Below are 111,878 nucleotides of genomic sequence, written 5' to 3'. Positions count from 1 at the left end.
GTCTGATTGATTGATCGTGTATGTGCACAATTTGATTTCACCGCTGCATTTGGGGCGCCAGGGAAAAACATCTGGATTCGGCCCCTGCTTGTTAAACTAACATTCTTGCAAGCAAGGACGCTGTTTCTGCTGAGAAAGTCACTGTCTGGTTTCATAGCTGCAAAAAGCATTTCCCATTCAGACAGACAATTTCTAACAAACATAGAGAAAACTGAAGATAGAAATGAAAGCTCATGGTCACAAATACATTACTGACAGTATTAACATGATTAAAATAGTAAAGTAAGAAGAAATTATGGTAAATCATTGAAAGTGGAAACATTAACCCTGTTAAAAAAAGCTTGTGTGTATTCTTTTAACCATTGTGTCATTGTTCTAATATGTGGTTTTAATAAATAGTCTACCATGAATCTGCAGCCCAGTGTTATTTTGCAATATTACCACTGTTTTACAAACAGCCCTCTCTCAGTTATAGACTCTATCTGTTGAGTGTGAATGAGTCAACTGGAGAGAAGTGAATGGAAAAGCAATTACTACACTAGTTACAGGCTTTTAAAAGTTGACAGAGAAATACATTTTTACCATTTATTAGAAGCATATATTAGAGCAATAACACAATGGTTAGTAGAACTGATCAGAATAAACACACCTGTTACGGTGGCCTGTAGTTAACAGAGGGATCATTTAGTGAATAATCTACATTAATGATTCCACTTGCCTTCATTTGCCATAATTTGTTCTTATTTGACTATTTTATTGGTGTTAATACTGTCAGTAATGTATTTGTGACCATGAGCTTTTAGCTTGTGAGTACCATGAGCGCCCTCTGCTGGGGCCCCTGCAGACATGCGTGATGAGCCCCGTGCCCTGTTGCCAGGTTACACTCTCCGTGGTGAGTTGACTTATTAAGAGCTCCGCTAAAAAACGATGAAATAAGTCAGTTTTTCTGAGTAAAAGTAAGTTTTATTAATGTGCCATGTTTCAGAGATCCTCTTAAAATAATTATCAAAGACTTTTGTGGTGATATTGATTTGTTTTAGTTGAGTTATTTCAACTCTCCATGTTTTTATGCTTTTCTAGCTGAGTTTCAGCTTCATCATTTGTTGTCGTGGTTTAGCTGACTTCACCAACAGTTAGCTTGATTTTCTGCTCTCTGTTTAAGTAAATACTGAAGCTTACTACCAAAGAAGTGGCTGTGACAGAGACCTACATTTTATATACACGTTAAATGTTTGTCCTGTCTGCATTATCCTGTCCCTGTGTGAATGTTAGAGCTGTTAACCACCAAAGTGTCTGTGTGAGCGTGCTCATCTTTCTTCTGTTATTATCAGAATAAACGGCTGCTGGTGCCAAAAGTGAGTTTTTATACCTGGTTCATCATAACACAATGGTGAGTACACAACCAGTACACTTTGTATTTAAAAAAGAAAAGAAAAGAAAAGAAACTAAATGCTTTTGGTAGAAATACACTTTTGTTGAAATGACGTACATCAGGGAGTAAGAACAACACAAACGAGCATCAAGAGGAGGAAACAATGTCAGTAAGAGATAATGAACGGCTTTAAGTCCGATCGGACACACAGGTGCTGACAGGAAGTGCACAGAGGCAAAGCACATTTTATTAAATCCATATATGTCGTCACGATCATCAAAAGCATCAACGTCTCCTGACACATCTCCTTTATGGTTTGTCTCACACGCAGCTCCAGGAATTCTTTCACTGATCCTGAAGAAAATACAAGAGTTTCTTTTCCATTCACCGTATTCTAAGATATTTCTCTAAACATTAACGACACCATCTGTGCTGTGCTTTGGTCAAAATAAAACATGAATCAAGCCCCAGAGCAGGTTTGTGACCCTGTATAAACCAGCTCTCTCAGAACGCTCTGTGTGGGTGGAGATATGAGGGGAGGGTATTGTTTTACCTGAATCCAACTTGTGATGTCACAAGGAGAGCAAATTTGAAACGGGGAATTTTTGTCTGTGTTTTAAGACTTATGCAGACCACAATCAAAGGACTGGATGGGTTTATTTCACGTTTTGTGGGTCGGTAGACACTCAGGTTACCCAAGTGGATTTTTCATAATATGTCCCCTTCAAGAGGAAGAAACCTCGAGCAGATCCAGACTCATGATGAACAGCCGTCTGATGACACTGTGTCCAAGCTGGAAAGTGTGATAGAGGGAGATTCAGGAAGAAGGAGAGAGACAAACAGAGCAACAACAACAACAATGAATAAAATAGATTTAAAGCTACAGTGTCAGTAATAATGGTAAAAGTATGTGTAGTATTAGCAGTAACAGCTCAGTGTGATAATAGACTGATCAGTCAAATATCAACAACTGTAATGATGAAACGAGGAGGACTGATTATATTCATTATAGAGGATCATTTATTAACCCCTTACTGTCCCCATTATCATATCTACTTCTGACATTAAAGAGTCTAAAATATGTTATGGTATGAATTTCAACTTTATAAAGTAAATATATACGATTAAAAATCAAAACTGTTTTTTTATTTTGCTCTGTGAAACTTGTAATTTATTGCACATTTCAAGTTTACTTTTTCTTTAAATTTTATTTTATTTACCATTTTGTTTTGCACTATTTAGAATTTATTACTGTAAATATTGTTTATCTTACTTTACCTTATTTTATTTTATCTTATTTTACTTTATTTTGGTTGTATTGCACCGTGGGACGGAGACAAACACAATTTCAATTCCACTGTATGTCTGGCATATTTTGAAATTGACAATAAAGTTGACTTTGACTTCTTGACTTCAATGAATCCTCTTGATCAACCTGAATTCTAGTCTCATGTCTCTCTTTGTTCACAAATAAAACTACAGACTCTGTTACAACATTTTATTAAAATGAAGAAGCAAAAAATCACATTAAAGCACATTTGGATGATGCAGTTTGCTTTACAAGTATTCAGAGAAAATTGAAGGACTTTTCTAACATAGAAGCCAACCTGAAACATCTGACACTGAAAACAAATCCTCTCAGCTGTGATTCAATCTTTCTTGAAAAGACGACTTTGATTTCATGAAAGTACATTTGATTGTAAAAACATTGTTACAGACTTTAAAACTTTGATACTTAAGATCACAAGGAGATTAAAACCCATTTTGTATTATATATATATTTTTAATTCATGTGTCAAATTAAAACCATTTAATGTCAATCTGCAGAGACCCTTTGTACCTTTAAGAAAAAGCTCTTCATGAACACCTTGATGATGATGATGATGATGATGTTTTGGATGGTTTTGATTCTGATTCAAACTCTCATGAGCAGCTGTTGATGTTGTTGATGACGACATATTTACTTTATTTTCTTAAAAGGTGCACTGCCTCTGGTCACTTCCTGTCATCACCTGTGTGTCTGATTTGACTTAAAGCTGTTTGTTTGCACTTGCCTGTCAGATAGGAAGCTGTGTGTGCTGCACTCCCATGGAGTAGGGCGCAGAGCAGAAGGGGAGCGCACACGAGCAAAAAGCAACGGTGCACATTGCTAGGTTACAGAAACATTAGTCGGGAAAATAGTTACTTTTTGGTGCACAGTGTGTTTGTATCTGTTCACTATTCAGTAGAAAACTCTGATCTTTAACTGAGGAGGAGGAGGAGCTGTTACGGTTTGTATTTAGACCCAAAAGCAGACACGGCAGCAAAATTGAAGGGTTTGAGGTTTTATTGCAGGGCTAGGTATCAGTGAATGGCTGACTGGCTGGCTGGTAGTGACGGCGTGGAGGAGTCTTATGGAGTTAGCTGGTTCCGTAGGCAGACAGGTAATTGGTTGAGTTGTCTGAGAGGAGAGCAGACTGGAGGAGATGACACCGGTGAAAATCTGGACAACAAGAGAGAAAATCTGTTAGGACTCACTGGAAAAACACTTGGAATAAACTCTAACAAATGTTAAGAGCAGCCGATCATAGCTACCACTTCAGTAGACTCAATAATCTGGCAATGAGTCGAGTTGAACCCTGGGTCTTAGTCTGAGGCAGATAAGCAGATGAGTTGCAGGTGTGAGTGGTCACCAGGTGTTTGATTGAAGCCACGCCCTCCAGAGACACACACACACACACACACACACACACACACACACACACACACACAGACAGACAGACAGAGGGGGAGGGGACACAAGGGATACACAGAGAAACAGGATCACAGCCAGAGCCGTGACAGGAGCTAGCAGCACAGGAGGAGAGGGTGTGTGTTCATGAGATCCTCAGGGCACAACAGGATTTGGGAGAGTTTAGTCTCGTCCAGGAAATGCAGCTCTATGACGACCGCTTCACAAGCACGTTAACATTTCAGCTAATGCTGCTGTTTTAAACACAGCTGGTACGCCAAAACTGTCGGACAGGTCTTTACATAAGAGAGCTCTCTCTGGGACCCCGTTTGTTGTGATCTGATCTTCCCTCCTATTGAGAGGGGTCTGTCTGCAGGCTGCAAGAGAGGGGGGGAACGTGTACCTATCCAAATCTCAGCAGAGGACCACGTGAGATGTCTAAAACGATGATTTTGGCCGCCAAAGAAACACAGAAGTTGTGGGCAAAAATTTTTTCAAAGAGTATTTTCCTTAGACAACTTATATTTAGTTAAATATACGTTAGTAATACCAGGGTTATTTCACAACCAGAGTTGATAAGCTTTCTTTTAAAGCAAACGATGTGGATTTTATTTAAACAATGTTTATTTTATTTATCTACCAACTGTTAAAAAAGGGTCATTTAAGAGCACGGAGATGATAGTTTAAATAAGTATCATATGTGACATGCAACTTTAAATATTCATAGAGAATTATGTCTCCTTACTGAAATTACTTGGGTTTATTATTGTTACATGTCTGGACATGCATAAAGGTGTGAATAACTTTACCTATAACAGAAGCTCACCACCCATTAGTTAACTTGGTCATTCCAGAATTGGAGGACAATTTAGCCATCAAAACTTTTGAAAAAATTAACATTTGTTTTCCAAATTTCTGTTAAATATTTGAAAAACACAAGTAATAAACCATCAAATAATGTGATTCGTCCAGCTCAGGCATCAAAGACACATTTTTTATTCGGTGTTTTCTTTGTTTTGTGCTGCGTTTGGTGCAACCCTGTTACAGATACTCAGGAACCTGTAAAATGTGTATTTTTAAATATTGCCTAAAAAACCCTTCACATTAAATAAACAGAGGCACATTTACATTGAATACTGATTTAAGAAAATCATTTAAGATTATTTTGATAAAAAATGACATGGTAACAGGGTCAAAGAGTAACAGGGGTGAATGGATACATTACTTTAGACTATAAGTCATGACATAAATGTAATAAATAAACACAGGATAACAGGAACATTGGTGATATTATTTTAAAGGTTTCACAATAGGTGTAAAAGAACTCTGTAAAAAGCCTGTTGCTCTTATTTTAGTAACAGGGTTGTAAATCTGTGCTAATGCTCAAACTTTTTCTTACTGGTAGATGCTACCTGTACTAGCAGTTATGCTAGCTGGCAAAGGACAATCTAAGATATATAAAGAATAAAAAGAAAATTGTCTTATTCTGATCAAATCAGTAACAGGGTTGAGTTGGTTTCAGTGACACACTCAATTTAGACTGAGAATGTGAAAAATAGAAGCGAGCACTTAAATTTGGTCTAGCCATGGTGTTAGCATGTAGCTTAAAGATGTCATTTCTGCTGAATCATGTTGTTTCCTGTTCTTAGTCTTCTTCTGCATTGCTTAAATTGTTTTGGTAACAGGGTTGCACGCATGTTGTGGGACACAACCTTGAGGCATAATTACTATTATTAAAAATATGTTCATGGTTAAACAAACAGTATCAGCAATTACAAGAGAAATATATTAATAAAATCATGTAAAAAAAATAAAGTCAATTTAAAAACATATTTTAACTGTTACATTTGATATTAAAGCTGGCCATTGAGAGGGTGGGACAAGAGAATACAGCCACTTTTAGGGGTGCTTGGGAGATATTTGGTTTTTAAAACCACTTTCACCACAACTCTCTTTACATGTTGTCTCAGGACACATACAATTTACACAATAACTGGTGTGTTTTGGGATTTTTTGCACAAATTATTTTAATTTTCATGGGTGGGGCAGAAAACTTTCCTAGAACTATGTGAGGGCTCGCTCCCTACCAGCTGCTAGTCTACTCTTTCCTAGTACTGGAGCTATGTAAAATTACTCCGCTAACACCCTGTCGAGAAGAGAAGACTTATATAACCGCATAGCTCTAGGATTATCTGCCTCACATTCATTTCTAGAATCATTAGATTCAAGTATAATCCTTGATTCAGGACCCTAGATTAGCCCCCGGAGGCTCTCACCCCCGGAGAGGGATTAACTGCAACCCTCCTCACTCGGAGAGTAGAAGTGTGCCGTGGTGTGACTGCTCATGCTTACCTCCCGAGGTTCACGCGGCGTCCTTAAGAGAGGCTCAGGTCTTAGTGGTGTGAATGATTTCAGTCAGAAAATGATTTCAAAAAGCTTCAGAAAATTTATTGAAATAACTTCAAAAGATATTCCAAATGCAAATACAAAACAGTAAAAGTAAAAATATAAAAATGTAAAAAGTAAAATACAAATTTAAAAGCTTAAACTCCAGAGAGTAGACACTTGAGGTTTTAAAAGATCTCGGTCTCAGAGACTAAGTCCCAAAACGGGGATTTAAAAGTCAGAGTGATGTGGAGCCCTTTAGAAGAACTAAAGCTTTTCCACAGCACTTTTATAGCCAAACTGTCTCTTTTCTCCAAGATTCTGTAAAACCTCAACAATGCAGATTAGCAGACGCGTGATACATCCGCAGGTGATACCAAGTTCATATGTGGTTTTAGCTTGAAGACCGTGAACCAGGCAGATTCACAGAAGCGTTATACACCCACGAGTTTGTATGTGGTTTTGCTCAAAGTGTGGCACACTTGTTCTGACCTCACAGGTGCGTAGGCGCCGTGGCATGATTGACAGGATATGTAAAAGCAAAGAAAGTAGTTCTGACTATATGACATATGAGTTAAATGATAAATGGATTAAATGATAATAAAAGAAAAGAACACATCGGGTAAAAACAAATTCATCAATTGCATAACTCTGATCTTTCAACATTACATACTTTCACAGCTTTTATATTTTTGATGACATTTTGTGGATGAAAATAAAAATCGTCCTTTTTTTAATTTCCTCTCCGCTCCATCCAACCATCTGCATAGACGGGCTGCAGGGCTTCTTCTCTATACCTTTGAGGATACTACAGCTTTGGTTGGAGGCACTTATGTGAGTCATGTGTTTCTAAAATGTTCTTAGTTTATTTGTTTGAAATTATAAAAATAGAAGGTGAACCAAAGTAAAGCGAGCCACACGGCCTCAGCAGGGTCAAACACCATTTAGAAGATTGTAGTGGGCAGAAGATACCGATGACACAGATCTCAAACTTTCAGAACTAAGAGAGCCATTTCAAGCTTCGTGCCCACATCCATCAGGCTCATGAATGGCTGATCCATTTGTTCATTTATTTTTAACACCACTCTTTTAACCTTTCATAACAATTGTCATGCTTTTAATACAGCCACTTGTATGTGTGTGTGTTCTTTTGTTTGTTTGTTTTGTTGTGCTGAGCTGTATGCACACTGATGCTTTTTTTCCACAACTGAAGTTCCTAACAGATAAATAAAGATATTTGAAATTGGGTCTTGCAGACTGCAGACAGATACTATTGGTCCAACTGGCAAACGAGACCTTGTGCTGAGCTCAGCTCGGCCGAGTGCAGATACGCTCTTGTGCAGAGCTACACATAGACAATGAATGGTCTTGACAGCAGCGCGTAGCCCCCACCGCGTCCTGTCTGAAAGTCCCTTTAGTCTTTTAGTTTTGTGTTCAAAATATGTCTAAAAGAAAAGGTGAGAGTAATTTGAGAATCAACAGATCAGTTTCAAACACTGACATTATAATGTACATCAGGTCGGATACAATGAGCTGTAGTTATTTTTTAATTAACAACACAGCCCCCGCAACCAACCCACCCAACCCAGCCCCCACAGCTGTCACAGCCCCAGCAGCCGCAGCAGCCCCCACCACCGCAAGTCCACGACCAATCTTTGCGAACACTGAAGGGCTGTTCTCTGCCTCTCTTCTAGCCTTCTCTTCCTGTTCTTCCTTCAGTGCTTTCATTTTCTCTTTTAGTTCTTTTTCCTTCGCTTCTTTTAATTCTTTCTCATGTTTTTCTTTTATTTTCCTCTCCACTTCCTCCTTCTCTTTCCTCATTTCCTCTTCTTTCTCTTTCAGGATTCTCTGTTGCTCCTCTTCAATCGCCCTCTCTGCCTCCTGAAACATCTCAGTGGTGTAATGGTTTCCTGTGTTCTTTTCTGTTATTTTTCTGATCTTGTTGAGCAGCTCTCTGGTCTGAGAACTATCAGAGAGGTTGTTATCAAAGACGTGGTACTGGTTGTTACATTTGGCCACAAGCTCCTGCAGGTCTTTGCTTTCACTCAAGAACTCCTCGATAGGTTTCCCACTGAGCTGGTCACCATGGGTAAAGAGAACCATGCTGTATTTGTCTGCTGACTTTCCAAAGATTTTCTGAATCTTCTCCACCGTCTTCTTTTCTTCTTCTGTGAGTCGGCCCAGTTTGATGATAATCAGAAAGATATGTGGTCCAGGAGAAGCATAAGCCATACACTGGGAGATATTTCTACGTGTCGTCTCTTCATCAGTATTGGTGTCAAACAGACCTGGAGTGTCGATGACAGAAACCTTCTGTCCATCCACCTCACCATACGACTTAGCACAGTCTACGGTCACAGATTCAGGGGAGAAAACAGATTCAAAGCAGTTGTTTCCCAGGATGGCGTTTCCTGCTGCACTCTTCCCAGCTCCGGTCTTCCCCACCATCACAATCCGGATCTCTTCATTGTTGTACATGGTTGTTTCTGATTGGATGGAAAAAAAATAAAGAACAACTTTGATTATCCAAACCTGATCTTATACAATTATCCCGTTATTTTTGTTTTGTTTTTTTGAACAACCAGATTTTAGATTCAAGAAAAACTCATCTGATAACTTTAATCCTGTTGGATTAACTTTGACCAAACGGGCCCAGAGGATATTGTCTAGCTAGCTCTAAATGATCTATTATTTTACTGCGTTTGATACAATAAATTATGCCGTATGATAGTGATTTTCAAAGTCTGGAACGGACCCTTAGTGGGAGGGTCCATAAATTTATGACAGAAAAAGCTTGGTAACCAAACTGTATGAGGCTGTATGATATCCTAGAAAACAAAATTATATGTTACGACACATGAAGATAGGAGCAGCAACATCCAGGATCTTCTAAATGTTTCAGGGCCTAAAGAGATGTATGTCCAGAGGCACAATTTAAACTCATAAAAAAGGAAATGTTCCAAATTAAAATGCAAAGAAAGCCACTCGGGGTTTGTAGCATCGGTAACACTTTAGATTAAGGTCACAATAATCACCATTAGCCAGTTGCTTATTAGCATGTTCATTAGTAGCATACTGGCTGTCGTCATTGAGAGCTTTATAGTCGAGCCCGACCAATAAATCTGTCAGCCGATCGGTACTAATTTTATCTCTGATATGCTGACATAACTAGGTTTATTCAATTTAAGTTTATTATTTATTTTTATATCATTTTTTAATAATTGTTAGAAAGATATGTGGTCCAGGAGAAGCATAAGCCATACACTGGGAGATATTTCTACGTGTCGTCTCTTTGTCTGTCTTGGTGTCAAACAGACCTGGAGTGTCGATGACAGAAACCTTCTGTCTATCCAGCTCACCATACGACTTAGCACAGTCTGCGGTCACAGATTCAGGGGAGAAAACAGATTCAAAGCACTCGTGTCCCAGGATGGTGTTTCCTGCTGCACTCTTCCCAGCTCCGGTCTTCCCCACCATCACGATCCGGATCTCTTCATTGTTGTACATGGTTGGTTCTGATTGGATGGGGAAAAAAATAAAGAACAACTTTGATTATCCAAACCTGATCTTATACAATTATCCCGTTATTTTTGTTTTGTTTTTTTGAACAACCAGATTTTAGATTCAAGAAAAACTCATCTGATAACTTTAATCCTGTTGGATTAACTTTGACCAAACGGGCCCAGAGGATATTGTCTAGCTAGCTCTAAATCAGGGGTGTCAAACTCATTTTAGCTCAGGGGCCACATGGAGGATAATCTATTCCCAAGTGGGCCAGACCGGTAAAAATATGGCATAATTAAAAATAACGACAATTTCAGATTGTTTTCTTTGTTTTAATTTGGTCCAAAATAGTACAAGCACATTCAGAAAATGTATACATCACAAATAATCCTATTGCAAAAACACTTCAAATAAGTCGAAAATTGTGCAAAGTGTGCAATTTCAAGAACAATACCTCAGCGATTGGAACTTAAACTTCGTCTCAGTGTATCTACAAAGGCACACAACTTTGAGTCTCAGCCTATCTGAGATTGAACAAAATACAAACATCTCTTCTAGGTATCAAATACTTAATTTTGTCATTTCCACATATTAATCCTGGGCTAACCAAACCATACAAACTGAGGTAGAAACTATTCAATAAGGTTGAGTTACTCCTTGCCTTGTAGGCTACACTATTTATTGATAGAAAAATAAAAGCTGTGCATCAACCAAATTTATGAACTGAAGTGACTGACATTATTATAGTAAATCCCACACGATTCACTTTCATTAAATCTCCACAGAAGACGTTCATGTTCACATCTATATCAGGGTGCAGTGTCTCATGCAGCATTTTTAAGTGGGGTTACCCACTGTTTATTTTACTCCTGAAACCTGGCATCTTTTAGCTTTCACAAGTGCATCAATATCAGGCGTCACATCCTGAGTGGCAGCCAATTTCAGAATTTCAATCAAGTGCTTGTGCGTGAGCTTTGAGCGCAGCTTTGTTTTATTGATGCTCATTACAGAGAACACTTGCTCACAAAGATATGTGGTTCCAAACATGCACAACACCTTTGCAGCAAGGGCTGTCAAGTTGGGGTAACCTGGCAAGAGATTCTGATAAAATGTGTCCAAGCCAGCTGCGGCAAATTTGCCCTTCAAATCTGAATCACACTGCAAGTCTATTATTTCAAGTTGAATGTTGACGGGCAGATCTGCGGCATTCGCGGTGAATGGTGAGCAAAAAACTTTGAAGTCTTTTTCCAGTTCACCAAAAATCTGAAAGCGTTGTTCAAACTCCCGCAATAGTCCTGTTATTTTGTCTTTGAACCGCTTCATGTGTGCAGCATGTTGGGTCGCGCATACATCTTTCAGACAAGGAAAGTGAGAAGCATCACCACCCGCGAGTTGTATCTCCCACAATGACAGCTTCAACTTGAACGCACATAGACTGTCATAATACTGTGTGACAACTCTGTTGCGCCCTTGCATCATTTTGTTTAAGTTATTCGCGTGCTGTGTGATATCCACCATAAAGGCAAGGTCCTGCATCCATTCTGTGGACTGAAATTCTACCACTGGTTTTCCCTTTTTTTCCATGAACTCTTCAATTTCCCCTCGTAAATCAAAGAAACGCCTCAGCACAGCACCTCGGCTTAACCATCTTACCTCGGTGTGGTATGGCAGGCCATGGTTGTGGTCGTTCTCTCTGAGAAGGCTGTCAAACTGACGGTGATTCAGGCCTCTCGATCGGATGAAATTAACAGTTTGGACGACCACCTTCATGACGTTATCCATCTTTAATGACTTGCAACACAATGCCTCCTGATGCAAAATACAGTGAAAAGTCCAAAAATCACGTCCTCCATTTGCAGTCTGCACTTTCTCTTTGAATGTTGTCACAACACCCGCTTTTTTCCCAATCATTGACGGCGCACCATCTGTAGCCAGGCTGACAGCGCGGGACCAGTCCACTCCGACCCTGTCCAATGCTCCGATGAGGGCGGTGAAAATATCAGCCGCTGTTGTGGTATCCATCATTGGCACCAACTCCACAAACTCCTCTGTGATGGTCAAAGTGTCATCAACTCCGCGAATGAATATGGCCAGTTGCGCAACATCTGTAATGTCCGTGCTTTCATCAATTGCAACTGAAAACGCAATAAATGATTTTACTTTGTGCTTCAATTGGCTGTCCAAATCTGCCGAAAGATCAGAAATCCTGTCTGCAATTGTGTTTCTTGTCAGGCTGATATTTGCAAAAGCCTGACGCTTTTCAGGGCACACGAGCTCTGCAGCCTTCAGCATGCATGTCTTCACAAATTCACCATCACAAAATGGTTTTGAAGTCGTTGCAATTTCATAAGCAATAAGGTAGCTGGCTTTCACTGCAGCATCATTGATTTCTCTGCTGTGACTAAACACAGACTGCTGTTTCTTCAGACAGGCCAACAGTTCATTAACTTTATTTATTCTCTGTTGTCCTTGCAAGTGGTGGTATTTGTCAGCATGAAGGGTCTCATAGTGGCGCCGAAGGTTGTATTCTTTCAGCACTGAAACATGCTGTGAGCACACCAAACACACAGGTTTCCCATTTACTTCCGTGAATAAAAAGGACGATGACCATTTTTCTTGGAAAACTCTGCACTCTGTGTCCACTTTTCGTCTTTTTGACATTTTGGGGCAATGAGAGTGCCAAAGCGCATAATGTTGAAAGTATAAGGCAGAACGACAAGGTAGCTCCGGGCAAGCCGTACTACCTGTTTATACTTGCTCCCTGCTCAGCCCCGGTATAAAGTTTGCTTGCTTAACATAATTGCTATTGCGACATCTAGTGGACACATTTAGAACAGCAGTTTCTTTCATTGAAAAATAGCAGCTCATTTTACGTTACATTCCAAAACGACTTCCAGTTACACACAATTGTCCAGTAGTTCAATGTACGACAAATTAATCAGTGCCAGCCAATGCAATCCATGTAATGCTAGGAAGGATTTTTATTTAAAAAATACTTTTTTTTTTTTTTTTTTACAATACTGTACTTCACAAAATCATCTCGCGGGCCGGATTAAACCCGTTCACGGGCCCGATCCGGCCCGCGGGCCGTACGTTTGACACCCCTGCTCTAGGCCCTAGAGTGATTAGTAAGGCTTGTCATAACTATTCATGGACATAATATCATATGATATTTTACTATCTGTTTATTAAACTTTGGTGTCTATCTTCACATAAGATCATGTTGTCATGTCCAATAAGGGGAGGGCTAAGGCAGTTTGGTTTCACCTCCTCTTTGTTCATTTCGGGGAAACGTAGTCACTTCTTGTAAATGCTGCTGGGAGAGGTGAACAGGGTGAGGCTCCGTGCAGTTATAAGGAAGTGTTTCCACTGACAGACTAAAACCTTTTCTTCTTCAGCTTAGAAACACACCAGCTACTCTCTCCAACACCCAAATATGGCTGTCAGTAAAGGTAAGTCAGTACATCTAATTTATAAGGTAACATACACCTTGTATCTGTTGGCGTTTTGAAGACCTCATACGTGGGCACAAACTATGTTTGGGTTTTAATGTAGTCAACTTCGCTATTAAATTAATATGAATAATTTGTATTAATATTACTTACCAAAACTATTAATCTGAATTAATAACAACGGGACACCACCCTGGATGGGTTCCCTCAGTCAACAATAACCAAATAGCACAGAGTCAGTGTCAAATTTAATTGTTAAATACCAATATTATTCATATTTAATAAATATCTGTATTTAAATAAAAGGAATCCGTGAATCCGTACACTAGCCCTCACTCCACCCAGCTGTTATCACAATGATCATAACACCAGTAATCACAGAAAGCTGCTTTATTAGTAAGTAGCTTAAACCTTGTATCTGTTGGGGTTTTCAAGACCTCATACACTGGCACAAATTATGTTTGGCTTTTAAATTATAACAGAATTTAGTGTGTAGGTGTAACTTAAGTGGTTTTCCAAATACCGTAAAATCCGGAATATAAGTCTCACCGGTGTATAAGACGCACCCTGTTTTTAAGGTCTCTTTGAGAGAAAAAAAAACAGTTGTGTCATTCTTTAGTTCTGTCTCTTTTCACTTTCGGGAGTTTGCGCTCCTACTAGCTACAGTACGGTAGTTGTGCTGTCAGCCTGCAGGGAAAGTTGTGAGACACAGACCTGCCAGCTTGCAAGTCGCGCTGCCCGACTCCGCTGCTCACTCTTTAACTTTAATATAGGACTCTTTCAATCAAAAGAGCGCTGCACAAGGTTTATTTATGGAACATTATACCACTGTTTCTGTAAATGCATGATTATGACCTCGTGAGGGGGAAAAGATGTGGAAAAAGTTGCGCAGCCAGCCTGGTCTGTGTCGCTGTCTTTTCCAGCACAGCGTGCACTCAGCTTTCAATACACACTGAATGGGGATGTGTTTTTAAACACGTCAGGTTACAGTGATAGTGGCTGCTGCACCCGCTGTAATGACGGTGCATGTTTCAGTATTTTGTACTGGTATATTGGTCCCACCGGTGTATAAGACGCAGCCAACTTTTAAGACGAAAAAATAGGTATTAAAAGTGTGTCTTATACTCTGGATTTTACGGTAACTATTTTTCAGTAGAAATAGTAAAATAATCATTTAGAGCTAGCTAGACAATATCCTCTGGGCCCGTTTGTTCAAAATTAATCCAACAGGATTAAAGTTATCAGATGAGTTTTTCATGAATCTAAAATCTGGTTGTTCAAAAAAACAAAACAAAAATAACGGGATAATTGAAAAAGATCAGGTTTGGATAATCAAAGTTGTTCTTTCTTTTTTTCCCATCCAATCAGAAACAACCATGTACAACAATGAAGAGATGCAGACTGTGATGGTGGGGAAGACCGGAGCTGGGAAGAGTGCAGCAGGAAACACCATCCTGGGACAGAAAACATTTATATCAAGGTTCTCCCCTGAATCTGTGACCGAAGGCTGCGCTAAGGCGTATGGTGAGGTGGATAGACAGAAGGTTTCTGTCATCGACACTCCAGGTCTGTTTGACACCAATACAGACAAAGAGACAACACGTAAAAATATCTCCCAGTGTATGGCTTATGCTTCTCCTGGACCACATATCTTTCTGATTATCATCAAACTGGGCCGACTCACAGAAGAAGAAAAGAAGACGGTGGAGAAGATTCAGAAAATCTTTGGAAAGTCAGCAAACAAATACAGCATGGTTCTCTTTACCCATGGTGACCAGCTCAGTGGGACTATCGAGGAGTTCTTGAAGAAAAGCGAAGACCTGCAGAAGCTTGTGGCCAAATGTAACAACCAGTACCACGTCTTTGATAACAACCTCTCTGATAGTTCTCAGACCAGAGAGCTGCTCAACAAGATCAGAAATATAACAGAAAAGAACACAGGAAACCATTACACCACTGAGATGTTTCAAGAGGCAGAGAGGGCGATTGAAGAGGAGAAACAGAGAATCCTGAAAGAGAAAGAAGAGGAAATGAGGAAAGAGAGGGAGGAACTAAAGAGGAAAATAGAGAAGAAATATGAGAAAGAATTAAAAGAAGCGAAGGAAAAAGAACCAAAAGAGAAAATGAAAGCACTGAAGGAAGAACAGGAAGAGAAGGCTAGAAGAGAGGCAGAGAAGAGCCCTTCAGTGCTCGCAAAGATTGGTCGTGGACTTGCGGCTGTTGGGGCTGCGGTGGCTGTTGGGGTTGTTGGGGTTGTTGGGGCTGTTGGGGTTGTTGGGGCTGAACTACAGCTCATTGTATCCGACCTGATGTACATTATAATGTCAGTGTTTAAATCTGATCTGTTGATTCTCAAATTACTCTCGCCTTTTCTTTTAGACATATTTTGAACACAAAACTAAAAGACTAAAGGGACTTTCAGACAGGACGCGGTGGGGGCTACGCGCTGCTGTCAAGACCATTCATTGTCTATGTGTAGCTCTGCACAAGAGCATATCTGCACTCGGCCGAGCTGAGCTCAGCACAAGGTCTCGTTTGCCAGTTGGACCAATAGTATCTGTCTGCAGTCTGCAAGACCCAATTTCAAATATCTTTATTTATCTGTTAGAAACTTCAGTTGTGTAAAAAAAGCATCAGTGTGCATACAGCTCAGCACAACAAAACAAACAAACAAAAGAACACACACACATACAAGTGGCTGTATTAAAAGCATGACAATTGTTATGAAAGGTTAAAAGAGTGGTGTTAAAAATAAATGAACAAATGGATCAGCCATTCATGAGCCTGATGGATGTGGGCACGAAGCTTGAAATGGCTCTCTTAGTTCTGAAAGTTTGAGATCTGTGTCATCGGTATCTTCTGCCCACTACAATCTTCTAAATGGTGTTTGACCCTGCTGAGGCCGTGTGGCTCGCTTTACTTTGGTTCACCATCTATTTTTATCAATACAAACAAATAAACTAAGAACATTTTTGAAACACATGACTCACATAAGTGCCTCCAACCAAAGCTGTAGTATCCTCAAAGGTATAGAGAAGAAGCCCTGCAGCCCGTCTATGCAGATGGTTGGATGGAGCGGAGAGGAAATTAAAAAAAGGACGATTTTTATTTTCATCCACAAAATGTCATCAAAAATATAAAAATTGTGAAAGTATGTAATGTTGAAAGATCAGAGTTATGCAATTGATGAATTTGTTTTTACCCGATGTGTTCTTTTCTTTTATTATCATTTAATCCATTTATCATTTAACTCATATGTCATATAGTCATAACTACTTTCTTTGCTTTTACATATCCTGTCAATCATGCCACGGCGCCTACGCACCTGTGAGGTCAGAACAAGTGTGCCATGCTTTGAGCAAAACCACATACAAACTCGTGGGTGTATAACGCTTCTGCGAATCTGCCTGGTTCACGGTCTTCAAGCTAAAACCACATATGAACTTGGTGTCACCTGCGGATGTATCACGCTTCTGCTAATCTGCATTGTTGAGGTTTTACAGAATCTTGGAGAAAAGAGACAGTTTGGCTGTAAAAGTGCTGTGGAAAAGCTTTAGTTCTTCTAAAGGGCTCCACATCACTCTGACTTTTAAATCCCCGTTTTGGGACTTAGTCTCTGAGACCGAGATCTTTTAAAACCTCAAGTGTCTACTCTCTCGAGTTTAAGCTTTTAAATTTGTATTTTACTTTTTACATTTTTATATTTTTACTTTTACTGTTTTGTATTTGCATTTTGAATATCTTTTGAAGTTATTTCAATAAATTTTCTGAAGCTTTTTGAAATCATTTTCTGACTGAAATCATTCACACCACTAAGACCTGAGCCTCTCTTAAGGACGCCGCGTGAACCTCGGGAGGTAAGCATGAGCAGTCACACCACGGCACACTTCTACTCTCCGAGTGAGGAGGGTTGCAGTTAATCCCTCTCCGGGGGTGAGAGCCTCCGGGGGCTAATCTAGGGTCCTGAATCAAGGATTATACTTGAATCTAATGATTCTAGAAATGAATGTGAGGCAGATAATCCTAGAGCTATGCGGTTATATAAGTCTTCTCTTCTCGACAGGGTGTTAGCGGAGTAATTTTACATAGCTCCAGTACTAGGAAAGAGTAGACTAGCAGCTGGTAGGGAGCGAGCCCTCACATAGTTCTAGGAAAGTTTTCTGTCCCACCCATGAAAATTAAAATAATTTGTGCAAAAAATCCCAAAACACACCAGTTATTGTGTAAATTGTATGTGTCCTGAGACAACATGTAAAGAGAGTTGTGGTGAAAGTGGTTTTAAAAACCAAATATCTCCCAAGCACCCCTAAAAGTGGCTGTATTCTCTTGTCCCACCCTCTCAATGGCCAGCTTTAATATCAAATGTAACAGTTAAAATATGTTTTTAAATTGACTTTATTTTTTTTACATGATTTTATTAATATATTTCTCTTGTAATTGCTGATACTGTTTGTTTAACCATGAACATATTTTTAATAATAGTAATTATGCCTCAAGGTTGTGTCCCACAACATGCGTGCAACCCTGTTACCAAAACAATTTAAGCAATGCAGAAGAAGACTAAGAACAGGAAACAACATGATTCAGCAGAAATGACATCTTTAAGCTACATGCTAACACCATGGCTAGACCAAATTTAAGTGCTCGCTTCTATTTTTCACATTCTCAGTCTAAATTGAGTGTGTCACTGAAACCAACTCAACCCTGTTACTGATTTGATCAGAATAAGACAATTTTCTTTTTTTTCTTTATATATCTTAGATTGTCCTTTGCCAGCTAGCATAACTGCTAGTACAGGTAGCATCTACCAGTAAGAAAAAGTTTGAGCATTAGCACAGATTTACAACCCTGTTACTAAAATAAGAGCAACAGGCTTTTTACAGAGTTCTTTTACACCTATTGTGAAACCTTTAAAATAATATCACCAATGTTCCTGTTATCCTGTGTTTATTTATTACATTTATGTCATGACTTATAGTCTAAAGTAATGTATCCATTCACCCCTGTTACTCTTTGACCCTGTTACCATGTCATTTTTTATCAAAATAATCTTAAATGATTTTCTTAAATCAGTATTCAATGTAAATGTGCCTCTGTTTATTTAATGTGAAGGGTTTTTTAGGCAATATTTAAAAATACACGTTTTACAGGTTCCTGAGTATCTGTAACAGAGTTGCACCAAACGCAGCACAAAACAAAGAAAACACCGAATAAAAAATGTGTCTTTGATGCCTGAGCTGGACGAATCACATTATTTGATGGTTCCTCCTCCTCCTCAGTTAAAGATCAGAGTTTTCTACTGAATAGTGAACAGATACAAACACACTGTGCACCAAAAAGTAACTATTTTCCCGACTAATGTTTCTGTAACCTAGCAATGTGCACCGTTGCTTTTTGCTTGTGCGCTCCCCTTCTGCTCTGCGCCCTACTCCATGGGAGTGCAGCACACACAGCTTCCTATCTGACAGGCAAGTGCAAACAAACAGCTTTAAGTCAAATCGGACACACAGGTGATGACAGGAAGTGAGAGGCAGTACACCTTTTAAAAAAGTAAAGTAAATATGTCGTCACTAACAACATCAACAGCTGCTCATGAGAGTTTTAATCAGAATCAAAACCATCCTAAACATCATCATCATCATCATCATCATCATCATCATCATCATCAAGGTGTTCATGAAGAGCTTTTTCTTAAAGGTACAAAGGGTCTCTGCAGATCGACATTAAATGGTTTTAATTTGACACATGAATTAAAAATATATATATAATACAAAATGGGTTTTAATCTCCTTGTGATCTTAAGTATCAAAGTTTTAAAGTCTGTAACAATGTTTTTACAATCAAATGTACTTTCATGAAATCAAACTCGTCTTTTCAAGAAAGATTGAATCACAGCTGAGAGGATTTGTTTTCAGTGTCAGATGTTTCAGGTTGGCTTCTATGTTAGAAAAGTCCTTCAATTTTCTCTGAATACTTGTAAAGCAAACTGCATCATCCAAATGTGCTTTAATGTGATTTTTTGCTTCTTCATTTTAATAAAATGTTGTAACAGAGTCTGTAGTTTTATTTGTGAACAAAGAGAGACATGAGACTAGAATTCAGGTTGATCAAGAGGATTCAATAAATTACAGGTTTCACAGAGCAAAATAAAAAAACAGTTTTGATTTTTAATCGTATATATTTAGTTCATAAAGTAGAAAATCATACCATAACATATTTTAGACTCTTTAATGTCAGAAGTAGATATGATAATGGGGACAGTAAGGGGTTAATAAATGATCCTCTATGATGAACATAATCAGTCCTCCCAAGTCTTGTGATATCACGCATTGATTATTGCAATTCTCTACTGGCAGGTCTTCCTACATGCACGATCAAACCTCTGCAGATGATACAAAATGCAGCAGCACGACTGGTCTTCAACCTTCCTAAAAGAGCACATGTCACTCCGCTGTTCATCTCCCTCCTCTGGCTCCCAGTTACTGCTCGCATCAAATTTAAAACTCTGCTGCTCGCTTACAAAACAGACACAGAAACGTCTCCTCCTTACTTTAACTCTCTGATCCAGGTCTACACTCCCTCCCCCCCACTACACTCTGCCAATGAAAGGCGTCTGAGCCAACCTTCATAACAGGGTCCTAAGTCTCTGACTAGACTCTTCTCCTATGTCGCCCCCTGGTGGTGGAATGAACTTCCAAACTCCATGTGATCTGCAGAGTCCCTCTGCACCTTTAAGAAAAAGCTAAAGACCCAGCTCTTTTATGAATACCTACTAACTTAATGATGATGGTCTCCATATTATTGATGATGATGATGGTAATGACGATGGTTTTTGTTTGATAACGACGACTTATAAGATGGTTTCTATACTGATTAGAGCTCTCAAGAACTGCCCTCAATGTTGTGCTTTGCCTCTGGTCACTTCCTGTCAGCACCTGTGTGTCCAATCAGACTCAAAGCTGATCGTTTGATCTTACTAACATGGCTTGTGTTGTACTTACTCTATGATGTACGTCGTTTTGGATAAAAGCGTCTGCGAAGTGAATTGTAGAATTGTAGTCCTCCTCGTTTCATCATTACAGTTGTTGATATTTGACTGATCAGTCTATTATCACACTGAGCTGTTACTGCTAATACTACACATACTTTTACCATTATTACTGACACTGTAGCTTTAAATCTATTTTATTCATTGTTGTTGTTGTTGCTCTGTTTGTCTCTCTCCTTCTTCCTGAATCTCCCTCTATCACACTTTCCAGCTTGGACACAGTGTCATCAGACGGCTGTTCATCATGAGTCTGGATCTGCTCGAGGTTTCTTCCTCTTGAAGGGGACATATTATGAAAAATCCACTTGGGTAACCTGAGTGTCTACCGACCCACAAAATGTGAAATAAACCCATCCAGTCCTTTGATTGTGGTCTGCATAAGTCTTAAAACACAGACAAAAATTCCCCGTTTCAAATTTGCTCTCCTTGTGACATCACAAGTTGGATTCAGGTAAAACAATACCCTCCCCTCATATCTCCACCCACACAGAGCATTCTGAGAGAGCTGGTTTATACAGGGTCACAAACCTGCTCTGGGGCTTGATTCATGTTTTATTTTGACCAAAGCACAGCACAGATGGTGTCGTTAATGTTTAGAGAAATATCTTAGAATACGGTGAATGGAAAAGAAACTCTTGTATTTTCTTCAGGATCAGTGAAAGAATTCCTGGAGCTGCGTGTGAGACAAACCATAAAGGAGATGTGTCAGGAGACGTTGATGCTTTTGATGATCGTGACGACATATATGGATTTAATAAAATGTGCTTTGCCTCTGTGCACTTCCTGTCAGCACCTGTGTGTCCGATCGGACTTAAAGCCGTTCATTATCTCTTACTGACATTGTTTCCTCCTCTTGATGCTCGTTTGTGTTGTTCTTACTCCCTGATGTACGTCATTTCAACAAAAGTGTATTTCTACCAAAAGCATTTAGTTTCTTTTCTTTTCTTTTCTTTTTTAAATACAAAGTGTACTGGTTGTGTACTCACCATTGTGTTATGATGAACCAGGTATAAAAACTCACATTTGGCACCAGCAGCCGTTTATTCTGATAATAACAGAAGAAAGATGAGCACGCTCACACAGACACTTTGGTGGTTAACAGCTCTAACATTCACACAGGGACAGGATAATGCAGACAGGACAAACATTTAACGTGTATATAAAATGTAGGTCTCTGTCACAGCCACTTCTTTGGTAGTAAGCTTCAGTATTTACTTAAACAGAGAGCAGAAAATCAAGCTAACTGTTGGTGAAGTCAGCTACACCACGACAACAAATGATGAAGCTGAAACTCAGCTAGAAAAGCATAAAAACATGGAGAGTTGAAATAACTCAACTAAAACAAATCAATATCACCACAAAAGTCTTTGATAATTATTTTAAGAGGATCTCTGAAACATGGCACATTAATAAAACTTACTTTTACTCAGAAAAACTGACTTATTTCATCGTTTTTTAGCGGAGCTCTTAATAAGTCAACTCACCACGGAGAGTGTAACCTGGCAACAGGGCACGGGGCTCATCACGCATGTCTGCAGGGGCCCCAGCAGAGGGCGCTCATGGTACTCACAAGCTAAAAGCTCATGGTCACAAATACATTACTGACAGTATTAACACCAATAAAATAGTCAAATAAGAACAAATTATGGCAAATGAAGGCAAGTGGAATCATTAATGTAGATTATTCACTAAATGATCCCTCTGTTAACTACAGGCCACCGTAACAGGTGTGTTTATTCTGATCAGTTCTACTAACCATTGTGTTATTGCTCTAATATATGCTTCTAATAAATGGTAAAAATGTATTTCTCTGTCTAGTACTAATCCTCCTCCATATTTTCCACATTATTGTCACTGCATTTGTGCTCTAAAAAAATATCCTTTCCAGTGTAAACACAAAGGGCTACTCTTGTATATTTTACAAAGACTTTTAAAAGCCTGTAACTAGTGTAGTAATTGCTTTTCCATTCACTTCTCTCCAGTTGACTCATTCACACTCAACAGATAGAGTCTATAACTGAGAGAGGGCTGTTTGTAAAATAGTGGTAATATTGCAAAATAACACTGGGCTGCAGATTCATGGTAGACTATTTATTAAAACCACATATTAGAACAATGACACAATGGTTAAAAGAATACACACAAGCTTTTTTTAACAGGGTTAATGTTTCCACTTTCAATGATTTACCATAATTTCTTCTTACTTTACTATTTTAATCATGTTAATACTGTCAGTAATGTATTTGTGACCATGAGCTTTCATTTCTATCTTCAGTTTTCTCTATGTTTGTTAGAAATTGTCTGTCTGAATGGGAAATGCTTTTTGCAGCTATGAAACCAGACAGTGACTTTCTCAGCAAAAACAGCGACCTTGCTTGCAAGAATGTTAGTTTAACAAGCAGGGGCCGAATCCAGATGTTTTTCCCTGGCGCCCCAAATGCAGCGGTGAAATCAAATTGTGCACATACACGATCAATCAATCGGACATTATTTGTATGGCGCTAATTCATAATAAATGTGATCTCAAGACACTTCACAGAAAGAGCAGATTAAGACCTTACTTTTTGTTATATATTGTTACAAAGACCCAACATTAATCCATTATGAGCACTAAGCAACATTTAGCAAAGTTACAGTGGAGAGGAAAAACTTATTTTAAGAGGAAGAAACCTCGAGCAGATCCAGACTCATGATGAACAGACGTCTGATGAAACTGTGTCCAAGCTGGAAAGTGGGATAGAGGGAGATTCAGGAAGAAGAGAGACAAACAGAAACAACAACAACAATGAATAAAATAGATTTAAAGCTACAGTGTCAGTAATAATGGTAAAAGTATGTGTAGTGTTAGCAGTAACAGCTCAGTGTGATAATAGACTGATCAGTCAAATATCAACAACTGTAATGATGAAACGAGGAGGACTGATTATATTCATCATAGAGGATCATTTATTAACCCCTTACTGTCCCCATTATCATATATACTTCTGACATTAAAGAGTCTAAAATATGTCATGGTATGAATTTCAACTTTATAAAGTAAATATATACGATTAAAAAACAAAACTGTTTTTTTATTTTGCTCTGTGAAACTTGTAATTTATTGAATCCTCTTGATCAACCTGAATTCTAGTCTCACGTCTCTCTTTGTTCACAAATAAAACTACAGACTCTGTTACAACATTTTATTAAAATGAAGAAGCAAAAAATCACATTAAAGCACATTTGGATGATGCAGTTTGCTTTACAAGTATTCAGAGAAAATTGAAGGACTTTTCTAACATAGAAGCCAACCTGAAACATCTGACACTGAAAACAAATCCTCTCAGCTGTGATTCAATCTTTCTTGAAAAGACGAGTTTGATTTCATGAAAGTACATTTGATTGTAAAAACATTGTTACAGACTTTAAAACTTTGATACTTAAGATCACAAGGAGATTAAAACCCATTTTGTATTATATATATATTTTTAATTCATGTGTCAAATAAAAACCATTTAATGTCGATCTGCAGAGACCCTTTGTACCTTTAAGACAAAGCTCTTCATAGACACCTTGATGATGATGATAATGATGATGATGATGATGATGATGTTTAGGATGGTTTTGATTCTGATTCAAACTCTCATGAGCAGCTGTTGATGTTGTTGATGACGACATATTTACTTTATTTTCTTAAAAGGTGCACTGCCTCTGGTCACTTCCTGTCATCACCTGTGTGTCTGATTTGACTTAAAGCTGTTTGTTTGCACTTGCCTGTCAGATAGGAAGCTGTGTGTGCTGCACTCCCATGGAGTAGGGCGCAGAGCAGAAGGGGAGCGCACACGAGCAAAAAGCAACGGTGCACATTGCTAGGTTACAGAAACATTAGTCGGGAAAATAGTTACTTTTTGGTGCACAGTGTGTTTGTATCTGTTCACTATTCAGTAGAAAACTCTGATCTTTAACTGAGGAGGAGGAGGAGCTGTTACGGTTTGTATTTAGACCCAAAAGCAGACACGGCAGCAAAATTGAAGGGTTTGAGGTTTTATTGCAGGGCTAGGTATCAGTGAATGGCTGACTGGCTGGCTGGTAGTGACGGCGTGGAGGAGTCTTATGGAGTTAGCTGGTTCCGTAGGCAGACAGGTAATTGGTTGAGTTGTCTGAGAGGAGAGCAGACTGGAGGAGATGACACCGGTGAAAATCTGGACAACAAGAGAGAAAATCTGTTAGGACTCACTGGAAAAACACTTGGAATAAACTCTAACAAATGTTAAGAGCAGCCGATCATAGCTACCACATCAGTAGACTCAATAATCTGGCAATGAGTCGAGTTGAACCCTGGGTCTTAGTCTGAGGCAGATAAGCAGATGAGTTGCAGGTGTGAGTAGTCACCAGGTGTTTGATTGAAGCCACGCCCTCCAGAGACACACACACACACACACACACACACACACACACACACACACACACAGACAGAGGGGGAGGGGACACAAGGGATACACAGAGAAACAGGATCACAGCCAGAGCCGTGACAGGAGCTAGCAGCACAGGAGGAGAGGGTGTGTGTTCATGAGATCCTCAGGGCACAACAGGATTTGGGAGAGTTTAGTCTCGTCCAGGAAATGCAGCTCTATGACGACCGCTTCACAAGCACGTTAACATTTCAGCTAATGCTGCTGTTTTAAACACAGCTGGTACGCCAAAACTGTCGGACAGGTCTTTACATAAGAGAGCTCTCTCTGGGACCCCGTTTGTTGTGATCTGATCTTCCCTCCTATTGAGAGGGGTCTGTCTGCAGGCTGCAAGAGAGGGGGGGAACGTGTACCTATCCAAATCTCAGCAGAGGACCACGTGAGATGTCTAAAACGATGATTTTGGCTGCCAAAGAAACACAGAAGTTGTGGGCAAAAAATTTTTCAAAGAGTATTTTCCTTAGACAACTTATATTTGGTTAAATATACGTTAGTAATACCAGGGTTATTTCACAACCAGAGTTGATAAGCTTTCTTTTAAAGCAAACGATGTGGATTTTATTTAAACAATGTTTATTTTATTTATCTACCAACTGTTAAAAAAGGGTAATTTAAGAGCACGGAGATGATAGTTTAAATAAGTATCATATGTGACATGCAACTTTAAATATTCATAGAGAATTATGTCTCCTTACTGAAATTACTTGGGTTTATTATTGTTACATGTCTGGACATGCATAAAGGTGTGAATAACTTTACCTATAACAGAAGCTCACCACCCATTAGTTAACTTGGTCATTCCAGAATTGGAGGACAATTTAGCCATCAAAACTTTTGAAAAAATTAACATTTGTTTTCCAAATTTCTGTTAAATATTTAAAAAACACAAGTAATAAACCATCAAATAATGTGATTCGTCCAGCTCAGGCATCAAAGACACATTTTTTATTCGGTGTTTTCTTTGTTTTGTGCTGCGTTTGGTGCAACCCTGTTACAGATACTCAGGAACCTGTAAAACGTGTATTTTTAAATATTGCTTAAAAAACCCTTCACATTAAATAAACAGAGGCACATTTACATTGAATACTGATTTAAGAAAATCATTTAAGATTATTTTGATAAAAAATGACATGGTAACAGGGTCAAAGAGTAACAGGGGTGAATGGATACATTACTTTAGACTATAAGTCATGACATAAATGTAATAAATAAACACAGGATAACAGGAACATTGGTGATATTATTTTAAAGGTTTCACAATAGGTGTAAAAGAACTCTGTAAAAAGCCTGTTGCTCTTATTTTAGTAACAGGGTTGTAAATCTGTGCTAATGCTCAAACCTTTTCTTACTGGTAGATGCTACCTGTACTAGCAGTTATGCTAGCTGGCAAAGGACAATCTAAGATATATAAAGAAAAAAAAGAAAATTGTCTTATTCTGATCAAATCAGTAACAGGGTTGAGTTGGTTTCAGTGACACACTCAATTTAGACTGAGAATGTGAAAAATAGAAGCGAGCACTTAAATTTGGTCTAGCCATGGTGTTAGCATGTAGCTTAAAGATGTCATTTCTGCTGAATCATGTTGTTTCCTGTTCTTAGTCTTCTTCTGCATTGCTTAAATTGTTTTGGTAACAGGGTTGCACGCATGTTGTGGGACACAACCTTGAGGCATAATTACTATTATTAAAAATATGTTCATGGTTAAACAAACAGTATCAGCAATTACAAGAGAAATATATTAATAAAATCATGTAAAAAAAAAGTCAATTTAAAAATGTGTTTAACTGTTACATTTGATATTAAAGCTGGCCATTGAGAGGGTGGGACAAGAGAATACAGCCACTTTTAGGGGTGCTTGGGAGATATTTGGTTTTTAAAACCACTTTCACCACAACTCTCTTTACATGTTGTCTCAGGACACATACAATTTACACAATAACTGGTGTGTTTTGGGATTTTTTGCACAAATTATTTTAATTTTCATGGGTGGGACAGAAAACTTTCCTAGAACTATGTGAGGGCTCGCTCCCTACCAGCTGCTAGTCTACTCTTTCCTAGTACTGGAGCTATGTAAAATTACTCCACTAACACCCTGTCGAGAAGAGAAGACTTATATAACCGCATAGCTCTAGGATTGTCTGCCTCACATTCATTTCTAGAATCATTAGATTCAAGTATAATCCTTGATTCAGGACCCTAGATTAGCCCCCGGAGGCTCTCACCCCCGGAGAGGGATTAACTGCAACCCTCCTCACTCGGAGAGTAGAAGTGTGCCGTGGTGTGACTGCTCATGCTTACCTCCCGAGGTTCACGCGGCGTCCTTAAGAGAGGCTCAGGTCTTAGTGGTGTGAATGATTTCAGTCAGAAAATGATTTCAAAAAGCTTCAGAAAATTTATTGAAATAACTTCAAAAGATATTCAAAATGCAAATACAGAACAGTAAAAGTAAAAATATAAAAATGTAAAAAGTAAAATACAAATTTAAAAGCTTAAACTCCAGAGAGTAGACACTTGAGGTTTTAAAAGATCTCGGTCTCAGAGACTAAGTCCCAAAACGGGGATTTAAAAGTCAGAGTGATGTGGAGCCCTTTAGAAGAACTAAAGCTTTTCCACAGCACTTTTACAGCCAAACTGTCTCTTTTCTCCAAGATTCTGTAAAACCTCAACAATGCAGATTAGCAGACGCGTGATACATCCGCAGGTGATACCAAGTTCATATGTGGTTTTAGCTTGAAGACCGTGAACCAGGCAGATTCGCAGAAGTGTTATACACCCACGAGTTTGTATGTGGTTTTGCTCAAAGTGTGGCACACTTGTTCTGACCTCACAGGTGCGTAGGCGCCGTGGCATGATTGACAGGATATGTAAAAGCAAAGAAAGTAGTTATGACTATATGACATATGAGTTAAATGATAAATGGATTAAATGATAATAAAAGAAAAGAACACATCGGGTAAAAACAAATTCATCAATTGCATAACTCTGATCTTTCAACATTACATACTTTCACAATTTTTATATTTTTGATGACATTTTGTGGATGAAAATAAAAATCGTCCTTTTTTAAATTTCCTCTCCGCTCCATCCAACCATCTGCATAGACGGGCTGCAGGGCTTCTTCTCTATACCTTTGAGGATACTACAGCTTTGGTTGGAGGCACTTATGTGAGTCATGTGTTTCAAAAATGTTCTTAGTTTATTTGTTTGTATTGATAAAAATAGAAGGTGAACCAAAGTAAAGCGAGCCACACGGCCTCAGCAGGGTCAAACACCATTTAGAAGATTGTAGTGGGCAGAAGATACCGATGACACAGATCTCAAACTTTCAGAACTAAGAGAGCCATTTCAAGCTTCGTGCCCACATCCATCAGGCTCATGAATGGCTGATCCATTTGTTCATTTATTTTTAACACCACTCTTTTAACCTTTCATAACAATTGTCATGCTTTTAATACAGCCACTTGTATGTGTGTGTGTTCTTTTGTTTGTTTGTTTTGTTGTGCTGAGCTGTATGCACACTGATGATTTTTTTACACAACTGAAGTTCCTAACAGATAAATAAAGATATTTGAAATTGGGTCTTGCAGACTGCAGACAGATACTATTGGTCCAACTGGCAAACGAGACCTTGTGCTGAGCTCAGCTCGGCCGAGTGCAGATACGCTCTTGTGCAGAGCTACACATAGACAATGAATGGGCTTGACAGCAGCGCGTAGCCCCCACCGCGTCCTGTCTGAAAGTCCCTTTAGTCTTTTAGTTTTGTGTTCAAAATATGTCTAAAAGAAAAGGCGAGAGTAATTTGAGAATCAACAGATCAGTTTTAAACACTGACATTATAATGTACATCAGGTCGGATACAATGAGCTGTAGTTATTTTTTAAATATCGCCACAGCCCCCAAAACCCCCACAGCCCCAACAGCCCCAACAGCCCCCACAGACCCCACAGCTACCACAGGCGCAATAGCTACCCCAGCCCCCACAGCCTCCAAAAGCCCAATCGCCACGCCAGCCTGCACACCCCCCACCACCACCGCAGTCCCCACAGCCACAGCACTCCCCATAAACAGAAGTGTATGACCAATCTTTTCGAGCATTGAAGGGCTCTTCTCTGCCTCTCTTCGAGCCTTCTTTTCCTGTTCTTCCTTCTGTTTTTTCTTTTTCTCTTCTAATTCTTTAACCCTCGCTTCCTCCGCTTTCTCATATTTTTCTTTCATTTTCCTCTCCAGTTCCTCTTTCTCTTTCTGGATTCGCTGTTTCTCCTTCTTGGCGTCTTCCTGAAGTTCCTTTAATTCTTTCTCATGTATTTCTTTCATTTTACTCTCCAGTTCCTCATTCTCTTTCTGGATTCGTTGTTTCTCCTTCTTGGCGTCTTCCTGAAGTTCCTTTAATTCTTTCTCATGTTTTTCTTTCATTTTCCTCTCCACTTCCTCCCTCTCTTTCAACATTTGCTCTTCTTTCTCTTTCTGGATTCTCTGATTCTCCTTCTTGGCAACTTCCTTCACTTTCTTTAACTTTTGCTCACATTTTTCCTCTATTTTCCTCTTTAGTTCCTTCCTCTCTTTCCTCATTTCCTCTTCTTTCTCTTTCAGGATTCTCTGTTTCTCCTTCTTAGTGTCTTCCTCTGCTTCCTTTAGTTCTTTCTCATGTTTTTCTTTTATTTTCCTCTTTAGTTCCTCCTCTTTGCACTTTTGCTTTTCATTCTCTTTCAGGATTCGCTGTTTCTCCTTCTCTGCGTCTTCCTTCGCTTCCTTTATCCTTTGCTCATATTTTTCTTTTATTTTCCTCTCCACTTCCTCCCTCTCTTTCCTCATTTCCTCTTCTTTCTCTTTCAGGATTCGCTGTTTCTCCTTCTCTGCGTCTTCCTTCGCTTCCTTTATCCTTTGCTCATGTTTTTCTTTTATTTTCCTCTCCACTTCCTCCCTCTCTTTCCTCATTTGCTCTTCTTTCTCTTTCTGGATTCTCTGATTCTCCTTCTTGGCAACTTCCTTCACTTTCTTTAACTTTTGCTCACATTTTTCCTCTATTTTCCTCATTAGTTCCTCCCTCTCTTTCCTCATTTGCTCTTCTTTCTCTTTCAAGATTCTCTGTTTCTCCTCTTCAATCGCCCTCTCTGCCTCCTGAAACATCTCAGTGGTGTAATGGTTTCCTGTGTTCTTTTCTGTTATCTTTCTGATCTTGTTGAGCAGCTCTCTGGTCTGAGAACTATCAGAGAGGTTGTTATCAAAGACGTGGTACTGGTTGTTACATTTGGCCACAAGCTTCTGCAGGTCTTTGCTTTTCTTCAAGATCTCTTCGATAGGTTTCCCTCTGAGCAGGTCACCATGGGTAAAGAGAACCATGCTGTATTTGTCTGCTTCCTCTCCAAAGATTTTCTTAATCTTCTCCACCGTCTTCTTTTCTTCTTCTGTGAATCGGCCCAGTTTGATGACAATCAGAAAGATATGTGGTCCAGGAGAAGCATAAGCCATACACTGGGAGATATTTCTACGTGTCGTCTCTTCATCAGTATTGGTGTCAAACAGACCTGGAGTGTCGATGACAGAAACCTTCTGTCTATCCACCTCACCATACGCCTTAGCGCAGCCTTCAGTCACAGATTTAAAGGAGAACCTTGATATAAATGTTTTCTTTCCCAGGATGGTGTTTCCTGCTGCACTCTTCCCAGCTCCGGTCTTCCCCACCATCACGATCCGGATCTCTTCATTGTTGTACATGGTTGTTTCTGATTGGATGGAAAAAAAAGAAAGAACAACTTTGATTATCCAAACCTGATGTTATACAATTATCCCGTTATTTTTGTTTTGTTTTTTTGAACAACCAGATTTTAGATTCAAGAAAAACTCATCTGATAACTTTAATCCTGTTGGATTAACTTTGACCAAACGGGCCCAGAGGATATTGTCTAGCTAGCTCTAAATGATTATTTTACTATTTCTACTGAAAAATAGTTACCGTAAAATCCAGAGTATAAGACACACTTTTAATACCTATTTTTTTGTCTTAAAAGTTGGCTGCGTCTGCGTGGGACCAATATACCAGTACAAAATACTGAAACATGCACCGTCATTACAGCGGGTGCAGCAGCCACTATCACTGTAACCTGACGTGATTAAAAACACATCCCCATTCAGTGTGTATTGAAAACTGAGTGCACGCTGTGCTGGAAAAGAAAGCGACACAGACCAGGCTGGCTGCGCAACTTTTTCCACATCTTTTCTCCCTCACGAGGTCATAATCATGCATTTACAGAAACAGTGGTATAATGTTCCATAAATAAACCTTGTGCAGCGCTCTTTTGATTGAAAGAGTCCTATATTAAAGTTAAAGAGTGAGCAGCGGAGTCGGGCAGCGCGACTTGCAAGCTGACAGGTCTGTGTCTCACAACTTTCCCTGCAGGCTGACAACACAACTACCGTACTGTAGCTAGTAGGAGCGCAAACTCCCGAAAGTGAAAACAGACAGAACTAAAGAATGACACAGCTGTTTTTTTTCTCTCAAAGAGACCTTAAAAACAGGGTGCGTCTTATACACCGGTGAGACTTATATTCCGGATTTTACGGTATTTGGAAAACCACTTAAGTTACACCTACACACTAAATTCTGTTATAATTTAAAAGCCAAACATAATTTGTGCCAGTGTATGAAGTCTTGAAAACCCCAACAGATACAAGGTTTAAGCTACTTACTAATAAAGCAGCTTTCTGTGATTACTGGTGTTATGATCATTGTGATAACAGCTGGGTGGAGTGAGGGCTAGTGTACGGATTCACGGATTCCTTTTATTTAAATACAGATATTTATTAAATATGAATAATATTGGTATTTAACAATTAAATTTGACACTGACTCTGTGCTATTTGGTTATTGTTGACTGAGGGAACCCATCCAGGGTGGTGTCCCGTTGTTATTAATTCAGATTAATAGTTTTGGTAAGTAATATTAATACAAATTATTCATATTAATTTAATAGTGAAGTTGACTACATTAAAACCCAAACATAGTTTGTGCCCACGTATGAGGTCTTCAAAACGCCAACAGATACAAGGTGTATGTTACCTTATAAATTACATATACTGACTTACCTTTACTGACAGCCATATTTGGGTGTTGGAGAGAGTAGCTGGTGTGTTTCTAAGCTGAAGAAGAAAAGGTTTTAGTCTGTCAGTGGAAACACTTCCTTATAACTGCACAGAGCCTCATCCTGTTCACCCCTCCCAGCAGCATTTACAAGAAGTGACTATGTTTCCCCGAAATGAACAAAGAGGAGGTGAAACCAAACTGCCTTAGCCCTCCCCTTATTGGACATGACAACATGATCTTATGTGAAGATAGACACAAACGCTTAATAAACAGATAGGAAAATATCATATGATATTACCGTAAAATCCAGAGTATAAGACACACTTTTAATACCTATTTTTTTGTCTTAAAAGTTGGCTGCGTCTTACACACCGGTGGGACCAATATACCAGTACAAAATACTGAAACATGCACCGTCATTACAGCGGGTGCAGCAGCCACTATCACTGTAACCTGACGTGATTAAAAACACATCCCCATTCAGTGTGTATTGAAAGCTGAGTGCACGCTGTGCTGGAAAAGACAGCGACACAGACCAGGCTGGCTGCGCAACTTTTTCCACATCTTTTCTCCCTCACGAGGTCATAATCATGCATTTACAGAAACAGTGGTATAATGTTCCATAAATAAACCTTGTGCAGCGCTCTTTTGATTGAAAGAGTCCTATATTAAAGTTAAAGAGTGAGCAGCGGAGTCGGGCAGCGCGACTTGCAAGCTGGCAGGTCTGTGTTAGTGATGTGTCGGTCATTAACGATTCGTTCAAAACGAACGAATCATCTGGGTGAACGAACTGAACTGAATCACTTACTGAAAAGAGTCGTTCATTTCTCAACTTCAGTTGCCCTCTCCTCTCTTCCATCTCGTGTCTCAAAGCTCCCGTTCACAGTACGTTCAGTGAACGAACTGAACGAGAGCTCCGACGTGAATCACTGAACGAACTGAACGAGAGTTCCGACGTGAATCACTGAACGAACTGAACGAGAGTTCCGACGTGAATCACTGAACGAACTGAACGAGAGTTCCGACGTGAATCACTGAACGAACTGAACGAGAGCTCCGACGTGAATCACTGAACGAACTGAGAGGGAGAGAGAGACTCAGAGCTCCCGTTCAGAATCAGTACACACAATCACTTTCACCACCCGTTTTTCATATTTTAGGTTTCACTACGCAAATAAAAGATGTACGCAAATAAATATTAGGTTATTAATTATTTTTAATTAGATAAAATGAAAACAATAAAAAATAAAAGTGAGAAACATAAATTACAGTGCATGGTCATGCATTTACATCTACAGTTAAGACATTAAACAAAGCTGCCTAATATATAATCATAGTTTGTTTAAATAAAGCAGCCCTTGCCGACAAAGTAGCCTAAATTAGCCTATATTATTATTTTAAAAATCTGCTTATATAATTTAAAATATAACTGTTCTGGTACAGGATATATTCGTTGCCATGCATATTTTCTGCATGTAGCCTATATTAAGTTAAATCAATTGTCATTCATGATAATTTTTGCAAACTGAAAGCTTCATAACAACAAGCACATACATTTTCGCGACACCCAGCTTAATTGTTATTAATTAATGATCGTACAAATCATTGACTGACTGGTGAAAGTGATTGTGTGTACTGATTCTGAACAGGAGCTCTGAGTCTCTCTCTCCCTCTCAGTTCGTTCAGTGATTCACGTCGGAGCTCTCGTTCAGTTCGTTCAGTGATTCACGTCGGAGCTCTCGTTCAGTTCGTTCAGTGAACGAACTGAACGAACTGAACGAGAGCTCCGCCTCCTCTCTCTTCCTCTCAGTCAGTCAGTCAGTGAGTGATTTGTGTTCTGAACGTACTAAAACAGGGGTGTCAAACTCATTTTAGCTCAGGGGCCACATGGAGGATAATCTATTCCCAAGTGGGCCAGACCGGTAAAAATATGGCATAATTAAAAATAACGACAATTTCAGATTGTTTTCTTTGTTTTAATTTGGTCCAAAATAGTACAAGCACATTCAGAAAATGTATACATCACAAATAATCCTATTGCAAAAACACTTCAAATAAGTCGAAAATTGTGCAAAGTGTGCAATTTCAAGAACAATACCTCAGCGATTGGAACTTAAACTTCGTCTCAGTGTATCTACAAAGGCACACAACTTTGAGTCTCAGCCTATCTGAGATTGAACAAAATACAAACATCTCTTCTAGGTATCAAATACTTAATTTTGTCATTTCCACATATTAATCCTGGGCTAACCAAACCATACAAACTGAGGTAGAAACTATTCAATAAGGTTGAGTTACTCCTTGCCTTGTAGGCTACACTATTTATTGATAGAAAAATAAAAGCTGTGCATCAACCAAATTTATGAACTGAAGTGACTGACATTATTATAGTAAATCCCACACGATTCACTTTCATTAAATCTCCACAGAAGACGTTCATGTTCACATCTATATCAGGGTGCAGTGTCTCATGCAGCATTTTTAAGTGGGGTTACCCACTGTTTATTTTACTCCTGAAACCTGGCATCTTTTAGCTTTCACAAGTGCATCAATATCAGGCGTCACATCCTGAGTGGCAGCCAATTTCAGAATTTCAATCAAGTGCTTGTGCGTGAGCTTTGAGCGCAGCTTTGTTTTATTGATGCTCATTACAGAGAACACTTGCTCACAAAGATATGTGGTTCCAAACATGCACAACACCTTTGCAGCAAGGGCTGTCAAGTTGGGGTAACCTGGCAAGAGATTCTGATAAAATGTGTCCAAGCCAGCTGCGGCAAATTTGCCCTTCAAATCTGAATCACACTGCAAGTCTATTATTTCAAGTTGAATGTTGACGGGCAGATCTGCGGCATTCGCGGTGAATGGTGAGCAAAAAACTTTGAAGTCTTTTTCCAGTTCACCAAAAATCTGAAAGCGTTGTTCAAACTCCCGCAATAGTCCTGTTATTTTGTCTTTGAACCGCTTCATGTGTGCAGCATGTTGGGTCGCGCATACATCTTTCAGACAAGGAAAGTGAGAAGCATCACCACCCGCGAGTTGTATCTCCCACAATGACAGCTTGAACGCACATAGACTGTCATAATACTGTGTGACAACTCTGTTGCGCCCTTGCATCATTTTGTTCAAGTTATTCGCGTGCTGTGTGATATCCACCATAAAGGCAAGGTCCTGCATCCATTCTGTGGACTGAAATTCTACCACTGGTTTTCCCTTTTTTTCCATGAACTCTTCAATTTCCCCTCGTAAATCAAAGAAACGCCTCAGCACAGCACCTCGGCTTAACCATCTTACCTCGGTGTGGTATGGCAGGCCATGGTTGTGGTCGTTCTCTCTGAGAAGGCTGTCAAACTGACGGTGATTCAGGCCTCTCGATCGGATGAAATTAACAGTTTGGACGACCACCTTCATGACGTTATCCATCTTTAATGACTTGCAACACAATGCCTCCTGATGCAAAATACAGTGAAAAGTCCAAAAATCACGTCCTCCATTTGCAGTCTGCACTTTCTCTTTGAATGTTGTCACAACACCCGCTTTTTTCCCAATCATTGACGGCGCACCATCTGTAGCCAGGCTGACAGCGCGGGACCAGTCCACTCCGACCCTGTCCAATGCTCCGATGAGGGCGGTGAAAATATCAGCCGCTGTTGTGGTATCCATCATTGGCACCAACTCCACAAACTCCTCTGTGATGGTCAAAGTGTCATCAACTCCGCGAATGAATATGGCCAGTTGCGCAACATCTGTAATGTCCGTGCTTTCATCAATTGCAACTGAAAACGCAATAAATGATTTTACTTTGTGCTTCAATTGGCTGTCCAAATCTGCCGAAAGATCAGAAATCCTGTCTGTTTTTTGTTTTTTTTACAATACTGTACTTCACAAAATCATCTCGCGGGCCGGATTAAACCCGTTCGCGGGCCTGATCCGGCCCGCGGGCCGTACGTTTGACACCCCTGGTGTATGAAATCATACCACGCCAGAAGGCCGTCTTTGTTCGGTGACCGCCATCCTACAAGTGAGGTGACCACACGTCCACACCATCATCTTGCCTTCTCTCTCTCTCACACACACACACACACACACACACACACACACACACACACACACACACACACACAACTACACACCTCATTCCATAGTGTTTGCTTTAGATTAGCTTGTAATAGCTGTTGTTGATTGAGTTTAATTGATTTTGATTGATGTGGCTTTGTTAATTAAACTGTTAGAATTGAAGAAAGCAGTTGTTGGTGATTACTTGTGTATATGCATTGTAATACAGCTGGGTGCGAGGGCTAATGTACAGATTCACGCCTTCTTCTTCAGTCATGACTCACAGAGTTATTTTCAGAGGAGATACTTGATTTATATTACATTTAAGGGTGAAAAATCACTAAAGCCTTTAAAGACTACACTTCATGTTGGTGTCACAAGATCACAGACTGTCATACCAACTTCATCATCGCTGAAAATGTCCTGGAAAAGTCCTGGAAAAGGATCTATGGAAAAGAGTGGGAACCCTGAAGTCAGTGTGACTGAGGTTATGTACGGTCACAAATAAACAGCATAAGTAAGCACAGTATTTTTCCACTACATGTCTGACTGACACCCCCCCCCCCTAGAGCAGGGGTGTCAAACGTATCAGATCATGCCCGCGAACGGGTTTAATCCGGCCCTCGAGATGATTTTGTGAAGTACAGTATTGTAAAAAATTAAAAAAAAAAAAAAAAAAGCTGCGCTCAAAGCTCACGCACAAGCACTTGATTGAAATTCTGAAATTGGCTGCCACTCAGGATGTGACGCCTGATATTGATGCACTTGTGAAAGCTAAAAGATGCCAGGTTTCAGGAGTAAAATAAACAGTGGGTAACCCCACTTAAAAATGCTGCATGAGACACTGCACTCTGATATAGATGTGAACATGAATGTCTTCTGTGGAGATTTAATGAAAGTGAATCGTGTGGGATTTACTATTATAATGTCAGTCACTTCAGTTCATAAGTTTGGTTGATGCACAGCTTTTATTTTTCTATCAATAAATAGTGTAGCCTACAAGGCAAGGAGTAACTCAACCTTATTGAATAGTTTCTACCTCAGTTTGTATGGTTTGGTTAGCCCAGGATTAATATGTGGAAATGACAAAATTAAGTATTTGATACCTAGAAGAGATGTTTGTATTTTGTTCAATCTCAGATAGGCTGAGACTCAAAGTTGTGTGCCTTTGTAGATACACTGAGACGAAGTTTAAGTTCCAATCGCTGAGGTATTGTTCTTGAAATTGCACACTTTGCACAATTTTCGACTTATTTGAAGTGTTTTTGCAATAGGATTATTTGTGATGTATACATTTTCTGAATGTGCTTGTACTATTTTGGACCAAATTAAAACAAAGAAAACAATCTGAAATTGTCGTTATTTTTAATCATGCCATATTTTTACCGGTCTGGCCCACTTGGGAATAGATTATCCTCCATGTGGCCCCTGAGCTAAAATGAGTTTGACACCCCTGTTTTAGTACGTTCAGAACACAAATCACTCACTGACTGACTGACTGAGAGGAAGAGAGAGGAGGCGGAGCTCTCGTTCAGTTCGTTCAGTTCGTTCACTGAACGAACTGAACGAGAGCTCCGACGTGAATCACTGAACGAACTGAGAGGGAGAGAGAGACTCAGAGCTCCCGTTCAGAATCAGTACACACAATCACTTTCACCAGTCAGTCAATGATTTGTACGATCATTAATTAATAACAATTAAGCTGGGTGTCGCGAAAATGTATGTGCTTGTTGTTATGAAGCTTTCAGTTTGCAAAAATTATCATGAATGACAATTAATTTAACTTAATATAGGCTACATGCAGAAAATATGCATGGCAACGAATATATCCTGTACCAGAACAGTTATATTTTAAATTATATAAGCAGATTTTTAAAATAATAATATAGGCTAATTTAGGCTACTTTGTCGGCAAGGGCTGCTTTATTTAAACAAACTATGATTATATATTAGGCAGCTTTGTTTAATGTCTTAACTGTAGATGTAAATGCATGGCCATGCACTGTAATTTATGTTTCTCACTTTTATTTTTTATTGTTTTCATTTTATCTAATTAAAAATAATTAATAACCTAATATTTATTTGCGTACATCTTTTATTTGCGTAGTGAAACCTAAAATATGAAAAACGGGTGGTGAAAGTGATTGTGTGTACTGATTCTGAACGGGAGCTCTGAGTCTCTCTCTCCCTCTCAGTTCGTTCAGTGATTCACGTCGGAGCTCTCGTTCAGTTCGTTCAGTGATTCACGTCGGAGCTCTCGTTCAGTTCGTTCAGTGATTCACGTCGGAGCTCTCGTTCAGTTCGTTCACTGAACGTACTGTGAACGGGAGCTTTGAGACACGAGACGGAAGAGAGGAGAGGGCAACTGAAGTTGAGAAATGAACGACTCTTTTCAGTAAGTGATTCAGTTCAGTTCGTTCTCCCAGATGATTCGTTCGTTTTGAACGAATCGTTAATGACCGACACATCACTAACACAGACCTGCCAGCTTGCAAGTCGCGCTGCCCGACTCCGCTGCTCACTCTTTAACTTTAATATAGGACTCTTTCAATCAAAAGAGCGCTGCACAAGGTTTATTTATGGAACATTATACCACTGTTTCTGTAAATGCATGATTATGACCTCGTGAGGGAGAAAAGATGTGGAAAAAGTTGCGCAGCCAGCCTGGTCTGTGTCGCTTTCTTTTCCAGCACAGCGTGCACTCAGCTTTCAATACACACTGAATGGGGATGTGTTTTTAATCACGTCAGGTTACAGTGATAGTGGCTGCTGCACCCGCTGTAATGACGGTGCATGTTTCAGTATTTTGTACTGGTATATTGGTCCCACCGGTGTGTAAGACGCAGCCAACTTTTAAGACAAAAAAATAGGTATTAAAAGTGTGTCTTATACTCTGGATTTTACGGTAACTATTTTTCAGTAGAAATAGTAAAATAATCATTTAGAGCAGGGGTGTCAAACGTACGGCCCGCGGGCCGGATCAGGCCCGTGAACGGGTTTAATCCGGCCCGCGACATGATTTTGTGAAGTACAGTATTGTAAAAAAAAAAAATATATATATTTTTTTTAATAAAAATCCTTCCTAGCATTACATGGATTGCATTGACTGGCACTGATTAATTTGTCGTACATTGAACTACTGGACAATTGTGTGTAACTGGAAGTCGTTTTGGAATGTAACGTAAAATGAGCTGCTATTTTTCAATGAAAGAAACTGCTGTTCTAAATGTGTCCACTAGATGTCGCAATAGCAATTATGTTAAGCAAGCAAACTTTATACCGGGGCTGAGCAGGGAGCAAGTATAAACAGGTAGTACGGCTTGCCCGGAGCTACCTTGTCGTTCTGCCTTATACTTTCAACATTATGCGCTTTGGCACTCTCATTGCCCCAAAATGTCAAAAAGACGAAAAGTGGACACAGAGTTTTCCAAGAAAAATGGTCATCGTCCTTTTTATTCACGGAAGTAAATGGGAAACCTGTGTGTTTGGTGTGCTCACAGCATGTTTCAGTGCTGAAAGAATACAACCTTCGGCGCCACTATGAGACCCTTCATGCTGACAAATACCACCACTTGCAAGGACAACAGAGAATAAATAAAGTTAATGAACTGTTGGCCTGTCTGAAGAAACAGCAGTCTGTGTTTAGTCACAGCAGAGAAATCAATGATGCTGCAGTGAAAGCCAGCTACCTTATTGCTTATGAAATTGCAACGACTTCAAAACCATTTTGTGATGGTGAATTTGTGAAGACATGCATGCTGAAGGCTGCAGAGCTCGTGTGCCCTGAAAAGCGTCAGGCTTTTGCAAATATCAGCCTGACAAGAAACACAATTGCAGACAGGATTTCTGATCTTTCGGCAGATTTGGACAGCCAATTGAAGCACAAAGTAAAATCATTTATTGCGTTTTCAGTTGCAATTGATGAAAGCACGGACATTACAGATGTTGCGCAACTGGCCATATTCATTCGCGGAGTTGATGACACTTTAGATTCTAAAAAGTATGTTGTAGAGAATGGAACACCACAGGGAAGTGTGATAAGTCCGATTTTATTTTCAATTATGATAAATGATATATTTGATAATATCCCAGCAGATATAGGAAGGTCATTGTTTGTGGATGATGGAGCATTGTGGAAAAAAGGAAAGAATATACAATTTATTGTAAATAAAATTTAGAAAGGGATCAGTTTAGTTGAGAAGTGGGGATTAAAGTGGGGAATGACATTTTCTGTGGAACAAACAAAGATCATGTTCTTTTCTCGAAAGAAAATTGGGGAGAATATTGGTTTGACATTGTTTGGAAATAAGATAGAACGAGTTGACTCATTTAGTTTTTTAGGGGTATTTTTTAATGTCCGGTTGACATGGAAGGAACACATCAGGAATATTGTTGATAAATGCAAAAAAGTAATAAATGTAATGAGATGTCTTGTAGGAATGGATTGGGGAGCTGATGTTGCTGCCTTAAAATATATATATGTGGCGTTAATTAGAACTAGGATTGAGTATGGGAGTGTGGTATATGGATCTGCAGCAAAGACAACACTTGCAAAGTTAGAAATGATTCAGGCACAGGCTCTTAGGATATGTGGTGGGGCAGTGAAATCATCTCCAATATGTGCACTTCAGGTAGAAGTAGGAGAGATGCCACTATGTTTAAGGAGGAAACAGCTATTAGCAAATTATTGGCTGAACTTGAGAGGACTTGGAGAAAGTCACCCAACAAAAGCAGTGTTAAAGGATTGCTGGGAAAAAGAGAGAACAATAAAGTCCAGTTTTGGATGGATCGGGGATAGAGTGGCGAGAGATATGGGAGTGTATGACAAGGATATCAGTCCAGCTGTTTTATGGCCACCAGTTCCAATGTGGCTGCTTGAGACAGCTGAAGTAGACTTGGAGTTACTAAAGATAAAGGAAAGAAAAAGAAATGTTGATTTAGTTAGTGAATTCTATGAACACATAGAACAGAGATATGGAGATCATGTACAAGTATTCACAGATGGATCTAAAGACCCGATGACAAATGCAACAGGATCAGCTGCGTTTATCCCAAAAGGTTCAAGGTTGAAGTAGTGAAGAGAACGTCAGATTTCCTGAACGTGTACACAGTAGAGTTGTACGCCATTTTAGTTGCATTAGAATGTGTTGAGCAAATGAAAGGAAGGAAAGTGCTGATATGCAGTGATTCAGTCAGCGCTTTATACAGTATTCAATCAGGATCATCTCACAGTCGTCAAGATGTATTATATGAAATCATATTTACACATTCCCAGGTGGTTAAACAGGGACAGATGTGATGTTCATGTGGGTTCCAGAACATTCAGGTATAGCAGGAAATGAAAAGGTGGACAGGTTGGCAAAGGAAGCTGTAAAGAAAGAGAGGATTGATATTAACATCAAATGATCTAAGTCAGAGGGGAAACAAGTCACATGGAGTAAAATCAAACAGGAATGGCAACAATATCGGAACAATCAGACAAAGGGAAGACATTTATATTCAATTCAGAGGGAAATAGATAAAGTAAAATACAGAGGGAGCAACAGAAGAGAGGAGGTCGTAATGTCCAGGTTAAGAATCAGTCACAGTCATTTAAATAGCTCTCTACATGTCACTGGAAAACATTCATCCAGTCTTTGTGAGGTATGCAATCTAGCAGAAACAGTTGAACATAGTTATTAAATGTAGAAAGTATTTAGCACATAGACAGAACATGATGTCAGAAATGGAGAGAGAGGGACTCGTAAGAAGAGATTTAAAAAGTATTTTGGAGTGTGGGGAGAGAGGGAGAGGACGAAGATGCTTGTTTAGGTTTATTGAGGAGGATTTAGAAAAGTGAGTAATAATTAAATCCAGCAGATGGCAGTAATGCAACTTTTTGGATGCCAGCTGCCAATAAAATCCAAAGAAGAAGAAGAAGAAGAAGAAGAAGAAGAAGAAATGCTTCTGGGAGAGGTGAACAGGGTGAGGCTCCGTGCAGTTTTAAGGAAGTGTTTCCACAGACAGACTAAAAACTTTTCTTCTTCAGCTTAGAAACACATCAGCTACTCTCTCCAACACTCAAATATGGCTGTCAGTAAAGGTAAGTCATTTAATTTATAAAGTAGCATACACCTTGTATCTAAGTTAATGTTTATAGAGGGACCATTACATGATTCATAATGCACAAATATTAAACCGTTCTAAAGGGGCTACAATGGAAAACATATTTCTTAAATCCTCAGAATTTCTAACAGGCTGGGGGATGAAATTCAAAACTCAGTTTGTGTTTGTCTTTAACGCAGTCAATCCTCTCTGATATGAATTTAAATGGGAACATTAATGGAAACATCTGCAGTATGATTCAACAGCATGGAGTGTCTAAAACTAACCTGTGACGCTCTCTCAAATAATTTTAACCAGAACTTATCATCTTAAAAAAAAGAGGGATTTATTGTATTAGACTGGATTCGTAGTGTGTAGGTGTAACTTGTAACTAGGCGGTTTCCTAAATACCTTCCTAATTACTGCTTATTGGGAGAAAGAGAGGAAGTTGTTGAATTGTCTTTGTTGCATCCAATGCTTGAGTGTGAATAAGAAGATAATATTAATTCCCACTGGTTCATTTATTAGCCGAGAGCAGGAGAGCACAGACGCTGAAAGTTAGGAAGTTGTGAACATGAATCATGATCTTGATATGCTTTGCTTAATATGCCCTGATAAGGTAGAAGTAAGAAAAGGTCATGCTTTGGTAGTAGGTTGAGATGTTTCTGAATCTTTCCCATGTTTCAGGGATGTTTTATTGTTGTGATTAAAAGACAGAATTTGAAAGAGTAGTGCCAGCATGAAGCAGCCTTACTCCTGGATGTGTAAGACACATGTTTATTGCAGTGTAGAGACACAGTTTCACAGTTTATCAGTCACAAAGTCAGAATTTTTTGAAAACGTTTCCACTTTTGGGCCGCTCCGGCATAAGTCGCTTTCTCAGTTGGGCCACCCCAGTCAAAGAAGTCTGGATCCGCCCCTGCACATCATGTTGCGTCGTATAATTTAGTTTGGTTGTATCGTACACTATCTTCATGTGTCGTACGCTATAATTGTGTTTTGTAGGATATCATAGCATTCCCAAACTTTTTTTTGCTGGGACCTCGTGTCTACTGCGATCAGATACGTTTTAATTTTGAATCTGAAATCCATTTGTTCAAAAAAACAAAACACAAATAACTGCATAATTGGATAAGATCAGGTATAGATAATCAAATGGACACATATAGTCCTTAATGTTGTTCCTTTATTTTCTCTCATCCAATCAGAACCAACCATGTACAATAATGAGGAGATCCGGATCGTGATGGTGGGGAAGACCGGAGCTGGGAAGAGCGCCACAGCGAACACCATCCTGGGAAAGGAAGAATTCAAATCAAGGTTCTCCTTTAAATCTGTGACTGAAGGCTGCGCTAAGGCGTATGGTGAGCTGGATGGACAGAAGGTTTCTGTCATCGACACTCCAGGTCTGTTTGACACCAATACTGACGCAGTGACGACACGTGCAAATATCGTCCGATGTATGGCTTATGCTTCTCCTGGACCACATATCTTTCTGATTGTCATCAAACTGGAACGATTCACAGAAGAAATACAGAAGACGGTGGAGAAGATTCAGAAAATCTTTGGAGAGGAAGCAAACAAATACAGCATGGTTCTCTTTACCCATGGTGACCAGCTCAGAGGGCAACCTATCGAAGAGATCTTGAAGGAAAGCGAAGACCTGCAGGAGCTTGTGGCCAAATGTAACAACCAGTACCACGTCTTTGATAACAACCTCTCTGATAGTTCTCAGGTCACTGAGCTGCTCAACAAGATCAGAAAAATAACAGAAAAGAACACAGGAAACCATTACACCACTGAGATGTTTCAGAAGGTAGAGAGGGCGATTGAAGAGGAGAAACAGAGAATCCTGAAAGAGAAAGAAGAGGAAATGAGGAAAGAGAGGGAGGAAGTGGAGAATTTATCTAAATTAATAACATCAATTGGCAAACAACTTGATAAGGACCTTTTACTGAATGAGATGATTGAAAAAATAGCTAGAAGAGATGCAGAGAACAGCCCTGCATTGTTCAGATATTTAATGGAAATCCTTCAGATAGGGTTGGAATTTTATCGTGTTTATAAAGGTGTGAGAGATTGAACACAAAATAACAGCTCAATATTGCTGAAATGATTCTTCAACATCATTACAATTTAAGTGTCTAAAACTGATCTGACTCTGCAAAAATGAATGTTATCTTTCACACGAGACACATGTTTGGTGAATCCTTGCTGCGAGGACAAACTTGGTGACAAAATAAACATCTTCCTGTGACTATTTTACATTCCCCCTGAGGTCAGAGGCATTTCCCCTACTATATTAAAAGGGTATTCTTTTACACAAATAATCGTTCTTTCATCATGATCTCAAATACAGTATAGCATTTAAGTTTTAAGTCAGTTAACATGTTAATAATGTCTTAATACCTTTACATTATAAAAAAAATACACATATTGTGTCATGTGGCTTCTTGCTGTTGTTGTTAATGTTGTAAACATTAAGAGAAAGATCCTTAAGCGTTGATTAAATATTGTAAGTAACCCGGTTAAGGTTAGTTAAGAAATTAAGAGGTTTTCTCAAGTAAATGTTGTTTGTTATTCTTTTACTGGAGGATGCTACAAATCTTGTTAATGTGTTCGAGCCAAAGTGAATAACCAAAATGTGCTTTCTTTATCATTTCAATAAAATGTTGTAACACAGTGTGTAGTTGTTGTTGTTTTTCCAAAGGGGATACGAGACTGAATCCAGTTTCATCAACAAAATAAAAGATTATTATTTCTGGACTCTTCTGTTTAACATCTACATTACTCCCACTAGCTCAAATTATAGAAAACAATTAAATAAGTTATCATAACTACGCAGACGACACACAGATCTATATTACAATGTCCTGGTTTGAATCCCCGTCTGACAGGAGCCTCTCTGTGTGGAGTCTGCATGTTCTCCCCGTGCATGTGTGGGTTCTCCCCGGGTACTACGGCTTCCTCCCACAGTCCAAAGACATGCTCGTTAGGTTAACTGGTAACTCTAAATTCCCCGTAGGTGTGAATGTGAGTGTGTCTGGTTGTCTGTCTCGATATGTCAGCTCTGTGATTGGCTGGGGAACAGTCCAGGGTGTAACCCCGCCTCTCACCCAATGACAGCTGGGATCGATTCCAGCCCCAGTGACCCCGAATGGGAAATGCAGTACTGATAATGGATGGATACCCATGTGAATTCCCACAATGACACATTTGAAAATGAATGTATTGATCATATTTTGTAATATTAATCTGAATCTAAATCTGAATCGGAGTAACTAGCAGACAAACTAAAGATTTTTGATAAATTCAGTGGAGTAAGAAGTATTTTTTTTTGCCTTTGAGATGAAGTTTAGTTAAAGTGACAGCAAATAGAGAAACACTAGGTTACTCCCTGAATAGAGAGAGAAGTCAGTAACTCAAAGAAAACATGAAAGAAGTGAAAAAATATATACATATACATTGGAGGAAATAATTATTTGATCCCCTGCTGATTTTGTAAGTTTGACCAATTACAAAGAAGTGAGCGGTCTATCATTTTTATGGTACCTTTATTTTAACAAACAGAGACAGAATATTTTAAAAAAGGCCAGAAAAAAACATTGTATAAAGTTATAAATGAATTTGAATTTGATTGAAGGAAATAAGTATTTGATCCCCTACAAACCAACTCCTAAAGTACTCCTAATCACTGCTCATTATGGGTAAAAAAGACACATGTCAACAGAATCAATCTTTTCCTTTCCAACCACTCCACCACCATGGGCAAGACCAAAGAACTTTCAAAGGACATCAGGGACAAGATTGTAGACCTGCACAAGGCTGGAATGGGTTACAAGACCATCAGCAAGAAGCTTGTTGAGAAGGAGACAACTGTTGGTGCAATTATAAGAAAATGGAAGAAATTTAAAATAACCATCAATCGCCCTCTGTCTGGAGCTCCATGCAAGATCTCGCCTCGTAGGGCAAGGATGATCATGAGAAGGGTGAGGAATCAGCCCAGAACTACACGGGAGGAGCTTTGTAATGATCTCAAGACAGCTAGGACCACAGTCACCAAGAAAACCATTGGGAACACACTGTGCCGTAATGGATTGAAATCCTGCAGTGCCCGCAAGGTCCCCATGCTCAGGAAGGCACATGTACTGGCCCGTCTGAAGTTTGCCAGTGAACACCTAAATGATTCAGAGAAGGCTTGGGAGAAGGTGGTGTGGTCAGATGAGACCAAATTCAACTCTTTGGCATAAACTGGAGTTGTTGTGTTTGGAGGGCGAGAAATGCTGAATACCAACCCAAGAACACCGTCAAGCATGGAGGAGGAAACATTATGCTTTGGGGCTGTCTCTCTGCTAAGGGTACAGGACAACTTCACGCATTGAGGGGCCGATGGATGGGGCCATGTACCGTCAGATCTTGGACAAGAACCTCCTTTCCTCAGCCAGAGCACTGAGGACGGGTCGTGGATGGGTCTTCCAGCATGACAACAACCCGAAACATACGGCCAAGGCAACAAAGCAGTGGCTCAAGAAGAAGCACATTAAGGTCATGGAGTGGCCTAGCCAGTCTCCAGACCTTTATCCTTTAAAAAATTTGTGGAGGGAGCTGAAAGTTCGAGTTCCAAAGTGACAGCCTCGAAACCTTCAGAATTTGGAAAAGATCTGCAAAAGGAGAGGACCAAAATCCCTCCTGAGATGTGTACAAACCTGGTGACCAACTACAACAATCGTCTGACTTCTGTGCTTGCCAACAAGGGTCACTCTACCAAGTACTAAGTCATGTTCTGCATGGGGATCAAATACTTATTTCCTTCGATCAAATGCAAATTAATTTATATCTTTATGTAATTTTTTTTTCTGGACTTTTTTTTATATATTCTGTCTCTGTTTGTTAAAATAAAGGTACCATAAAAATTATAGACCTCTCACTTCTTTGAAATCTGGCAAACTTACAAAATCAGCAGGGGATTAAATAATTATTTCCTTCACTGTATATATATATATTATTGAAAAGAGAGAAACATAACTCAGTCTGAACATTGGTTTATGACACAGTTAGGTCAGGGCTATAAAGGCAGTTTTATTTCACTTGGACTTTGTCCATTTCAGAAAAAGTAGCAATTTTGTTGCTGCTGGAAGAGGTGAACAGAGTGAGGCTCCGTGCAGTTTTAAGGAAGTGTTTCCACAGACAGACTAAAAACTTTTCTTCTTCAGCTTAGAAACACATCAGCTACTCTCTCCAACACTCAAATATGGCTGTCAGTAAAGGTAAGTCATTTAATTTACAAAGTAGCATACACCTTGTATCTAAGTTAATTTTTATAGAGGGACCATTACATGATTCATAATGCACAAATATTAAACCGTTCTAAAGGGGCTAAAATTGAAAACATATTTCTCAAATCCTCAGAATTTCTAACAGGCTGGGGGATGAAATCCAAAACTCAGTTTGTGTTTGTCTTTAACGCAGCCAATTCTCTCTGATATGAATTTAATGGGAACATTAATGGAAACATCTGCAGTATGATTCAACAGCATGGAGCGTCTAAAACTAACCTGTGACGCTCTCTCAAAGAATTTTAAGCAGAACTTATCATCTTAAAAAAAAATAGAGATTTATTGTATTAGACTGGATTCGTAGTATGGTGTAGTTTGTAAAGTTAAAAAAACCTTCACAGATTTATAAATATTAGAAATACTTTTATGATAGTAGTTAAAGGCAGGGTTGGTCATTTTCTCCAGATACACTTTTTAAGATTTTGGTTGAAATTGTCTTTAGGTCCTGACAGACATTAATAACTCAGGTTCTCTGAAAAAGGAACAGAGAGAAAATCTGTCATCTGTAGCAGTTGTTAGCCTGTAAAAACTTTCAATCAATCACTCAATCTTTATTTGTATAGCGCCAATTCATAACAAGTGTTATCTCAAGACGCTTTACAAAAAGCAGCTAAAAGACCTTACCTATGACTATAATACAAAGACCCAGCTTAATCCATCATGAGCACTTTAGCAAAGCAGCAAATTTTGACCAATGTCTGCCACGAGGTACCAATCTGATGAACCAATCACGCCTCCCTGTCTCCCTGCTCGTTCTCGACCCCATGACTGCACGAGCCCACACTCAAAGCATGAGCTGAGGTCCGCTTCTGGAGCAACGGTGCTTGTGCATGTAAGTGAGGGGGCGTGGCTTTAGAGGGAGCACAGAGGGGAGGGGTGCAGACGGCGCACTGAGGGAATGCTACTTTCAAAATTATGCTAGTTTTAGAAAATGACCAACCCTGCCTTTAAAGTAGACATTATTAGTGGAAATAGAAAAGGGGGAAAGGATATTCATTAGTGTGTGCCCATGCACTAGAGGTTGGGAAAAAAAATGATTTATGTAAAAATCCAATTTTTAGTTTCTGAGATTTTAAATAGATTCATAACTTCCAAAAATCAATTATTATTTTTTTCCAATCAGTCACTCCCTGCTAAGTGCTAATGCTAGCTCTTTAACTCTGTAGAATGCCAAATGGAGCAGCAAGAAATTCAGCCAGTCTCACAGATGACTGGAGTAGATCCTGAAGTATATGTACTAATTCAAAAATAGACTTTGAATCATGAATCCAGAATCATTTTGAATAGAAAATAGATTCTCAATCAAATCGTGACACACTCGAAGATCCCTCACATGGGCCACCCCGGTCAAAGAAGTCTGGACCCCCCACTGCACATGTTGCGTCATATCATTTAGTTTGGTTGTATCTTAATGTATTGTGCCATCAGTAATGTATTTGTGACCATGAGCTTTTAGCTTGTGAGTACCATGAGCGCCCTCTGCTGGGGCCCCTGCAGACATGCGTGATGAGCCCCGTGCCCTGTTGCCAGGTTACACTCTCCGTGGTGAGTTGACTTATTAAGAGCTCCGCTAAAAAACGATGAAATAAGTCCGTTTTTCTGAGTAAAAGTAAGTTTTATTAATGTGCCATGTTTCAGAGATCCTCTTAAAATAATTATCAAAGACTTTTGTGGTGATATTGATTTGTTTTAGTTGAGTTATTTCAACTCTCCATGTTTTTATGCTTTTCTAGCTGAGTTTCAGCTTCATCATTTGTTGTCGTGGTGTAGCTGACTTCACCAACAGTTAGCTTGATTTTCTGCTCTCTGTTTAAGTAAATACTGAAGCTTACTACCAAAGAAGTGGCTGTGACAGAGACCTACATTTTATATACACGTTAAATGTTTGTCCTGTCTGCATTATCCTGTCCCTGTGTGAATGTTAGAGCTGTTAACCACCAAAGTGTCTGTGTGAGCGTGCTCATCTTTCTTCTGTTATTATCAGAATAAACGGCTGCTGGTGCCAAAAGTGAGTTTTTATACCTGGTTCATCACAACACAATGGTGAGTACACAACCAGTACACTTTGTATTTAAAAAAGAAAAGAAAAGAAAAGAAACTAAATGCTTTTGGTAGAAATACACTTTTGTTGAAATGACGTACATCAGGGAGTAAGAACAACACAAACGAGCATCAAGAGGAGGAAACAATGTCAGTAAGAGATAATGAACGGCTTTAAGTCCGATCGGACACACAGGTGCTGACAGGAAGTGCACAGAGGCAAAGCACATTTTATTAAATCCATATATGTCGTCACGATCATCAAAAGCATCAACGTCTCCTGACACATCTCCTTTATGGTTTGTCTCACACGCAGCTCCAGGAATTCTTTCACTGATCCTGAAGAAAATACAAGAGTTTCTTTTCCATTCACCGTATTCTAAGATATTTCTCTAAACATTAACGACACCATCTGTGCTGTGCTTTGGTCAAAATAAAACATGAATCAAGCCCCAGAGCAGGTTTGTGACCCTGTATAAACCAGCTCTCTCAGAACGCTCTGTGTGGGTGGAGATATGAGGGGAGGGTATTGTTTTACCTGAATCCAACTTGTGATGTCACAAGGAGAGCAAATTTGAAACGGGGAATTTTTGTCTGTGTTGTAAGACTTATGCAGACCACAATCAAAGGACTGGATGGGTTTATTTCACGTTTTGTGGGTCGGTAGACACTCAGGTTACCCAAGTGGATTTTTCATAATATGTCCCCTTCAAGAGGAAGAAACCTCGAGCAGATCCAGACTCATGATGAACAGCCGTCTGATGACACTGTGTCCAAGCTGGAAAGTGTGATAGAGGGAGATTCAGGAAGAAGAAGAGAGACAAACAGAGCAACAACAACAACAATGAATAAAATAGATTTAAAGCTACAGTGTCAGTAATAATGGTAAAAGTATGTGTAGTATTAGCAGTAACAGCTCAGTGTGATAATAGACTGATCAGTCAAATATCAACAACTGTAATGATGAAACGAGGAGGACTGATTATATTCATTATAGAGGATCATTTATTAACCCCTTACTGTCCCCATTATCATATCTACTTCTGACATTAAAGAGTCTAAAATATGTTATGGTATGAATTTCAACTTTATAAAGTAAATATATACGATTAAAAAACAAAACACATTAAAAAAAAGTTTTTTGTTTCTTTGCGCTATGAAACTTGTCATTTATTGCACATTTCAAGTTTACTTTTTCTTTAAATTTTATTTTTTTTACCATTTTGTTTTGTACCTTTTGCACTATTTAGAATTTATTACTGTAAATATTGTTTATCTTATTTTACCTTATTTTATTTTATCTTATTTTACCTTATTTTGGTTGTATTGCACCGCGGGACGGAGACAAACACAATTTCAATTCCACTGTATGTCTGGTATATTTTGAAATTGACAATAAAGTTGACTTTGACTTCTTGACTTCAATGAATCCTCTTGATCAACCTGAATTCTAGTCTCACGTCTCTCTTTGTTCACAAATAAAACTACAGACTCTGTTACAACATTTTATTAAAATGAAGAAGCAAAAAATCACATTAAAGCACATTTGGATGATGCAGTTTGCTTTACAAGTATTCAGAGAAAATTGAAGTAGAGCAGACAGGGACGCTGTGGGGGAAGGAGCGGCTGAGGCAGAGTGCAAACAGGAAATTTGTGGTGGCAGCCGCAGCTTTTGCAGCTGCATCTGCACGAGCATTACCCAGAGAAACTTGGTCACGGGAGGAGGTGTGAGCAGCACATTTGCAAACAGCAATGCTGGAAGGTAACAAAATGGCTTCCAACAGGGCAGCTACCTTGTGGTGGTGTAGGATGGGTTTACCGTCAGATTTGAGGAACTTGAGATGTTTCCAGAGTGCGCCAAAGTCACGCACAACGCCAAAGGCGTAGCAAGCGAGAATGGTGACAGATTTGCCTTTAGCCAGTTTGCATGCCTCAGTCAGAGCCACCAGTTCTGCTGCCTGTGCAGAGTAATGAGAAGGCAGAGGAGAGGAACAAACAACAGAAACATCATCTACTACAGAGAAACAGGCGTGGGCAGTGGACGGTATCCCTATAACCAGAACCGTTAACATAGAAACTTAGGTTAGGGTTAGTGAGAGGAACGTTGTAGCATGTCCTGAACATGCAAAAAGGGGTGAATAACTTTACTATAGCTAATGGAAGCTCAACACACATTAGTTAACTAATTATTGAACTAAATGAGAGCTCACTCCCTACCAACCTGCTAGTCTACTCTTTCCTAGTGGAAGGAGCTATGTAAAATGACTCCTCTAACACCCTTTGGAGGACAGATGAACAAGTTAAAATCACAGCTCCAGGATTATCTGCCTAACATTCATTTCTAGAATAATTAGATTCAAGGATAACCCCTGGTATAGGACTCTAGATTACCCCCCAGAGAGGGAATAACTGTGAACTCCCCTCACTAGGATGTTAGGTGTGTATGAAGTGTGTAATATAAATCAGTAAGACAAGTGTGCCGTGGTGTGACTGCTCACTACTTACCTTCCGAGGTTCACAGGGTCTTTAAGGGGAACTTCCAGTCTTTGTGGTGTAAATGATTTCAGTCAGAAAATGATTTCAAAAAGTTTCCGAAAATGTATAAAAACATTTCAAATGATATTCCAAATGCAAATACAAAACAGTAAAAGAAAAATATAAAAAATGGAAAAGGAAAACAAAACTCAAAGACCAAAGTCTAAACCTGTGAGTGTAGACACTTGAAGTTTTAAAAGATCTTGGCTCAGAGACTAAGTCCCAAAATGGGATTTCAAAAGTCAGAGTGACGTGGATTCGTTTTGCAAGGCAAAAAAGAACCTCGATCAGATTTTCTACAGCGTTTTTATAGACAAAAAGTCTCTCTTTTTTCAAGATCCTGTAACACCTCAACAATGCACGTTCGCAGAAACATGATGCATACACAGGTCATGCCAAGTTCATGACATAGGTAATACCAAGTTCATATGTGGTTTCAGCTCGAAGACCGTGAACCGAGCAGATACTCAGAAACGCTACACGCCTACGAGCTCTGATGTGGTTTTGCTTCAATGTATGGCACACTTATCTTGACCTCACAGGAGTGTAGGCACTACGAGTGTGTGTAAGTTTAACAGGAAATGTTGAAAGCAGAAAAAGGTTATGACTTTATGACCTATGTATTAAATGATGAAAGAATTAAGTGATAATAAAAGAAAAAAACTAAAACAAATTCAACAATTGCATAACTCTTTCTGATCTTTCAACAACGTCTTTCAGGTCTGGTCTTGGGGTACGGGTGAGCTGGAGTCCTGCAAGGCCAGGTAGAGGCATAAGGGTGGCAGGGTTAAGTACAGTCTCATCAACAAATTGTGTAAATGGCTTTTCTGGATCTGGGATGCCCAAGGTGGACTGCAAGGACAGTTTAAGGTTTTCAAACGCAGTGTTTGCCTCCTCAGTCCACTGATCGGGGCTGGAATCTGTCAGGTCTCTTTTGTGTGTGATGTCTCTCAGTGGTTGCTCCGTCTCGGAGAAGTTAGGAATAAAATGTTGGCAGTAAGAACACATGCCTAGGAAAGAAAGAACTTGTTTTTTAGTCATAGGTTTAGGTGTATCAGCCACAGCCTTAACCCGGGAGGGAGAAAGAGATTGGCCCTTTGGTGTGAGGATATGACCTAAGGTCACTTCCTGTTTTACAAACTGTAGTTTAGACAGGGATGCTTTATGGCCCTCCTCCATGAGATGGTGCAGGAGGAGGATGGTGTCTGTCTCACACTGCTCCTTTGTTGGGGCTGTGATGAGGAGGTCATCGACGTACTGCAGGAAGACTGAACCTGGGGAGAGTGTGACAGAAGAAAGACTGCGAGACAGTGCTTGACAGAAGAGGGTGGGGCTGCAGGTCAGCCCTTGGCACAAACGTGTCCACAAAACGCTTTCCTCCGAACTGGAAAGCAAACCAAAACTGGGAGTCTTTCTGAACGGGGATAGAGAAGAAAGCATTAGACTACTAGGTCCACAATGGAAAACCATTTAGCAGGAGATCTGGCTGAGAATGGTGTATGGATTGGGAACATTAGGAGCGTGATCTAGAAACACAGTTAAGCAGTGAGTACAGTATGTTATTCTTATTTTCTCTAGTCCCTCAATTAAACAACTTTTATACACGAGGGGAGGAGTCAGCCGGCCGTCCCGGCGATGTAAACAAACTGAAGATAGGACTCTGAAAACTCTGAAAACATCACAGACAGTGGGACTCGGGTGTTACACCCATTGTAGACAGTCATGACTCACACAGTTATTTTCAGAGGAGATACTTGATTTCTATTATATTTATGTGTGAAAAATCACTAAAGCCTTTAAAGACTACACTTCATGTTGGTGTCACAAGATCACAGACTGTCATACCAACTTCATCATTGCTGAAAATGTCCTGGAAAAGTCCTGGAAAAGGATCTATGGAAAAGAGTGGGAACCCTGAAGTCAGTGTGACTGAGGTTATGTATGGTCACAAATAAACAGCATAAGTAAGCACAGTATTTTTCCACTACATGTCTGACTGACAACCCCCCCTCCTAGAGTGATTAGTAAGGCTTGTCATGACTATTCATGGACATATCATATGATATTTTACTATCTGTTTATTAAACGTTTGTGTCTATCTTCACATAAGATCATGTTGTCATGTCCAATAAGGGGAGGGCTAAGGCAGTTTGGTTTCACCTCCTCGAAACGTAGTCACTTCTTGTAAATGCTGCTGGGAGGGGTGAACAGGATGAGGCTCCGTGCAGGTATAAGGAAGTGTTTCCACTGACAGACTAAAAACTTTTCTTCTTCAGCTTAGAAACACACCAGCTACTCTCTCCAACACCCAAATATGGCTGTCAGTAAAGGTAAGTCAGTATATGTAATTTATAAGGTAACATACACCTTGTATCTGTTGGCGTTTTGAAGACCTCATACGTGGGCACAAACTATGTTTGGGTTTTAATGTAGTCAACTTCGCTATTAAATTAATATGAATAATTTGTATTAATATTACTTACCAAAACTATTAATCTGAATGAATAACAACGGGACACCACCCTGGATGGGTTCCCTCAGTCAACAATAACCAAATAGCACAGAGTCAGTGTCAAATTTAATTGTTAAATACCAATATTATTCACATTTAATAAATATCTGTATTTAAATAAAAGGAAGCCGTGAATCCGTACACTAGCCCTCACTCCACCCAGCTGTTATCACAATGATCATAACACCAGTAATCACAGAAAGCTGCTTTATTAGTAAGTAGCTTAAACCTTGTATCTGTTGGGGTTTTCAAGACCTCATACACTGGCACAAATTATGTTTGGCTTTTAAATTATAACAGAATTTAGTGTGTAGGTGTAACTTCAGCGGTTTTCCAAATACCCTCCTAATTACTGCTTATTGAGAGAAAGTTAAGAAGTTGTTGAACAGGAATTCTGATCTTGATATGCGTTGCTTAGTATGCCCTTATAAGGTAGAAGTGAGAAAAAGTATATTGAGGTCATATTTCACGTACAAGCTCAGGAAGTTCAACCTGCCCCAGGAGCTGCTGATCATGTTCTACACATCCATAATCCAGTCTGTTCTGTGCACCTCCATCACTGTCTGGTTTGGATCTACAACCAAACCGAACAGATACAGACTGCAACAGATAATCAGGACTGCAGAAAAAATCATTGGTGTCGACCTGCCCCCCATCCAGGACTTATCCGGTCCCGGGCTGGGAAACGGGCAGGTAGCAGACTCCTCACACCCCGGACACAAACTTTTCAAACTCCTCCCCTCCGGTAGGCGTTACAGATTCTTCCCCCAGGCTGTGACTCTGATGAATGCTAAACAGTCACAGAGTGTCAGACCTGTCACTGTGAATGTACATATACATATATATAATTTAATTTAAATTATCAATCTACGCACACTTATCATGTAAATACTGTAAAACTCTACCTCATGTAAATGAACCCATCTGTCACATAACTGCATTTTTTATTATCATGTCACTTCAGCATTTTTGCACTACTCACAACTGAACTGTTTCTTATTTAGCCTCGTACATATTAGTCTTTGTGCTGCCTTTATTTTGAAGTCAGTAATTTGAATTAAGTTAAAAATGTTAGTCAATAAAAGTGGTCATAAAAAGTTAGATTTAAAAGATTAAAAACATTTTGACATTAGTTCATGGTTTATACTGCCATCTATTGGTCATTGTGGGTAGTTAGTTCATTAAGTCACATGCTGCAGTAAGAAGGACAGAGAGAGACAGAGGATGCATGTTGCTGCTGAATGGTTTTCTGTTACGCTTCTGCCTTGGAGACCATTTGTCTGTAAGTTTTATGTTCAGTTCATTATAAAAATGTTGAGATATGAACACAAAATTCAAGTCAGAAACTTTTAGTTGTTTTTGTCTTTCATGTGCTCTTAGCTAATGCTAAATGTAGTGGCTAACTGTTTTCCTCATGGTTATGATAGCATGTAGCTTTGTGTTGAATTAGCATTTTTATGCATTTCTGTGCTTGCTTGAATTTAGATAGCAATGCTTATACTTTGTAAATGTATACTTGTTATCTGTACTGAAATATTGTTATTCTCTTTGTAATATTGCAGTTTTACAAAAACAAAACAAAATGGAAGGAACTCATGTAAAATCAAGAAAAGACAAGCTTTGTGTTTTTATTGGAGGACTTTTGTTTCAGTGTTATCTGGCTGTCAAATCCTGTACATTGGAACGTGCAGAAAGGGCAGAACAGTCTTTGCTTATTGTGTTTATTGTTGATATTTAATGTTATACTTGTACATAGAGAGCAAAGTTCACCAGTTAAATTCCTTGTGTGTGTAAACATACCTGGCCAATAAAGGTGAATGTGATTCTGATTCAACTTCTTAACGTTCTCTTAATCAGCAGTATTTAGGAGGGTACTGAGGGCAAACTCTTAGTTAATGGCCTTGTAGCTATGAGTTATGGTCATATAGAGTAAGGTACTAAAAAGTAGAGCCTGACTGATATGTATTTTTGGGGAAGATGCCGATATCGTTTTTAGGGAGAAAACATTTCCGATATATCATATCTTTCAGAAGTTTCACAAGTTCCACTCGTTGCCTGCCGCTCGTTGCCTGCCGCTTGTTGCCTGCCAGCGACCACCGCGGACAAATCGGCGTTCTTTTTGTCTTCTTTTGACACAAGTTATACTTTGAACATACTAGTGACAATCAAACGGTAGCCTACGGCCGCTAGCACCGGCTAATTGTTTTTAGCATCGGATCCAACTCGCTAGCAGGGCTGCTAACATCTCCCCTCCCGACAACATGGACATTGTTTGTTGTGAAGGCTGCCTGACACTCTCACGCACTAGAGGAGAGGTTACCAACCTTCAAGAGAATATCCGCAGGCTTTCAGAGGGGCTTCAGAAGAAGGACCTGATGCTTTCCAGCTACATCGACTTGGCAGCCTCTCAGTCTAAGAGGATCACGGCTATGCACTCCGATATCTCAGATACCTTGCTGTGGGATCCTTTACGGCCCCGACACTCCTCCTGCTCGACCCCAAACCCTCGGGAGTCCTGGGCCGAGGTTTTGGTGAGCAGTGGAAAATGCAGTGGGAGACTATCTGGGTCTCCCCCACCGCTTCTCCTCACAAATCATTACTCGGCACTGCAGGACGATGATCCGGGTGAGGTTAATGGGACCTCTTCGGTGTCTGTCCGAGCCCCCACCGATCCTGTCAGCTGCACACCTGAGTCTGCTAAGCCTGCCTCTGATGCAACCGTCACTGCCGCTGCCTCATTTTCTCCGAACATCACGGCTCCTTCCACATCCTCTGTAAAAGACGATGCTACCTCTGCCTCTTCTCCACCTGTTCTGGCACTCTCCTCTCCATCCTCTGCGGCGTCATCTTCACCTGTTGCCGCTCCTGCTGCTGTCTCCGTAGGACAACAAAGCCAACAATGGGGGAAGCTCTCCTCCCATAGCAGAAGGCTGCTGGTGGAAGCTGTAAACAGACGCTCTGGTGGACTCCCCCGCACTCAGCTGGAACGGTCCCCTTCACCGGAGCGTTCGCCTGCCCTGACCGCGCCTCCTCAGCCGGTGAGTCCACTCTGCCCTGACGTCACCAGACACGCACGGGTTTGCACTGTCGGCACTCAGGCTTCACCCCCTCGTCCACTTTTCTCACCTACCACTCTGATAATCGGCGACTCCATAATAAGGAATGTACGGTTTTTCAATGCCACCACTCTCTGCCTCCCTGGTGCTACTGTCCCCGTCATTTTAGAAAGGCTCCGGAAGACTTTGCCCTCTCTTCCCACCACCATCACTCGCCTTATCATAAATGTGGGCACAAACGACACCGCTCGACAACAGTCTGAACTGACCAAAGAGCACTTCAACCAACTTTTCAAGCTCTTAATACAAACTGGTAAATCCATTTTCATCTCCAGACCCACTGCGCCTCTGTCCAACGCCGCTCGTTTCAGCAGAACCCTCTACCTCCACCACTGGCTGCAGTCCACCTGCAGGGCTCACGATGTGGCCTTCATTGACAATTTCAATCTGCTCTGGAACCGCTACTCTCTTTTTAAAGCTGACGGACTTCACCCAAACAAAGCCGGCTCACACCTCCTCACTACAAACATCCAACACACAGTACAGTACACGCCATGCAACTGACTAAATGACGACATCAATACAGCCGATTCCCAATCTTTCTCTATGGTTCCAGCACACCCAACTGTTTCCCCCACCAGCCCACCCTACCGTCCAAAGGTCTGCTCCTCCATCCTCCCAGCTCTCTCTGTGATCAACAGCTCCCCCCACTGGCCTCATCCCTCGTTCCCACATTCACTGACATTATCTGCAATAGAAACTCTCATTACAAGAAGGCATCCAAACAAAAACAAAATCATTAAATCTGTCAATTTTTCAAATTTGTCAACCATCCCCTGTCAGCCACTCCCTCACCCTTCACTCCGTATAACACCACATCATAACCTGAAACTGGAATACTTGCTGAATACTCACTCCCTCAACAATAAAAGCCTCATTCTCCATGACTTCATAACCGACACCAACCTGGACTTCCTATGTCTCACCGAAACCTGGCAAAAACCCTTGGACTATTTCTCACTAAACCAAACCACACCCACAGGATACACATACATGGACAAACCCCGCCCCGATGGACGGGGTGGTGGTGTTGCAGCCGTTTACAGGAAGGACATTAAAACTACCACCATTCCCATCCCTGCATTTGACTCATTTGGACACATTGCTTTCAAACTCTTTGGTCCCACTCCCCTAGTCACTGCTGTAATCTATCGCCCCCCCCCAAACCAAACCCTTCTTTTTTCAGTGATTTTCATGACTTTCTGACCCAACTCTGCTCCATCTCAACTTCTGTTCTGCTCCTTGGGGATTTTAACTTCCATGTCAACAACACTCAATGTAAAACTGCCAAAGAATCCCTGGACCTTCTTCACTGCCTCAACTTCACACAGCATGTCAACTTCCCCACTCACAGCCGCAGCCACATTCTGGACTTGGGCTGCTCCACTGGTCTCACAATCCATCAACTGTCAAGTCTCAACTTCAACATCTCCGACCATCTGGCTATAAACATGGACATTCTCATCCCTCTTCCCACTCCAAAACAAAAACGAAAGATCTCCTTCAGAAACATAAAATCAGTCGACCCCTCAGCTCTCTCAGCCTCTATTTCCAGCAAAATCTCTTCCTCCCTTCCCCCCCAATTTAATAACCCCTCTGAACTCATCACCTACTATAACAACACACTCTCCTTCTGTCCCATCAAAACTAAAACTGTCTCATTCACACACTCTGCAACCTGGTACACTCCCGAACTCCATAAAATGAAAACCCGTAAACGCCAGCTTGAAAGACTCCACAAGAAAACCGGTTTAAAAGTTCACTTCCAATCATACTCTGACTACCTCAAACAATACATGGAAGCTCTCAGCGCAGCCCGGTCCACCTATTACTCACACCTCATCCACTCAGGCTCATCCAACCCCAAGGCTCTCTTCTCTACAATAAACAAACTCCTCAAACCCAGTGACAACACCTCTCCCTCCTTCACAGCTGATAAATGCAATGCTTTTCTTTAATTCTTTCAATCAAAAATTGACACCATTTACAGCAGCTTCAACACTCTCACTGTCCCCTCTTCACCCCTACCCGCATCCCCTCGCCTCATCACCCAACCTCTGTCTCAGTTCTCCCGTTTTCCCAAATGAACTATCCATCATCACCTCTAGCATGAAGTCCTCCACCAGTACTCTCGACCCCATCCCATCCAGTCTCGTCAAAAACTGTCTCCCAGCCATCGCGCCACTCATAACCTCAATCATCAACTCCTCCCTCTGCTCTGGTTCAGTACCCAAAACTCTCAAACTGGCAGCCGTCACCCCTATCCTCAAGAAACCTGGACTCAATACGGACAGCATTTGCAACTTCCGCCCCATCTCCAACCTCTCCTTCCTCTCAAAAATACTGGAACGTGTTGTCGCCTCCCAGATCAAATGCCACCTCTCCTCCAATAACCTATTTGACCCATTCCAGTCCGGCTTCCGTTCCCAGCACAGCACAGAAACAGCTTTCCTCAAAGTCACCAACGACCTCCTCCTCTCCTCAGACTCTGGCCTCCTCAACATCCTCATCCTCCTTGATCTCACTGCAGCCTTTGACACCATCAGCCACAGTATTCTTTTATCCCGCTTAGAGCACTCACTCAACATCATTGGCACTGCTCTTTCCTGGTTAAAATCCTACCTCACCGACAGACAGTTTATCAACATCAATAACTGCTCCTCCTCCATAGCTCCTTTGTCCCAAGGCGTCCCCCAGGGTTCTGTGCTTGGTCCCCTCCTGTTCATCATATACTTGCTCCCCCTTGGTAACATTATCTGCCAGCATGGTCTCCATTTCCACTGTTATGCTGATGACATCCAGCTCTACATCTCCACCAATTCAATCACCACTGAAACCTGCTCTACCCTAATGAACTGCCTCAATGAAATAAAAACATGGATGCACACCAATGTCCTCTCTCTTAACTACGCAAAATCGGACATAATAATTATCGGCCCTAAATCCCTCACCACTTCCATTCACAACTTCTCCTTCACAATAGACAACTCCACTCTCTCCCCCTCCCCTCATATCCGCAATCTTGGAGTCATCTTTGACAGCCAGCTCTCCTTTGATCACCACGTCACCCAGCTCACAAGAACCGCCTTCTTTCACCTCAAAAATATAGCCCGCCTCCGTCCATTACTCTCATTTTCTGCCGCTGAAACACTAATCCATGCATTCATCACATCCAGACTCGACTATTGCAACAGCATCCATTACGGCACATCATCCAAAGTCCTTAATAAACTTCAATACATCCAAAACTCTGCTGCACGCCTCCTTACCCACACCCGAATACGCGAACACATCACCCCTGTCCTGCAAAATCTCCACTGGCTCCCTGTCCCTTACCGTATCCAATTCAAAATCCTTCTCCTCACACATAAAGCCCTTAACCACCAGGCCCCCTCCTACCTCACGGCTCTCCTTCACCCTCACACTCCTGCACGCAGCCTCCGTTCTTCAAAAGCCAACCTCCTATCTCCCCCTCTTAGAACCAAGCACCGAACCTGGGGGGACAGAGCCTTCTCCATAGCTGCCCCCTCCCTCTGGAACTCACTCCCCACACACATTCAACACTGCACCGACCCTCCTACTTTTAAATCACTTATCAAAACTCACCTCTTTAAACAAGCTTTTAATGTATGATTGTGATGTATTTTCTGTTTTCTGTTGTTTACCTTTATGTTGTTATCTTTATTGTTGTTATCTTTATGATTTGTGTGTAATGCTGCAATGTCCGTTAGTCTGTCCTTCTGTGCTATTCTTTATGTTTTAACCAAGTGTCTTTGAGTTTTTAAAAGCGCTTATAAATAAAATGCATTATTATTATTATTATTATTATGTCGATATCTTTCTTATATGTATCTTCAATCTTTATGGATAGAAATAGATATGCACACATTATTGCATTGAGCGGTTATAAAACACTTGTCATAAAGATTTATAATGAAGACAAGTTTTCTTTTTTTTACAGTTGAACAAAAGCATTTATGGAAATAAACAATTATTAAAAAACAATATAAAAATAAATAATGAACTTAAATTGAATAAACCTAGTTATATCAGCATATCAGAGATAAAATTAGTACCGATCGGCTGACAGATTTATTGATCGGGCTCGACTATAAAGCTCTCAATGACGACAGCCAGTAGGGGAGAGTGGGGTAACTTGTGCCAAGGGGCAAGTAGTGCCACCCCTGTTATCTAGAAAACCATAGAAGAAGTTGGTCATGTGACCACATATTTTTGAAGAGGCATCCATTTCACTCATCCTGCAAAGAAGGGAGACACATGGCTTGAGAGGTAAGCACATATAAGTTCCCAAAAAATGTTTTTGCCCTCCAAAGTAAAATTTCTATGATCAAGGTTTTTTGATTGCTGTGTTTGAACAATTATATACAACTTTGAAAACAGTTCACACATGTTTAAGTGCTTTAGTAAGCTACACCATGAGTCTATACAGTTAGCATGATGCTAGCTCAAAGCAGCTGGGGGATACATTTTTTCAAAATAATGGTTGGGTTAATTTGTGCAAGTGGCACAACTTAACTTATGATTATTTACTATATATTACTTTATTGTATTTTATTGTTATTGTACATTGTATTCTTACTTTCATTGTATTCTGACATTCTTAATTTTAGACCAAAATCCATCATGCCAAGTATGTTAAAACTGCTTTAAACTTCTCTGATCATCAGCACTACCTTTTATCTCATTTCAGGTACAGCTTCCCTCCACACATGATGTACAACATGGATGAAACTGGTGTGATGACAGTGTAGACACCCAAGCAGGTTGTCAGAGAGAAAGGGAAGAAACAAGTGGGTTCAGTAACATCTGCTGAAAGAGGAGAGCTTGTCACTGTGGCCTGTGCAATAAACGCCACTGGAAATGCAGTCCCACCCATGTTCTTTTTCAAGGACAGCCTTATGAACGCATCACCAGCAGGTTCCATTGGTCATTGTACAAAGTCTGGATGGATGAAGATGCCTTCCTCATCTTCCTGGAGCACGTCATCCGCCACACCAACTGCTCCACCGATCACCCAGTCCTGCTCATTCTGGACAACCATGAGTCTCACATCTCACTCAAGTCAGTGACAATTGCTAAAGAGAATGGGGTCATTATGCTCACCCTGCCACCTCACACCTCACACCTCACACCGCTTGCAACCATTAGACAAAACTGTCTATGGACCACTCAAAACCTACTATAACCGAGCGATGGATGGGTAGATGTGATCACATCCTGGGCGAACCGTATCGATCTACGAGGTCCCGGAACTTGTGAAGCAAGCGTTCCTCTCTGCAATGTCACCAACAAACATAACCTCAGGTTTCAGAGCAACGGGCATATACCCTTTCAACAGGGACATCTTCCCGGAAGAAGACTATGCACCATCAATGGTGACAGACAGGGCAAATCCAGAAGATGAACCCAGTGCCACTGCTGACCTGCCTGGAGAAGAGCCCTCCACCAGTGCAGCTGCTCACCTGCCTGGACCATCGCATGAGCCAACACATGTCACAGGTATTTAAAAAAAAGTCTGGTAGGCCAATAGTGGCGGTGCGCATAGTGGCGTGGCTCAGGCTTACCCTCCATCTGACCACGCAATCTTGTTGTTCCCTGTGTTCAATGACAATAAAAGTTCCTTTCCTTTCCTTGAAGCAGGTCCAGACCCAGGAGAGCCACCTGCCACTCTGCCAAATCCCGAGCATTCATCAAGTGACAAATCTGGTTCTTCTGCTCACTTGGGTTATGTGTTTCCAGAAGTCATTGTTCCCTTGCCAAAAGCCACAGAAAGAAAGAACAGAATTGTAAGAAAGAAAGTGAAAACAAGAATCGTGACCGACACACCTGAGAAGATGGAGTTGGAGAAGGCTCACAAAGAAAAAGAAGATAAAAAGGCTGAACAGGAAAAGAAAAGAATGAAAGAGAGAAGAAAAGGGCTCTGAAAGCTGCAAATCAAACCAAAACCAAGAAGGAAACGGTTGTGTACAGTAGCTCGGAAGAAAGCTCCACCACCGATGATGAGGCAGAAGATGGCCTGGAGAAGACACACGGCAGAGAAAAGGATGGGGCTGAAAAGAAGAAAAGGAGTGGAAATAAGAAGGGGGCTCTGAAAGGGTGAAAACCAACCAAACCCAAGAAGAAAGTGCTCTCCAGTAGCTCAGAAGAGAGTGACTTTCCGATTCCATTTAGCGATGCCACTGATTTTGAGAGTTCAGATATCCAGAGTGATGATGATGATGGTGACAAGGATCTGTCTGCTGGTGACTTTGTCATTGTGAAGTTTGCAGGTAAGAAATCAAAATCCTATAACTATGTTGGATTGGTAGAGAATGTTGGAGGTGACGAGATCAGTGCAAAGTTTCTGAAGGAAAGTTGTAAGAGGTCTGTTGATGGAAAGCCCATCTTCACATTTAGAGAGAATGATGAAGTAGTCATCCCTAGGGGTGATATGCTCAAGAAACTATCCACACCACAGAAACTTGGTGGTACAGCCAGAAGGGAGCATAAGTTCACATTCCCCTGCAGCATTGTCAAGTGGGATGTTCAGTAGTAGGCTGAATCTGTGAAGAGATTCAGATGCAGATGATTTGCAGATGCTTAGGTGCTCATTTTGGAATTTGTATTTTGTTCTGAGTATGTGTTCATACTATGAGTATGTCTGATGTTGTTAAAACTTTAAATAAACGTTAAATAAGTAATTTTGTATTGAATTTGTCTTGCTTTTTTATAGCATTATCGTTTGTGAGATTAAAATGATCTGTTTTACTTAAATTATCAAAGGCACAATTTACCCCAGTGTATTCTCTCTAATGGCACAACTTACCCCGCACTGGGGGCAAGTTGTGCCACAAAACCAGCTATATTTCTCAAACAGTTTATTTAATATCCAAAGTGATTGTTCCCAGGGATGCACAGCATCTTAAACTATATGTACATATTTTAGTTGGAGGCATTACTGTAATCCCCTTGCTTTAAAGGCACTTTAAGTAAAAATTAGCACAATTTACCCCACTCTCCCCTATGCTACTAATGAACATGCTAATAAGCAACTGGCTAATGGTGATTATTGTGACCTTAATTTAAAGTGTTACCGATGCTACAAACCCCTAGTAGCTTTCTTTGCATTTTAATTTGGAACATTTCCTTTTTTTAGGTTTAAAGTGTGACCCTGAAACATTTAGAAGATCCTGTGTGTTGCTGCTCTGTTGAGTTAGTTTGTAAAGTTTGTAAAGTTAAACAAAAAGTGTTAACTAATTTTCAGTAGAAATAATAAAATAATCATTTAGAGCTAGCTAGACAATATCCTCTGGGCCCGTTTGTTCAAAGTTAATCCAACAGGATTAAAGTTATCAGATGAGTTTTTCATGAATCTAAAATCTGGTTGTTCAAAAAAACAAAACAAAAATAACGGGATAATTGTATAAGATCAGGTTTGGATAATCAAAGTTGTTCTTTCTTTTCTTTCCCATCAAATCAGAACCAACCATGTACAACAATGAAGAGATCCGGATCGTGATGGTGGGGAAGACCGGAGCTGGGAAGAGTGCAACAGGAAACACCATCCTGGGACACAACTGCTTTGAATCTGTTTTCTCCCCTGAATCTGTGACCACAGACTGCGCTAAGTCGTATGGTGAGCTGGATAGACAGAAGGTTTCTGTCATCGACACTCCAGGTCTGTTTGACACCAATACTGATGAAGAGACGACACGTAAAAATATCTCCCAGTGTATGGCTTATGCTTCTCCTGGACCACATATCTTTCTTATTATCATCAGACTGGGCCGAATCACAGAAGAAGAAAAGAAGACGGTGGAGAAGATTCAGAAAATCTTTGGAAAGTCAGCAGACAAATACAGCATGGTTCTCTTTACCCATGGTGACCAGCTCAGTGGGACTATCGAGGAGTTCTTGAAGGAAAGCAAAGACCTGCAGAAGCTTGTGGCCAAATGTAACGACCAGTACCACGTCTTTGATAACAAGCTGTCTGATAGTTCTCAGACCAGAGAGCTCCTCAACAAGATCAGAAAAATAACAGAAAAGAACACAGGAAACCATTACACCACTGAGATGTTTCAGGAGGCAGAGAGGGTGATTGAAGAGGAGAAACAGAGAATCCTGAAAGAGAAAGAAGAGGAAATGAGGAAAGAGAGGAAGGAACTAATGAGGAAAATAGTGGAAAAATTTGAGCAAAGGATAAAGGAAGCAAAGGAAGACGCGGAGAAGGAGAAACAGCGAATCCTGAAAGAGACTGAAAAGCAAAAGTGCAAAGAGGAGGAACTAAAGAGGAAAATAAAAGAAAAACATGAGAAAGAACTAAAGGAAGCAGAGGAAGACACTAAGAAGGAGAAACAGCGAATCCAGAAAGAGAAAGAAGAGCAAAAGTGCAAATTGAAGGAGGAACTGGAGAGGGAAATAAAAGAAAAACATGAGAAAGAATTAAAAGAAGCGAAGGAAGAGATGGAAAAAGAACTAAAAGAGAAAATGAAAGCACTGGAGGAAGAACAGGAAGAGAAGGCTAGAAGAGAGGCAGAGAAGAGCCTTTCAGTGCTCGCAAAGGTTGGTCGTGGACTTGCGGTCTTGGGGGCTGTTGGGGCTGGGGTGGCGGTGGGGGCTGCGGTGGCGGTGGGGGCTGGATTGGCTATTGCGCCTGTGGCAGTTGTGGGGGCTGTTGGGGCTGGGTTGGGTGGGTTGGTTGCGGGGGCTGTGGCGTTATTTAAAAAATAACTACAGCTCATTGTATCCGACCTGATGTACATTATAATGTCAGTGTTTGAAACTGATCTGTTGTTTCTCAAATTACTCTCGCCTTTTCTTTTAGACATATTTTGAACACAAAACTAAAAGACTAAAGGGACTTTCAGACAGGACGCGGTGGGGGCTACGCGCTGCTGTCAAGCCCATTCATTGTCTATGTGTAGCTCTGCACAAGAGCGTATCTGCACTCGGCCGAGCTGAGCTCAGCACAAGGTCTCGTTTGCCAGTTGGACCAATAGTATCTGTCTGCAGTCTGCAAGACCCAATTTCAAATATCTTTATTTATCTGTTAGGAACTTCAGTTGTGTAAAAAAAGCATCAGTGTGCATACAGCTCAGCACAACAAAACAAACAAACAAAAGAACACACACACATACAAGTGGCTGTATTAAAAGCATGACAATTGTTATGAAAGGTTAAAAGAGTGGTGTTAAAAATAAATGAACAAATGGATCAGCCATTCATGAGCCTGATGGATGTGGGCACGAAGCTTGAAATGGCTCTCTTAGTTCTGAAAGTTTGAGATCTGTGTCATCGGTATCTTCTGCCCACTACAATCTTCTAAATGGTGTTTGACCCTGCTGAGGCCGTGTGGCTCGCTTTACTTTGGTTCACCTTCTATTGTTATCATTTCAAACACATTAACTAAGAACATTTTTGAAACACATGACTCACATAAGTGCCTCCAACCAAAGCTGTAGTATCCTCAAAGGTATAGAGAAGAAGCCCTGCAGCCCGTCTATGCAGATGGTTGGATGGAGCGGAGAGGAAATTAAAAAAAGGACGATTTTTATTTTCATCCACAAAATGTCATCAAAAATATAAAAGTTGTGAAAGTATGTAATAAACCCAAGTAATTTCAGTAAGGAGACATAATTCTCTATGAATATTGAAAGTTGCATGTCACATATGATACTTATTTAAACTATCATCTCCGTGCTCTTAAATTACCCTTTTTTAACAGTTGGTAGATAAATAAAATAAACATCGTTTGCTTTAAAAGAAAGCTTATCAACTCTGGTAGTGAAATAACCCTGGTATTACTAACGTATATTTAACTAAATATAAGTTGTCTAAGGAAAATACTCTTGTGTCTGTACTCAAGCCGAACTTTTGCTTGTGCGCTCCCCTTCTGCTCTGCGCCCTACTCCATGGGAGTGCAGCACACACAGCTTCCTATCTGACAGGCAAGTGCAAACAAACAGCTTTAAGTCAAATCAGACACACAGGTGATGACAGGAAGTGACCAGAGGCAGTGCACCTTTTAAAAAAAGTAAAGTAAATATGTCGTCATCAACAACATCAACAGCTGCTCATGAGAGTTTGAATCAGAATCAAAACCATCCTAAACATCATCATCATCATCATCATCATCATTATCATCATCATCAAGGTGTCTATGAAGAGCTTTTTCTTAAAGGTACAAAGGGTCTCTGCAGATCGACATTAAATGTTTTTTATTTGACACATGAATTAAAAATATATATATAATACAAAATGGGTTTTAATCTCCTTGTGATCTTAAGTATCAAAGTTTTAAAGTCTGTAACAATGTTTTTACAATCAAATGTACTTTCATGTAATCAAACTCGTCTTTTCAAGAAAGATTGAATCACAGCTGAGAGGATTTGTTTTCAGTGTCAGATGTTTCAGGTTGGCTTCTATGTTAGAAAAGTCCTTCAATTTTCTCTGAATACTTGTAAAGCAAACTGCATCATCCAAATGTGCTTTAATGTGATTTTTTGCTTCTTCATTTTAATAAAATGTTGTAACAGAGTCTGTAGTTTTATTTGTGAACAAAGAGAGACATGAGACTAGAATTCAGGTTGATCAAGAGGATTCAATAAATTACAAGTTTCACAGAGCAAAGAAATAAAAACAGTTTTGATTTTTAATTGCATATATTTAGTTCATAAAGTAGAAAATCATACCATAACATATTTTAGACTCTTTAATGACAGAAGTAGATATGATAATGGGGACAGTAAGGGGTTAATAAATGATCCTCTATGATGAGTTGTTAATATTTGACTGATCAGTCTATTATCACACTGAGCTGTTACTGCTAACACTACACATACTTTTACCATTATTACTGACACTGTAGCTTTAAATCTATTTTATTCATTGTTGTTGTTGTTTCTGTTTGTCTCTCTTCTTCCTGAATCTCCCTCTATCACACTTTCCAACCCGGACACAGTTTCATCAGACGTCTGTTCATCATGAGTCTGGATCTGCTCGAGGTTTCTGCCTCTTAAAATAAGTTTTTCCTCTCCACTGTAACTTTGCTAAATGTTGCTTAGTGCTCATGATGGATTAATGTTGGGTCTTTGTAACTAAATATAACAAAGAGTAAGGTCTTAATCTGCTCTTTCTGTGAACTGTCTTGAGATCACATTTATTATGAATTAGCGCCATACAAATAATGTCCGATTGATTGATCGTGTATGTGCACAATTTGATTTCACCGCTGCATTTGGGGCGCCAGGGAAAAACATCTGGATGCGGCCCCTGCTTGTTAAACTAACATTCTTGCAAGCAAGGTCGCTGTTTCTGCTGAGAAAGTCACTGTCTGGTTTCATAGCTGCAAAAAGCATTTCCCATTCAGACAGACAATTTCTAACAAACATAGAGAAAACTGAAGATAGAAATGAAAGCTCATGGTCACAAATACATTACTGACAGTATTAACATGATTAAAATAGTAAAGTAAGAAGAAATTATGGTAAATCATTGAAAGTGGAAACATTAACCCTGTTAAAAAAAGCTTGTGTGTATTCTTTTAACCATTGTGTCATTGTTCTAATATGTGGTTTTAATAAATAGTCTACCATGAAGCTGCAGCCCAGTGTTATTTTGCAATATTACCACTATTTTACAAACAGCCCTCTCTCAGTTATAGACTCTATCTGCTGAGTGTGAATGAGTCAACTGGAGAGAAGTGAATGGAAAAGCAATTACTACACTAGTTACAGGCTTTTAAAAGTTGACAGAGAAATACATTTTTACCATTTATTAGAAGCATATATTAGAGCAATAACACAATGGTTAGTAGAACTGATCAGAATAAACACACCTGTTACGGTGGCCTGTAGTTAACAGAGGGATCATTTAGTGAATAATCTACATTAATGATTCCACTTGCCTTCATTTGCCATAATTTGTTCTTATTTGACTATTTTATTGGTGTTAATACTGTCAGTAATGTATTTGTGACCATGAGCTTTTAGCTTGTGAGTACCATGAGCGCCCTCTGCTGGGGCCCCTGCAGACATGCGTGATGAGCCCCGTGCCCTGTTGCCAGGTTACACTCTCCGTGGTGAGTTGACTTATTAAGAGCTCCGCTAAAAAACGATGAAATAAGTCAGTTTTTCTGAGTAAAAGTAAGTTTTATTAATGTGCCATGTTTCAGAGATCCTCTTAAAATAATTATCAAAGACTTTTGTGGTGATATTGATTTGTTTTAGTTGAGTTATTTCAACTCTCCATGTTTTTATGCTTTTCTAGCTGAGTTTCAGCTTCATCATTTGTTGTCGTGGTGTAGCTGACTTCACCAACAGTTAGCTTGATTTTCTGCTCTCTGTTTAAGTAAATACTGAAGCTTACTACCAAAGAAGTGGCTGTGACAGAGACCTACATTTTATATACACGTTAAATGTTTGTCCTGTCTGCATTATCCTGTCCCTGTGTGAATGTTAGAGCTGTTAACCACCAAAGTGTCTGTGTGAGCGTGCTCATCTTTCTTCTGTTATTATCAGAATAAACGGCTGCTGGTGCCAAAAGTGAGTTTTTATACCTGGTTCATCACAACACAATGGTGAGTACACAACCAGTACACTTTGTATTTAAAAAAGAAAAGAAAAGAAAAGAAACTAAATGCTTTTGGTAGAAATACACTTTTGTTGAAATGACGTACATCAGGGAGTAAGAACAACACAAACGAGCATCAAGAGGAGGAAACAATGTCAGTAAGAGATAATGAACGGCTTTAAGTCCGATCGGACACACAGGTGCTGACAGGAAGTGCACAGAGGCAAAGCACATTTTATTAAATCCATATATGTCGTCACGATCATCAAAAGCATCAACGTCTCCTGACACATCTCCTTTATGGTTTGTCTCACACGCAGCTCCAGGAATTCTTTCACTGATCCTGAAGAAAATACAAGAGTTTCTTTTCCATTCACCATATTCTAAGATATTTCTCTAAACATTAACGACACCATCTGTGCTGTGCTTTGGTCAAAATAAAACATGAATCAAGCCCCAGAGCAGGTTTGTGACCCTGTATAAACCAGCTCTCTCAGAACGCTCTGTGTGGGTGGAGATATGAGGGGAGGGTATTGTTTTACCTGAATCCAACTTGTGATGTCACAAGGAGAGAAAATTTGAAACGGGGAATTTTTGTCTGTGTTGTAAGACTTATGCAGACCACAATCAAAGGACTGGATGGGTTTATTTCACATTTTGTGGGTCGGTAGACACTCAGGTTACCCAAGTGGATTTTTCATAATATGTCCCCTTCAAGAGGAAGAAACCTCGAGCAGATCCAGACTCATGATGAACAGCCGTCTGATGACACTGTGTCCAAGCTGGAAAGTGTGATAGAGGGAGATTCAGGAAGAAGAGAGACAAACAGAGCAACAACAACAACAATGAATAAAATAGATTTAAAGCTACAGTGTGCGTAATAATGGTAAAAGTATGTGTAGTATTAGCAGTAACAGCTCAGTGTGATAATAGACTGATCAGTCAAATATCAACAACTGTAATGATGAAACGAGGAGGACTACAATTCTTGAATTCACTTCGCAGACGCTTTTATCCAAAACGACGTACATCGTAGAGTAAGTACAACACAAGCCATGTCAGTAAGATCAAACGATCAGCTTTGAGTCTGATTGGACACACAGGTGCTGACAGGAAGTGACCAGAGGCAAAGCACAACATTGAGGGCAGTTCTTGAGAGCTCTAATCAGTATAGAAACCATCTTATAAGTCATCGTTATTAAACAAAAACCATCATCATTACCATCATCATCATCAATAATATGGAGACCATCATCATTAAGTTAGTAGGTATTCATAAAAGAGCTGGGTCTTTAGCTTTTTCTTAAAGGTGCAGAGGGACTCTGCAGATCACATGGAGTTTGGAAGTTCATTCCACCACCGGGGGGCGACATAGGAGAAGAGTCTAGTCAGCGTCTTAGGACCCTGTTATGAAGGTTGGATCAGACGCCTTTCATTGGCAGAGTGTAGTGGGGGGGAGGGAGTGTAGACCTGGATCAGAGAGTTAAAGTAAGGAGGAGACGTTTCTGTGTCTGTTTTGTAAGCGAGCAGCAGAGTTTTAAATTTGATGCGAGCAGTAACTGGGAGCCAGAGTAAGGAGATGAACAGCAGAGTGACATGTGCTCTTTTAGGAAGGTTGAAGACCAGTCGTGCTGCTGCATTTTGTATCATCTGCAGAGGTTTGATACTGCATGTAGGAAGACCTGCCAGTAGAGAATTGCAATAATCGATGCGTGATATCACAAGACTTGGGAGGACTGATTATGTTCATCATAGAGGATCATTTATTAACCCCTTACTGTCCTCATTATCATATCTACTTCTGTCATTAAAGAGTCTAAAATATGTTATGGTATGATTTTCTACTTTATGAACTAAATATATACAATTAAAAAACAAAAACTGTTTTTATTTCTTTGCTCTGTGAAACTTGTAATTTATTGAATCCTCTTGATCAACCTGAATTCTAGTCTCATGTCTCTCTTTGTTCACAAATAAAACTACAGACTCTGTTACAACATTTTATTAAAATGAAGAAGCAAAAAATCACATTAAAGCACATTTGGATGATGCAGTTTGCTTTACAAGTATTCAGAGAAAATTGAAGGACTTTTCTAACATAGAAGCCAACCTGAAACATCTGACACTGAAAACAAATCCTCTCAGCTGTGATTCAATCTTTCTTGAAAAGACGAGTTTGATTACATGAAAGTACATTTGATTGTAAAAACATTGTTACAGACTTTAAAACTTTGATACTTAAGATCACAAGGAGATTAAAACCCATTTTGTATTATATATATATTTTTAATTCATGTGTCAAATAAAAACCATTTAATGTCGATCTGCAGAGACCCTTTGTACCTTTAAGACAAAGCTCTTCATGAACACCTTGATGATGATGATGATGATGATGATGATGATGATGATATGATGATGATGATGTTTAGGATGGTTTTGATTCTGATTCAAACTCTCATGAGCAGCTGTTGATGTTGTTGATGACGACATATTTACTTTACTTTTTTTAAAAGGTGCACTGCCTCTGGTCACTTCCTGTCATCACCTGTGTGTCTGATTTGACTTAAAGCTGTTTGTTTGCACTTGCCTGTCAGATAGGAAGCTGTGTGTGCTGCACTCCCATGGAGTAGGGCGCAGAGCAGAAGAGGAGCGCACACGAGCAAAAAGCAACGGTGCACATTGCTAGGTTACAGAAACATTAGTCGGGAAAATAGTTACTTTTTGGTGCACGGTATGTTTGTATCTGTTCACTATTCAGTAGAAAACTCTGATCTTTAACTGAGGAGGAGGAGGAGCTGTTACGGTTTGTATTTAGACCCAAAAGCAGACACGGCAGCAAAATTGAAGGGTTTGAGGTTTTATTGCAGGGCTAGGTATCAGTGAATGGCTGACTGGCTGGCTGGTAGTGACGGCGTGGAGGAGTCTTATGGAGTTAGCTGGTTCCGTAGGCAGACAGGTAATTGGTTGAGTTGTCTGAGAGCAGAGCAGACTGGAGGAGATGACACCGGTGAAAATGTGGACAACAAGAGAGAAAATCTGTTAGGACTCACTGGAACAACACTTGGAATAAACTCTAACAAATGTTAAGAGCAGCCGATCATAGCTACCACTTCAGTAGACTCAATAATCTGGCAATGAGTCGAGTTGAACCCTGGGTCTTAGTCTGAGGCAGATAAGCAGATGAGTTGCAGGTGTGAGTGGTCACCAGGTGTTTGATTGAAGCCACGCCCTCCAGAGACACACACACACACACACACACACACACACACACACACACACACACACACACACACACACACAGACAGAGGGGGAGGGGACACAAGGGATACACAGAGAAACAGGATCACAGCCAGAGCCGTGACAGGAGCTAGCAGCACAGGAGGAGAGGGTGTGTGTTCATGAGATCCTCAGGGCACAACAGGATTTGGGAGAGTTTAGTCTCGTCCAGGAAATGCAGCTCTATGACGACCGCTTCACAAGCACGTTAACATTTCAGCTAATGCTGCTGTTTTAAACACAGCTGGTACGCCAAAACTGTCGGACAGGTCTTTACATAAGAGAGCTCTCTCTGGGACCCCGTTTGTTGTGATCTGATCTTCCCTCCTATTGAGAGGGGTCTGTCTGCAGGCTGCAAGAGAGGGGGGGAACGTGTACCTATCCAAATCTCAGCAGAGAACCACGTGAGATGTCTAAAACGATGATTTTGGCCGCCAAAGAAACACAGAAGTTTTGGGCAAAATTTCGGCTTGAGTACAGACACAAGAGTATTTTCCTGACACAACTTATATTTAGTTAAATATACGTTAGTAATACCAGGGTTATTTCACAACCAGAGTTGATAAGCTTTCTTTTAAAGCAAACGATGTGGATTTTATTTAAACAATGTTTATTTTATTTATCTACCAACTGTTAAAAAAGGGTCATTTAAGAGCACGGAGATGATAGTTTAAATAAGTATCATATGTGACATGCAACTTTAAATATTCATAGAGAATTATGTCTCCTTACTGAAATTACTTGGGTTTATTATTGTTACATGTCTGGACATGCATAAAGGTGTGAATAACTTTACTTATAACAGAAGCTCACCACCCATTAGTTAACTTGGTCATTCCAGAATTGGAGGACAATTTAGCCATCAAAACTTTTGAAAAAATTAACATTTGTTTTCCAAATTTCTGTTAAATATTTAAAAAACACAAGTAATAAACCATCAAATAATGTGATTCGTCCAGCTCAGGCATCAAAGACACATTTTTTATTCGGTGTTTTCTTTGTTTTGTGCTGCGTTTGGTGCAACTCTGTTACAGATACTCAGGAACCTGTAAAACATGTATTTTTAAATGTTGCTTAAAAAACCCTTCACATTAAATAAACAGAGGCACATTTACATTGAATACTGATTTAAGAAAATCATTTAAGATTATTTTGATAAAAAATGACATGGTAACAGGGTCAAAGAGTAACAGGGGTGAATGGATACATTACTTTAGACTATAAGTCATGACATAAATGTAATAAATAAACACAGGATAACAGGAACATTGGTGATATTATTTTAAAGGTTTCACAATAGGTGTAAAAGAACTCTGTAAAAAGCCTGTTGCTCTTATTTTAGTAACAGGGTTGTAAATCTGTGCTAATGCTCAAACTTTTTCTTACTGGTAGATGCTACCTGTACTAGCAGTTATGCTAGCTGGCAAAGGACAATCTAAGATATATAAAGAATAAAAAGAAAATTGTCTTATTCTGATCAAATCAGTAACAGGGTTGAGTTGGTTTCAGTGACACACTCAATTTAGACTGAGAATGTGAAAAATAGAAGAGAGCACTTAAATTTGGTCTAGCCATGGTGTTAGCATGTAGCTTAAAGATGTCATTTCTGCTGAATCATGTTGTTTCCTGTTCTTAGTCTTCTTCTGCATTGCTTAAATTGTTTTGGTAACAGGGTTGCACGCATGTTGTGGGACACAACCTTGAGGCATAATTACTATTATTAAAAATATGTTCATGGTTAAACAAACAGTATCAGCAATTACAAGAGAAATATATTAATAAAATCATGTAAAAAAAAAAAGTAAACTTAAAAACATATTTTAACTGTTACATTTGATATTAAAGCTGGCCATTGAGAGGGTGGGACAAGAGAATACAGCCACTTTTAGGGGTGCTTGGGAGATATTTGGTTTTTAAAACCACTTTCACCACAACTCTCTTTACATGTTGTCTCAGGACACATACAATTTACACAATAACTGGTGTGTTTTGGGATTTTTTGCACAAATAATTTTAATTTTCATGGGTGGGGCAGAAAACTTTCCTAGAACTATGTGAGGGCTCGCTCCCTACCAGCTGCTAGTCTACTCTTTCCTAGTACTGGAGCTATGTAAAATTACTCCGCTAACACCCTGTCGAGAAGAGAAGACTTATATAACCGCATAGCTCTAGGATTATCTGCCTCACATTCATTTCTAGAATCATTAGATTCAAGTATAATCCTTGATTCAGGACCCTAGATTAGCCCCCGGAGGCTCTCACCCCCGGAGAGGGATTAACTGCAACCCTCCTCACTCGGAGAGTAGAAGTGTGCCGTGGTGTGACTGCTCATGCTTACCTCCCGAGGTTCACGCGGCGTCCTTAAGAGAGGCTCAGGTCTTAGTGGTGTGAATGATTTCAGTCAGAAAATGATTTCAAAAAGCTTCAGAAAATTTATTGAAATAACTTCAAAAGATATTCAAAATGCAAATACAGAACAGTAAAAGTAAAAATATAAAAATGTAAAAAGTAAAATACAAATTTAAAAGCTTAAACTCCAGAGAGTAGACACTTGAGGTTTTAAAAGATCTCAGTCTCAGAGACTAAGTCCCAAAACGGGGATTTAAAAGTCAGAGTGATGTGGAGCCCTTTAGAAGAACTAAAGCTTTTCCACAGCACTTTTATAGCCAAACTGTCTCTTTTCTCCAAGATTCTGTAAAACCTCAACAATGCAGATTAGCAGACGCGTGATACATCCGCAGGTGATACCAAGTTCATATGTGGTTTTAGCTTGAAGACCGTGAACCAGGCAGATTCGCAGAAGCGTTATACACCCACGAGTTTGTATGTGGTTTTGCTCAAAGTGTGGCACACTTGTTCTGACCTCACAGGTGCGTAGGCGCCGTGGCATGATTGACAGGATATGTAAAAGCAAAGAAAGTAGTTATGACTATATGACATATGAGTTAAATGATAAATGGATTAAATGATAATAAAAGAAAAGAACACATCGGGTAAAAACAAATTCATCAATTGCATAACTCTGATCTTTCAACATTACATACTTTCACAACTTTTGTATTTTTGATGACATTTTGTGGATGAAAATAAAAATCGTCCTTTTTTTCAAACACTGACATTATAATGTACATCAGGTCGGATACAATGAGCTGTAGTTATTTTTTAAATCTTACCACAGCCCCCACAACCAACCCACCCAACCCAGCCCCAACAGCCCCCACAGCCCCCACAGCCCCCACAACTGCCACAGGCACAATAGCCAACCCAGCCCCCACCGCCACCGCAGCCCCCACCGCCAACCCAACCCCAAATGCCCCCACCACCGCAAGTCCACGACCAATCTTTGCGAGCACTGAAGAGCTCTTCTCTGCCTCTCTTCTAGCCTTCTCTTCCTGTTCTTCCTCCAGTGCTTTCATTTTTTCTGCTAGTTCTTTTTCCATCTCTTCCTCCGCTTCCTTTAGTTCTTTCTCATGTTTTTCTTTTATTTCCCTCTCCAGTTCCTCCTTCAATTTGCACTTTTGCTCTTCATTCTCTTTCTGGATTCTCTGATTCTTCTTCTTGGCATCTTCCTCCACTTTCTTTAACTTTTGCTCATATTTCTTCTCTATTTTCCTCTTTAGTTCCTCCCTCTCTTTCCTCATTTCCTCTTCTTTCTCTTTCAGGATTCTCTGTTTCTTCTCTTCAATCGCCCTCTCTGCCTCCTGAAACATCTCAGTGGTGTAATGGTTTCCTGTGTTCTTTTCTGTTATTTTTCTGATCTTGTTGAGCAGCTCTCTGGTCTGAGAACTATCAGAGAGGTTGTTATCAAAGACGTGGTACTGGTCGTTACATTTGGCCACAAGCTCCTGCAGGTCTTTGCTTTTCTTCAAGAACTCCTCGATAGTCCCACTGAGCTGGTCACCATGGGTAAAGAGAACCATGCTGTATTTGTCTGCTGACTTTCCAAAGATTTGCTGAATCTTCTCCACCGTCTTCTTTTCTTCTTCTGTGAATCGGCCCAGTTTGATGACAATCAGAAAGATATGTGGTCCAGGAGAAGCATAAGCCATACACTGGGAGATATTTTTACGTGTCGTCTCTTCATCTGTATTGGTGTCAAACAGACCTGGAGTGTCGATGACAGAAACCTTCTGTCCATCCAGCTCACCATACGCCTTAGCACAGTCTGCGGTCACAGATTCAGGGGAGAAAACAGATTCAAAGCACTCGTGTCCCAGGATGGTGTTTCCTGCTGCACTCTTCCCAGCTCCGGTCTTCCCCACCATCACGATCCGGATCTCTTCATTGTTGTACATGGTTGGTTCTGATTGGATGGGAAAAAAAAGAAAGAACAACTTCGATTATCCAAACCTGATCTTATACAATTATCCCATTATTTTTGTTTTGTTTTTTTGAACAACCAGATTTTAGATTCAAGAAAAACTCATCTGATAACTTTAATCCTGTTGGATTAACTTTGACCAAACGGGCCCAGAGGATATTGTCTAGCTAGCTCTAAATGATTATTTTACTATTTCTACTGAAAATTAGTTAACACTTTTTGTTTACTATACAAATGATCTTCTAAATGTTTCAGGGTCACACTTTAAACCTAAAAAAAGGAAATGTTCCAAATTAAAATGCAAAGAAAGCCACTCGTGGTTTGTAGCATCGGTAACACTTTAGATTAAGGTCACAATAATCACCATTAGCCAGTTGCTTATTAGCATGTTCATTAGTAGCATACTGGCTGTCGTCATTGAGAGCTTTATAGTCGAGCCAGATCAATAAATCTGTCAGACAATAATATCGGCCGATTTTAGCATATCATGTGACTATCGGTACTGGCTAATTTTATCTATGATATGCTTATTTATTTAGGTTCATTCAATTTAAGTTAATTATTTATATATATATATATATTTTTTTATAATTGTTTTTCAAATACATGAGCCAGACAGGCACCCCTTTGCAGCCCCAAATTCCTCCATGTTGCTTTAAATTCTATAATTGAGCCTGAATTAGCTGTAAGTGTCTTCTCTACAGTCGCCTTCAGTTGCTCTGTTATCTCTTTTTCCCATTAACTCTGCATGATCATATGATTCAAGTCAAAACCTAAAAATGATTCATGCCCTTGGCCTCGATTGCCTCCTTTGTTTTCAAGAATCTTGCACACCTTGAATATCCAGTCCTCCTGCAACAAACTCTGCTCACACCTCCACTCAGCGTTTACAAGAAATACCACCAGTTATTTTAATTCATGAAATGAAAAATGCGCATTACTTTCTGAAGGGGAGTTTTGAAGCCAAACGATTGCAGCCCATATATTGGAGATGCTGTCTCAATCTAACTTTTGGTCACCGAGGCAACAGGCAAAGAGGTGGAATTGTTTGGGCCTTTAGCCTCCAAGAAAAAAATGAGTGCCCTCCTGCCAGTCAAACGAGCCACGTCCTCAATCTTGCGAATCTTCAAGGGCGTTTTCCCAAAAGGCACAATTTCTTCGCACCATGCCCGAGCACTATTGCTCCCCCCTCCCCTCTTCCCAGCTGGTCTGTGTTCACATCAGTAACATTGCTCCATGCTCGAGTACACTTGTGTATGAACACAGTCCGATACAGCAGTTTGCACTTGACATAGCTGGTTCGCAAATCTGCCAAAAAGCAGAAAGAAGAAGCAACAATGGCAACCACTCGCGGGCCGCTTGCTCATAATTCATAATTCATAGCTCAACAACTTCATAACTTTCTATCAATAAGCAATTATTAGGAGGGTAACGAGGAAACTGCTTAAGTTACACATACGCACTACAAAACCAGTCTAATACAATAAATCCCTCTTTTTTTTAAGATGATATGTTCTGGTTAAAATTCTTTGAGAGAGCGTCACAGGTTAGTTTTGGACACTTCATGCTGTTGAATCATACTGCAGATGTTTCCATTAATGTTCCCATTAAATTCATATCAGAGAAGATTGTCTACGTTAGAGATGCAGGCAAACTGAGTTTTGGATTTCATCCCCCAGCCTGTTAGAAATTCTGATGTTTTGAGAAATATATTTTTCCATTGTAGCCCCTTTAGAACGGTTTAATATTTGTGCATTATGAATCATGTAATGGTCTCTCTATAAACATAAACTTAGATACAAGGTGTATGCTACTTTATAAATTAAATCTACTGACTCACCTTTATTGACAGCCATATTTGGGTATTGGAGAGAGTAGCTGGTGTGTTTGTAAGCTGAAGAAGAAAAGTTTTAAGTCTGTATGTGACAACACTTCTTATAAATGCACAGAGCCTCACCATGTTCACCCCTCCCAGCAGCGATAAAGTGATTCACGCCCTTGATCAACTCTTTTTGTTTTCAAGAATCTTGTACACCTTGAAAATCCAGTCCTCCTGCAACAAACTCTGCTAACACCAACACTCAGCGTTTACAAGAAATACCACCAGTTATTTTAATTCATGAAATGAAAATGCGTCACCCATTACTTTCTGAAGTGGAGTTTTGAATCCAAACAGTTGCTGTCGATATATTGGAGATGCTGTCTCAAACTTTTGGTCATCATAGGAACCGGCTAAGAGGTGGAATTGTGGGGGCCTTTAGCCTCTTAGCAAAAAAACCTACAAGTGCCCTCCTGTCAGTAAAAAGTGCCACGCCCTTAATTATGCATAGTTCTGAGGGCGTTTTCATATAAGGCATGATTTTTTCGTACCATGCCCGAGCACTATTGCAGAATTGCCTTTAGCAATAAATGGAAGGCGTGAATCTGTACATTAGCCCTCGCACCCAGCTGTATTACAATGCATATACACAAGTAATCACCAACAACTGCTTTCTTCAATTCTAACAGTTTAATTAACAAAGCCACATCAATCAAAATCAATTAAACTCAATCAACAACAGCTATTACAAGCTAATCTAAAGCAAACCAAACATTCTAAAGCAAACACTATGGCTCTTTTCAAAACCGTGTACAATACTAGTACGTACTGATTTGGCCAAAATGCAGTATGCAGTATGCGAACAACTGCGAGATCCACAGTATGCCAAAAATACCAGGATGTCATACTGATTTGGGAAAAATGTACAGTATGCATCGGACCAGTCTACCTCGCGTACTGTCTCCCAGAATGCAAAGTGGCAGGTCAATATTTACAGTCAGAGAAACGGCGAAGCGCAGTATTTCGACAGCGGCGGAGACTGAATATAAATGTAAGTACCAATTATCAGTAATGAAGTTATGCCTGCTAACGTAATGCTAAATATCACAACGACGGCAACGCTAGCATGCCATCACCGTATATACACAGGCAACTTTACTATTACGACACAGTAACGTATATTTATTAAATTAATTAAGGGACAGAACAGGACACAATAGGCCCTTATCTGTTGGCGAACCGCCAACGAAATGCCTATTCAGTGGCCGCAGGAATGATCCCAAAAGGGATTTGAGTCAGTGGACGTTAAGTTATTATTGTTCTTAAGTGAGCTTAGCTGCTAGGTAAGTTCACTTATCTACAGAAAGTAGTGTAATAAAGTTACATCTTTGGAGGTACCAGTGTTCTCATACAAATAAGCTTTTACTGTTGTGTTGTGATAGAGAGTTTGTGAAAGAGCGTTCTCTGGTGGGGAAAGTGGACGCAGACGGGAAGATCAAGCACAAGTGGGAGAACCTCAAACAACAATACAAGGTAGGGATAAGTAAGCTGCTGCCTTCCAAAGGTGTGAGATCACCTGCAATGACTTTAATTTTGCCTTTACAAGTGTGTGTGTGCGTGTGCGTGTGTGTGTCCCCAAAACACGAGTGAACATGGAGGGAGGAGAGGCCACCGCTGCATCCTGGAAATGGTATGCCCTGATGGACGAGGCACTGGGTCGGAGGCCTTCAATAACACGTCCGGTCACCATTGACTCTTCAGGATGTAGTGGTGGTCTCTCCTCCCTCCCCTGTACAGAAACTACTAAAACATAGTCACAGACACTCCAAATAGGCAAAATGTGAAACAGGCACTTTTATTAACAGAAAATGTGAACATGCTCATGAAAAATTATATCTGTGAACAAACAAAACCAAAATCTCCATAAATAAAAATAGTGGAAATGATAATATATATATATGTTAGTAGTTATGGTCCTCCAGTGCTTGGATGACCCCAATAGGTGCAGAAACATCTGCTGCCAGCCTGTTCCTCATGTTGTCTCCTGGCATTTGATCATCAGGGTGGTTCCAGTGGTCATCACCCTGGTCATGAAAGGCCCCCTCCTCCACCTCTGGCTCCACCAAATCCCCATTGTTGATGGAGAGGTTGTGGAGGAAGACACAGGTCGACACCACTGCAGGAACAAAGGTTGGCTTGATCTACAGGAAAAAGTTTAATGTAGCTGTATAATGAAAGTAAACATGATTGAATAGCTTGCATTAAGCTGCTCTTTTGTTTTCATTATTGTCTCAGAATGTCCATACCTGTATTACTTTGCTGCTTATATTTAATAGCCACTGCTCAGCACTTATTCAACTAGTGTGTACTTAGATTTACACATTAATGCTGTCTCTCACCTCCAGGGCCTTGAGGAAGATGCTGCGCCACCGCGCTTTGGCATGATGCCGGTTGTATCGTGCATGAACAGGGTTTTGCACCGGCTCCCTGAATGGGGTCATCAGGCTGACTGGTGCAGCCAGGCAGGGATACCCCCCATCCCCAACAATACACCAGCCATGAGGGGGTACGTACAGAGAACTCCACCGCAGGACCCTGGCATCGTGGACAGAGCCTGGAAGTCCTGTGAACAAGGGTGATGTATTGTGAATATGTCATGGTACTTGACATGGTACAGGACACATTATGTTGAAAATGCCCATCCCAAACACTTCTGAAATGTGACATCACAAATCCAATTGTGATTATACAACATCTTTTAAAGTCATTAAAATGTTTACAATCATGACATAAGTAGAAATTCACACATGAATATAATGACGTTGCAGTTGTTGGGTGACAAATACAAATCACAGTAAGTGTGAGTCCTGGTCCACATTCACTTGAATTGTATGTGCAAAGACTGCAACACCATTTCTTGTGAAAGTCCAGCAGTGTTAGGTGGACTTAAAGTTAACCCAACCTTCCATAGGTATTAATGTCAGTAAATGATGACTGAATTATAAGTGCTTTTTGGTTACTGATATAATACTGTTGTCAGTTTGCTGTGAAATTCACCGTTTGAATTTAATTCAATGTTAAGAAATGAAGTGGTTACTAATAAACATGCTTGTCACACAATAGTATTTATTGACTTATCTGAGTGTATATACCTTCAATATTTGAGGTGAATTCAAATCAAGGTTCTCCTTTAAATCTGTGACCGAAGGCTGCGCTAAGGCGTATGGTGAGCTGGATGGACAGAAGGTTTCTGTCATCGACACTCCAGGTCTGTTTGACACCAAGACAGACGAAGAGAAGACACGTAGAAATATCTCCCAGTGTATGGCTTATGCTTCTCCTGGACCACATATCTTTCTGATTATCATCAAACTGGACCGATTCACAGAAGAAGAAAAGAAGACGGTGGAGAAGATTCAGAAAATCTTTGGAGAAGAAGCAAACAAATACAGCATGGTTCTCTTTACCCATGGTGACCAGCTCAGAGGGCAACCTATCAAAGAGTTCTTGAAGAAAAGCAAAGAACTACCAGAGCTTGTGGCCAAATGTAACAACCAGTACCACGTCTATGATAACACGCTCTCTGATAGTTCTCAGACCAGAGAGCTGCTCAACAAGATCAGAAATATAACAGAAAAGAACACAGGAAACCATTACACCGCTGAGATGTTTCAGGAGGCAGAGAGGGCGATTGAAGAGGAGAAACAGAGAATCCTGAAAGAGAAAGAAGAGCAAATGTGCAAAGAGAGGGAGGAACTAATGAGGAAAATAGAGCAAAAATATGAGCAAAAGTTAAAGGAAGCTAAGAAAGACACGAAGAAGGCGAAAGAGCTGAAAGAAGCTCTTAAAAAAGAATTAGAAGAGGAAACAAAAGCACTGAATGAAGAACAGTTAAAGACGGCTAGAAGAGCAGCAGAGGGCAGTGCTATAGTGCTCTCAGTGATTGCTGTTGGACTTGCGGCTGTGAAGGTTGTGGGGGTTGTTGTGACTGCGGCTGCGGTAGCTGTGAAGGCTGTGGTGACTGTGGGGCCTGTGGGGGCTGTGGTGACTGTGGGGCCTATGGGGGCTGTGGGGGTTTTGGGGGCTGTGGTGATATTAGAATAACTACAGCTCATTGTATCCGACCTGATGTACATTATAATGTCAGTGTTTAAAACTGATCTGTTGATTCTCAAATTACTCTCGCCTATTTTGAACACAAAACTAAAAGACTAAAGGGACTTTCAGACAGGACGCGGTGGGGGCTACGCACTGCTGTCAAGCCCATTCATTGTCTATGTGTAGCTCTGCACAAGAGCGTATCTGCACTCGGCCGAGCTGAGCTCAGCACAAGGTCTCGTTTGCCAGTTGGACCAATAGTATCTGTCTGCAGTCTGCAAGACCCAATTTCAAATATCTTTATTTATCTGTTAGGAACTTCAGTTGTGTAAAAAAAGCATCAGTGTGCATACAGCTCAGCACAACAAAACAAACAAACAAAAGAACACACACACATACAAGTGGCTGTATTAAAAGCATGACAATTGTTATGAAAGGTTAAAAGAGTGGTGTTAAAAACAAATGAACAAATGGATCAGCCATTCATGAGCCTGATGGATGTGGGCACGAAGCTTGAAATGGCTCTCTTAGTTCTGAAAGTTTGAGATCTGTGTCATCGGTATCTTCTGCCCACTACAATCTTCTAAATGGTGTTTGACCCTGCTGAGGCCGTGTGGCTCGCTTTACTTTGGTTCACCTTCTATTTTTATCATTTCAAACAAATAAACTAGGAACATTTTTGAAACACATGACTCACATAAGTGCCTCCAACCAAAGCTGTAGTATCCAAGCCAAAAATGTCCTCAAAAATATAAAAAGTTGTGAAAGTAGGTAATAAACCCAAGTAATTTCAGTAAGGAGACATAAATCTCGATGAATATTTAACGATATAAGTTGCATGTCTTATATGATACTTATTTAAACTAACACCGCCATGCTCTTAAATTACCCTTTTTTAACAGTTGGTAGATAAATAAAATAAACATTGTTTGCTTTAAAAGAAAGCTTATCAACTCTGGTTGTGAAATAACCCTGGTATTACTAACGTATATTTAACTAAATATAAGTTGTCTAAGGAAAATACTCTTGTGTCTGTACTCAAGCCGAACTTTTGCTTGTGCGCTCCCCTTCTGCTCTGCGCCCTACTCCATGGGAGTGCAGCACACACAGCTTCCTATCTGACAGGCAAGTGCAAACAAACAGCTTTAAGTCAAATCAGACACACAGGTGATGACAGGAAGTGACCAGAGGCAGTACACCTTTTAAAAAAATAAAGTAAATATGTCGTCATCAACAACATCAACAGCTGCTCATGAGAGTTTGAATCAGAATCAAAACCATCCTAAACATCATCATCATCATCATCATCATCATCATCATCATCATCATCATCATCAAGGTGTTCATGAAGAGCTTTTTCTTAAAGGTACAAAGGGTCTCTGCAGATCGACATTAAATGGTTTTTATTTGACACATGAATTAAAAATATATATATAATACAAAATGGGTTTTAATCTCCTTGTGATCTTAAGTATCAAAGTTTTAAAGTCTGTAACAATGTTTTTACAATCAAATGTACTTTCATGTAATCAAACTCGTCTTTTCAAGAAAGATTGAATCACAGCTGAGAGGATTTGTTTTCAGTGTCAGATGTTTCAGGTTGGCTTCTATGTTAGAAAAGTCCTTCAATTTTCTCTGAATACTTGTAAAGCAAACTGCATCATCCAAATGTGCTTTAATGTGATTTTTGCTTCTTCATTTTAATAAAATGTTGTAACAGAGTCTGTAGTTTTATTTGTGAACAAAGAGAGACATGAGACTAGAATTCAGGTTGATCAAGAGGATTCAATAAATTACAAGTTTCACAGAGCAAAGAAATAAAAACAGTTTTTGATTTTTAATCGTATATATTTAGTTCATAAAGTAGAAAATCATACCATAACATATTTTCGACTCTTTAATGTCAGAAGTAGATATGATAATGGGGACAGTAAGGGGTTAATAAATGATCCTCTATGATGAACATAATCAGTCCTCCCAAGTGAGATGAGATGAGATTCAACTTTATTGTCATTACACATATACAAGTATAGAGTAACGAAATGAGGTTTGGCATCTCACCAGAAGTGCAAATAAGCAGAAAGTGCAAGAGTCTGTGCTATGTACAGTAATTACAAAATTTACAGATGTAGACAAAAAAAAGTGAATTATTAGGTATATCTGGATGGCTGGATTAATGGGATGCTATAAATATAAATAAATGCTATAAATAAGTAATGCTACAAAATAAGTGTATTGTTAGGATTATAATATACAGATTAAGATGCAGTGAGCATGCTATACTAATAATATACAGATTAAGGTGCAGTGAGCATGCTATACTAGTTTACAGACAATATAAAGAATATGGACATAATATGAACATACTATAATACAATAATACAGATGGATGAGAGATGTGTGTGTGTGACCAGGAGGAGTGGTGGGGGGATGATGGGTGTGAGGTGATATGCAGGGGAAAGGGGGGGGGGGGTCAGCAGGGGGCGGAGAGAGAGAGGGAGAGAGAGAGAGACAGAGTTCAGAGTTCGGGGGGTAGAGTTCAGTAGAGAAACAGCTCTGGGGAAAAAGCTGTTCCTCAGTCTGCTGGTTCTGGTCCGGAGGCTTCTAAAGCGCCTGCCGGAGGGCAGGAGGGTAAACAGTCTGTGGGCAGGGTGGGAGGAGTCTTTAAGGATGCCATGAGCTCGCCGCAGACAGCGTGTTCTTTGGACATCCTCAATGGCAGGAAGTGGACACCTTGTGATGCGCTGGGCGGTTTTTACCACCCGCTGTAGCGCCTTACGGTCTGCGACAGAGCAGTTTCCGTACCAGACTGAGACACTGCTGGTCAGGATGCTCTCGATCACACAGCGGTAGAAGTTCATCAGTACAGCTGAAGACAGGTGGTGTCTCTTCAGTGTCCTCAGGAAAAAGAGGCGTTGATGAGCCTTCTTAACCAGACTGGAGGTGTTAGTGGACTAGGAGAGGTCCTCTGTGATGTGGGTCCCCAGGAACTTGAAGCTGGAGACACGTTCAACAGCCATCCCGTTGATGTGAATGGGGTTGTGCGTGCTTCCTCTTTCTCTCCTGAAGTCCACGATGATCTCCTTCGTCTTGCTGGTGTTGAGGAGCAGGTTGTTGTCAGCACACCAGGCGGCCAGATGCTGTACCTCCTCCCTGTAGGCCGTGTCGTCGTTGTTGCTGATGAGGCCAATCACTGCTGTATCGTCCGCAAACTTGATGATGGTGTTGGATCCATGTACAGGTCTGCAGTCGTGGGTGAAGAGGGAGTAGAGGAATGGGCTCAGCACACAGCCCTGTGGTACGCCTGTGTTGAGTGTGATGGTGGTGGAGCAGGTGTGTCCTGACCTAACATACTGGGGTCTGTTGGTCAGAAAGTCCATTATCCAGTGACGGAGGGAGGTGTTGAAGCCCAGGTCTCCGAGTTTAGTGTTTAACTTGGAGGGGATGACAGAGTTGAATGCTGAGCTAAAATCAACAAACAGCATTCGTGCGTATGTGTTGTTATTGTCCAGATGTGTGAGCACAGAGTGCAGTGGAGACTGCATCCTCTGTACTCCTATTGCTGCGGTAGGCAAACTGGAATGGGTCCAGTGTGGGTGGGAGGCAGTTTTTCAGGTGTGCTAGGACCAGTCGCTCAAAGCACTTCATTATGATGGGTGTGAGTGCTACAGGGCGGTAGTCGTTCAGGCCTGTCGGGCTGGAGTGTTTCGGCACTGGGACAATGGAGGTGGCTTTGAAGCATGCTGGCACAGCTGCTTGGGCGAGGGACAGGTTGAAGATGTCCGTAAAAACCCCAGTGAGCTGCTCCGCACATGCTCTAAGCACGCGCCCGGGGGTGCCGTCTGGACCAGCAGCCTTTCGAACGTTGATCCGGCTCAGTGCAGCGTGGACGTCTGTGGAGGTGAGTGAGAGGGGCTGGTTGTCTGCAGGAGGTCTGGTCGTGGTCTGCGTCTCTCTGTTGTCTCTATCGAAACGAGCATAAAAGTGATTTAGCTCGTTCAGGAAGGAGACATCTGTGGTTATCGGGGTGGAGTTTCTGGGTTTATAGTCACTGATGGCCTGGATGCCCTGCCACATGCGTCTGGGGTCGGAGTTGGAGAAGTGTTCCTCTACCTTCAGCTTGTAGCAGTGCTTGGCCTTGATGATGCCCCTCCTCAGGTTTGCCCTGGATACGCTGTAGGCCATTGCATCATCTGATCTGAAGGCGGTGTTGCGGGCCTTCAGCAGGAGACGCACCTCCTTGTTCATCCATGGCTTCTGATTTGGGTACGTGGTGATCTGCTTCCATGTTGTAACACTGTCGATGGTGGTATTGATATAATCCAGCACAGAAGAAGTGTAGGTGTCAATGTCTGTTTGAGAGCCCAAGGTAGCCTGAGAAGCAAACATACTCCAGTCTGTGTGATGGAACTTGTCCTGAAGTACAGAGTCTGTCCCCGCTGGCCACACTTTAATCGTTGTTACTGATGGCTTCACACGTTGGATGAGTGGGGAGTACTTGGGGATGAGGAACAAAGAAAGGTGGTCTGACTGTCCCAGGTGGGGGAGGGGGGTCGTGGTGTAGGCTCCTGCGATGTTTGTGTAAACATGGTCCAGAGTTTTGTTTCCTCTTGTATTGCAGGAAACATGCTGGTGAAATTTAGGGAGCACTGTCTTTAAGTTTGAGTGATTAAAATCACCTGCAACTATAAATGCAGCCTCCGGGTGAGCAGTCTGTTGTTTACTGATAGCGGTGTAAAGTTCCTTCATAGCAGCTTTTGCATCGGCATCAGGGGGGATGTAGGCTGCAGTTACAATAGTGGAGCTGAGCTCCCTTGGCTGATAGAAAGGTCTACATTTAACCATGAGAAACTCAATGTTAGCTGAGCAGTGTCTCCCAATAATGACAGAGTCTGTACACCAAGCTTTGTTAATATAAATGCACAGCCCTCCTCCTCTGGTCTTACCGGAGTCCTCTGCTGTTCTGTCTGCTCAGTGTGTGTGGCGACCGGCTAGCTTGATAGCATCGTCCGGTACTCCGTTGTTTAGCCATGTTTCCGTGAAGATCATGACATTACAGTCCATAATTCTCTTGCTGTGGATGATGCGAAGTCGTAACTCGTCCATTTTGTTCACCAAAGACCGCACATTAGCGAGGAAAATGCTGGGTAACGGGAGACGGTGCGGTGTTAGCTTTAGCTTAGCCCTTATACCTCCGCGCTTCCCCCGCCTTTGTTTACGGTCTCGACGCCGCCTGCGAGCACTTCCGCCCGGCCGGGTAGAGTGCGTAGCCTCGGGTGTTTTGGCGATCTCAGGGATGAGTTGAAGATTGTTGATTAGATCGTCAGGGAGGTGTATTCCAATATCCAAAAGTTCCTGTCGGGTGTAGGATGTTAAGGCGAGGCTGTTCCGTGCGAACAGACCCGAAATTAACAATAAAATTACTGCAAAATTGCAAATCTGAGAGAGACGCTGGGCCTCGCGATGCGCTCGCGCCGCCATCTTGGTCATAAGTCTTACTGGCAGGTCTTCCTACATGCAGTATCAAACCTCTGCAGATGATACAAAATGCAGCAGCACGACTGGTCTTCAACCTTCCTAAAAGAGCACATGTCACTCCGCTGTTCATCTCCTTACACTGGCTCCCAGTTACTGCTCGCATCAAATTTAAAACTCTGCTGCTCGCTTACAAAACAGCCACAAAAACGTCTCCTCCTTACTTTAACTCTCTGATCCAGGTCTACACTCCCTCCCCCCCACTACGCTCTGCCAATGAAAGACGTCTGATCCAACCTTCACAACAGGGTCCTAAGACGCTGACTAGACTCTTCTCCTATGTCGCCCCCTGGTGGTGGAATGAACTTCCAAACTCCATGTGATCTGCAGAGTCCCTCTGCACCTTTAAGAAAAAGCTAAAGACCCAGCTCTTTCATGAATACCTACTAACTTAATGATGATGGTCTCCATATTATTGATGATGATGATGGTAATGATGATGGTTTTTGTTTGATAACGATGACTTATAAGATGGTTTCTATACTGATTAGAGCTCTCAAGAACTGCCCTCAATGTTGTGCTTTGCCTCTGGTCACTTCCTGTCAGCACCTGTGTGTCCAATCAGACTCAAAGCTGATCGTTTGATCTTACTGACATGGCTTGTGTTGTACTTACTCTATGATGTACGTCGTTTTGGATAAAAGCGTCTGCGAAGTGAATTGTAGAATTGTAGTCCTCCTCGTTTCATCATTACAGTTGTTGATATTTGACTGATCAGTCTATTATCACACTGAGCTGTTACTGCTAATACTACACATACTTTTACCATTATTACTGACACTGTAGCTTTAAATCTATTTTATTCATTGTTGTTGTTGTTGCTCTGTTTGTCTCTCTTCTTCCTGAATCTCCCTCTATCACACTTTCCAGCTTGGACACAGTGTCATCAGACGGCTGTTCATCATGAGTCTGGATCTGCTCGAGGTTTCTTCCTCTTGAAGGGGACATATTATGAAAAATCCACTTGGGTAACCTGAGTGTCTACCGACCCACAAAACGTGAAATAAACCCATCCAGTCCTTTGATTGTGGTCTGCATAAGTCTTACAACACAGACAAAAATTCCCCGTTTCAAATTTTCTCTCCTTGTGACATCACAAGTTGGATTCAGGTAAAACAATACCCTCCCCTCATATCTCCACCCACACAGAGCGTTCTGAGAGAGCTGGTTTATACAGGGTCACAAACCTGCTCTGGGGCTTGATTCATGTTTTATTTTGACCAAAGCACAGCACAGATGGTGTCGTTAATGTTTAGAGAAATATCTTAGAATATGGTGAATGGAAAAGAAACTCTTGTATTTTCTTCAGGATCAGTGAAAGAATTCCTGGAGCTGCGTGTGAGACAAACCATAAAGGAGATGTGTCAGGAGACGTTGATGCTTTTGATGATCGTGACGACATATATGGATTTAATAAAATGTGCTTTGCCTCTGTGCACTTCCTGTCAGCACCTGTGTGTCCGATCGGACTTAAAGCCGTTCATTATCTCTTACTGACATTGTTTCCTCCTCTTGATGCTCGTTTGTGTTGTTCTTACTCCCTGATGTACGTCATTTCAACAAAAGTGTATTTCTACCAAAAGCATTTAGTTTCTTTTCTTTTCTTTTCTTTTTTAAATACAAAGTGTACTGGTTGTGTACTCACCATTGTGTTGTGATGAACCAGGTATAAAAACTCACTTTTGGCACCAGCAGCCGTTTATTCTGATAATAACAGAAGAAAGATGAGCACGCTCACACAGACACTTTGGTGGTTAACAGCTCTAACATTCACACAGGGACAGGATAATGCAGACAGGACAAACATTTAACGTGTATATAAAATGTAGGTCTCTGTCACAGCCACTTCTTTGGTAGTAAGCTTCAGTATTTACTTAAACAGAGAGCAGAAAATCAAGCTAACTGTTGGTGAAGTCAGCTACACCACGACAACAAATGATGAAGCTGAAACTCAGCTAGAAAAGCATAAAAACATGGAGAGTTGAAATAACTCAACTAAAACAAATCAATATCACCACAAAAGTCTTTGATAATTATTTTAAGAGGATCTCTGAAACATGGCACATTAATAAAACTTACTTTTACTCAGAAAAACGGACTTATTTCATCGTTTTTTAGCGGAGCTCTTAATAAGTCAACTCACCACGGAGAGTGTAACCTGGCAACAGGGCACGGGGCTCATCACGCATGTCTGCAGGGGCCCCAGCAGAGGGCGCTCATGGTACTCACAAGCTAAAAGCTCATGGTCACAAATACATTACTGACAGTATTAACACCAATAAAATAGTCAAATAAGAACAAATTATGGCAAATGAAGGCAAGTGGAATCATTAATGTAGATTATTCACTAAATGATCCCTCTGTTAACTACAGGCCACCGTAACAGGTGTGTTTATTCTGATCAGTTCTACTAACCATTGTGTTATTGCTCTAATATATGCTTCTAATAAATGGTAAAAATGTATTTCTCTGTCTAGTACTAATCCTCCTCCATATTTTCCACATTATTGTCACTGCATTTGTGCTCTAAAAAAATATCCTTTCCAGTGTAAACACAAAGGGCTACTCTTGTATATTTTACAAAGACTTTTAAAAGCCTGTAACTAGTGTAGTAATTGCTTTTCCATTCACTTCTCTCCAGTTGACTCATTCACACTCAACAGATAGAGTCTATAACTGAGAGAGGGCTGTTTGTAAAATAGTGGTAATATTGCAAAATAACACTGGGCTGCAGATTCATGGTAGACTATTTATTAAAACCACATATTAGAACAATGACACAATGGTTAAAAGAATACACACAAGCTTTTTTTAACAGGGTTAATGTTTCCACTTTCAATGATTTACCATAATTTGTTCTTACTTTACTATTTTAATCATGTTAATACTGTCAGTAATGTATTTGTGACCATGAGCTTTCATTTCTATCTTCAGTTTTCTCTAAGTTTGTTAGAAATTGTCTGTCTGAATGGGAAATGCTTTTTGCAGCTATGAAACCAGACAGTGACTTTCTCAGCAGAAACAGCGACCTTGCTTGCAAGAATGTTAGTTTAACAAGCAGGGGCCGAATCCAGATGTTTTTCCCTGGCGCCCCAAATGCAGCGGTGAAATCAAATTGTGCACATACACGATCAATCAATCGGACATTATTTGTATGGCGCTAATTCATAATAAATGTGATCTCAAGACACTTGACAGAAAGAGCAGATTAAGACCTTACTCTTTGTTATATATTGTTACAAAGACCCAACATTAATCCATTATGAGCACTAAGCAACATTTAGCAAAGTTACAGTGGAGAGGAAAAACTTATTTTAAGAGGCAGAAACCTCGAGCAGATCCAGACTCATGATGAACAGCCGTCTGATGAAACTGTGTCCGGGTTGGAAAGTGGGATAGAGGGAGATTCAGGAGGAAGAGAGACAAACAGCAACAACAACAATGAATAAAATAGATTTAAAGCTACAGTGTCAGTAATAATGGTAAAAGTATGTGTAGTATTAGCAGTAACAGCTCAGTGTGATAATAGACTGATCAGTCAAATATCAACAACTGTAATGATGAAACGAGGAGGACTGATTATATTCATCATAGAGGATCATTTATTAACCCCTTACTGTCCCCATTATCATATCTACTTCTGACATTAAAGAGTCTAAAATATGTTATGGTATGATTTTCTACTTTATGAACTAAATATATGCAATTAAAAATCAAAACTGTTTTTTTATTTTGCTCTGTGAAACTTGTAATTTATTGAATCCTCTTGATCAACCTGAATTCTAGTCTCATGTCTCTCTTTGTTCACAAATAAAACTACAGACTCTGTTACAACATTTTATTAAAATGAAGAAGCAAAAAATCACATTAAAGCACATTTGGATGATGCAGTTTGCTTTACAAGTATTCAGAGAAAATTGAAGGACTTTTCTAACATAGAAGCCAACCTGAAACATCTGACACTGAAAACAAATCCTCTCAGCTGTGATTCAATCTTTCTTGAAAAGACGAGTTTGATTACATGAAAGTACATTTGATTGTAAAAACATTGTTACAGACTTTAAAACTTTGATACTTAAGATCACAAGGAGATTAAAACCCATTTTGTATTATATATATATTTTTAATTCATGTGTCAAATAAAAAACATTTAATGTCGATCTGCAGAGACCCTTTGTACCTTTAAGAAAAAGCTCTTCATGAACACCTTGATGATGATGATGATGATGATGATGATGATGATGATGATGATGATGATGTTTAGGATGGTTTTGATTCTGATTCAAACTCTCATGAGCAGCTGTTGATGTTGTTGATGACGACATATTTACTTTATTTTCTTAAAAGGTGCACTGCCTCTGGTCACTTCCTGTCATCACCTGTGTGTCTGATTTGACTTAAAGCTGTTTGTTTGCACTTGCCTGTCAGATAGGAAGCTGTGTGTGCTGCACTCCCATGGAGTAGGGCGCAGAGCAGAAGGGGAGCGCACACGAGCAAAAAGCAACGGTGCACATTGCTAGGTTACAGAAACATTAGTCGGGAAAATAGTTACTTTTTGGTGCACAGTATGTTTGTATCTGTTCACTATTCAGTAGAAAACTCTGATCTTTAACTGAGGAGGAGGAGGAGCTGTTACGGTTTGTATTTAGACCCAAAAGCAGACACGGCAGCAAAATTGAAGGGTTTGAGGTTTTATTGCAGGGCTAGGTATCAGTGAATGGCTGACTGGCTGGCTGGTAGTGACGGCGTGGAGGAGTCTTATGGAGCTGGTTCCGTAGGCAGACAGGTAATTGGTTGAGTTGTCTGAGAGGAGAGCAGACTGGAGGAGATGACACCGGTGAAAATCTGGACAACAAGAGAGAAAATCTGTTAGGACTCACTGGAAAAACACTTGGAATAAACTCTAACAAATGTTAAGAGCAGCCGATCATAGCTACCACTTCAGTAGACTCAATAATCTGGCAATGAGTCGAGTTGAACCCTGGGTCTTAGTCTGAGGCAGATAAGCAGATGAGTTGCAGGTGTGAGTGGTCACCAGGTGTTTGATTGAAGCCACGCCCTCCAGAGACACACACACACACACACACACACACACACACACACACACACACACACACACACACACACACACACACACACACACACACACACACACACACACACACACACACACACACACACACACAGACAGACAGACAGACAGACAGACAGACAGACACACACACAGACAGAGGGGGAGGGGACACAAGGGATACACAGAGAAACAGGATCACAGCCAGAGCCGTGACAGGAGCTAGCAGCACAGGAGGAGAGGGTGTGTGTTCATGAGATCCTCAGGGCACAACAGGATTTGGGAGAGTTTAGTCTCGTCCAGGAAATGCAGCTCTATGACGACCGCTTCACAAGCACGTTAACATTTCAGCTAATGCTGCTGTTTTAAACACAGCTGGTACGCCAAAACTGTCGGACAGGTCTTTACATAAGAGAGCTCTCTCTGGGACCCCGTTTGTTGTGATCTGATCTTCCCTCCTATTGAGAGGGGTCTGTCTGCAGGCTGCAAGAGAGGGGCGGAACGTGTACCTATCCAAATCTCAGCAGAGAACCACGTGAGATGTCTAAAACGATGATTTTGGCCGCCAAAGAAACACAGAAGTTTTGGGCAAAATTTCGGCTTGAGTACAGACACAAGAGTATTTTCCTGACACAACTTATATTTAGTTAAATATACGTTAGTAATACCAGGGTTATTTCACAACCAGAGTTGATAAGCTTTCTTTTAAAGCAAACGATGTGGATTTTATTTAAACAATGTTTATTTTATTTATCTACCAACTGTTAAAAAAGGGTCATTTAAGAGCACGGAGATGATAGTTTAAATAAGTATCATATGTGACATGCAACTTTAAATATTCATAGAGAATTATGTCTCCTTACTGAAATTACTTGGGTTTATTATTGTTACATGTCTGGACATGCATAAAGGTGTGAATAACTTTACTTATAACAGAAGCTCACCACCCATTAGTTAACTTGGTCATTCCAGAATTGGAGGACAATTTAGCCATCAAAACTTTTGAAAAAATTAACATTTGTTTTCCAAATTTCTGTTAAATATTTAAAAAACACAAGTAATAAACCATCAAATAATGTGATTCGTCCAGCTCAGGCATCAAAGACACATTTTTTATTCGGTGTTTTCTTTGTTTTGTGCTGCGTTTGGTGCAACCCTGTTACAGATACTCAGGAACCTGTAAAACATGTATTTTTAAATGTTGCTTAAAAAACCCTTCACATTAAATAAACAGAGGCACATTTACATTGAATACTGATTTAAGAAAATCATTTAAGATTATTTTGATAAAAAATGACATGGTAACAGGGTCAAAGAGTAACAGGGGTGAATGGATACATTACTTTAGACTATAAGTCAAGACATAAATGTAATAAATAAACACAGGATAACAGGAACATTGGTGATATTATTTTAAAGGTTTCACAATAGGTGTAAAAGAACTCTGTAAAAAGCCTGTTGCTCTTATTTTAGTAACAGGGTTGTAAATCTGTGCTAATGCTCAAACTTTTTCTTACTGGTAGATGCTACCTGTACTAGCAGTTATGCTAGCTGGCAAAGGACAATCTAAGATATATAAAGAAAAAAAAGAAAATTGTCTTATTCTGATCAAATCAGTAACAGGGTTGAGTTGGTTTCAGTGACACACTCAATTTAGACTGAGAATGTGAAAAATAGAAGCGAGCACTTAAATTTGGTCTAGCCATGGTGTTAGCATGTAGCTTAAAGACGTCATTTCTGCTGAATCATGTTGTTTCCTGTTCTTAGTCTTCTTCTGCATTGCTTAAATTGTTTTGGTAACAGGGTTGCACGCATGTTGTGGGACACAACCTTGAGGCATAATTACTATTATTAAAAATATGTTCATGGTTAAACAAACAGTATCAGCAATTACAAGAGAAATATATTAATAAAATCATGTAAAAAAAAAGTAAACTTAAAAACATATTTTAACTGTTACATTTGATATTAAAGCTGGCCATTGAGAGGGTGGGACAAGAGAATACAGCCACTTTTAGGGGTGCTTGGGAGATATTTGGTTTTTAAAACCACTTTCACCACAACTCTCTTTACATGTTGTCTCAGGACACATACAATTTACACAATAACTGGTGTGTTTTGGGATTTTTTGCACAAATAATTTTAATTTTCATGGGTGGGACAGAAAACTTTCCTAGAACTATGTGAGGGCTCGCTCCCTACCAGCTGCTAGTCTACTCTTTCCTAGTACTGGAGCTATGTAAAATTACTCCGCTAACACCCTGTCGAGAAGAGAAGACTTATATAACCGCATAGCTCTAGGATTATCTGTCTCACATTCATTTCTAGAATCATTAGATTCAAGTATAATCCTTGATTCAGGACCCTAGATTAGCCCCCGGAGGCTCTCACCCCCGGAGAGGGATTAACTGCAACCCTCCTCACTCGGAGAGTAGAAGTGTGCCGTGGTGTGACTGCTCATGCTTACCTCCCGAGGTTCACGCGGCGTCCTTAAGAGAGGCTCAGGTCTTAGTGGTGTGAATGATTTCAGTCAGAAAATGATTTCAAAAAGCTTCAGAAAATTTATTGAAATAACTTCAAAAGATATTCCAAATGCAAATACAAAACAGTAAAAGTAAAAATATAAAAATGTAAAAAGTAAAATACAAATTTAAAAGCTTAAAGAATCCATATTCTGCCCTTTTTGGGGTTCATATATTTAATCTATGTTCCTACTTTTGTACGTTCACAATAGATAAAGTTCTAAAAAAGTGTCTGTCTTCATGAACTGCTCCTCCTTGCTCCCTCTACACTCTGAGTCCGTCAGCTACACTCTGTTGAGCCCACACTGTTAGACCCCACGTGGGCCAAGTCTGTTCTGATTGGTCTGCCGATCCGCTCTGTCGTTATTGGTCAGTTGCTCAGCACGCGTCTCGGACATTTCAACATGAGCTGCAGGGCTTGCCACCACGATTTGTATGTGGTTTTGCTCAAAGCATGGCACACTTGTTCTGACCTCACAGGTGCGTAGGCGCTGTGGCATGATTGACAGGATATGTAAAAGCAAAGAAAGTAGTTATGACTATATGACATATGAGTTAAATGATAAATGGATTAAATGATAATAAAAGAAAAGAACACATCGGGTAAAAACAAATTCATCAATTGCATAACTCTGATCTTTCAACATTACATACTTTCACAACTTTTATATTTTTGATGACATTTTGTGGATGAAAATAAAAATCGTCCTTTTTTTAATTTCCTCTCCGCTCCATCCAACCATCTGCATAGACGGGCTGCAGGGCTTCTTCTCTATACCTTTGAGGATACTACAGCTTTGGTTGGAGGCACTTATGTGAGTCATGTGTTTCAAAAATGTTCTTAGTTTATGTGTTTGAAATGATAACAATAGAAGGTGAACCAAAGTAAAGCGAGCCACACGGCCTCAGCAGGGTCAAACACCATTTAGAAGATTGTAGTGGGCAGAAGATACCGATGACACAGATCTCAAACTTTCAGAACTAAGAGAGCCATTTCAAGCTTCGTGCCCACATCCATCAGGCTCATGAATGGCTGATCCATTTGTTCATTTATTTTTAACACCACTCTTTTAACCTTTCATAACAATTGTCATGCTTTTAATACAGCCACTTGTATGTGTGTGTGTTCTTTTGTTTGTTTGTTTTGTTGTGCTGAGCTGTATGCACACTGATGCTTTTTTTACACAACTGAAGTTCCTAACAGATAAATAAAGATATTTGAAATTGGGTCTTGCAGACTGCAGACAGATACTATTGGTCCAACTGGCAAACGAGACCTTGTGCTGAGCTCAGCTCGGCCGAGTGCAGATACGCTCTTGTGCAGAGCTACACATAGACAATGAATGGTCTTGACAGCAGCGCGTAGCCCCCACCGCGTCCTGTCTGAAAGTCCCTTTAGTCTTTTAGTTTTGTGTTCAAAATATGTCTAAAAGAAAAGGCGAGAGTAATTTGAGAATCAACAGATCAGTTTCAAACACTGACATTATAATGTACATCAGGTCGGATACAATGAGCTGTAGTTATTCTAATATCACCACAGCCCCCAAAACCCCCACAGCCCCCATAGGCCCCACAGTCACCACAGCCCCCACAGGCCCCACAGTCACCACAGCCTTCACAGCTACCGCAGCCGCAGTCACAACAACCCCCACAACCTTCACAGCCGCAAGTCCAACAGCAATCACTGAGAGCACTATAGCACTGCCCTCTGCTGCTCTTCTAGCCGTCTTTAACTGTTCTTCATTCAGTGCTTTTGTTTCCTCTTCTAATTCTTTTTTAAGAGCTTCTTTCAGCTCTTTCGCCTTCTTCGTGTCTTTCTTAGCTTCCTTTAACTTTTGCTCATATTTTTGCTCTATTTTCCTCATTAGTTCCTCCCTCTCTTTGCACATTTGCTCTTCTTTCTCTTTCAGGATTCTCTGTTTCTCCTCTTCAATCGCCCTCTCTGCCTCCTGAAACATCTCAGAGGTGTAATGGTTTCCTGTGTTCTTTTCTGTTATATTTCTGATCTTGTTGAGCAGCTCTCTGGTCTGAGAACTATCAGAGAGCGTGTTATCATAGACGTGGTACTGGTTGTTACATTTGGCCACAAGCTCCTGCAGGTCTTCACTTTTCTTCAAGAACTCCTTGATAGGTTTCCCTCTGAGCTGGTCACCATGGGTAAAGAGAACCATGCTGTATTTGTTTGCTTCCTCTCCAAAGATTTGGACTGTGAGTCGGTCCAGTTTGATGACAATCAGAAAGATGTGTGGTCCAGGAGAAGCATAAGCCATACACTGGATTATATTTCTACGTGTTGTCTCTTCATCAGTATTGGTGTCAAACAGACCTGGAGTGTCGATGACAGAAACCTTCTGTCCATCCAGCTCACCATACGACTTAGCACAGTCTACGGTCACAGATTTAAAGGAGAACCTTGATTTGAATTCACCTCAAATATTGAAGGTATATACACTCAGATAAGTCAATAAATACTATTGTGTGACAAGCATGTTTATTAGTAACCACTTCATTTCTTAACATTGAATTAAATTCAAACGGTGAATTTCACAGCAAACTGACAACAGTATTATATCAGTAACCAAAAAGCACTTATAATTCAGTCATCATTTACTGACATTAATACCTATGGAAGGTTGGGTTAACTTTAAGTCCACCTAACACTGCTGGACTTTCACAAGAAATGGTGTTGCAGTCTTTGCACATACAATTCAAGTGAATGTGGACCAGGACTCACACTTACTGTGATTTGTATTTGTCACCCAACAACTGCAACGTCATTATGTTCATGTGTGAATTTCTACTTATGTCATGATTGTAAACATTTTAATGACTTTAAAAGATGTTGTATAATCACAATTGAATTTGTGATGTCACATTTCAGAAGTGTTTGAGACGGGCATTTTCAACATAATGTGTCCTGTACCATGTCAAGTACCATGACATATTCACAATACATCACCCTTGTTCACAGGACTTCCAGGCTCTGTCCACGATGCCAGGGTCCTGCGGTGGAGTTCTCTGTACGTACCCCCTCATGGCTGGTGTATTGTTGGGGATGGGGGGTATCCCTGCCTGGCTGCACCAGTCAGCCTGATGACCCCATTCAGGGAGCCGGTGCAAAACCCTGTTCATGCACGATACAACCGGCATCATGCCAAAGCGCGGTGGCGCAGCATCTTCCTCAAGGCCCTGGAGGTGAGAGACAGCATTAATGTGTAAATCTAAGTACACACTAGTTGAATAAGTGCTGAGCAGTGGCTATTAAATATAAGCAGCAAAGTAATACAGGTATGGACATTCTGAGACTATAATGAAAACAAAAGAGCAGCTTAATGCAAGCTATTCAATCATGTTTACTTTCATTATACAGCTACATTAAACTTTTTCCTGTAGATCAAGCCAACCTTTGGTCCTGCAGTGGTGTCGACCTGTGTCTTCCTCCACAACCTCTCCATCAACAATGGGGATTTGGTGGAGCCAGAGGTGGAGGAGGGGGCCTTCCATGACCAGGGTGATGACCACTGGAACCACCCTGATGATCAAATGCCAGGGGACAACATGAGGAACAGGCTGGCAGCAGATGTTTCTGCACCTATTGGGGTCATCCAAGCACTGGAGGACCATAACTACTAACATATATATATATTATCATTTCCACTATTTTTATTTATGGAGATTTTGGTTTTGTTTGTTCACAGATATAATTTTTCATGAGCATGTTCACATTTTCTGTTAATAAAAGTGCCTGTTTCACATTTTGCCTATTTGGAGTGTCTGTGACTATGTTTTAGTAGTTTCTGTACAGGGGAGGGAGGAGAGACCACCACTACATCCTGAAGAGTCAATGGTGACCGGACGTGTTATTGAAGGCCTCCGACCCAGTGCCTCGTCCATCAGGGCATACCATTTCCAGGATGCAGCGGTGGCCTCTCCTCCCTCCATGTTCACTCGTGTTTTGGACACACACACACACACACACGCACGCACGCACGCACGCACGCACGCACGCACGCACGCACTTCTGTAAAGGCAAAATTGAAGTCATTGCAGGTGATCTCACACCTTTGGAAGGCAGCAGCTTACTTATCCCTACCTTGTATTGTTGTTTGAGGTTCTCCCACTTGTGCTTGATCTTCCCGTCTGCGTCCACTTTCCCCACCAGAGAACGCTCTTTCACAAACTCTCTATCACAACACAACAGTAAAAGCTTATTTGTATGAGAACACTGGTACCTCCAAAGATGTAACTTTATTACACTACTTTCTGTAGATAAGTGAACTTACCTAGCAGCTAAGCTCACTTAAGAACAATAATAACTTAACGTCCACTGACTCAAATCCCTTTTGGGATCATTCCTGCGGCCACTGAATAGGCATTTCGTTGGCGGTTCGCCAACAGATAAGGGCCTATTGTGTCCTGTTCTGTCCCTTAATTAATTAAATAAATATACGTTACTGTGTCGTAATAGTAAAGTTGCCTGTGTATATACGGTGATGGCATGCTAGCGTTGCCGTCGTTGTGATATTTAGCATTACGTTAGCAGGCATAACTTCATTACTGATAATTGGTACTTACATTTATATTCAGTCTCCGCCGCTGTCGAAATACTGCGCTTTGCCATTTCTCTGACTGTAAATATTGACCTGCCAACTTTTTAATTGATTTTGATTGATGTGGCTTTGTTAATTAAACTGTTAGAATTGAAGAAAGCAGTTGTTGGTGATTACTTGTGTATATGCATTGTAATACAGCTGGGTGCGAGGGCTAATGTACAGATTCACGCCTTCCATTTATTGCTAAAGGCAATTCTGCAATAGTGCTCGGGCATGGTACGAAAAAATCATGCCTTATATGAAAACGCCCTCAGAACTATGCATAATTAAGGGCGTGGCACTTTTTACTGACAGGAGGGCACTTGTAGGTTTTTTTGCTAAGAGGCTAAAGGCCCCCACAATTCCACCTCTTAGCCGGTTCCTATGATGACCAAAAGTTTGAGACAGCATCTCCAATATATCGACAGCAACTGTTTGGATTCAAAACTCCATTTCAGAAAGTAATGGGTGATGCATTTTCATTTCATGAATTAAAAATAACTGGTGGTATTTCTTGTAAACGCTGAGTGTTGGTGTTAGCAGAGTTTGTTGCAGGAGGACTGGATTTTCAAGGTGTGCAAGATTCTTGAAAACAAAAAGAGTTGATCAAGGGCGTGAATCACTTTATCGCTGCTGGGAGGGGTGAACATGGTGAGGCTCTGTGCATTTATAAGAAGTGTTGTCACATACAGACTTAAAACTTTTCTTCTTCAGCTTACAAACACACCAGCTACTCTCTCCAGCACCCAACTTTGGCTGTCAATAAAGGTAAGTCAGTAGATTTAATTTATAAAGTAGCATACACCTTGTATCTAAGTTTATGTTTATAGAGAGACCATTAAATGATTCATAATGCACAAATATTAAACCGTTCTAAAGGGGCTAAAATGGAAAAATATATTTCTCAAAACATCAGAATTTCTAACAGGCTGGGGGATGAAATCCAAAACTCAGTTTGCCTGCATCTCTAACGTAGACAATCTTCTCTGATATGAATTTAATGGGAACATTAATGGAAACATCTGCAGTATGATTCAACAGCATGAAGTGTCTAAAACTAACCTGTGACGCTCTCTCAAAGAATTTTAACCAGAACTTATCATCTTAAAAAAAAGAGGGATTTATTGTATTAGACTGGATTTGTAGTGCGTATGTGTAACTTAAGCAGTTTCCTCGTTACCCTCCTAATAATTGCTTATTGATAGAAAGTTATGAAGTTGTTGAGCTATGAATTATGAATTATGAGCAAGCGGCCCGCGAGTGGTTGCCATTGTTGCTTCTTCTTTCTGCTTTTTGGCAGATTTGCGAACCAGCTATGTCAAGTGCAAACTGCTGTATCGGACTGTGTTCATACACAAGTGTACTCGAGCATGGAGCAATGTTACTGATGTGAACACAGACCAGCTGGGAAGAGGGGAGGGGGGAGCAATAGTGCTCGGGCATGGTACGAAGAAATTGTGCCTTTTGGGAAAACGCCCTTGAAGATTCGCAAGATTGAGGACGTGGCTCGTTTGACTGGCAGGAGGGCACTCATTTTTTTCTTGGAGGCTAAAGGCCCAAACAATTCCACCTCTTTGCCTGTTGCTATGGTGACCAAAAGTTAGATTGAGACAGCATCTCCAATATATGGGCTGCAATCGTTTGGCTTCAAAACTCCCCTTCAGAAAGTAATGCGCATTTTTCATTTCATGAATTAAAATAACTGGTGGTATTTCTTGTAAACGCTGAGTGGAGGTGTGAGCAGAGTTTGTTGCAGGAGGACTGGATATTCAAGGTGTGCAAGATTCTTGAAAACAAAGGAGGCAATCGAGGCCAAGGGCATGAATCACTTTTAGGTTTTGACTTGAATCATATGATCATGCAGAGTTAATGGGAAAAAGAGATAACAGAGCAACTGAAGGCGACTGTAGAGAAGACACTTACAGCTAATTCAGGCTCAATTATAGAATTTAAAGCAACATGGAGGAATTTGGGGCTGCAGAGGGGTGCCTGTCTGGCTCATGTATTTGAAAAACAATTATAAAAAAAAATATATATATATATAAATAATTAACTTAAATTGAATGAACCTAAATAAATAAGCATATCATAGATAAAATTAGCCAGTACCGATAGTCACATGATATGCTAAAATCGGCCGATATTATCGTCTGACAGATTTATTGATCGGATTTGACTATAAAGCTCTCAATGACGACAGCCAGTATGCTACTAATGAACATGCTAATAAGCAACTGGCTAATGGTGATTATTGTGACCTTAATTTAAAGTGTTACCGATGCTACAAACCACGAGTGGCTTTCTTTGCATTTTAATTTGGAACATTTCCTTTTTTTAGGTTTAAAGTGTGACCCTGAAACATTTAGAAGATCCTGTGTGTTGCTGCTCTGTTGAGTTAGTTTGTAAAGTTTGTAAAGTTAAACAAAAAGTGTTAGCTAATTTTCAGTAGAAATAATAAAATAATCATTTAGAGCTAGCTAGACAATATCCTCTGGGCCCGTTTGGTCAAAGTTAATCCAACAGGATTAAAGTTATCAGATGAGTTTTTCATGAATCTAAAATCTGGTTGTTCAAAAAAACAAAACAAAAATAACGGGATAATTGTATAAGATCAGGTTTGGATAATCGAAGTTGTTCTTTCTTTTTTTTCCCATCCAATCAGAACCAACCATGTACAACAATGAAGAGATCCGGATCGTGATGGTGGGGAAGACCGGAGCTGGGAAGAGTGCAGCAGGAAACACCATCCTGGGACACGAGTGCTTTGAATCTGTTTTCTCCCCTGAATCTGTGACTGTAGACTGTGCTAAGTCGTATGGTAAACTGGATAGACAGAAGGTTTCTGTCATCGACACTCCAGGTCTGTTTGACACCAATACAGATGAAGAGACGACACGTAGAAATATCTCCCAGTGTATGGCTTATGCTTCTCCTGGACCACATATCTTTCTGATTATCATCAAACTGGGCCGAATCACAGAAGAAGAAAAGAAGACGGTGGAGAAGATTCAGAAAATCTTTGGAAAGTCAGCAGACAAATACAGCATGGTTCTCTTTACCCATGGTGACCAGCTCAGAGGGAAACCTATCGAGGAGTTCTTGAAGAAAAGCAAAGACCTGCAGGAGCTTGTGACCAAATGTAACGACCAGTACTACGTCTTTGATAACACGATCTCTGATAGTTCTCAGGTCACTGAGCTGCTCAACAAGATCAGAAAAATAACAGAAAAGAACAGAGGAAACCATTACACCACTGAGATGTTTCAGAAGGTAGAGAGGGAGATTGAAGAGGAGAAACAGAGAATCCTGAAAGAGAAAGAAGAGGAAATGAGGAAAGAGAGGAAGGAACTAATGAAGAAAATAGTGGAAAAATTTGAGCAAAGGATAATGGAAGCGAAGGAAGACGCGGAGAAGGAAAAACAGCGAATCCTGAAAGAGAATGAAAAGCAAAAGTGCAAAGAGGAGGAACTAAAGAGGAAAATAAAAGAAAAACATGAGAAAGAACTAAAGGAAGCAGAGGAAGACACTAAGAAGGAGAAACAGCAAATCCTGAAAGAGAATGAAAAGCCAAAGTGCAAAGAGGAGGAACTAAAGAGGAAAATAAAAGAAAAACATGAGAAAGAACTAAAGGAAGCAGAGGAAGACACTAAGAAGGAGAAACAGAGAATCCTGAAAGAGAAAGAAGAGGAAATGAGGAAAGAGAGGGAGGAAGTGGAGAGGAAAATGAAAGAAAAACATGAGAAAGAAATAAAGGAAGCGGAGGAAGAGATGGAAAAAGAACTAAAAGAGAAAATGAAAGCACTGGAGGAAGAACAGGAAGAGAAGGCTAGAAGAGAGGCAGAGAAGAGCTCTTCAGTGCTCGCAAAGATTGGTCGTGGACTTGCAGCTGTGAGGGCTGCTGCGGCTAGGTTGGTTGCGGGGGCTGTGGCGATATTTAAAAAATAACTACAGCTCATTGTATCCAACCTAATGTACATTATAATGTCAGTGTTTAAAAAAAAGGACGATTTTTATTTTCATTCACAAAATGTCATCAAAAATATAAAAGTTGTGAAAGTATGTAATGTTGAAAGATCAGAGTTATGCAATTGATGAATTTGTTTTTACCCGATGTGTTCTTTTCTTTTCTTATCATTTAATCCATTTATCATTTAACTCATATGTCATATAGTCAGAACTACTTTCTTTGCTTTTACATATCCTGTCAATCATGCCACGGCGCCTACGCACCTGTGAGGTCAGAACAAGTGTGCCATACATTGAGCAAAACCACATACAAACTCGTGGGTGTATAACGCTTCTGTGAATCTGCCTGGTTCACGGTCTTCAAGCTAAAACCACATATGAACTTGGTATCACCTGCGGATGTATCACGCGTCTGCTAATCTGCATTGTTGAGGTTTTACAGAATCTTGGAGAAAAGAGACAGTTTGGCTATAAAAGTGCTGTGGAAAAGCTTTAGTTCTTCTAAAGGGCTCCACATCACTCTGACTTTTAAATCCCCGTTTTGGGACTTAGTCTCTGAGACCGAGATCTTTTAAAACCTCAAGTGTCTACTCTCTGGAGTTTAAGCTTTTAAATTTGTATTTTACTTTTTACATTTTTATATTTTTACTTTTACTGTTTTGTATTTGCATTTGGAATATCTTTTGAAGTTATTTCAATAAATTTTCTGAAGCTTTTTGAAATCATTTTCTGACTGAAATCATTCACACCACTAAGACCTGAGCCTCTCTTAAGGACGCCGCGTGAACCTCGGGAGGTAAGCATGAGCAGTCACACCACGGCACACTTCTACTCTCCGAGTGAGGAGGGTTGCAGTTAATCCCTCTCCGGGGGTGAGAGCCTCCGGGGGCTAATCTAGGGTCCTGAATCAAGGATTATACTTGAATCTAATGATTCTAGAAATGAATGTGAGACAGATAATCCTAGAGCTATGCGGTTATATAAGTCTTCTCTTCTCGACAGGGTGTTAGCGGAGTAATTTTACATAGCTCCAGTACTAGGAAAGAGTAGACTAGCAGCTGGTAGGGAGCGAGCCCTCACATAGTTCTAGGAAAGTTTTCTGTCCCACCCATGAAAATTAAAATTATTTGTGCAAAAAATCCCAAAACACACCAGTTATTGTGTAAATTGTATGTGTCCTGAGACAACATGTAAAGAGAGTTGTGGTGAAAGTGGTTTTAAAAACCAAATATCTCCCAAGCACCCCTAAAAGTGGCTGTATTCTCTTGTCCCACCCTCTCAATGGCCAGCTTTAATATCAAATGTAACAGTTAAAATATGTTTTTAAGTTTACTTTTTTTTTACATGATTTTATTAATATATTTCTCTTGTAATTGCTGATACTGTTTGTTTAACCATGAACATATTTTTAATAATAGTAATTATGCCTCAAGGTTGTGTCCCACAACATGCGTGCAACCCTGTTACCAAAACAATTTAAGCAATGCAGAAGAAGACTAAGAACAGGAAACAACATGATTCAGCAGAAATGACATCTTTAAGCTACATGCTAACACCATGGCTAGACCAAATTTAAGTGCTCGCTTCTATTTTTCACATTCTCAGTCTAAATTGAGTGTGTCACTGAAACCAACTCAACCCTGTTACTGATTTGATCAGAATAAGACAATTTTCTTTTTATTCTTTATATATCTTAGATTGTCCTTTGCCAGCTAGCATAACTGCTAGTACAGGTAGCATCTACCAGTAAGAAAAAGTTTGAGCATTAGCACAGATTTACAACCCTGTTACTAAAATAAGAGCAACAGGCTTTTTACAGAGTTCTTTTACACCTATTGTGAAACCTTTAAAATAATATCACCAATGTTCCTGTTATCCTGTGTTTATTTATTACGTTTATGTCATGACTTATAGTCTAAAGTAATGTATCCATTCACCCCTGTTACTCTTTGACCCTGTTACCATGTCATTTTTTATCAAAATAATCTTATATGATTTTCTTAAATCAGTATTCAATGTAAATGTGCCTCTGTTTATTTAATGTGAAGGGTTTTTTAAGCAATATTTAAAAATACACGTTTTACAGGTTCCTGAGTATCTGTAACAGGGTTGCACCAAACGCAGCACAAAACAAAGAAAACACCGAATAAAAAATGTGTCTTTGATGCCTGAGCTGGACGAATCACATTATTTGATGGTTTATTACTTGTGTTTTTTAAATATTTAACAGAAATTTGGAAAACAAATGTTAATTTTTTCAAAAGTTTTGATGGCTAAATTGTCCTCCAATTCTGGAATGACCAAGTTAACTAATGGGTGGTGAGCTTCTGTTATAGGTAAAGTTATTCACACCTTTATGCATGTCCAGACATGTAACAATAATAAACCCAAGTAATTTCAGTAAGGAGACATAATTCTCTATGAATATTTAAAGTTGCATGTCACATATGATACTTATTTAAACTATCATCTCCGTGCTCTTAAATTACCCTTTTTTAACAGTTGGTAGATAAATAAAATAAACATTGTTTAAATAAAATCCACATCGTTTGCTTTAAAAGAAAGCTTATCAACTCTGGTTGTGAAATAACCCTGGTATTACTAACGTATATTTAACTAAATATAAGTTGTCTAAGGAAAATACTCTTGTGTCTGTACTCAAGCCAAAATTTTGCCCACAACTTCTGTGTTTCTTTGGCGGCCAAAATCATCGTTTTAGACATCTCACGTGGTTCTCTGCTGAGATTTGGATAGGTACACGTTCCGCCCCTCTCTTGCAGCCTGCAGACAGACCCCTCTCAATAGGAGGGAAGATCAGATCACAACAAACGGGGTCCCAGAGAGAGCTCTCTTATGTAAAGACCTGTCCGACAGTTTTGGCGTACCAGCTGTGTTTAAAACAGCAGCATTGGCTGAAATGTTAACGTGCTTGTGAAGCGGTCGTCATAGAGCTGCATTTCCTGGACGAGACTAAACTCTCCCAAATCCTGTTGTGCCCTGAGGATCTCATGAACACACACCCTCTCCTCCTGTGCTGCTAGCTCCTGTCACGGCTCTGGCTGTGATCCTGTTTCTCTGTGTATCCCTTGTGTCCCCTCCCCCTCTGTCTGTGTGTGTGTGTGTGTGTGTGTGTGTGTGTGTGTGTGTGTGTGTGTGTGTGTGTGTGTGTGTGTGTGTGTGTGTGTGTGTGTGTGTGTGTGTGTGTGTGTGTGTGTGTGTCTCTGGAGGGCGTGGCTTCAATCAAACACCTGGTGACTACTCACACCTGCAACTCATCTGCTTATCTGCCTCAGACTAAGACCCAGGGTTCAACTCGACTCCTTGCCAGATTATTGAGTCTACTGAAGTGGTAGCTATGATCGGCTGCTCTTAACATTTGTTAGAGTTTATTCCAAGTGTTTTTCCAGTGAGTCCTAACAGATTTTCTCTCTTGTTGTCCAGATTTTCACCGGTGTCATCTCCTCCAGTCTGCTCTCCTCTCAGACAACTCAACCAATTACCTGTCTGCCTACGGAACCAGCTCCATAAGACTCCTCCACGCCGTCACTACCAGCCAGCCATTCACTGATACCTAGCCCTGCAATAAAACCTCAAACCCTTCAATTTTGCTGCCGTGTCTGCTTTTGGGTCTAAATACAAACCGTAACAGCTCCTCCTCCTCCTCAGTTAAAGATCAGAGTTTTCTACTGAATAGTGAACAGATACAAACATACTGTGCACCAAAAAGTAACTATTTTCCCGACTAATGTTTCTGTAACCTAGCAATGTGCACCGTTGCTTTTTGCTCGTGTGCGCTCCCCTTCTGCTCTGCGCCCTACTCCATGGGAGTGCAGCACACACAGCTTCCTATCTGACAGGCAAGTGCAAACAAACAGCTTTAAGTCAAATCAGACACACAGGTGATGACAGGAAGTGACCAGAGGCAGTGCACCTTTTAAGAAAATAAAGTAAATATGTCGTCATCAACAACATCAACAGCTGCTCATGAGAGTTTGAATCAGAATCAAAACCATCCTAAACATCATCATCATCATCATCATCATCATCAAGGTGTTCATGAAGAGCTTTTTCTTAAAGGTACAAAGGGTCTCTGCAGATCGACATTAAATGTTTTTTATTTGACACATGAATTAAAAATATATATATAATACAAAATGGGTTTTAATCTCCTTGTGATCTTAAGTATCAAAGTTTTAAAGTCTGTAACAATGTTTTTACAATCAAATGTACTTTCATGTAATCAAACTCGTCTTTTCAAGAAAGATTGAATCACAGCTGAGAGGATTTGTTTTCAGTGTCAGATGTTTCAGGTTGGCTTCTATGTTAGAAAAGTCCTTCAATTTTCTCTGAATACTTGTAAAGCAAACTGCATCATCCAAATGTGCTTTAATGTGATTTTTTGCTTCTTCATTTTAATAAAATGTTGTAACAGAGTCTGTAGTTTTATTTGTGAACAAAGAGAGACGTGAGACTAGAATTCAGGTTGATCAAGAGGATTCAATAAATTACAAGTTTCACAGAGCAAAATAAAAAAACAGTTTTGATTTTTAATTGCATATATTTAGTTCATAAAGTAGAAAATCATACCATAACATATTTTAGACTCTTTAATGTCAGAAGTAGATATGATAATGGGGACAGTAAGGGGTTAATAAATGATCCTCTATGATGAATATAATCAGTCCTCCTCGTTTCATCATTACAGTTGTTGATATTTGACTGATCAGTCTATTATCACACTGAGCTGTTACTGCTAATACTACACATACTTTTACCATTATTACTGACACTGTAGCTTTAAATCTATTTTATTCATTGTTGTTGTTGCTGTTTGTCTCTCTTCCTCCTGAATCTCCCTCTATCCCACTTTCCAACCCGGACACAGTTTCATCAGACGGCTGTTCATCATGAGTCTGGATCTGCTCGAGGTTTCTGCCTCTTAAAATAAGTTTTTCCTCTCCACTGTAACTTTGCTAAATGTTGCTTAGTGCTCATAATGGATTAATGTTGGGTCTTTGTAACAATATATAACAAAGAGTAAGGTCTTAATCTGCTCTTTCTGTCAAGTGTCTTGAGATCACATTTATTATGAATTAGCGCCATACAAATAATGTCCGATTGATTGATCGTGTATGTGCACAATTTGATTTCACCGCTGCATTTGGGGCGCCAGGGAAAAACATCTGGATTCGGCCCCTGCTTGTTAAACTAACATTCTTGCAAGCAAGGTCGCTGTTTCTGCTGAGAAAGTCACTGTCTGGTTTCATAGCTGCAAAAAGCATTTCCCATTCAGACAGACAATTTCTAACAAACTTAGAGAAAACTGAAGATAGAAATGAAAGCTCATGGTCACAAATACATTACTGACAGTATTAACATGATTAAAATAGTAAAGTAAGAACAAATTATGGTAAATCATTGAAAGTGGAAACATTAACCCTGTTAAAAAAAGCTTGTGTGTATTCTTTTAACCATTGTGTCATTGTTCTAATATGTGGTTTTAATAAATAGTCTACCATGAATCTGCAGCCCAGTGTTATTTTGCAATATTACCACTATTTTACAAACAGCCCTCTCTCAGTTATAGACTCTATCTGTTGAGTGTGAATGAGTCAACTGGAGAGAAGTGAATGGAAAAGCAATTACTACACTAGTTACAGGCTTTTAAAAGTCTTTGTAAAATATACAAGAGTAGCCCTTTGTGTTTACACTGGAAAGGATATTTTTTTAGAGCACAAATGCAGTGACAATAATGTGGAAAATATGGAGGAGGATTAGTACTAGACAGAGAAATACATTTTTACCATTTATTAGAAGCATATATTAGAGCAATAACACAATGGTTAGTAGAACTGATCAGAATAAACACACCTGTTACGGTGGCCTGTAGTTAACAGAGGGATCATTTAGTGAATAATCTACATTAATGATTCCACTTGCCTTCATTTGCCATAATTTGTTCTTATTTGACTATTTTATTGGTGTTAATACTGTCAGTAATGTATTTGTGACCATGAGCTTTTAGCTTGTGAGTACCATGAGCGCCCTCTGCTGGGGCCCCTGCAGACATGCGTGATGAGCCCCGTGCCCTGTTGCCAGGTTACACTCTCCGTGGTGAGTTGACTTATTAAGAGCTCCGCTAAAAAACGATGAAATAAGTCCGTTTTTCTGAGTAAAAGTAAGTTTTATTAATGTGCCATGTTTCAGAGATCCTCTTAAAATAATTATCAAAGACTTTTGTGGTGATATTGATTTGTTTTAGTTGAGTTATTTCAACTCTCCATGTTTTTATGCTTTTCTAGCTGAGTTTCAGCTTCATCATTTGTTGTCGTGGTGTAGCTGACTTCACCAACAGTTAGCTTGATTTTCTGCTCTCTGTTTAAGTAAATACTGAAGCTTACTACCAAAGAAGTGGCTGTGACAGAGACC

The 111,878-nt window shown here is 40.1% G+C and overlaps 8 protein-coding genes and 5 long non-coding RNA genes across 13 annotated transcripts; 4 read left to right on the top strand and 9 right to left on the bottom strand.

The window, feature by feature from the left end:
- Positions 1-2,856: 2,856 nt before the first annotated feature.
- On the bottom strand, positions 2,857-4,996 carry LOC136178977 (uncharacterized). The gene is made up of 2 exons (XR_010666296.1): positions 3,947-4,996; positions 2,857-3,854 (listed from the first exon to the last, which is right to left on the bottom strand). It is a non-coding gene; the product is annotated as an uncharacterized lncRNA (long non-coding RNA).
- A 2,905-nt stretch (positions 4,997-7,901) lies between these two features.
- On the bottom strand, positions 7,902-9,158 carry LOC136178927 (GTPase IMAP family member 7-like). Its single transcript, XM_065953365.1, has 2 exons — positions 8,048-9,158; positions 7,902-7,912 (listed from the first exon to the last, which is right to left on the bottom strand). Exons 1-2 carry the CDS (start codon positions 8,943-8,945, stop codon positions 7,902-7,904), a joined length of 909 nt encoding a protein of 302 aa, XP_065809437.1. The 5' UTR covers positions 8,946-9,158.
- A 1,671-nt stretch (positions 9,159-10,829) lies between these two features.
- On the bottom strand, positions 10,830-12,263 carry LOC136178926 (general transcription factor II-I repeat domain-containing protein 2-like). Its single transcript, XM_065953364.1, has one exon. It carries the CDS (start codon positions 12,261-12,263, stop codon positions 10,830-10,832), a length of 1,434 nt encoding a protein of 477 aa, XP_065809436.1.
- Positions 12,264-14,777: 2,514 nt separating this feature from the next.
- Positions 14,778-20,751, top strand: LOC136178925 (GTPase IMAP family member 7-like). The gene is made up of 2 exons (XM_065953363.1): positions 14,778-15,720; positions 20,683-20,751. The coding sequence occupies exons 1-2, from the start codon at positions 14,800-14,802 to the stop codon at positions 20,749-20,751; spliced, it is 990 nt and encodes a 329-aa protein (XP_065809435.1). The 5' UTR covers positions 14,778-14,799.
- A 2,888-nt stretch (positions 20,752-23,639) lies between these two features.
- LOC136178984 (uncharacterized) lies at positions 23,640-26,647 on the bottom strand. The gene is made up of 2 exons (XR_010666303.1): positions 24,745-26,647; positions 23,640-24,652 (listed from the first exon to the last, which is right to left on the bottom strand). It is a non-coding gene; the product is annotated as an uncharacterized lncRNA (long non-coding RNA).
- A 2,145-nt stretch (positions 26,648-28,792) lies between these two features.
- Positions 28,793-81,291, bottom strand: LOC110001212 (axoneme-associated protein mst101(2)-like). The gene is made up of 3 exons (XM_065953362.1): positions 79,687-81,291; positions 77,631-77,828; positions 28,793-30,645 (listed from the first exon to the last, which is right to left on the bottom strand). The coding sequence occupies exons 1-3, from the start codon at positions 79,700-79,702 to the stop codon at positions 28,793-28,795; spliced, it is 2,067 nt and encodes a 688-aa protein (XP_065809434.1). The 5' UTR covers positions 79,703-81,291.
- Positions 40,090-41,893, bottom strand: LOC136178974 (uncharacterized). Its single transcript, XR_010666287.1, has 2 exons — positions 41,322-41,893; positions 40,090-40,960 (listed from the first exon to the last, which is right to left on the bottom strand). It is a non-coding gene; the product is annotated as an uncharacterized lncRNA (long non-coding RNA).
- Positions 41,980-44,822, top strand: LOC136178973 (GTPase IMAP family member 9-like). Its single transcript, XM_065953543.1, has 2 exons — positions 41,980-42,138; positions 43,349-44,822. The coding sequence occupies exons 1-2, from the start codon at positions 42,123-42,125 to the stop codon at positions 44,221-44,223; spliced, it is 891 nt and encodes a 296-aa protein (XP_065809615.1). The 5' UTR covers positions 41,980-42,122; the 3' UTR covers positions 44,224-44,822.
- On the bottom strand, positions 49,477-52,001 carry LOC136178983 (uncharacterized). The gene is made up of 2 exons (XR_010666302.1): positions 51,336-52,001; positions 49,477-50,294 (listed from the first exon to the last, which is right to left on the bottom strand). It is a non-coding gene; the product is annotated as an uncharacterized lncRNA (long non-coding RNA).
- LOC136176964 (GTPase IMAP family member 7-like) lies at positions 54,254-66,409 on the top strand. Its single transcript, XM_065953333.1, has 2 exons — positions 54,254-54,381; positions 65,160-66,409. Exons 1-2 carry the CDS (start codon positions 54,366-54,368, stop codon positions 66,407-66,409), a joined length of 1,266 nt encoding a protein of 421 aa, XP_065809405.1. The 5' UTR covers positions 54,254-54,365.
- An 11,831-nt stretch (positions 81,292-93,122) lies between the features above and the next one.
- LOC136178981 (uncharacterized) lies at positions 93,123-95,460 on the bottom strand. Its single transcript, XR_010666300.1, has 2 exons — positions 94,236-95,460; positions 93,123-94,143 (listed from the first exon to the last, which is right to left on the bottom strand). It is a non-coding gene; the product is annotated as an uncharacterized lncRNA (long non-coding RNA).
- A 2,951-nt stretch (positions 95,461-98,411) lies between these two features.
- Positions 98,412-99,927, bottom strand: LOC136178924 (GTPase IMAP family member 4-like). The gene is made up of 2 exons (XM_065953361.1): positions 99,861-99,927; positions 98,412-99,277 (listed from the first exon to the last, which is right to left on the bottom strand). The coding sequence occupies exons 1-2, from the start codon at positions 99,925-99,927 to the stop codon at positions 98,412-98,414; spliced, it is 933 nt and encodes a 310-aa protein (XP_065809433.1).
- Positions 99,928-102,111: 2,184 nt separating this feature from the next.
- LOC109976840 (GTPase IMAP family member 7-like) lies at positions 102,112-106,171 on the top strand. Its single transcript, XM_065953551.1, has 2 exons — positions 102,112-102,251; positions 104,146-106,171. Exon 2 carries the CDS (start codon positions 104,154-104,156, stop codon positions 105,426-105,428), a length of 1,275 nt encoding a protein of 424 aa, XP_065809623.1. The 5' UTR covers positions 102,112-102,251; positions 104,146-104,153; the 3' UTR covers positions 105,429-106,171.
- Positions 106,172-111,878: the final 5,707 nt, after the last annotated feature.

Source organism: Labrus bergylta, chromosome 4 (assembly GCF_963930695.1).
Source record: "Labrus bergylta chromosome 4, fLabBer1.1, whole genome shotgun sequence".
NCBI classification, from domain to species: domain Eukaryota; kingdom Metazoa; phylum Chordata; class Actinopteri; order Labriformes; family Labridae; genus Labrus; species Labrus bergylta.
The sequence above is the reverse complement of the archived record's forward strand: the minus strand, read 5'-3'. Positions and strand labels throughout refer to the sequence as shown.

Excerpts from the sequence above, each read along its gene's own strand:
- LOC136178926 (XM_065953364.1), bottom strand. The coding sequence starts at position 12,263 with ATGCTGAAGGCTGCAGAGCTCGTGTGCCCTGAAAAGCGTCAGGCTTTT.
- LOC110001212 (XM_065953362.1), bottom strand. Across the intron at positions 30,646-77,630 it reads TTCTGTCATCGACACTCCAG|AAACAACCATGTACAACAAT; the intron begins GTCTGTTTGACA and ends CCATCCAATCAG.
- LOC109976840 (XM_065953551.1), top strand. The coding sequence starts at position 104,154 with ATGTACAACAATGAAGAGATCCGGATCGTGATGGTGGGGAAGACCGGA.
- LOC136178927 (XM_065953365.1), bottom strand. The coding sequence starts at position 8,945 with ATGTACAACAATGAAGAGATCCGGATTGTGATGGTGGGGAAGACCGGA.
- LOC136178925 (XM_065953363.1), top strand. The coding sequence starts at position 14,800 with ATGTACAACAATGAAGAGATGCAGACTGTGATGGTGGGGAAGACCGGA. Across the intron at positions 15,721-20,682 it reads GGGCTGAACTACAGCTCATT|CTTGGACACAGTGTCATCAG; the intron begins GTATCCGACCTG and ends CACACTTTCCAG.
- LOC136178924 (XM_065953361.1), bottom strand. The coding sequence starts at position 99,927 with ATGAGGGGGTACGTACAGAGAACTCCACCGCAGGACCCTGGCATCGTG. Across the intron at positions 99,278-99,860 it reads GGACAGAGCCTGGAAGTCCT|ACTGTGCTAAGTCGTATGGT; the intron begins GTGAACAAGGGT and ends CTGTGACCGTAG.